General features: G+C 35.3%; 2 protein-coding genes and 1 long non-coding RNA gene across 3 annotated transcripts; 2 read left to right on the plus strand and 1 right to left on the minus strand.

The window, feature by feature from the left end:
- Positions 1-23,106: 23,106 nt before the first annotated feature.
- On the plus strand, positions 23,107-96,690 carry LOC100313667 (netrin receptor unc5-like protein; the record flags this gene model as incomplete). The annotated part of the gene is given in 16 exon segments (NM_001168126.1): positions 23,107-23,446; positions 76,481-76,702; positions 77,411-77,527; positions 77,810-78,094; positions 78,400-78,567; positions 86,503-86,664; positions 89,087-89,140; positions 89,917-90,063; positions 90,719-90,775; positions 91,347-92,003; positions 92,107-92,378; positions 92,990-93,226; positions 94,248-94,394; positions 94,539-94,709; positions 95,078-95,304; positions 95,436-96,690. Coding segments are annotated over 16 exon segments (3,219 nt in total). The 5' UTR covers positions 23,107-23,322.
- LOC146730901 (uncharacterized) lies at positions 83,783-85,211 on the plus strand. The gene is made up of 2 exons (XR_014927496.1): positions 83,783-84,549; positions 85,038-85,211. It is a non-coding gene; the product is annotated as an uncharacterized LOC146730901 (long non-coding RNA).
- An 11,283-nt stretch (positions 96,691-107,973) lies between the features above and the next one.
- On the minus strand, positions 107,974-121,049 carry LOC100372219 (annexin B9-like). Its single transcript, XM_002734652.4, has 15 exons — positions 121,010-121,049; positions 119,264-119,426; positions 117,730-117,847; positions 117,109-117,366; positions 115,907-115,939; positions 114,232-114,281; positions 112,677-112,833; positions 112,323-112,417; positions 112,115-112,228; positions 111,619-111,709; positions 111,401-111,480; positions 111,099-111,269; positions 110,677-110,752; positions 109,942-110,054; positions 107,974-108,628 (listed from the first exon to the last, which is right to left on the minus strand). The coding sequence occupies exons 2-15, from the start codon at positions 119,399-119,401 to the stop codon at positions 108,503-108,505; spliced, it is 1,620 nt and encodes a 539-aa protein (XP_002734698.1). The 5' UTR covers positions 119,402-119,426; positions 121,010-121,049; the 3' UTR covers positions 107,974-108,502.
- Positions 121,050-121,896: the final 847 nt, after the last annotated feature.

Consider the following 121,896-nt stretch of genomic DNA (forward strand, 5'->3'; position numbering starts at 1 on the left):
GTAATTGATTCACATACTGGAAGGCTATACGTGTAAGATGTTTTCTTGGCATTCTTTATACAGATTTTATCTGCGTATTAAAGCGCCTCAGTCACCCAAACGCGTCATGGGTCCCATGCGATATGTACAACGCGTGTAAAAATGCTTGTTGACACGAGATGTGGATGTACCCTCTTAAGGCGGAAAAAAAATTAACGTCGAGAGCTCAGTATTATATGATTACACAGTCATCGTATAATATTCTTACGTATAGGTACACTGGTAACCGCTGCAAAACACGTGCATAAAATAGTGGAGTTTATACTGGATATGCTCGACTAATGAACCACATTAAGAGCTGTGATAAATAAATTATAATAGAATAAGAGATCAGACGTAGTCTATTTTTTTGATAAATTAATTTAAGCTTTGAGTATGTTGACACATATTCCCATGGTTTCGAGTGAAGGTGGATTAAATAAAGCGCCACTGTCGCCGCGTACGTGCGTTTGTATCTCGCATAAATAACTAATGTTTTACGCGTGTTGTGTACATTTCATGGGACCCACACCCGGCGAATACGACGAGGATGACGTCAGTGACGCTGTAAGCACGTATTTTGATAAAGAATTAACAATTATTAGTAAATTGCGTTTAATAAAATACTGGGATTATAAATTTTAAAAGATTCTACAAAAACACTGATTACCGGTAGGCGGAAAATTCTACAATACACACAACATACAATGCGCAACTATACAACAATTGAAAATGTTTTCGTGCGGGAAACCAGTATTATAATACTAGTAGATGGTAGTATGCGCGAATGTTCAGAGGTTTGACCTTAAACTTATTAAGGGTTAAATATCAGTACGTATTAATCTGTTAGGACCTAATTGTTCGCGATTCTTACACTCGACAGGGTTTCCAAGAACAATTTGGCGTTTCGGAATTATTAGAAAAAACAGAAGTGAAAGGTCAAAGCAACTCCCATTTAGTCCAAAATTGTTTTAGGAAGACGGGACCAACTGCTGATGTGTTTTCTTCGTCAATTTAAAACAGCAGTCTGATGAAGTCATAAAGCAAGTCAGTCGTTGTCCAAAAAAAAAACATGGCTAACACGTGCCAGTGCGATAATTGTGACTTAGTTAATATTTTTATTTCTCGAAGAAGTCGTTTTAAAATGTCATGATAGTTTAGGATTTTGTGTTAAGTTTCAAACGACATAAATTAATCCTTTTTTTTTTTTTTTGACAAATCTGCATGTTGAGCAATATGACTAATTTTCGATCACATATGACTCATTTTGAATGAATATTTTAATAGAATATATAGGGATTAAAAAGAAGTGTAACGATGTTTGGGGGTAATTAATGAAATACGATCCAGAAACGATCGGTAATTTGTGACAGCGGGCCTCGATGTATGACAGCTCGGCATGGGAACGCTTCCGGCAGAGACGATGTACCTTGCCCGCAAAAGCCGTCTTCCATTCGTCCGTACAACAAAGGAAGCGGCATTGCCATTATTAGACAGTTTGCTTTAGACTACATATTATTTGCGACTCCTACGAAGTATTTTCAATAAAATGTTTGCTGACAAGTGGCAATCGCTTTTATGTCGCAACTGCGGACAGATTGAATATCGAAGTGAAAAGAGTTTCAATTGGGTCTAATCACCAAATAGCTCTTTCAAATTTCCGTTTATCTAATGACAATGGATTTTTTTGACGTTATGGTCCACATTCCCCTGTTTTATAAATTGTTATTGTTGTGTGTTCTCATTTGTCCACGTACGACACTTATTTGCACGCTAAATGAATGAACCTGGACTGTGCTGACAGACTAGACCTACTCCCGATATAAAATAGGCATGCATACGCAAGGATATTAAGACACGCTTTAAATTTCGGTTAAATTTCTGCAACGTAAACGACTTATATATTTGCTCTATGACTGGCTGACTGAGACCGTATTGCTTTAACTAAACCCTTTGAGCCTTTGGTCAGTTTCTTGTCACCTTTCGCAACAAATTACCTATTAATTTTAACAAATGTAAAAATATAGTATTTGAGTATTTCAAATTTTTACTTCAATATTACATGATCACAGATAAATCACAATCATTCTTATCACTGTACTGAACAACTGAATGAAAGTTTATCCCCTAATTGTGCCTCATTTCAAACAACGGGGTGCTCAAACTGGGTTATTGCTCATCGTAAACTATAAACGCTGTTTTCCGAGTACGAAAAATAGTGCTCGCTCGACGAATAAATGAATCATGCCTATGAGTGTGTGGAATAGTATTGCGCACCAACATGTCAAACGAATATATGTGCTATGAATACAGCCTTATCAGTGTATCACCATACGTTTTGAATTACAAGTACGTACCGAGAATTTAAACGAATCTGGTGCTACGAATACAGCCTTCTCAGTATACGAGCACTAAGTTCCAATTACTAATACGTACCGAGAATTAAGACGAATCTATTTGCTACGAATACAGCCTTCTCAGTATACTAGCACTAAGTTTCAATTACTAGTACGTACCGCGAATTCAGACGAATCTGCGTGCTACGAATACAGCCTTCTCAGTATACTAGCACTAAGTTTCAATTACTAGTACGTACCGAGAATTCAGACGAATCTGCGTGCTACGAATACAGCCTTCTCAAATACTAGCACTAAGTTTAAATTAGTAGTACGTACCGAGAATTAATACGAATCTATGTGCTACGAATACAGCCTTCTCAGTATACTAGCACTAAGTTTCAATTACTAGTACGTACCGAGAATTAAGACGAATCTATGTGCTACGAATACAGCATTCTCAGTATACTAGCACTAAGTTTCAATTACTAGTACGTACCGAGAATTAAGACGAATCTATGTGCTACGAATACAGCCTTCTCAGTATACTAGCACTAAGTTTCAATTACTAGTACGTACCGAGAATTAAGACGAATCTATGTGCTACGAATACAGCCTTCTCAGATACTAGCACTAAGTTTAAATTAGTAGTACGTACCGAGAATTAAGACGAATCTATGTGCTACGAATACAGCCTTCTCAGTATACTAGCACTAAGTTTCAATTACTAGTACGTACCGAGAATTAAGACGAATCTATGTGCTACGAATACAGCCTTCTCAGTATACTAGCACTAAGTTTCAATTACTAGTACGTACCGAGAATTAAGACGAATCTATGTGTTACGAATACAGCCTTCTCAGTATACTAGCACTAAGTTTCAATTACTAGTACGTACCGAGAATTCAGACGAATCTGCGTGCTACGAATACAGCCTTCTCAAATACTAGCACTAAGTTTCAATTAGTAGTACGTACCGAGAATTCAGACGAATCTGTGTGCTACGAATACAGCCTTCTCAATATACCAGCAATAAAATAAAATAAAATAAACTGTCAGACAACTCACCACCGTTTTGGTGTGTTTATGTCATTCGAAATGATATTTGCCCCGGTGCGTCATTAAAATCTTACATAATTAGATTGTAACTATATATTTAAAGGTTCGCCCGGATTCTGTGAATTTCCGAAGTAAAATCGATGTACGAAACACAAAAAGGATGTATTCTAATTCTCCCACCAATCATTACGGTTCCGTTGGTGTTACGTAAACCCTGGTGTGTGTGTGACGTACCCGATGCCAGACAGAATAACAATCACATGCCCCTACTAGATTCGTCTAATCCGTATGCAGTGGAGGTCCGGTCGTCGTGTGCAGAGATCAAAGCTCAATTCAAGCGAATACATTGAATCCAATGCAAGTTGAATATATATAATATATTTGCGTAAATCCAAACACCAATATATATATATATTAATTTAAAAATATTCCAATCAATAAATTAAATGGCCCCACCTGCCGTCGCCTTAGCACTAGTGTCATAGGACATGGACACGAAGTGACAGAGAGCGCCACCTAACGGCGATACTTATGTATTGTCGAGCGCCGACAATTCCATTCCGAATCGCCGGACGTGTGTTGTATCATGGAGCTAAAAAACACAACAACCTATCACAATCAAATATGAAATCAAATACGATTAAGAAAATCTATCGTGTTATATGTCAGATTGTTAAAACTACAGCGTTCTCAGTTTTCTTCCAAATAATATTTTGTGAAACTGGGAGCCCGAGGGTTCCGGTTCGTTGCAATACTGATGTGTTATGGGTAATTGAAAAACACTAAACTCATCTTTAGTCATCAAATAAGTCAAGGTCAATAACGTCATGACACACCATAATAGCGAACTTTGGGTCATGTTTCTTCTTGAATATCCTATACGTTTCCCCAGTTCACTACACTCACTAAATAAAAAATGACTCGATCCTTGAGTGTCTAAATCACGTTTAACGTGTGTGTGTGTGTGTAGTCGGCCTACAAGAGAGACACATATACATATAAAGGGACACTCCTCCCCCATTCCGAGCGCAAAATTAAATGAAAATACTAGTTACAAATTGGCCATGTGATGTACTAACGGTTCCTTGTGGAACATTGTTTTGAAGGATGTTTTTTACTCAGAAGTCCGAAGCCGGAAATGTAGTTTCTTGATAACAGGTCCGTTCTACTTACAAAATAATTATAAAATTGCTGATTTCGGCTTCGGCGCATGCGTCTTATGGAGGCTTAAAATAATCTCAGATCATCTCTCCGGCAGGGTATAAGAAACCCTTCCTGAGCAAATACGCAAGGTGACGACACGAATCAGTTGCCAGGGGAACCGGTTTCAGATTTTCATTTTGCGATTTTGTTGCGACACCTTCTTAAAAGCTTCTGTTGAAATTGTATATCGCTTTCCTGAAAATGAGGTGATAACACGGGCAAGAATATCTCATCCGTCGGGTGATTGGTATCTCCAAGTAGTCCGTTGCTCTCAAAGAACATCCCTTGAGTCCGGGTGGAGAGTTAATCAAATCTGCAAACAAAATCAAATCCACTGTGCGCTTTTTCAGTGAACTGAACGGTGAACAATCTGAGGTATGTGTTAGCGTCTGTTTTATTTTTCCCGCTCTCTAAACGCGACCAGACTTGCATAGTGATATATTGGGAAACACGCGTACGCGCATTTTTTTTTTTTTTTTTTACTAATCGCTCAAAATTGGTTTCGCGATGAATAACGTCGTTGATGTCAGAGGGGGCATCCTCGATGCGTAGCGCATGCCGGGAAACTTTGTACTATATTTCAAACGGAATAAATTTTTAAGTATATGTCATATTATCAGGAATAGAATACAGATAACGAGAGAACTATACAATGGATTGCAACTTTATGGCACCCTGGGGAAATCGGTACCTTGACAACGCTGAAAATATGTATACATAGTGTACACATAGATAGTGTTTTAACGACTCGTGTGTCTCCTCAGCAATTTGTTAATTGAAAAGTTAGATAAATAATGAAAAGTAGGATAATGTGAGAAGACACACACACACAAAAAAAGTTGTGTGTGGTTGATTGGAACAGGGTCCCATGTGGGTTGTCACTGTTCAGTACCCTATATGATACCAGATAACGAATGGGTCGGAATACACCCAGTAATACCGTCCGCTGATTTATTAAGGTGTCCAGTCAAACAATTGCATTGTCTCGGTTGGTAATTTGCGCGTTCCGTTTATAGTTCATATTTATAAATACAATTAAATATATATATATATATATATATATATATATATATATATATATATATATATATATATATATATATATATATATATATATATATATATATATATATATATATATATATATATATATATATATATATATATTGATTACAAGGACAGTAGTCGACGCATCTTCGATCCCACGCATACTTTCGTGATGCGTACGACGATCTAGTATCTTATTTAAGACAGCGACGAATATCCCCCTTCTATATGACGGGGTGAGGGCTTGGTAATAACATGATTTTTTAACTTCAATTACAACGATTTACAATATTCGTTGAAAGAATGTCTGAACGTATATATATATAAACAAGCATGTGTAAAACATGAACTAAACCGTAACAAAATGGAGGGTTATTTGAGGAAATGTTAAAAAATGTTGGATAATATTGATTCACAAAAAGGGATATTATGTTGCTGTGCAATGATGTACTTAAAGGGGTACTTCCAGTTAAGCCTAATCTCACAACAAATTTACTTTCTGGATTAAAATTTCAATGGATAACAAAAGATAGATTAACTTAAAAACAACATAAACAATAGTGTCCCATGATTCTTTGGTGCAATCCCTGGGCTTGGAAGATTGCCCTTTAATGTTGGTGGGAATAAAAAAAATGCAATTTAATAATTTCATCCAGACCCCCCGCCCAGCCACCCCGTAGTACGTATTGCAATTTCTATTCTAAATATCATTGCAACATGTTAAGTTATTCCCGAGTTCATGTTCGTTGTAATTGCGTCCCTTATAACAGTACCACGTGACATGTAGTAAACGCATTCATTTACTATATGTGTAAATTACTACACCTAATGCAAAGTAGATTCGTTTCACTTTCCTTGTTTTAATAAGTGTATTCAAACTGTATTTCAGAAATATTAAAGTATATTCAACAAGCATTCAACTCCCTAAAAATATTCTCATTTAAAAGTCTGTTCACCAAGTATATGTACACTATTGCCATGACAACAATGTGTATATGTCCCAATTACTGAAAGTAAATTATAAGTATTCGTACCATATGAGTGAAGTTAAAATTAAAAACTATATCATTATGCGACAGCGAGAGTAATATGATTAATAATTGCATTTAATGCATTTTAATTGCAGAAACATCCTAATTTTTAGTTCTCAGTCCATCGATTCGAACTGATGACTGTAAAGTGCATTTTGACTAGAACGCGAGTTGACGCGATTTTGCGTGTGACCCGTGGTGCTGCATGTACTTACCATAAAAGATGCTTCTTGAGGGGCAGTCAAAATAAATTGTGCATACGACTCTTAAAAAGCCATGGCATGCTACCTAGACACATTAAATCAATATCAATATCGATTAGTATATTGTTAAAATCAACACTGGTTTGTAAACAGTATCATTATTTCATGTTTTCCGTGGTCAATAAAAGTAAAAGTTATTATTATACATCTGTCACCACAACGCCATAAGTTACAGCGTGTCGTAATTTTGCGGTATTCTACGGAGTATTTTCATCTTACCATAATAGGAAATGCGAATTCCAAATATGGAATGATTACGCGCGGAAGCGTCCACTAATATTTGTTTTTAATATTGACTGATTTGCCTAAAAACTTGGTCGGTAATCGCGTCTCTCCGATGATCCTCAAATTCCATATTTTCTAAATCTCAAGATATGAGATGAGATATTCCAAGCAAATGACAAAGTGGTGTATTGATTGATTGATTGTTTGCAACTTGATCTGAAATCATGATATGAACCGAGCAATCGATCATGTTTGTAATATAATTGTATTGTTTGCGTTATCTGTGGTACTTCAAGTAAAACAACGACAAAACTGATTTTAATGCAATTCAGGGTCGCGTGTGAAGTCAAGTGGCGTATCACTTGCATTTATTAGTTGACGTATTGTTGCAGAAATTTCCCATTAGTAGCCCACAAAGGCTCACTTTTCCCATTGGAAATAATTTCCTTTTTTTAATTTGCTTATCTACGTTTTCCTATTGTGCGCCATTAATAATTGCTTTTGTTGCATTTCTCATTTTCTTTTCCAAACTGCGTGTCTAATTTTGAGAGAGCTAATGTATGTTCCCTCATTAATTTATTAGGATGGAGTGCATTTCTGAAAGGCTGTAAATAAAACACACGATATAGAAGTGTAAACTGGTTGTTTAATTTACAAAATTAATAAGATAAACAATGTCCAAATGTCCCCCTAACGCAGGCCCGTCGGGTTTGCCAGTGATTGTTATTCACCGCTTCTCATCTCCACTACTACCACTCTCTGCGGTCTATGTGCGCCCGAGTGTTTCTTCTTTTGTCAGTGGTATGACGGCGACGATGTGACGTTTACTATTTCGATTGGTGAGTGTACCATTACAACAGTAGCTTCATTTGCCTCCCGGGCCAAAGCTGCCCAGCTGTATACCAATGTCAGGTCATGTCGCATGTATTGATAATACTCCAATAATAACGATTATGGCCGTTAGCTGGGAACGTTGGCACTGCCCCCAAAGCAGCGTGACGAAATCTGAGAAAGAGATCGTGGTTTTGACAACTACTAGTATATTACTTCAGGTTATTTAAGAAAGCATTATTAAAATTTAATAATTATGTTCAGTGCTTTGAGGCTTTATACCAACTTTGTTTCTGTTTCATGTCTTGCGAGGTTATGGTTCAATGTCACTGCGATGTCCCATGGGGTGTTATGGGTAATATATTGCCGTGAATTGTATTTTTACGACTATTACTTTATTTTCGTGTGTCTCATGGTACCACACGAAAAACTTACCAGATGGCGAACTTGCTCGGCCGATGATGTGATATGTTTTTGCAATGAATTCGTTTTTTTCCAATGTATTTGTTATACTCGTTCCATGTCTGCTTGAGGGTTGTCCCAATTCTCTAATACGTTTGGCTCTAGAGACGATGTCGGTAGATTCAATTTCATTAATCGAGTGCGTTGGGTATTTGCAATTATTTAAGATGAGTTTACTGTAAAAATGCACATTACAAAAACGTTTGGAACCAAGTTTGAAGTCAGCGCTATGTTCGGCAACGTTGGGGTATAAAAAAAAACGTGGTGCTGTGGATATGCAGACCGTGACCGTCAATGGAAAACCCTGGAACAGCAACATTGAACTTGATAATTGAGAGTGCATTACACTAACTTCAAGTGGAAGCTTTTGTGATTAGCATATAATTGAATTTAAATTCGCGGTAACCCGTAGGGTAGTCTCAGCGCTAAAATGTAGCTCGGAAAATCACGTACACTGGTGTTACCAAACACGCTAATGGATTGACCATCAGAAAATCGGGGAAATGCTGGATTCTAAACAAAAAATAATGTATAGAGACAATTTTGAAGAGAAAAAACAGGGACAGTTACAAAGAACAAATCTTCGTAAAAAAAAACACATACTAGTACGTGAAAAAAAGCACAACAAATTACGGCAACAATACTGCGAATAAAGTTAAGGTTCAACTATTTGAAATTATGGGAGTTGTTGCTGGGAAAGTATGACCAATGCAATGTTTGTTCGTGGGGTACATTTACATTTTCCTTGAATGTACCTACATTTTCTCCGGTAACATCTTGCATACATTTTTCTCTCTCGCTGTATAGTTTGCAAATTTTCCAGCCATCCCCATAACTTCAAATTGTCTACCCCATAGCTCAAAACTAGGTGAAGGGAAAACAAATTAACAGTAGTTCCACCCGAGTTTCTAATGATTAACCTGCGTGCTTCTCCAAATAAGTTTAAAATCGATTTGAGCCATACATATGACGAGTGACTAATGTTTGTTTTAGTCGGTACCCTTCCAACAGAACCCCTCAGGGCGATGAATAATGCACCACATCGTTATTGTCCGCCCTTGGCATTATTTTGAGTGAAAATAAAAAAAAAATGAAATTATTAATATATTTAGAATTTATTAACATGAGGGTCTTATTGTCATGAAAACAGTAGACTTGATTAATGATTACTCCCTCGCAGATGGTGTGTAAGAAAAATTAGGTAATATTTGCAAACCGAATCCTAGTGTAGTGTTTTTATTTCTCAACAACGATGCAATATTGTTACTTCTTTGTTTGTATGATATGTTTGTAAATGTTGGACAAAATCGACGTCTCTCGGAAAATGATGAATTTACAGTTTTGTGATATGATATATTAAGAAAAGTTAAAGACTTATATTGTAATACCCTTCTCCGATCTCCTTCTGACCTATCTCCTCACCCCAACATCTCAGTCTTCTTGTGACCCCCCGTTCTCACAATCACTCAGCCGTCTCTTCACCCAGTCACCTTACCCCACAACCCCAATCTTCTTCTAACCCATAACACAGATCTAACATCTCATCAGTTTTTTTCTCTCCACACTCACAAGCATTCTGTTTTCGTTTGACCCATCTCCCCTCTTACAACCCCATCGTCGTTGTTTGTACCGTTCTCCTCACTCTCAATCCCCATCACTGCTATTATCATCAATCGTTTCTGCTAATGTGGAAACATGATTTGTTTTCTCGGCGTGGTGTTAAACTGTAGCTCCACATCTGTTATGGCGATGAGTAGGGGCTTGGTTATTATTATGACCAGCCAGCGGGCAGGCATCGGCACCGCAATAATTGATGGTGTACTGCTCTCATCATACCGTCACTGAACAAACACCCCCATGTAATTCATTAATACGTGTCTGTCTGGTTCTCTCCGAAGCCAATTACGCAAGTGTCTGCAAAATAGGCGTTTAACAATAACCACAGAGTTTTGCTATTTAGAAAGTTTTTAGTACAATATCTTGGTTTTGTGCCACTATTCATAAACGCTCAAACTCTCACAAATTGTTTGTCGACGGTCTGCGGTTTGACAGACGGCGCCAATATTCGGCAAATGTGACGTGTGCGTCACTCTATATACAGTAGTTCTGGTATTGGTCACGGTCACTGACCGAGCAGCTCCCTGACAATCATTCATAGAATGTAGAATTTGCGTGAATAAGTACAACTTCAAAAAGTCATTAACATGGAGTATGTTATGTTATAGAAAACACCAACCAGGCGGATTTAACGGATCGTAAATTAACACCAATCATTAAAGGGCGGCAGTCGTCGCGCCGCGTCCTGTTCGATATGGGACTCATAGCGACGTATACAACGCGTGTAAAATACATTGTTTATTTACATGAAATTCGAACACGCGCTGCGCGACGACCACCGCGCTTTAACCTTTAGCGAACAGTCACAGACACCGTTACTTCTCAGTTAGTGTCTTAGTAGCAACCGTCAAGGCGATAGCGCATTGTTATTTCAACAATTTTGCATTCTATTAGGCCTAAAATTAATTATTGAAACAGTTGCTGCATATATCGAATTACCATTTGCATAACACTTGCACGTTCCTGGCAAAAATTATTTCACGTGTTCCGTCTCTAAGTGTGTTCACAATCTCGAACCAATGCATAAAAGTACGTTAAATAAAATGTGTGTATAAGACTAGTATATCATATTCACATATCGTTATATAGATGACAAGACAATTTAAAAATAAAATAATCTAAAATAATTTGCATCGAAACTATTACTTGAATTGACCCGACCACCATCCGCAAGACGCCATTTTGAAAACAAAACGAGAACGATGAAGTGAAGCCTTTGATTTCAATTATTAATTTTGGTTGAGTTCATTTTTAATTCACGGATATTTCAAGAAGTATTTGTTTATAATGTTTGAACGGTTATACATTATCCTATTACTTATTAAGACAAGAATGCTATATAATCTCTCAACGATCCAATATCGCGAGTTTGTTTCACAATTCATCATATAATTTCAATTGCATGTACAATGCACGAAATCTTACTTGCCAGTCCTTACTAAGTTCCAGGCTATTCCATTGTATAAAAGGTATGCGCAGATCGAAGTTTAAATGCCAAAATTTGGGGGTGAGCATTAGAACACGTGCTGTCCACATACTATGAAGGGACTGTGATTAGAATCTCTTGGGTTAACGTTACAACGATTATGTAAAATGTTTGATCCTTTGATCAAGATTTTGGGCATTCTTGAGTCAAATGTGCGTATGTTTGTTTTTAACAAAAAAATGGTTGTGCAGATCACCACCACACACCCCTAAATTTAACATCACTCCCAGAGTTTAGTCTACCTAGATCAAGTCATCCCGGCGTTAGGACCTAAGTGTTCAATAAACCGGCACACAAATGATTCATGTCCATAAAGCCGCACCGATATGTCGGTTCTCATACAGTCCACACATGCGCAGAACACTGCGGCAATTATTGACATTATGTCTATTACCAGAAGACATTCTTATAAATCGCGCTTAAAAATCTCTTTTTTTTTATTTGTAGAAAAATACTGTGTTTAAAAAAATACCCGAATAAACTTGACATACGAGGGAATACATGATTAAGCTAAGATCGATAGATCACAAATATTATCACAACTTTTGAAATTCAAGAAAAAATGTCAATATTATGATAGCGTTAGTGTTTAAAAGCGATACTTGGAAACGCGATACCCAGGGCACACATAATGCGAAAATGTGCAAACAGATAGGTAAAATATTAGGCTTGATGAAGTGCAATAAATTCAGTTGTCATGCGATTTTAATCTTGCCTAGAGGAGTAATTATTGGAATGAATTACATAAACATATACCGGTTGAGAGAACAATGGCAGGGATACTTTTAATAAAACAAACAGAGACCATTTTATTAAAAAGGAACGCTCGTATTGTGAGATCTTAGCTTTAATTGGGAAGGGTTATGGTCAAAGTACCAGCTTAGGTTAGGTTAGACAAAAATGATTATTTTCTGAGATATGTAATATCTACTGTAACTACCGGCTACTGCCTGGAGATATTACCCGTCGTGTGTGCGGTAGTTTTAATTGCTACCAAGTACAATGTGAATATTTAAATACAAGACTCGGTTGTGTTTTCCTCATTGTCGAAGTTCGGCGTTTCTTGTCTATCCGCTTGGTACTTTTTTTAGGGTATTATCTAGGTTCATGGTCCAGACTAGTTTCGACAAGTTTGGCAATTTCGGTACGTAGTCTGGCACAGTCTGGACGATTTATTTCTTTTTAAAGTTTAAATTAAATAAAAAATCGCGAAATGGAGGTGTTAACGTGAAATCCCCTGTAACCGCGAAATCAAATATCGTGGTTTCGTGTTCATCCCAAATTTCGCAAAACTATTTTTTTTTTCCAAGTTTTCAGTTATTATAATTTATCTGAAAACAAATCACCACAGCTAGGACCAGTCTACAATTTCGGATAAATGGCAAGTATTACCCTTCAGACAATGCAATCAATTCACAACATTTTCGTCAGACTTCAGAGTATACGAATTCCCTTAATGACCCGTATACAGTCTCTCATTCGCCGTTCATCTCCTCGCCAATGCGATTTGATTTATTAAAGTAAACAAAGCAACTTATGTACATTCACCGTAATTTCACACGGCCTATTTTCCCGTGGGCCGTGTCATATTATTTGAACACGAATAATTATAGAAAGATTTGTAGAGCAGAATTGAAAGTTCCTTGGCGATCATACAATGAAAAAAAAACACGCTTGTACTGTCGAATTGTCATAGCAACATTCTAATATGGTTTAATATTGTACAGAACTTAAGGCAGGAGCACTGTATTCTACGGCTTATACACTGCTTACATCACCATGACCACAGATGTTTGTGGTTATGCACATACGACATATATCATTTTATAAGCTGACATTTTTATAAAGTATTCCGATTATGGAATATGACGTCATAACTTCTTATCATCTGCCCCGAAGTGAGGTGTATTTTATAATATGGGAAGCCGGGCCACAGTCATAATTTAGGTTCCATAGGAATCTTTTTTATGTCTGAAGATATCGTGAGGGATAACCGAGACAAGTCATATGCAAATTAATAAGTTGAAACATTTGACAATGAAGTAAAAACGAGTATTGAAAGGTTGTTTGTGGAAATGAACACAATGCGTGTGAGTTACAAACATGTTATACAATGCAGGTTACAATATGTTGTAACAAATGAATTACAACCCCTGGGTTACGATATGTTGTGCCAGGTATGTTACGTTATGTTGTACCACTAAGTTACAATATGTTGTTCCAGGTATGTTAGGTCATGTTGTACCACTAGTTACACTATGTTGTGCAAGGTATGTTGCGTTATGTTGTACCACGTAAGTTACAATATGTTGTGCCAGGTATGTTACGTTATGTTGTACCACGTAAGTTAAAATATGTTGTGCCAGGTATACTACGTTATGTTGTACCACCTAAGTTACAATATGTTGTGCCAGGTATGTTACGTTATGTTGTACCCCGTAAGTTGCAATATGCTGTCCAGGTATGTTAATATACGCTGTGTCACGTAAGTTACAATATGTTGTGCCAGGTATGTTACGTTATGTTGTACCATGTAAGTTACAATCTATTGTGCCAGGTATGTTACGATACGTTGTACCAAGAAAGTTTTGCGATAAGTTGTATCGTTTGTACATGTAACACTATGTTATTGTGCAAGTAATGATACATAAGTACGTGACGTATTGTATCATGTAATACCCCGTCTTCGTCAAATGATCCTCTGCTCAAACCGCCACATTCAAACGTCGAACTTAACTTAGAAGTTTACTCATAAATGAAAACATTTTGCAATAAATTGTACTTCCTGTTAATATATGGGTAATTACTTTTAAAAAGATTGGCGGTCACAATCCTAATTTATATAAAAATCTGGTTATATTTTAGGGATGACGGCCGATTTTGCCATCGGTTGCTAGAAATATGTTATGTCATATTTTAGCTGGCATAGGGGTGAACAAATTGTATATGAAAACTGATTGTGGTAGTCATATTCTCATTGTGTTGAACGGTTTAATATAAAAATAGCACATATGTGGCCAATTTTCGCAAACTACGACCCGTTACATACAAAACAATGTTTCTTCGTGTTACCATTATAGCTCAATCATTGTACATAATAAACCAATTTATGACAATTTGAAATTTTCTAAACATAAGTGGGCTTCTACTTTCATATTGACCGCTGTCTAAACGTGTTCTCCCCCATCTCATACAAGTCTATAGTCAATTCAACTGTACGTGAAATATTTCGTAAACATATACATAGTATTGTAATTCCTTATTTAACCAGGGGCAATAGAGTACATTAAGTTGAATATATGCAATTCTGACTTCGGGGACTCGGCTCCATGTGAAGGCATAAGCCATGCATGTACATGTATTCGGTTTACATGGACATAGTAATTAAACAAATGACCTGTACAACGTTGCGTTGCAAGGATGCTGTAACCATGGCCAACATGAAAGCAAAACAACACCCATACTGATTTGAAGGGCACACGGGATCCTCACTGTGCCGCCCTCTGGCATAACGCCTTGCTTGTCAAAAGAAGATTAATTCTTCGGGTCAATAGGTCACCGTTACATGACAGTCGCCTCTAGTAAAAAACCCATAGTTTTGTTTCAAAACGCTAAGCTCGGGAGTTCGTTAAAATTGAAGGAAAAATATACTGCTCCAGAATTCTATTAAGTATTCATAAGTCCTTGTTCGGGTGATGTTTAGTTTCATGCGCTATGGTTTTATCTGGTCGACTGATTGTGGAATCGGGATATTGATCTTTAACCTTATAGTGAGTCATTTTAATGTAAAAAAAGATCGTAAACTTAAAACTATACCAGTACGACCGTTATCGATTTATGTGCATTCCTTTCGTTTGGTTCTGAATTTGGACCGAATCCAGGCCTTCGATACTTCTAATATAATAGTTGGGTTTTTTACAAGTTACTCGTGACACTACATAAAACAAGTCAAAATACATTAGTCTCTTTTTAGTAATTAGCAATTTATAGTTTGTAAAGTCTTGTCAATATGAATTCCTGTATGGTTTATTTCTTAAGTTGGTTGCTTTCTCACAGTTGATTTTATGTTAGTAGTGCATATAAATTTCAAAAAAATGTCTACAATATGTTGTGTTATTCCAGTTTTGAAACAGCATTGTATATAGCAGCATACATTTAATATCCACGTGCGTTTCGCCCTCTGGCATGAAGGGCATATTAGCTACAGCGCCACCATTTGGACGCATAGGCTACGTTAGGCAAAATAGTCCCTCCCCTCTTTATACACAACCCTACCCGCAGAAATAATGGTCTTTCCAAAGTCGACTGTCGTGATTCATTTGCGCTGAGTCCCGTCACTTGGCACTTGGTATCACGAGTCAGGTAAGAACTACTCAGGTGGGAAAATTCATTCTTGACGTCTTTAACAAAGTATCCAGCATATCGTGGTTTTCATTGACGTGATACGGAGTCTAATAGGAGTATGCATTTAGTGAGGATTTTCATTCTAAAATCAAAAATACGGTGTCTTTTACAAAACAAAAAGGAAATATTTTAGAACTAAGTACTACGCCTATGTCTTATTATCTGGTGGTAGACAAACTTTAATGAAACAAAAATGTTCACGGCAGTTACAGTTGGCCAGATTCCCACCAACTTATGGCCCACAAAATATATTTTGTAGAAGACGTTTTCGCCAACATTTAAACATAAAATTGTTCATAGGGTCAAATACCTCCCGAAATGTAATTTACTTTGGAATTCGTTTAACCCAAATGCTTGCCCACTTACGGTGGCGTTGGAACTACATGTACAATTTTCGTGGTTTGTTCGCATGTAGTAAAATATTCACGTAAAGTATTCACAACGGATTGCAGTCGTTTTCCAGGGAATCTGTAGACAACGTGATATTGGAACACCCCTATGTGTCGATAAAGAGAACATTTGAATGGCGAGCGTTATTTCATCGACATTTTTATTTATTATTTTTCTCATTTGATTTTTTTTGTTTGAGAAACCAACATATTTATTAAAAGAGAAATAATCCGTATTGCATTGGAATAAAAACATCCACTACATGTGTTGGATTTCGTCAGCAAAAGGCAGCGATCATCCTATTAATGTGACCGACTATTTCATCATATTCGCACGCTATGGCGTTAACGGTGGCCAAGGAAAGCCACGTGCTCGCAAGGTCTAAGTTACGGTAATACTTTCGCATGAAACAAAGTTCTGTCGATTGAAACCGCCGGCATCACCAGCAACAGTGAACTTGTAAATGTGTGTTTATAATTTATTTCAAGTGCATGGATAAATCACATTGTTGTAGTTGTGTGTCCGTTTTATCGGGATTATGACCGGATTTCTCCAGAGTTAAAATGTAATCTCATTAACCATTGCCGGTGGTTGTACCGGCCGAGATTCATTAGCGAGATTTATTTGAAGGGGATTGGTTATATCGCATTTACCACACATACACGTAACAAGGACGAGACACAATAGTGACATTCAGTTTGTACGCGTACAAATAAAACAGTGTTTGTGGGGTCGAGGTGGAGGTTTGGTATAGAAGCGGCCTATGGGCATATTGCGCTGCGTAATTAAGCCTTGATTAATTGAACGAATTTAATCGCGGATTTTAATAGCAAGACCGAACGAGTTTCGTCTGACCCCAGCTTTCAGACTCATTTAGCAATACATTGTGTTCCACCTATTGTCTCTGGTTACATTAGATGTGAATGGCGCCATTTCTATAAAGCAGGACAACCTGGGGTCGATACACAATTGTAGGGTTGCGTAATACGTGTCGATATAATTAAATACTAGTAGTTGTCAATTTCATCCAAAAGTCACGTGAGAACAGTTTCCAATTAGCAGTGTGACAGTGAATGGCTGGTCGCAGTGTATTTTGCTTGTCTAGACGTTCACAATCACTCAGTCAACCATAGAGAAAAGCCAGCGATGCGTTGCTCGGTTACATCTGTCGACGGTACACACGGAGATTATACACTAATTCTGAACTTCGTCAATATGTTTATCCAGGCTTCCGCCGAAATTCGGTTACCGGTGTCTTATGGAAGGCGTCATGGGCAATTCGATAGCAATTAGCCCACTACAAGTGGCAAAAGGCGTCTCCAGTATACCGCCGACGAGCTCCTCTTGCAACGTGCCACGTGAGGATGACGGCACTCGACAATAAAACATATAGATAAATTACATCCTTCAAAATAACTGGTTTTATTGCAGCGACTTAAATGCTGATTTTGCTTTATGGTATGGCAATGTTTAAACGCCGGGTAGATATGAACATTATTTATTATGTTTCAAGTACCTGTACAACGTTTTATATTCGAGAATGGTGGACGTAGGGCTTTACCGGCATATTACCCATAATCCTTTACGGTAAAATGAAGATATGATATGACTAGACACATTGTTCTCTATCAACCGATTGTTTAAAGCCAGCTTTTGTGATCAAAACAAACGACGGAGACATCGAGTGATCACAGCACTGTATGTGCCGGGAAGTTACGGTTAAGCACATCCAAGCGTCATCCACATCATCGACAAAACGGATTTGGGAATGTTCATGTTTCCATTGCAAGGGATCTCAGTGTTTTTCGTCATTAAATCGCTACTTTAGGACATATGGAGATCCAACGTGAAATAGTATACACATGCCGATTATATTATTGCCAAGTTGGCCTACGCGCGCGATTCGTCGAACTAACCATATATTCGACCAATGTCGTTGTCAGTTACCTCGCCGTCAGGACAAAATATTCAACCAGTCTTAGCGCGAGACCAAAGGCCTTTCCCAGGCCAACTCCCATCGTGGTGAGGGGCGCCACCACAGTGTAGAATCAATAAACCCACGAAACGTAAACATACAGTGCTTCAGAACCTACAGCGGCTGATATGTCCAAGCTTACGCTCGTGTTCATACAATATGTATGAGATTTAATTCAATACATGACAATTTATATAAAAAGAACAGAGTCGATAGTACACAATATTACGTAGGTGCGCGGTGATTCAAGTCGTTTTGTGTTTGGCTAAACCTGAGGCTGAAAAATCCGACTTCACAACTACAGGTCTGAATATGCAAAGATACTTAGAAGATTGTGCCTTATTGGTTACTCAATCATAACCTCTAACAGTCAGACCAATCAGAGAACAGCTTGTGTGTTGGCAATTTGGTTTTCGACGTCATCATCAAATTATGCCTTGCATATATGCTGCGACTCAACTGTCAATATGACCTGGTTATACACAGTGTGTACAGCCATAGAACGTTTTTTTTTTTCACTTGGGTCTATGGTATAACCTTGTATTCATAAATCATTGATGTAATTAATAAACATATAATACATTTCTGACAGTTGAACTATCAACAACTTCGACAACTGCAACTATGCTAAAATCGTCCAGGAAAAGAACGTACAACTAAACTAGTACAATAAACGTGAATATAAAAACGTATATACAAGCAACCTAAACAATTTCTATGTACCGTAGTTAATATAAAAAAAACACTGTAACACAATCGTACTTGACGTTAAAGGTATGTATATAGTTAACATCACATACAAGGTATAATATATCACAGATACCAAACGTCAATTCCAATTAAACGATTCGGTCTCCAGCTAAACATGGAACTGTTGTTAATTGTTTAACAACTGTTTGATAGTGAACTCGCTTTCGTGAATTTAACATTTTGGTATTTTAAGTGGTCTTCGCATCTCTGGTTCCAATTCCCTACGAACCCCGCAGCGTACTTATGTCGAACCTCTCGTGGTATTAGAATATCTCTGTCCCCAGATTCCGTTACACGTGGACCCACAACTTGGTATCACTAATTTGTCGGTGGCGACATGTGTCGACGGCGATCCCACAAAGATCGCATACAAGTTCAGAAACTGTATCATGACGAATGTCTCAGCTGAGGTCCTTCGTGTGTTGCCAGTGGCAACTCACCTTTAATTTGCATATCTGGGAGAGCAGTATGCAGCGTTTTGATGTTCGTTTTTATCTGTCTTAACCTCGGTAAATGGTTGGTTTTTCTCCGCAAAGACAGATCTACAGGGGTTGTGTTGATTGTTATCTTCTTCCGCGCACTGTTCCCTTGAATATATGAATATAACTTTGAATTTACAAACAGCAGTACTTTCATTACAACCGGGCATTTTTTTCTTCAAAAATGTCTTTTTTTATGCGCAAAGAGCTTAAAAAATAGTCGTCGAGATGGCTATGATTTGCAAGTCACGTTGTGTCGAAGCGCCATAACTTAATAGAGGGACTGTGGTCGAAGTATAAACATTTATTCAGGGTAGGTCCATCGAGTGACAATTTAGCGACAACTTACAGATACACCCCGGGCAATAAACACGTCAGTGCTTATAAAACGCCCCATAAAGTCGGTCCGGTAAACTCCTAATAATATGGAGTGGTCGGCAGTACTTGGTGTCCAGACCGACGGTCACAGTCACTAGTTACCTTTGGTTGCTACATAACTAATGAAACAAACGACTGTTATAATCTATATTGTTATACTTCGCTTATTGTACGATTTTCAGGATTACATTGCTGTATGTTTTCAAAATCATAAATCGCGTTAGTTCTCATACTAGAACAGACATGGTCTATAACAAGGAGTGCTTTAATACACATATTAGGGAGATAGGAATTATTAAATACGTCGACATAAAAATATTTTATCGTTTTTGATTGTTTCGTTATCCTAACCCAGAATTAGTTCTTATATTTGGAAAAGGGGTCTCTAAAAAGTTTTAAAGCAGAGGGACACAACATTGTACTTTGAATCACGGATTTAAGTAACCGTGATTGACTGTGGAACTTTTTTATTATGTTTGAGGGACGCAAACTGTACGTTGATTGGGTACATTGTTAAACAATGACGTCATTTATATATTTCATAACAGGCGGCGATTGTGTGTGAGTTTTGACCAATAGTTGCTGAAAATGTTAAGATTCTCATTCCAGAGAATGGGTCGTCTATTTTGAGCGATATTTTTGCCGTGTTTGCTTGTTTGTTTTTTGACTGGACATCGCGGGATGGATATTTTACTAATATCCTTATACGCCGATATGTGATTAGACTTACGTGCGATCATTAAACGTGTGGTGGCGCTGTTCTTATCAGTCTCACTCAGTGAGCTAACTAAACGCATAACGAAACGATCAAGAATGTGGCCCCGAACAGCTCAGTTTACACAAGCCGGATAAAAGATACTCGATACACAAATGTTAGTTTTACACAGCATCGATGGAATGCAGGGCGATGAGAAACACAGAGTGGTAGATACAACCGGTATCCGTGCGTCTTCGCGAAAGAAATCAGACCCACTCAGGGCATATTGCACGGCGTTGACCTTTAAGGTCAATGGAAAACGGCTGCGACTACGAGTATAATTCTTAACGCGGAGAGCGGGCTCTTGGGATCCGTGTTCTACTGATTATATCACTCCACACACATGTAAACTGGTGCAGTCATTTATTCAGGCAGAGATGCGAGCAGCAAACTGAATATATGTATGATATTACAACGCCTATTAAAATTCATGTTGTGCCTGGGTGGTGCAACCAACACAAAAGTCACAACGACAAAAAAGTTTTAATGTTTGTTCAATGTTTTATTTTATAGCAAACACACCGGGCGGAAATCGTCGAAATGAAAAAAGGGGGATCAAGTTGGCGCGGAAACGGTGGATCGATCAAGACCGCACACCATTGTTGTGTACGCAACGTGGTTCTTTTAATAGTCCCACCTGTACCGATACCGTGCTCGCCTCGCCTAAATAACTGCAATTTGATTTGATGCCGTCTCATAACGCGTCGACTATAATTACATGTTCGGCGCCAGTATGGACAGGATGGCTAAACTCGGTGACTGGCCACTGTAACCGACACTGTTTAACATACCTTCGTTTCTCAGCTACAAGTAAATACCAACATACATGACGTGTGCAAACAAACTTGACCCATAATCGTTTGTTAATTTGTTGACTGGTTTCAGCGGCGATCGTTATGACAGACCCGTCCCGCCCTTTGACCAGCCTCTTTTGGATGTCTGTAACTCTACTAATTAAATATGTAAATTTCTTTTGCTCGGCCCCACTTCCTTCATCTGGTACCCTCGCCTGGTGTGTGACCCCTGGGTACTGCTGAGGATGGGATTGTTTATAGACGGGGCCCCCTGTCCCCCCTGCCGTCCTCGATTATATTTTCAAAGACTTCTGCTACGAAGTTAACTGTCACACGTATACAATTGTTAATAGTATTCGACGTCAACCTCCTGACTTTTGTCCATTAATAACCCACACCGCGTGAGTAAGTGAACTTTTAGCGGAGTGGCTATCCTGGTCGCTTTATCACTCGGCCAGGAAACAATTATAACCACTTAAAAACGGGGGTTGTAAATTTCGACCATTGCGTCTTAAAATGTTTCTAGCTTTCAGAACGCGTTTCAAATTCGCCGGATTTTTTGTCCATCTCGGATAAGTAAAAGGATAATGACGTTTTGTAGAAAGTCAGAGACAAAACTCATGCGTCCACGGTGTAATTACAGTATAAAAGACGCGACAGGATCCTGAGTAGTTCCATGTTTCAGCGATAATTAGAGCATTTTTCAGACACTAAAATCCTTTCATAAGCGCGTCCTGGCTTTTATCATCGCTTAACACGTAAGAGTCAAAACCGACGCTTCACTGTCGCCAGAAAAACTAGCCACACGAGTGCAATCATTGTTAATGTCTAGCGTTCCCTTTTTCCTCCAAAGAAATATTTGAGAAACTTAGATTCTAACACAATTTCGCAACTAAGAAACGCGTGGGTCTCTAAAAATTTAAAATGTAACTTTGAATGCGCGGAGAGACTGTTATCCCAACTGACGGGCCATTTCTCTAATATTTGTAATCTCGATTTATCTAGCTTTGAAATAATTGCAATTACGAATTGCACGTCAACATATCATTGTCTATCTTTCAACCAATTACAAAAAGGGTTTATATAGTTTAGTAAGCTGACCCGCCCCTGCCTGTTGGACTGCAGCCAATCGCAACTCTACTGACCATCGATTTACCAGACTAAACCCACGTGGATAAGGCATTCTGCAAACAATTGACAGTTTCGTTATCACTGTATTATTCGCACTGGCGCCAATGTTGTTAGTACGGAGTAAATTGTGGAGATCTTGAAACCGTCAGATCCATTTCCCGAAGGGTAGGTATATGCGAAAAACAAACAGAGCGTGCTTCGTTGAAAAAGGCACGAACAACTAAAGTCAATCCGGCTTTCGCGCACTGAAAAACATTCGTATTCATAGGTGTCGTCGATTGGATTTTACTAATCCATTGGGAAACGTCTCAGAAACCAATAATTGCCATCTATATCTGGCTAAACTGTTGACATTTCAGCGACAGTCAGTAAATGATCACCCCTGAGATATTAATGGTTTCGTCTCAGATTATGTCAGATTTGAAATCTTTTGCCCCATTTCAACATAAACACCCACACTCAGAAAGCGGTGTATATGAACACTACTGATAAAGATAGTCTGGTTTCCTTACAGAATGCTTGAAGTTTCGTGGTAAACGGCGGCCGATTTCGCCTCAAGCTTCTGTCGTCGATGTATTTGGAGTGAGTCGTGGCCCGAAGTTGCCGAACTTTGACCGTAATTTCTTGTACCGGAGTTGGACTTTGTTGTAGCTGAAACCAGCAACGTGTTGGACATTATACCAAACATGGGGGAACACATGTCAACATCGATGGCAAGACTCAATGTTTTGTCGTTGTATTTGCTGCTAATCGCGACGATATTTCTCGTGCTTGCTTCAAGAATCGCCAGGGCACAAGTTCCCGATCAAGGTAAGCTTGCCTGTTTTTCTCTTTGCACGTTTTTGCTGTTGAGTTGATGTATAATGTGTCAAGTTTTGCTGTATGTGTACATAGCTCTCATTCGACCACTCATCCACATAAAACCGGACTCTCAACTTGTCAGAGGAAGTTTAGTTTATCAGAACTAACCCCTAAGCATTTACCTTGAATTTGAAATGTGAAAGATAAATCACAGACTTTCCTGTTATTTTAAACCTGAAATCTGGACGTTTTCATCCACTGAACATCGACGTACGTATGCAATCGACGGCCTTGGAGTGGCCGAGAAAAATAAGACTGAACGGCAATTTGAATTTTTGCTGGAGCGTGTCGGGCTACGGCGAGTAAAATTTCAGCCTGGGTTTTGTGTTCATGTAACGCATACATGACATTTGGACAAGGGGGTTGGGTCGAATACGTATCAAGATGGCTCCCGTTGCATTTCAACACCGGGATTTCTAAAACCGACACTTCAACGAAGCATGCACAGTTGTTTTGATGCAGGTTATTGCGCCGACCAGAGCGAAATTACCCCCGGTGTTGCACCGGTGTATTATAGAGGGACCCACTCATCGCTGTGGGGTTTTATCCGTGGCATAGCTCGGTTGACGCGATCATCGTTCGTACCATGGCACTTTGAACGCATTTATAATCGAAGCTTGGCACAGTGTGTAAATTTACACACACAGAGCTCATGACATAAAAACAACTTAGTTGCGTGTATTTGATTAGGGATCAGTCGAAATACGATGATTTGAAAAAAAAATAGTCGATGGCTTTACGACTGTCAGCACACAGTCGCGGAGCCTGTTTGACTGGAAACGTTGTCGGGTATGTTTTAATTTTACCCAGTAAACTAATGTTTAGATTTAGGCCACTCAGAAACTGTAAAACAATTCTCGAACATGAGCATTTTTTTCCTACACTGCGCTAGTGTAAGCAGTTAATACAATTACCTAAGCTAACAGCGAAGTCCTTGTAGACTGCTTTCCCATTCAACTCATAGTTTCGGATTTCTTGTTCGGCTGTTCATTCTGAAGCACACTCGACTTGGAGATCTTTTTTGTTTGCTTGAAAGGCGATATTGTTCCAGCGAGTGTTCTCTTTTTCCTCCACGAGATTTCTTATTTGTGAGGCAGGTCAGGCACAAAAGCGTTGAGATAATAAAACATTGCAGTCGAGGGAACGCTGGAATCGAGCTTAAAAAGGGGGGATCATGGCGAGTACAATACGAGGTACCTACTTCACATGTAAACACAGTTAATTTGAAGTGGATGGCTATGAAGAAGCATTTGCCGTTGCCAAATAATCTACCATACTTCCAACCTTCAGTGGAAAAATCCAAAACTGTTCAGTTCAGAGATAACCCAAGGCAATTTTCTCCACCTTTTTTTCATTTAAGTTTAATTTAAAGGTCAAGATAAGATAGACAAATTATGATTTTCAGATTTTTATTTATTTATTATTTTTATTTTGTGCTCAAATTCAAGCAAATTTTTTCACTCTAAAAATTGTGTACAATGAACCAGCAAAAAAAACTCAATTCTGGGTGTGAACCTGTTTTGAAATCTAATTTGGGAATTTAATTTCAAGTTTATTCTTCTTTGTTTAGGTTTGAAATGTAATTAGAAATTGATAGTCTACAATTAAATAAATCCCTTTCTATTAATGATGTTTTGTATTTTATTTAGTTAGCTCATCTGAACTATGGTCGTACAGTGTGAAAAGGATCCATGTTTCACACGTTTCTCAATATTACTGTACATTATGGGTCTGCTGACCCTACATGGTTCTCATCGCTTTCAGTACTGCTACTGTTGCACTTTCATCCTTGTTTAATATTCAGCATACTCTTCATTACATTTTCAGAATGCCAAATGAACTTACAAGTGAATCTTGAGTTTTAGTATATATTAGCTTTTTGATATATTGTCACAACTAGCATATTTTTAACGTAGCAAAAAATGAGGCTGATTATAAACCAATATCTGATAATTTAGTATTTACTACAAATGGATTTTAAAATATTTAGTAAATTTCGATAACAATTCTCAATTTACAAAAGATTGCAGAGACATTTTTCCCAATGGTTGGCAGTGTTATATAAAACTAGTAAAGCACTCTCGATCTTGTAATCGGCAGGTCCATAGTTTTACTACATAGATTCACAGCTACTGTGATAGATTTAGCTGTGCCGTCCTATTCTTCGTGATCATTCTAAAAAACTAAATGGACCATTTGTCATTTAATTTAATTGTAGCTTACTTACGGAAACTTTGTTGTCATGTTTTACTACCATTTGTATGGGCTTAACAGTAGCTACAAAATTAACTTGTGTTCCATACAACAGTCATATTATATGTAAACCCGCCCTGACTGTCTGAATGTTTACTTTGTTTGTTTATTATTCTATGACTCTTGTTGGTTTTTGTTTTGTTTGACCTTTCAATGGAAAGACGTCCCAGTGGAGTATGTACGTGCTTTGCTAGACTTGCTGAAATTTGTGTCATTTTGGGGCAAAATCTTGACCAACTTCCACATACTGCAAAATTACTTTATATTTAATTTGTTGTCACTGCATCTGAAAGCTTTGGAGCGATGGTATGATAATCATCGTAGGAAGAGCAGTCATTCTGTGTATGTTGTCATTGTTATTTTAATGTGTGTGGGAGTCGGCCTTCTCAGGGGGTTAGTTTTGTGAGCATTAAAAGTATATGTTGGGCCTAGTAGATAGTCTTCTTGTTAATGGGCTAAAAGTCTGTCCCATAAAAGCTCTTAAAAAGGCAAATTAATGACCCATTGCTTATTCAGGCCCAGTGCCAAATGTTGTCGTAGAGGTTGTTCAGTGCATGACTGGTGATGTGTCGTTGGTACACACCAAATATTGGATCCAGTCTGCAGGTCTGTGTGTACCCGATTAGCCCAGGCTCTATTGTTCTATAACAAACGTTGGAGTAGTACCCAAGGGGCTATTGGCAGTGTCACCACTACTTCAGCTAATTCAGCCTTTTTCATTCTCAAAGACTCGCTCCTTGTACCCAGATCTGTGCAGACTAAACCCCCTTGACTCGTGGTTCTATTCATGCTATTTTGGCGATCTTTCATGAGATTGTCAAGTGGTTCCGTCTTTTGTCAGCGAGTACAAAGACAAAACAAGACTGGCACACAGTACACATTTTGCATGTAAATAGCCTTTTATTCAGCATTCAAAATTTGACCACTTATTTTATAAGTCAAAAATAAATAAAAAAAAAGATGTCTTTAAACTATATGTTATTTCACTTCTCTCAGAGGGAGCATGTAGATGTTTATTTAAAGCAGAAGTTTCTCTTACTGGCCCAATGTTTTCAATGTAAGGATATCTGCCTTGTAATAAATAGTGTTGTCTTTAGTCTGTTTTGCTACTCCAACTCCTGCGACCTTACACACAATGGGAAACCCCTTTTAATGGAAATGCCGTTTTGTGGCATACATTTCTGCGTGCACGTTTTGCTGGCCAGTGTGGAAGCATTCGGGTTTTATAGTTTGCTGCATCTTGCTGGAGACCAAAGGTTGCTCAGTTGTCACTGTGGTAGCATGTTGACGAGTTGCAGGCCATTTTGAGCTTTTAAAAGGTCGTGTAGTGTAACTTGATCTATGCCACCATTCCACTTGTCCACTGGAAGCATGTTGTATTTCATGTGGCTGCCTTTACCTCCCACAACCATGTCACTTAAGGCAATAGCCCCCCTCCCTCCCACAAATCCCTACTAATAATAAGGGATTGATCATTTAAAACACTGGGAGGGGAGATGGTATTAAATCTGCTAATCATATTGTTCTTTCACGAAGTTTTAAGATTTTGTCCAGATTGATGTTGCTGTAAAATTTATTTATGGAGCAGTATTTCATCACTGAGCATATTAATTAAATTTATGAAATCTTATTACTCTGGCATGTGCTACCAAAACTGACTGACGACAAGGCAATGGATTCTTAAGACATGGACAAGTAGTGTCAATTACACTTGCTGGCCATAAATTTTCTTTCTAAACAAATCTCTGCATGAACTTAGTTTAACCTAGTGGAGTGGCATGTGATTTCTTTATTTTATTGTTGACAAATGGATAGCATGTGAGAATTGAAATCGATAATTTTGTACCATAATTGCATTTATTTAATAATTTTTAGATTGGTTTATTGAACATGAAGATGGTTTGCTATGAAATATTTACGATTGTTACGCAAACTGTTTAATCATGGAATGTAGTTGCATATTACTACTGTTTAATTAAATATTATTAATATTATAATCTGTATTAGGTTTAGTTATTAATTTCTCATCCGTCTCTCAAATCATGTGCAGTCATAAAGAAATAATACTGTTTGCTGTAACCCTCAGTTATAATGATGAGAACTGGACATATTTATGCGCTCTGCTCACGACAGGTTGATGTTGAAATATTACAAGACTTGTGATATTGTTTCCCAACACCAATTAACAACGTAAACACAGCTTAAATATTAATTAGGGAGATTTGACCCCTAGGGGTTTTGAAGGTTTGTTATCTCAAATAACAGGCTTGTGATGAATCGTCATGGTGACACGTCCAGGAAATGTACATGCTTGTGACACTACAATTCTGAATGTAATCCCATCTGCATTCATTGCTATTAGCGATTGCATTCAGAGGATGGAAACTACGGCCATACTGCAATGTTGCCAAAGGATGTACGTGTATTTGAACGGCTGCTAAAGTAACGGTAATGTGTGTTACATGTGTAGCTGTAAATATTTTCTTTCCTAACTGCCAAGGAGGAGAACTTGATGCATGAATTATTTTTGTCTATACTTAAATCATTTAGTACTGGACTGGATGTTTAAAAGGTCAAAGGTCAATTGGGGTCATTTACTCAAAGATCGTAAAATAATAAATATTAGAATATATAGTAATCGCGTACATATTTTTGCTCAGTTATGAATGCCCCATGTCTTCATTTATATAAGGTAGTTTTCATTTCACTAAAAGTTTTCAGTTGAAGCCCAACACTGGTTGAATAACATTAGCTACATTTTATCAGATCCAAACACAGCAATAATTTTTTATTTTACATCCTGAATGACTTGGAAATTTAGTCTTTTAATAACCCCCTTCAACACACATTTTAATTTCCAAGGAAACCCCTTGTTAAGATTAAAGGTCAAGTTAAAGCATGGAGAGTAGTTAGATTACACTGAGCTCTAATTTTTTAGGCGCCAAAGTCAAAATTTTGTAACCATCACAAATTACATCTTTCTTCATATTGTTTTGCAAAATTTTGATTTAGGCATGTAGCCAGTAGGAAATTATGTCATTTTGGTCAAAATTTACTGAAAATATTACCAAAAAATACTTGAAAATAGGCCAAATGTTGCAGCACAATTTTAGTGGAAAAAAATATGGCAACAGAATGTGAAAATACAAACAAGCACGCTGGTAAGCACAAACTTCGTTTTATTGTTCCCGCTTTTTATCCCCTCCCGCTCCAAAAGAAGAAAGGCAAATTCTTTCACATGGATATTCATGCATAAATCATTGCTATTATTTCATTATAAATTCAATTGTTACAAATTTCACTGATTTAATAGCGATGTGGGAGGTGCTAGTGACCTCTTGAGTTAGGGACTTTCCCCGGGGATGTCGAAACTGTGCTCTCCATGTTTGACCGCTAATCAGGTTTGCATGCAAGATATTTTTTTTTTCACACCTGCATCCATGATACGCAACCTCTTTTCATCTATGAAATATTTTTTAATCACGCAGGTCGGCAATGTAATCGGTGTTGTATATTATTCCATTGCTTCAAACAGAAAGAGAATGTCTGGCAATTAAATATTGAATCACAGGGTGCGAAATATTGCAGGCTTCAGATCCTGTTTTTGACAGTCAATTGGTTTATTACCTTGTTTGACAAATTACTGGCATTCCTATGAATGGTATGATTCATAAAACCGTTACATTTTATTGCTCAATTTGGGGTAAATTTACATTTTTATTTTCTTGGCAACCCCAATGAAACACGCTGATATTAAATGATATCGGAGTGATTTTTTGTAATCAAGATAAAGACGCGCATTCCCCGGAATAAAGTGAGAAATAATTTTAAGGAAGGTTTGATCAAATTATTAGAACAAAATTGGATGTCATTTCCGCTGTTTTGCTGATAGTGGTTCAGTGTCTCAGATAAGGTCGATTTGCGGCAGAGTTCTGGCAAACAACATCATGAAGATAATGCAATTTACACCTTACTGGTAATGTAATTCCCACACACAAAATGAATCTAAACAGGCTGCCTAACTCCTGAGAATTGACTGCTTTCGGTGAAAATGCACAAAAGTTGCATCTGATACGTTTGAGTGCTTGTTCTCCAGACACAAGGTTCATGGAACCTGTAGGAAGTGAATCCGAGTGCTTTTAAATAACAGAGATCACATACTATTGTCATGTGATGATGAAAATGTTCTTAGAGTAGAGCGCTGAGAATGTAATACTCTGAATGGAATTCACAATCAAAATAGCCTTTATTTGGCAAAAAAAAGAAATCTATAAAAAGTGACTTAAAAACGTCAGGATTACAAACCGTGGACTAGATTCTATTACTTGCTGAAGTGGAAAATTGTTGGCAAAATGAAATAAAAAATAAATATGAATAACTGCTGTATAAAGCTGGCTGGAAAATTTCCCGCCTTAGATACAGACATATTTAAATCTGTTTTTTTTTTATTCTCCTCAAATCTAATGAATATTTAACAAGAAATAATTATTTTAGCTATTTTTATACGAGTCTTGACCAACATATTGTATTATTGATCACCAGGAAGTCATCTTCCTTGTATATGTACAAGGTCTATACTGTGTAATGTACTCGTTGGACGTGACTAAAAATAAGCTTTACATATTTAAATATTTCAGTATTATTGTTTATAAAGTGACCTTACGAATTGCGAGAATTCTAATAAAAAAAACGACACACTAAGAAAAAACATTTCCTGGAGATTTTGCATTTTGCCGTATTTTAATATATTTTGAAACGCAGCTTTTGTCCTTTTTTTAGGTCACTCAATTGTCCTCATAACCATATGGGAAGTCTGTCAATTAGAGTTGAACATTCTAAGGCTTTCTAAGGCAGCCATTTTCTGAGATTTGGTCAATTCGGGGGTCAGTTTAAACACTACAGAGAGAGAGGGCCATTTAATTACAAGGGTTGCCAGGTCATAATTGACGCAGCACTGTCTCTACCCTAGCTATAAGGCACTGATTGTTATGGCCATCGTATTTGGACTGTTTTCCATCCTTCTCTTTTTGATTTCAATAGATTCCATTGTCTGCCACCTAATCTCTTGTTAAACTAGTTACTATTGGGGTAAAGGAAGCCAGAATCGAGCCGCCTTGTTGCTGTACTTGCTTTGTGGAGTTGATGAGCCGCCATTGTGATTGGGCCAGCTCCTTACCTATATGAAATAATAGTAAAATCGAATTGGCTGGGCTGAATTGAAAAACTGTAATTACCAAGCCAGTTTGGCTTCTTCTTCTGAAATCACTGTAAATTAGCTGAGTATTGTTTGGCGGAGAGATTGGGCACTCGTTCTAATGTGGAAGTAGCCATACCTTGGGTATCTGTACAGTTCCCCGGCAAATGACAATAATTGGTCAGACCCTTAATGACTGAAGATACCAATTAGAACTCTCTAGGGGATTCTAAAGATGAGAAGAAAGAGAAAAATCTAGGAAGTAGTGATGGGTGGATGCTTGCAGTACTTTTAACGTCTTTCTGAAATTGTTCCGAGATAGTGGAATAATGAGGAATTTGCGCTGCATCATCACAACTCGGCCTCTTCAGAGCATTGATTATTTCTTCATCCTCTACCTTTATTGAAGTTTTTCAAAAGTGTTCTCGGATGAGAAAATATTTAAGTTTCCGCAAATTGCTAGATATCAGTCCAAAGTGGTTGTACACTCAGTACAGTCGATAATAGTCGTATAACAGTTTTAGACACCCATCTCCCATGGGTAACCATATTTAAACTAGAAGCTAGTCAAACAAATTGAATTACTCCAAACTTGTAGTAAGGCTGTGTACTGCACGTCTCTTCTCTATCGGTATGTTTTATTATTGCCTTACGGCATGTGGTCATGCCAATACATTTTTTAATGCGTCTCCTACTTGGAGTGCAGAGCGTTTGGGAGCTATAAACTCACACATGAATATTCATGGCGTTATTTTGCCATGCATCACTGCGTGCATGCTGACTCGATTTCATAATTCATTTTTATTTTCAATTTTCCTGACAACTTTGTAATGGGACATTAAGGTTTAATGTGGCTGATTCAGACATTCTTGTATCGAAGGATGTTGGTTCAAGATTTATTTCACGGAAAAAGGGCCGCTTCTAGTCTCTGCTTTCGGCTTTATACCTACAGGGTTCTAACAGGAAGATTGTTTAAGGTTTTCATTTACATTCTTTTAAGAGTTGTAGTGAATGCACTGAAAAATGCTAATTGATTAGTTAATTAATTAGAATTTTACATTGACCTTACATTGACCTTATCTCAATTTATAGCTCAATATCAGAATGATGAAAATTGTCGTAAACTTGGGTATTTTGTTTACTTCTAAAACAAGAAAGAAGACATGAACTACACCTAATTTCTTTGGGGGTTTATATTTCACATATCTACCTCACTCTCTAAAAATTCATCTAATATAGTGTTTATATTTCACATATCTACCTCACTCTCTAAAACTTTCATCTAATATAGTGTTTATATTTCACATATCTACCTCACTCTCTAAAAATTCATCTAATATAGGGTGTTTATATTTCACATATCTACCTCACTCTCTAAAAATTCATCTAATATAGGGTGTTTATATTTCACATATCTACCTCACTCTCTAAAAATTCATCTAACATAGGGTGTTTATATTTCACATATCTACCTCACTCTCTAAAAATTCATCTACCTCACTCTCTAAAACTTTCATCTAATATAGTGTTTATATTCTACATATCTATCCTGTTCATTCTCTACATTCATCTGATATTGGGTATTTATATTTTACTTATTCATCTAACATTTGGTGTTTATATTTTACATATCCACCTTGTTTCCTAAATTCATCTAACATTGGGTGTTTATATATTACATATCCACCTTGTTTCCTAAATTCATCTAACATTGGGTGTTTATATTTTACATATCCACCTTGTTTCCTAAATTCATCTAACATAGGGTGTATATTTTTTACATATCCACCTTGTTTCCTAAATTCATCTAACATTGGGTGTTTATATTTTACATATCCACCTTGTTTCCTAAATTCATCTAACATTGGGTGTATATATTTTACATATCCACCTTGTTTCCTAAATTCATCTAACATTGGGTGTTTATATATTTTACATATCCACCTTGTTTCCTAAATTCATCTAACATTGGGTGTTTATATATTACATATCCACCTTGTTTCCTAAATACATCTAACATTGGGTGTTTATATTTTACATATCCACCTTGTTTCCTAAATTCATCTAACATTGGGTGTTTATATTTTACATATCCACCTTGTCTCCTAAATTCATCTAACATTGGGTGTTTATATTTTACATATCCACCTTGTCTCCTTAACTTCATCTAACATTGGGTGTTTATATTTTACATATCCACCTTGTTTCCTAAATTCATCTAACATTGGGTGTTTATATTTTACATATCAACCTTGTTTTGTAAAGTATCCTAACAGTAATTGCAGAGTTGGAATTTCTCGTTAGTGAAACTCATCAGGAAAAAATAATCGTCTTCAACCTCATACAATCTAGATGTAATTTAAATTAAGACTGTGTTCTTTTGACATTCATATATTCAACCACAAATTGAAATTTCCTTTTGTGTTTCTGCGCTGCTTACCTTTAGTTTAATTAACTAAAACTGAAAGAGACCTATAAATCTTGCCAAACAGACGTCGCTGATATTTCTTGAAAGTATAATGTAATTTTCCTTCTCGTTTTACATCTGCTCGTTTTACATGGAGGCATTTTTGCATTAACTCAATGATGACTATGCTTTCTCATTAAAGTACCATTTTCTCTATGATGTCTATTTCTGGAGCCAGACTAATCAACGATACCTTAATAATGTCCGCTATGCCTGGGTAGGATACAGCATTTCAGCTAGTTGTGAAATAATGATGTGTGCTTCTGCCAGCGTTATCAATACCGATATGATAGTCGGCGTGCCATTACTAACTATTGGATACCTGGACTCGTTTATGAATGGCTCGCTGTATGCAAAAAAAAATAAATGAGAATGAAAAGATATGAAATTAAACCAAAATATATAAATGTAGTTTTTGAAAGCTCGTGTTCACTCAAAAAAAAAATCTTTTGCAAGCTTTTGTAATCAATTATTTGCTCTCAGAAGTGTAGCTTTTAATTAGTTTAATGTCAAGGTCAATTTTGCCACATTTCAAAATAAACTTGCATAATTTGTTATATTTTGATCAAAATTAAAAATTATGTCCAAAATTTTAAAATAAATTATAAAAAAACACGTAAAAAAGGTACAAAATGTTGTTCCAAAATTTTGGCGGGAAAATTTCTGCTGTTCAAAGGATTAATGTTCTGCACTGTAAATTTCCACAGGTGTGATGCATACTTCCCTGTTCTTGTATGGCCTCGGATTTTGTCCAGCTGGCTGTTAATAAAACTATAAAAACTCATAAAATATTCATAACTCCTCTGTTGGTCCCGGTCATTAGTAGCTACACTAAGACAATTACAATTCTTCATTGCTTTAAGGTCGTTCAGCAACGAATAGGTTAAAAAGGAAGCGATCTGTCTAATGAGATTGTTGCAGTCCATAGTAGCTACATTACCCCCTCCCTCCTTCCGTATATTTGCAATATGATGCTTCCTTAGACGGGGCATGAAATATCATCCCCTAGTGTCAGTTGTACAAGCAATTAACAGACATATTTGCTATGTGTCAAAACAGCTTAGATACACTGGGACCAGCCAAGAATCGGTGAACTGTAAAATGGTTCAATACACAAGTCTCTTGGTAACAATTCCCATCCACAACCTCGAGTTTTAATTGCATCTTTATGAGTTTGCTTTCGGTTGTCAAGTCTAGTACTGGTTTTCGTTGTAAAATTACTTTTTACCAAACTCAACTTTGCATCAGAACTTGTACTACAAGCCAGATTAAAGATAAAAGAATGAACCTCAAAAACAAACTTTTTTTTTTTCTGCACTCAACTGTGACAGACAGAATATATTCACTGTTATTCAGATGCGAGGTAAGGAAGTGAAGACTTTATCGCTCTCGTGCCTTCAATTTTTGTTTTAGATGAGAAATCAAAGCCATTTTTGCTGATTGCAGAATGGACAATAATTCATTCAAAATGGCCGCTGTCATGGTGAGGTCAACAATGTTTTTGCCAAGATGCAATTAAGCCTAAATGGACTGAATGATAAAAAATTAATTAGATATGTACCATTGCAATAGCTTAATAGAGCGTGTGCGATATCTGATATAGGCATGATGGCGAACATTTTGCTTAATGATTAGTATCAGCAGATAAATGCAAATAAATGAACGTATTCTTTCAGAATTTACGGCTTGTATTTTTAGATGATTTTTCAGTCAGGTGAAAATGTGAAAAGGTAAGCTTTGTTTTTTGCAGCATAGTAACCAAGACAAGGTTTGATATCTATAGATTGTGAAAACGGCCATGAATGTTTCTCTTTTGCTTACATTACAGAATGTTATGGTTTCAGAAATGATGCGGCATTAACCGCATATTTTGTAACAATTATTAATATTTAATAAACGTCTAATGTTCAATCATTGAAGATTGAACTTTTATAAATAAAGTTGTATCAAATCATTAATTTATTCCTTCGAACGTAACCCTTGACAGAAAATGAAAGTATTCTATATTACTTATAAAGGAGGTCTGTGCCATTGTTGCTATTGGGTCTACTGCACAATTTGACCTGAGGGTCACCCCTATGAATCACAAAACTAAGCATCAACAGATTTTCAAAACAATTGGACTAAAACTGAAACAGTTGCATATAATAGTATTTGGGGGAAAGAGTCGAATCTCGTACATGCCTATATCCCCTCGAGGCTTATTTTCAGAAGATAAGATACTGTAAACACATTAATTATTCACTGGGTTTTAATTTCGTTATTTTTGCCGATAATTGAAATCCTGTAAATTAGTTTCTTGTGGACATGTACAATAACAATAGAACTCATTGTTTCCCTGTCAAATGTGTGAAATTAAAACCCAGTATAGTGAAATTAAATGTCACTGAAAATAAATATGTAAATAGTTTAATCAGATACTTCCCTTCTAATTGTCGGTTTATTTAAAGGGACATGAACTTCGTTTTTGTATTAAAGCAAAAAAAGAAGTTTGTGGTACCAATTAATTACATAGTAGGATAAAATACCAAGTATATGTAAACAGCACTTAGACCACTGCAAAATTATATTTTGATTCATATTTGAAACAATTTAACAAATTATATTGTGTTCAACTAAGGGTATTGTAGAATACTTTATTTTCGCTTGGAATTTATTTTTGCTATTTTCGCTGAAGGAATGATTCCGTGATAATAAAATCCAGCGAATATTCTTTTTTTTCTATATTTCACATTAAACTCATCAAAAATCAGTGAAAATAAATTCCATACAAAACGTCCAAAAAGCCTTTTCAGCGAAAATTAATTCCAGCGAAAATAAAGTATTCCACAATATTAGAATGTGGAGATGTATCAGTTTTTCTATGCAATGTTGGAAAATCATATTTTGTGACAGTATGGTACAAATTAATTAATTCTTTGAAGATTTTTTAGGGTATTTACTATGCATTGTTGTTGCTATGGCAACATTCGTGAAAGTTGCAGTGACGATCAAATTGACTCGCTAACATACAATGAATGCAGTTATCTGGACTAGTGAATAAAATGCTTAGTGATAAAAAAACACCAGTATAAATGTTTTACCATTTTACCGATATTTACCATTTCTTACAAATAATAAATAAAATCGTCCAGTCCGTTGGGTAGGTGTTGATTCTGATTAAGATGTGGAGAGAGACTTTGTCTAACAGATCACAACAGCTCATTGCTAGTTGCATTATGGGTAAATTGGAATTGTACGCTTGTACAAGTACGAGAGCTTTTGACATTTTAGTGAAAACACAAGGATAAAATTGAAAGTCACTTGGTAGAGCTCTCAAGTTAATCAAAAAAACAGCACATTGCCATGGTTACTTTGATGTGAGTATCTTGTGATGCTATAAATGACTTAAAGTCACTCAACTCTTTCATTGATATCAATGTTTTCTTAAGGAGGAGCCATACACAGCAAAGGTCTTACAAATCCATGCTTTTATGTGTAATTTTTCACTGATTTCTCCTGTATCTTAAAATAAATTAGTTTATTTCCCCCATGACTTTGCACTTTGTCACGTCTCCTTTCTTCGAGGTTTCAAAATCTAGTCTCAGTGTCTGTTAAAAGCTTGCAAATTTCGATCTGTCCCTCGAGTCGCTTTCTATGTTTCTTCTTGTCTTTCTTGATAAGAATTGAGAAAACTGATGACTTGAAACCCTCAGGGTAACCTCACTGGGTGACCTGGGCAACAAAGCAGTTAAGTCGTGGTGTGTTTATTACTCCAAATCTAACGTGTTTCCATGAGTGATTAACCAACGTCATCAAACATTGACGAGATTGCAGCTTGGTTTGTTAAGTCCCGAGTTTCAACAGTTTTGTGTTTAACGGACACAAGTTTACAAATAATCACCAGCCATATTGTAAGCGATCGGTATCAGCGCTCACACCTAATGGCACGAATCCCCGTCAGTTACGGCCATTTGTAAATTCGCAATGAGATTTGGGTGTTAGGTTATTTTGAAGAGTGTCGCAGAGTCTGATGTTGCGGCCGTTTTTTGTCAGATCTCTCACCACAGTACAATAAAAAATTTATGACTCTGGGTCATTATCTTGTCGTTCTAGTTTTAGTGCTTACGTTGCAAGTTTTTTTTATTCGTACAGTAACTGAAGAAAATGAGAATATTTGTGAGATTCCATTAATTTGCATACATTTACATAAATTTACATAATGTATTATGTTCTTTTCAAACAAATGTAATATTGCTGATATATTTTCTAAAAAAAAAAAAATAAAATGCAACTAATGTTTAACTTTGGTATAAATCATTATTCCCAGAACAAGCTTAAAACATAAAATTGGTAAAAAAGGATAATTCCTTGAATTCATATTCTGTTAATTTCTCATTACTCGTCGACAATCTTTTGATGACAACAAAAAATCGACAACATTTTGATGGGTGTATAAATTGGTCAGGGGATTTGTAGCTTGCTGATTTACTGTGGGGAAAGACAACTTTATTTGCTTCAGCTACTATCCTATTGGTCAACTAAGGGGTATTTACTGCTTAACATATTAGAAAAAGGATAAACTAGGGGGTCCTACTATTGACATTAGAAAATAAATTAACTAGGGGGGGTTCCCTTAAATTTTTAACATAAGAAAATGCTGTAAACCAGTATAATTTCAGGAGTCCTGAAAATAGTGAAAATTTTCCTATGACATTAAGTTGATTAACTAAGGGTACTTGCAATTAACTGTATAAATTGGGTTAACTACTTACTATTAAAGGCATATTTATATATATGTATATTTATAAAGTTTAAATTCTATAGTCTAATTAATTACATTCCATTAATTGGGTTTACCCGTAGGCTAATATACGTAATATACGCAATAGGTAATATCAGTCATGTTTTTATTTTTTCTTGATTACTAATTTGTCTATTTCAACTCTAATATGTATTCTTGTATAGCTGTTTGGATTGTTATTTGAGCCTACAAAACAGATTTGTGATATTTAAATAATATATTAGAAATCAGTATATATTCATGTTTAATTTATTCTTTGACAGTTTTTTTTTTTTTTTTTTTTGATGCCTTCAGGCATGATTACAAGTACACATGGTAGTATCAATTCTTTGGAATCTAACTGAAACATAACGATATCTGATCAATTTTTAAAATGCCCCTCTCTCATAAGCACAGATTTGAGATAATCCACTGTCTTTTAGTCTGCAGTAAAACAAGCTTTCTCGTTCTTACAATTAGATTTTAAAAGCCGATCTGGCTGCGCTTTGACATTGGCTTGTGTCAGTGTACTTTACAATGAATAAAACATATAATTCAATCGTTTTCTCGTTGCTTCTTTTCGACTGCAGTCAAATAATGTCCTAAACTATTACGTTATTGGCTGAGCATGAAAAAATTACACGACTGCTCTGATTTTTCGGCATCAGTTGATTCATTACCATCAATAAACTTAATGGTACCTTCAGTTGATTACCGAGAAGATAGTGTGGTTTATGCTAAATACATTCACCTTTATTCCAGACTTAATCAACCATATATTTAGAGATTTACAACTCGTGATCTAAATATCTCATTAATTTATAAATAAGAATGTTTAAACAAATCTGGAATTTAATCCCTTGACTGCCATTTTAATTTTTCCACCAAAATTGTTTATAAGTTTTTTGTTAATTTTTGGCTGAATCGACATAATTTCTCATTGGTTCTTGATCCAAATGTTTGTCAAAATTAGAAAAAAATATTTATATTGTGAATGGAGACACAAATTAGAATTCAGTGTTTAATTGCTTCTTCATACTAGGTTGTGGATTCAGAGATTGTTAATCGTAAAATTCTGTTTCCCTTTCTTTAAATATTGTTCCTCAAAGTCGAGGGAATAAGTTGCATGTACGTAGAGCATGGCGGATGCTAGGAACAGCTAAACGATAAAACAACATTAATTCAATAATTCAACCATATTGAAAGATAGTAAAATTTGGTTATTATTGCCACATCCCATAATATGCGTTTTGTAATGTTAATTAAAATTAATCTATCGGTATTATGGTTTAAAATTCAATTTTACTGCCCAGTATCAAATTGAATTTGGAGGCTTTTATGTCACGTGTTGACGAAATTATCAGTGGTGGTGTGTCACGATGACTCTTCTTTGTTGGGTTCACGGGGAAATATAGCAAATGTGATCAGCGCAGGGTGAAAGGAACTCATTTCCAGTTTAGGCTCGAAGTGTGAATTAGATCGGTTATAGCATTGTAACCAATCTCTACCCTTTAGTCTGCTACAATTGCCGAAGAATTGCATCTGAAAATGAAATTAGCGTCCAGCACAAATTGAATTCGGAACGTTAAAATATTTATTTGCCTGGCTTTTCTATTCAGCTGTGTTACTGTAGTGGAGGAATGTTTTTTGTCTGCCCCAGAGGGACAATCTTTAGTGATTGCATGCAGATACAAACGTGTTTAAATAACGATTCTGCACTTCAGCACTGTCGGCTGCCAGATAACATTTTATTTTGACATGATAGCCTCATTGTACCACCGGATGCCATCAAAAGGAGAAAACCACAGCACAATGGATTTGATCTGATCAGCACTGGGGAAAAGTGTTGCATGCAATACTCTCCTTTCACTCTCTCATTCCATACATAGGAAAGCTTTAAGATAAGCGCAATGCTATCTGATCAGACTTCAATTTTCTATTTCCTTATCCTTCATTTCAAGGGTTTATGTACGTTATTAACGTTTTAATCGACGAATATTTTACCAATTTTAATGCATCTGTATTCCTTGCGTGTACACGCGATGGAACCTAAATTTAATAAACTACGCAAGAGTTTCCCTGCCGATGGGGAAAGAAAAAAGCTATCAAATTTGTATCACTCTATTTCGGTTTTCAATGCCGTACCGTGAACACAGGTGCGCATCTATGCCTTTCATGAATGCTTGCAACCACTTCAGAACCGGACCTGATTATATGCGTATTAATGTTTAATTTACAAATATTTTCCTCCATATCACTTTGAATCCCTCGGGAGCGCTAGCCCGATCATCTTGAAATGTCCTATCGTGGTATGATTGGCAGTATGTATTTGATTGATGTATAAATATCGCCAGTGTCCAAACTTGAAAATTTTTCCCACGTAAACCCAAAGCGATATCTTGGCTTCTTTAGTTTTCATTCTTAGTATAATTCATTGATGAAAATGTGTATCAGAGGGTTTAGATTACCTCATGTCTTATTAGTATAAGGTGTTTGGACAGATACTATGCAAACCTTAAGACGATTCCCTAAAGGGCTTGTCTTCTATGTTTATCTCTACCTGTACCGATGCCCAGCAGTGCTGATAACATTATTAGCACAGTGAAAATGTCAACCAAGGCTCGTTGTGCTTAAATAGTAGATCCTCAAGCGTTTCCGTTCATGGAGATCCTAACAAGTTTTTTGCGGTTTTTATTCATCAGCACCATTTTGCTTTTAAAATATTCCCATGCTGATTTGCTGTTCTTGTATGTTGAATAAAATAAAAAAAAAAGTGTCACTTCGTGTAAATTCATGATCGGTAAAACAAACTTTTGAATATTCATGAGGTATACAGGCGATAGTGACTGACAAGGAGTGAGATACAAACCTATAAATAAGAGATTAAAGAGGTTTTGTAAATTACCCAGGAGTCTTTGCAAGCAAGGTCATATATCTTTGGACTGCTACTGAGATTGTTTGCTTGTTTACATAGCCAGGATGTTCTTTACTCCCCTAATGGGTTTTTAATGTGGCCTAGATTTGTTTAGTCAAAAACAAGCCAACCTTGCCTTGCTGTTGTCACTGGTACTGTCTGTAAATGTGGAAATAACTCTGCAGTCATAGTTTTGTTTTTACTCCATATGCATTCATTATTGCCATATTGTAACCATGGCAACTTAAAAAAGTGAGTTTGTTGTTCTGACATGGTTATGTTAGGTGGCATATTTCAGATTTAGTAATTGTTTTTAGCTCCGCTGTCGACTTTGTCGAGCGGAGCTTATCATATGAGTGATTGTCCGTCGTCGTCGTCGTCCGTGTCAATGTTTTACTTTTTCGACTTCTTCTTGAAAACTACAAGCCTAAATGCTTTGATACTTGGTGTATATGTACCTTGGGTAGACCTCTCTTAGGTTTGTTCATTTCATGTTGATATCTTTAATTCTCTAATTTTGGTGAATATTTTTGTCATTTTTGGTAAAAACTATATTTTCGACTTCTTGTTAAAAACCGCAAGTGCAATTGCTTTGATATTACATCTATAGGTACTACATGTGGACCTCTCTCAGATTTGTTAATTTTGTAATGATATCTTTAATTCTTTAATTTTGGTGAATATTTTTGTCATTTTTGGTAAAAACTGATATTTTCGACTTCTTGTTAAAAACCGCAAGTCCAATTGCTTTGATACTACATATATAGGTACTACATGTGGACCTCTCTCAGATTTGTTCATTTCGTGATGATATCTTCAATTCTCTAATTTTGGTGAATATTTTTGTCATTTTTGGTAAAAAGTGATATTTTCGACTTCTTGTTAAAAACCGCAAGTGCAATTGCTCTGATATTACATATATAGGTACTACATGTGGACCTCTCTCAGATTTGTTCATTTTGTAATGATATCTTTAATTCTCTAATTTTGGTGAATATTTTTGTCATTTTTGGTAAAAACTGATTTTTTCGACTTCTTGTTAAAAACCGCAAGTGCAAATGCTTTGATATTACATATATAGGTACTACATGTGGACCTCTCTCAGATTTGTTCATTTTGTAATGATATCTTTAATTCTCTAATTTTGGTGAATATTTTTGTCATTTTTTGGTGAAAAGTGATATTTTCGACTTTTTCTTAAAAACCGCAAGTCCGATTGCTTTGATATTACATATATAGGTACTACATGTGGACCTCTCTCAGATTTGTTCATTTTGTGATGATAACTTCAATTCTCTAATTTTGGTGAATATTTTTGTCATTTTTGGTAAAAAGTGATATTTTCGACTTCTTGTTGAAAACTGTAAGTCCGATTGCTTTGATATTACATATATAGGTACTACATGTGGACCTCTCTCAGATTTGTTCGTTTTGTGATGATATCTTCAATTCTCTAATTAATTTATTTTGGTGAATATTTTTGTAATTTTTGGTAAAAAGTGATATTTTTAACTTCTTGTTAAAAACTGTAAGTCCGATTGCTTTGATACTATTCATATTGTTCATTTTCTAATGATGTCTTCAGTTCTTTAATTGAAATGTGCATTGCTAACAGCGGAGCTGTCCCAGCCGATAGGCTGCTTGTTTTGTTTTTGTGTAGAAGTCAGGATTTTTCTTAAATGATTTTGGATATTTCCCTAGTCAGATGCATTGCTAATCAAAAAAATATTCATTTTTATTTTTGTCAGAATTTTAGAAAAATAATAAAATTTAAAGCTCTATTGTAATGACAATTTTAAAATTAAACTCAAATTTAGAAAGCAAATTGAGCAAAAACTTTTTTTAGGCCTAAATATTGGCCTGTGATTAGAATGTCTTTTGAAGGTATTCTGCATCCCTGCCGATCAGTGTAATGAAAACTACATTAATTTCGCCTTGGTCCAATTTGAGCTTCTATGGGAAAATTTATTGCAGTGAAGATTTCCTTAAGTTCTTGTATCAGGAAGTCAGGGTGGCTTTCACAAAATTTAGTACTTACGAATGACGAATAATTCTAAAAGTGTTTTGCCGTAAATCACAATGTGTATCTGTAGGCATGCAGACCTTTGATTTTGTTGTTGCGACTTTTTGTAGCCAAAGCGGAGAGCCTGTTGGAATGTTTCGCAATTTGATTACATGCATTTTACCTGGAAGGAATGGCAATTCGAACAGACAGGAGTAATAGCTACGCCTATTTACTATTGACCTACCTTTTCTAGGGAGTATCGGTAGTTTGAATGATGCGAGTAGTAGATTTCCTGTCAAAGCTTTTAGTGAAAAGGTGTATTTTTTTGTCTTGTGGAGGGTTTACTATGGCTTCTCAATGGTTTGCGGAAAGTCCATGTACTACTGTAGAAGAGAAATGTTTGTTTAATTTTAGAGGGTTTGAAGTTGTAGTAATATTCACTTGGTTTAACCTTTTCACCACCAGTTCCCTCTTTTCATCACAAAATAGTTCCGTTTATAGTCTGCACTTTTCTTCAGACGATTTGGGCAAAAATAGCCAAAAGTTTCAAGTAAAAACTGAAAATTGACTCGAATTTTCTTTGGGCTCCAAAATTAGGGTTCATTAGGGTTCAACTATTGAAGAATATAACGAAAAAAATAAAGTGCAAAAAATTTTGGGCGAGAAACTCTGAAGAATATTCTATGCTAGGCTTTCCATAGTCACTGGCATTTACTTTAGTGCATTTAAAGCGAAAATAACCAGCTATTTGTTCTATATGCTATAATATTAGGTTCCCGTATGATACGATACGGTACGATACGATACGGTACGGTACGGTACGGTACGGTACGGTACGATACGGTACGATACAGTACGGTACGATACGGTACGATACGATACGATACGATACGGTACGATGCTCAGTAATTTAACAAATTTGTATTTTAAAGACTACAATCTACATATTGATATGATGAGAAACAATCAGAGAAATTACTCCACCCCTCTTGTGAAAAAAAAAACAAAAAAATAAAACAAAACAAACAATTATTGATAGCTTTACGTCTGCTGGGCTTATGAACACCTACAGTAGAACATCTATTTAGTTTCAGTTAATCTACAAAATATCAAGAAAATGAATAAACTAAGGAGTACAAACTACTTAAATGAAAAGTAGGTTAACTAGGGGTACCTACTATGACAGAAAACTGCTTACTATTTTAAAAAAAATGGGTTAACTAAGGAGTACAAACTACTTAAATGAAAAGTAGGTTAACTAGGGGTACCTACTATGACAGAAAACTGCTTACTATTTTAAAAAAAATGGGTTAACTAAGGAGTACAAACTACTTAAATGAAAAGTAGGTTAACTAGGGGTACCTACTATGACAGAAAACTGCTTACTATTTTTAAAAAAATGGGTTAACTAAGGGTACTTGCTATTTTATTTTGCTGAGGGAAAATGGTTAACTAGTAGGTACTTTAATATCTAGCTATGGCGAAACTAGGTGTACTCACTATTTAACTATGAGAAAATAGGTTAACTAGGGGTACTTATTTAAAATAGCTATGAGAATATGGGTTAACTAGGGATACTTACTTGGGAGTACATCTTATTAAAATCGGTTATCTAGGGGGTACATCGTATCATGAGAAAATGGGTTAACTATGGGGTACATATTATTGACATTGGAAAATTGGTTAACTAGGTTGACATACAACCACAATGTCAAGTCATGATGTGTTCGCTATGGGTCCCATGTGATACGTACATTGTTTACACCAAATTGGAACCAAAATGGTTTCTGTTTATGATAAAGATGTATGGAATAAATTTCGATACTTCTGAACAAATCGGGGCTCATGGCACGTAAATGCTAAAGGGCGATCACTGATCAACAATGATCTGTCACGCTTAAAATTAACGGGATTGGTAACAAATGAACTACGATTTGTAGAGAATCACAACAAAAGACGACGAAACGAGTTTCACAGCATGCAATCAGAAATAGGTTATCTACTGATATTTTCATGTTCAATAATTGTATGGTTTCCATATTTCGTGATTTTGCTTATTTTCTCCTCCCATACTCATCAAAAATGGCAATTTTCTAGCATTGTGAGAGAAAATTAAAGTAAGGACCCTTGAAGATGAACCCTGAAAAATGAATATCAAATTTCATTCTTCTTAGAGTACCCCAGTAGTCTTCGTACTTTGGAGTGCCTGTTCATATATGGTTCCTCGTTGTTGAAAGGTCGAGAGGTATTAATTAGTTAGGCTTGTCTGCTTTCATCAGAAATTTGATGTTTTATCAACCTTTATCAAAATCAAATGTCTTGATTTCCAGAGTGACCTTACTGATTTAGAAGTTTACTTATTTTGCGCCGAGAAGTCTTGGCAATTGGCTAAAAGATTAGCTTTGTATAGTGTGACTTCTTTTTTTTTCCCGAGTGGATGTAGTGTTGGAGAAGAAAAAAAAACTAAATTGCCGACTACTGTACTTGCAGCCATCTTTGGATTAAACCATTTTTCTGAGGGAGTGGGAAGTAGAATAGGGTGTGATTTGGAATAAACTATTTTCCAGAGGGGGTTTATGTGGATCAAGAAGTTTAGGGAGGTAGTGAATTAGGTTTTTTAAGATAAGAGGGGTATCAGGTTAAAACAGGTTTAATGGGGGGGGGGGGTGTACTGTTCAGCTTTGTTCAGTAAAGGCACAACTTTATCAGAATCCGTAATGTCTGCTCATAACGAGTAAGGTAAATGAAACAGATCGATTTTAAGTTAAAAAAAATGATGCTGTACTTTTAATAGGCTTGTCAAAAATGAAACAAAATTGAAGAAGTTGTCATGATAATGAAAACTGTAGACAGGCGCCAAGTCAGTGGCCATGTATTAATAAATATTTTATGAGGTATTAGTGTAAGCATGGTTTCACTGTCTTGAGCTGCCGGTGTAATGAGAAAATGTGTTCCATGATCACTAGACTTTAACCTAAGAAAAACGTTTGAACACATTGAGCGAATTGCTACCTGTGAATAGTGTCAACTGAAAATGAGTTTCCGTGGCAACTGAAGTGTGGTTTTATTTATAACCAGCTCAAGTGGGGATGGGTATCATCTTCTAAGACCTATGGGACCGGCCAAGACAGCCCCAGTGTACATTGAATTTCATGCTTCGAGAACATTGAATCAAGCGTTACTGAAAATTCCCCCTTGTGTTCTATCATTAGGAGCCTGTGGAATTACTTTTACAAGTCTAATTATTCGTATCTGAAGAAACATGGGTTAAATTTGCTGACATGTCTGAATTTGGGTCGTTGCAGTTCACATCCTTTGGATCATGGCTCTTTAGCTTCATGCTTCGATTGTAGAATTTCTGTGTCTTCTCTTTAGAAGTTTAAAGATGCAGAAATGACCACACTGTCTATTTGCTTAATCTATAACTGCTGTGTACAATGCATAAAATACGGGACAGTTTCTTCTTACAGGAGAAAAGAAATAACAACCATCATTTATGTAGAAATTAATTCCTTTTTTTAATACAACTTGGATGGATCTTTGGGTGTTTGCTTTTCTTATATATAGCATAAAAGACAATATAGCTTGGCTGAAGAAATAAAATAACTTGTGTCCTTGTACAAAACAATTACTTTAGGTTCTATACGTATGGCTATATTGAACAGGAATTGCTTTTGATTTGAAAGAGAGTGATTCTGCGTGGGGTCAGCGGAAATCATTTTAAATGTGATCACTGCCTAATTCAGGGTGTTTTTTTTTTTAATGTCTTAAAAAAGTAAAAGAAGTGAACTGTTCCGTAAAATGATGATAGACAAGTAATTAAAAAAAGAATAAGATTTGGTCAAATACTAAAAGAATGTAAGAAGATAACGGGCATCTAATCAATGTGTTTAAACAAGTGTTTCAGTTATTACTATTTGCGTGGACGTTGATCACACACGGTAATTGGCAAAATTATCAATTTTTAAATGAAGATAGCTGAGCGGACGCTGAAAAGCAATATCCTCAGCAAGTGCTCTGATGTGTTGCAAAAGATTAGTGTAGGCAGAGATGGGATGTGGTGATAATTTTTCCATTAACGGGGACAAATATTTGCTTTTGCATCACTGTCCTGAGTGAATGCATTTGGAAAAACATGACATTGTCGCATCATGGAAACGACTTTTTAGTCCCTGTTTCCTAAAACTTGGACCTGTTTTGGGTTTTCTGTGTGCTTTCTGTCCATCCATCCGTCCGTCGGTCTGTTAAATATCATTACTGGATATGCCAGGGCTGATTTTGAAGTTGCTGCAAAGATGAGTCATTAATTTGTTTTTCATTTAATTGTCATTTGACTGATTGGTGGCATTTTTTTTTTACTTCTCGTCAGTGGTTTCTCGGGTGTGTCGGGTTTCTTTTAAACTTGGTATGAACAACAAACATGACCTGTTTCATGATTATATTTTAAATGTCCAACTGGCAGCCATGTTTCTTTTCATTCTTGTGTCTTCTTAACCATTTTGTTCAAAGATATTACAAAAACAAGACAGAATGTTGTGTTCCCAAATGTAACTGTGTAGTATATTTATGTTATTCTTTGTTCAGAGACAGAGACTATGACATGTATGTCTTGTCTGTTTTGCATATGGCTTCCAAGAGATTTTCAAGCCATCAAAAATGGTAGCAACTTTCTCAATCACTTTATTGCCATAGCAACTAATGAGGATGATAAAGGAGTGAACCTGAACCAGAAGGCAAATATTATGTCATCAGTTTTCCATTGTTTGATACATCTGCATTTGGATACCATTAAGCAAACCTATTAAAGATTGTAGTTGTCATGGAAACTAAAAAAATGGGAAAAAAGATTGATTCTCGTTTTTTGCAGTGATTTCAGGATCCAATAAGGAATTCTCTGATCAACAAGAGAAACTTTGTTTTTGTGGACATATTGTTAGTACTCTGTTAAATAGGTCTCCATTGTTGAATAATTTTATTATAACCATCATCATCAATTCTTCAATTTACTGGATTTAAACAAATGTTATTTTGACTTCTTGTCAAGTTAAGAATACTACTGTTTCTACTCTGTTGGAAGCATAATTTAATAGAATTGTGTATAAACCAGTTTTCGCATATATTTCATGAGTCTTTAAAATTTAACTTATTTTTAACCGTAGACATCTTGCACTACTAATAGAGCAAATATGGTAATTATAATTGTTATCATTTATACTGTACAGGTTGTACACCAAATAATCTACAATAAAACTTCATCTTGTTGAATGCTGAAAATGTTGTAAAAATAACTATAAATACTAGCTTGCTCAGGTAATCTAACAAATGCTCATAAAATATTCATAAATATTTCTGGTTTCTTTGAACATCGTTGCCCAGCTGCTGTGATTTGTTGCACACTATCCTGTGTTCCATATTAGGACAGGAAATATTCATAGACACAGCCATTCACAAGCAGAAATTGGAATGGTGCCCAAGAGTACGAACATTTATAAAGTCATTTCCTCCGAAAACATCTGCCACGGTCTCTAAATATTGAATTCCTTTGTTTAAACATTTGATTTTCTTTCCTTCACTGAAAAATGGACATTGTCATTTTAAAATATTTATTGACATTCATTATTGCAACTTTGGCAGTTTTCTTCCCTTATACATTCTTGTTGTCATGGAAATGGAAAATTTGCTTGAAGGTGAAAAAATACACAAGTCACTTCTTTGTTAGATGTAGGGAAAAGAATAAATTGCTGGAAGCTTGTCAGGAGATGTCTCCGGAATATTGATGTTTTCTCCTAAATTATTTTATTTAATCTTAGTTATGTTTAGCCTGGAGACCACTTATGAAAAAGATGGCATGGAGCTAATAGAATTAAACCTCTTATACATCAACAGTAATTAAGACATCTGGTCTGTCTGAGGTCAGAGTAAATTTCATAAGAAAATCAGGAATTTGAATGTCTTTCATTGCTAGGAGTATGTACAGTGAGTATAATTTTAAACCTGCCAGCAAATAAGATATAAAGGAAAACGATTTTCTTTCTATTGTATCAATTAATATTGGTGAATGGCTTCATTAGAACTTGCACAAGTATATCCTCCCCGGGGAGTTAGAAAGAGAGTCCAATACCTTCTAAGTTTATGGGCTTTTATCAGTGTACTACTGCACCTGTTACTGGACAACATCAGGTCTCTCTTGTGTCAGAAATTCAGTGATTGGTTTCTATCCTTTGTAGCACAGTTGTGGACATGCCTAGCTCAGCATGTTAAAATACACAACTGCTTAGTGGCTTTATAACCCGTAGTGTTAAAGTTCAAAGGTGTCAGTGTAGCACTGTTGTTGTTTTTTTGTTTTTTTTAACCATCGATTTTTTTTTCAAAATGTTTGGGTTTCTCTGGACTATGTTTGAATGAAGAAAACCAGAAGCCTAAAGAATCTCCCGCAATGGTGATGGCTGTTGGTGGGATGATGGACATTACAAGTATCTCGTAAAACAGTAAAAATGTCAAGCACCGGTTTTAGTTCTCATCGTGTAGGGTTTCAATCTTAGCTGCCGTGGTTGGGGCATGCAGTGAGTACAGAGACCTAGAGTCTGCAGAGACGTATTTCCGTTCTCCCTCAAGCAATTGGGTGCAATGAATAAACATGTGTCTTCGATACTGGATTGAAATCCAACTTTGTAACTGTATTTTCTAAGGAATTTGGGGTGTGTTGTATCAAACATTATGACTTGGCTGTAGGAATGCAAGTCTGTAAATGCGGTAGTGGAATGAAAAGCGAAGGTTGTATTCCTGATTGTTCCTCTGGGATTCCTGTAAACTTACAAATGTAAAATTGTCCTGTACTTTCTGTACTCTGATTTCATACTTCTCCTTTCTTTTAAATAAGTTGTCACTGAATGATTGTAATGTTCAACTGAATTTTTGTTTACTCATTGAATGATGTATGTTTCCCACTAAATTTGGAGGCAACATTTTTCGCATTTTTGTGTCATTTTTTTATAAGTTTCTTGTTAATTTTGGATCAAATAGACAGAATTATTCACTTTGCCTATAGGGTTTGATCAAATTTTTTTTTTTTTTTAATTTTTTTTTTCACAATTTAAACAAAATTTATGCAGCTTTATTTTGTTAATTGCTGACAAAAGTTGACTTCAATTTTTAGAGATCATCTTGCAAATAGTGGACAAGTGTTTGTTATTAAATTTCTTTTTTACAAGATTTAAAATAAGGAAAAATAGTTAGATGAATAACCATGAGCCTGACCCACTCAGATTTGTTGTTTTGATCGAAGAACATATGTTGAAGAAAGTGATAGCCCTAGGCTCAACCTCTCCAAGAATGCCCTAAAATCAAATGTTTTTCAAGTGGTTCGCTTTCTAGTGCTTTGGTTTGTGGCCATATGCGGCATGTCTGGTGAGTAGATTCCTAATAGGTATGTAATGAATAGACTTGTAAGAATTTGCAAAACAAATATGTTTACTTTTTGAAAGGCTGAGGGCCTGGTGTGCTGCCCCATTCAGTCATTATACAGACAGGCCAACTGAAGAGGGATAAGTTTCCCTTAGGTTGAATAGATATACGCTGAGATGAAAAGTGGCCCTGTATATCAAAAGCCGTTTAAATGAAAGTGTACTTTGAAGGTTGAGTGTGTGCTGGTCACTAATCCTTGGCTGTAGTTGAATAAATATTTTGAGTGGGATCCCATCTTGGAACAAAAAGATAAAAACAAAACGGGGTGCTCGAGGTGGAGGAGGGTGGGATGTTTGTTTTGATCAATTTCTCTTCCTTGGTTCCAGACAAGTTTGTTTAGTTACTCTCAAGGAGGGAGACTCAGAATGACTTTAAACCCTCGACTAGCCCCTCATCTACTGCTCTCGTACGCGTGTGGTCTCCGCTTAGCTATTGTCACTTGCACAACAAATATGTGGGAGATTATCTACAATTGAGTTTTGGTCTGGCGTAGTCATGATTGCGAAATACTGAAAGTCCCTCCCACTTTCTCGGCGATGGCATTTCCATTTCTTCACCCTCGTTAAAAGAGCAGAAGACGTCCTGTCGTGAAAATAAAGCGACCATGCTTGAATGTGCGGCATAAAATGTGCAAGCTATATTATAAGTTGTTTGGCTATCTCAGAAAATACCAAAGAATCAAAAATGGTCTGTAATTTGAGTTAATTGTCACAAAATATTTATGCGTACATGCTGTGTTATTGCTTATAATTATTTATACCCTGCGGATATCTTATGATATCTTCAGAAATGTACTTTACGCTAACTATGATTTTCATCTTTTCTTCTTCTAATTTAAAGAACAATTTTACGACCACAAAATTGCAGCTGAAAAAGGGTTGAAATAATGAGCAAACGAAATTAGGAATTTTGAGAAATCAGGGGAAAATATAATTTCCTAAATTGTTGTGTGAGATTTGTAATGAATCCATAGAAATTTAAAGTAGGTTTGATGTCATTATCATTATAGAAAATAACTCATGACAGCAAAGTATGTTACTTTGAGGGAATGATAACTAAAGCATCTTCATTTCAAACAAATTTGCACCATTATTAGCTCTCGGAAATCAATTCGAAGTTTGTCATCTTCTCATTTAAATAATAAACAAATTTCAAAATAATTTTGTTACTCTGTGAACTGTTACAGAAATTGTGTGTGATCTTAAGGGTACGAGGATGACTTGAAATTCCGACTTTGTGAGATTAATGTTGTTTGCTGTACAACCAACTTTATTTCATTTCATTTATCAGTTTTCGTGGCTGAACTTGCATGGTAACAGTATGGTCTTTGTTATTTTAGGATTGATTGGTCTGATGTCGACCATTCATTTCTAAATAGTTACTCGTAATAGATTTGGCCATGAATGTCTGCATTTCTGAAAAGATGACCACAGCAAATGACAATGGAATTAACGGATAATGGAATTGTATTTGAAAGCCGCAGCCACTTGACTGTCAGACGCTTTTTTGCAGACTGTCTTGTTGCTTTCTTATCAAAACTAACTAAAGCTTTCACTTATTCTGCCCGGTGATGGGAATCGCACCTTCCAAACTTTCAGTAGAGTGCAAATTTTTTTTTCTGAATTTAATAGCAGAGTGGAGGACATTTACATAGCAATGGGTAGGCTTTGTTGTTTTTGAACAAATAAAAAAAATAGCATTGTAGAAGACCTATTAGTGAACGCAGACTGTTTGGTGCTTCATACATGTCCAGCTATTAAGGTGGTCCAGACCGAATTAAAGATTATATGGTCATGTTTGTCGTGCTTTATATGTTTGTGTTCATACCACCAGAACACTGAAAATGGGGGGGAAAAAAGTGGGCTCATTTTCATTTTTACGTTGGTTCCTATGGTCTGATTATTTTTTTTTGTATCTCACAAATCTGCCATGTAACTTGGGATTCAAAAGTCACATATTATTATTATTAAGAATCCTAAATTTATGTAAATATTAAAAAAAAAAATCAACATATAATTCAGTGAGTTTCCAGGGGTGTAATGATTTCTATTACATTTGTATATACAATGGAATGAAAAATCGAATTTGACTCAAACTGCTTTTAGAATACAAGTTGCCACGTCTGAAGTTTTTACCCATATTTGGCTCTAGTCTCTTATTCTCATGAACAGTTCTTGCAAAACAAAGGTGGCAAAATTTAGTTTATTAGCACTGTGAGAAAGCATGTTCATTATTCTGGAGGCTTGGAGACGTGAATGTGTGATGTCCTGTCTGCTTCGCTAATGGAACTGGCCGTCAGGACGTGCCGAAATGACAAGTTTTAACCCCACTGTGGTTAAAACGAGTAGAAAGTGAAGAATGATCAAAGCGAGTTGAGTAATGGTGTGTCAGCAAGCTGAAAATAGTTTTAACACCTTTATGTTTTACTTATGGATCTCAATGGACCCAGTGTAAATGGAATATGGCTCCATGCTAGAACCGTCTTGATGACGCCTTCCTGCTAAATTATTATTATAATGCATTTATTATTGAGATTTAATGCTTTTTTAAGATGAACAGGCTTTATTTTTATAATTCCACCAAATATTTCTTGACCTGATTGTAGATTGAACTATAATATCTAGTTCTAGTGTGGGAGTAAAAAAAAGGTAAAATTTCTACAAGTACTGTATACTGCTTTTATATTTGCAATTGCGTGAGTTAAGTGAAATTTTTTTTTTTCTACATAGCTTTTTCGAAAATCAAATAGCCAAAAAAAAAAAAAAATTACCTCACAAAGTGTAAAGTTATTTAAATAAGTAATTGATGATTGGAATAAATTTGTAGAAGTCTGTCTCTTCGTTTTTTTATTGTGCCTTCACAGAATTTACACACTTAGTAAGTTTCTTAAATAAAGGACTGTCTCCTCTGGCATTTTTTTTTTTTTGAAAAGCATAAAAGAAGGTTACACCATCGTTGTAATCAGTATATTGCCACAACTACTCCCTAATTGAGATCTGTTGTTTTTTTATCGGTAAAGCCTCGGATGTCGGATGTGAGGATCTTATCCAAGATTACGGATGGATGCCTTTGGAGATAGAGTAAGGAGCTGGAAAACAGCAGAGTATACTTAGTGAGAATGTCAAGATTTTATGACTCATTTGGTTATTAAATGTTGTACATTGATAGGTAAAAAAATGCCATTGGGATAATGGATGCCTGATTTGGATCAGGTCTCAGATACACAGCAGATTCATTTTTCTGAAAGCCTGTGGATCAATACTGGAGTGCCATTATCGCTAAGCTGGGGATAAGCATGTTATTTTTAAAGCATACTCTTTTTGCTATGAGTAGGATGAGGCTCCTGTCGTTTCCACCTTCAGATGCACTGTTTGTTTGTATGTCATCGGTGTTTGACATGCGTTTTTTTCTAAGGTTGGTGGTGAAGTGACGTCATTTCCCTGCCTGTGCGAAGATGAGAGGGGGCATTAGACATATGTAAACAGTAATGCTTTTATCTTTAGGAATTCTGTTCATTTCCTCAAAAGTGCTAAATTGTTCCTTATTCTGCTAATCAGCGGTTCTTCCCAGCACAGACATTTGAACTGAATTTATGGTGTGATACAAAATAAGAAGTTGAATTCTCAAGGACAAGTACAAAAAAAAAAAGACTGATAGACTGAATTAATAGATTTGATTGCCGTTGTGCGGTTACTTGAGACTGTGTGAAGATAGGTTTGTTGGTAAATGCCAGGGCAATTACAGACCTGGGCGGACTGATTAAATTCTACAATGACTGTTCTACACTAGGCTGGTAAATGCCAGCTTAATAGATCCCTCTTAAATGGTTGGAGTGGTCTGGTATACATCATTTATCATAGCAAACATAATATTGGTCATCCCTTGTACTGTGATCGAAATCTGATATAGACACTGATAGATGTAATGGTTACTTGTGTGCAAGATGTCCGTCACATATTTAACAAATCATTTTAGAAGTTGTTTTTGAGAATGAAGGTGAAAATTTACTTTACGCTTTGCAATTTGTTGAAGATGCACTTAAGGACCGAGCCCAAGACAAATTAGTCTAAACGCCACACTCTGGCCCATTTATCATACGGTAATGGTCATTCTTCTTGGCCGTGTAGGTACTTTCTACCTCACAGCGTGTGGTCTTTTTGCAGTTTGATAAATTTTCTTGGCCGATGTCTTGCAGTCCTGATTTGTGATTACAGAATGATGGATGGGATTTGATTGGCCAATAGGATAAGTGTATTTTATCTCCATCCGTTGTCAGTTTCTAGACACCTCGCTCGAATATATCAGGTGCGATTGTTTTAATGAATCTTGTGCGTTAAAGGTAATACTTTGTCAAATCGTGTAGCATTGAATATTTCGATGTTTGTCACCTTTCAAAAAATGAACCCACATAAGTGTTTCCCAAAACTTGTATTACTGTGAAAATTTATTTCTGAGTATTACAACAAATTACTGCAGTATTATAACAGATCACTGCTGTGAACCGGTTTAGTCTGAGAAAATCATGAAATATCTCTGGACACAGAATTAGCAACTTTTGCAAAATTTTGTCTCCTGAAAGTCGAAAATATATCAAATCGTGAAAATACCTACATGTAGCAGTATTTGGATAATGAATTAGAAATTTTTAAAATTCCTCAACTTATAAAATTATTATTTTTCAGTCAGTTGAGATAAATTAATTTTAGCGTGTCTCATTCATTACGGAACTAATTCCTAGCAAATAATTACTGATTGCTCGCTATTATGATTTGTAAAATAAAAATAACCACGCGATGCTGATTTCCTGTATATGAAATACTCCCATCAATTTTAAATTTGGCAGACAAAAGATACGTCGTCGCGTTGTTGGCATATTTTAGTGCAAGTATAATTATGATATTGGCTTGGTAGGCCATAAATTGAAAATAAAAAGCATTTTAATCTTGTTAATTACGGGACTTAAATGAATAATACGAGAATTTTATGATAAGTGTCAGTGTTGTTCATGATCAGAAATTATCTCCCCGTAGAGCGAACAAGAGAATTTGTATCGTTTTGTAAACTTCAAGGAATACTTAAGCTTTCGGAAGTTTTAGAAAATAATGTAAAAAAAAATGAAATTTGCCAATCTGCAGGAAATTCAGCAGGTTGTGCCCCCCCCCCCCCTTTTCTGAAAATAATCTGTGACCTCCATGTAAAGCTAAATATTTGCTGAGCCTGACTGGTTGTATGTTTGTTTGACATGTTTTGTGTGTTTTGTAGTGTCTGTATTATTCATACACATGTTTACTAATTCTTGATAATCCCATGGAAAACACTAGACTGATACCACTGGAGCCATTAATTGTTTGCCCAGCCTTCACGCAAGTTTACTTTTTGCTCTCAAAAACTCCCCTTGTCTTGATGCCACACATCAACCGCAGATAAAGAAGATTTTAATCATGTCACTTCAAAAAACTGTTTCCTCTTTTCATTGGCCATGAATAAAAGCATGCTTTCATAGCAAGTCACTCTTGGTTCATAAACATACTGCCTCTCACAGTTTTGTTGAGTTCAGTTTAGTGTGCCTGTATTATTAAATCTGTATTTCTGATTTAATACAGTTTGCACAAGGTTCTGTTTAGACAAGGTCTAGTTTAGACAGATTTCTAGTGAAACAGGCCCAGTTCAGTTAGATTTCTGATCTACACAGGTTTGGTTTAAACAGGTTTCTAGTTGAATATATTAAGTTTAGACGAGTTCAACACTGTTCATTTCTGACAGGATCTTGCTTGCAAATGGTCTGGTTGAATTTTTACTGTTGAAATGGTTTGATCATTTGTAGACTGTCTGCAGAGCCAATATCGTAAGTTACCATTACTCCCTTGTTTAATGAACTCTAGTTACCAAATTGTCCCCAAATTAAGCAAATTACTCCGTCAGAAAATGACAGCGATTGTACAGTACTGAAAATTTGAATCTGTCAGCATGGGAAAGATGGATGTCACTTTTTAGCTAACCCACAGTAAACTCAATATATTTCTAATAGACCCATCGGGGAACAGGAAAGCTTCCTAAGTATGATCCATCACTACACCACAAAAACACATACAATTTGACTTTCTTTGTCTAATTTTGCCTGTATATTATTTAATCGCAAAAGTAAATATGACTATTATTTGCTTCGTATAATAAATGAGAATTACAGGAGGGGGGAAATGAACATCATCTGGGAATATAACTACCATGGCAGCTGCTGGAAGTTTCCTATTTAAAGCCGAGGTTAGAAAGGGATTTTTAATGAAATTTAAATTCTTTGTTCGTTTGAACTTGCCCGTTGAAAGACAGGTAATTTCCAGAAATGTTGATTCTAGGCCAAGAAATATCAATAGCCTATTTTGCCTGTGTTGGTTAATTTATAAATTAGTTTGTTTGAATATATCATATATACTTAGTTTCATAACAATGTTTTTTGTATAAATTATTTCCAATTGTTTTATGAATTTCAAATGATGGTTGTTAAGTTAACCAAACACGACATTTTAGCAAATACAACATACCCACCTACGAATAATAACTGTTTTCGTACTTGACGCATGGGTAATGGGCGCTGCCAATTGGCTTCTATTGACATTGAAAGCAATGTCTTTGCAGAATGTAGCACGAGGGTCTTTGGGGAAAAATATTTCATAAATTTCTATAAAAAAATATTGATGTTTTCCTGAAACAGTGTGTATTATAAACATCCAAGCAGCATAATTGTTCTATTTTTTCTGAGATGGTAGCTCAAACCCCAAAACAAATTTCTCTTCAATATACAAAAATTGTCAATTGACTCTTAAGTATGGTTTTAAAGTGATTAGGTAAAGTTTCTGATCAAAAGCATACATGTTTGTTTTATTATATTATTAAGTAAATATTATTTTATTGAAACTGTTCTGTGTAATACAATCCAATTATTTTCCCATTAAAGACATATTTAGTTTATTAATTAAGTTTTCAATAGAAAGTCATGCTTTTAGTTCTCAGTAAAATAATGAAGTTGAAATTTTTCATATTTTATATTTTTTATTGTTTGCTAATTTTCCCATGATTGTGTTAGCTGACTTGTCATGGTCTTAGTCACTAAAATCACTGTCGCCAAAAGGATCTTGATTGTCTGGCTGCTTGTCTTAATCTCAGGGGATTCCAGATGACTGTCTAGCCGATGATGATAGTAATGGTGGTGGGAGTGTGCTTGATCCCTCCATGGTATCGAGATTGGGGACTGTTTCTTTTCCCCTGATATTGTTTTCCCCTATCTTTGGACTTTTAGTGATGCGTAACTCTGACATCAACCCCAGCAACATCTGTCGAGTGATTTGGTTTTGTTACCCCTGAATGGAACCTTAGAAAACCTGCCTTGTATCATTGCTTCGTTGACATCATTTATTGAAAGGCTACTAATTTAAATTAGTCTAATTAGCGGATTGTTTTCTGTTATTCTTGGGGAAAAAAGCTTGAAAACGCTGATGGGTTCGTTTCGACTTATAAATTTTGATTAAATAATTCATGAAAAATGGCATTTTTTTTAATAGCATTACCTTATTTGCTTAACCCTTTTTCTTATCTAACTTCTATTGAGTAAATTTGATGGTAATGTTAGTAATAGATAATTTCACCAATGCTTCCATCACCAGTCTCACTGGGAGAGCTTCCATCAACTTGTCTCACTGGGGGGCTTCAATTTACTTTTCTTTTGTTCTGTGTTTCTGCTGAACCTGTCGCCTTGGTGCCAGCCTCTCTTTGATTTGCCAAATTGGCATGGTGATGGGTTAGGTAGTCATAAAATGGTATAAATTTTTGATGTTGAAATTCGGGAGGGACAGCAGCAAAAATATGAAGTTACATCGTCTCTTGGGCAGAACAGTATCTCTTTTGTTTGCAATAGTCCTTCCACAAATTATCAAATTTCTTTGTTCTAGGAATGTTCATTTTAAGGGTATTTTCAATTAATTTATATTTAATAATAATTCAGTTTTTCGGTTTTGATCCTGATTTAAGCCGTCCAGTGTGTTATAACTAACACCTGTCTTACATTGTATCTAGCTCCTGATTGTTTGCTCGCCATGGCAACAAACAAATTCATCAGCACATGAGAAGACTTACCCTTTGACCTGTACTAAAGAGACAACAATGTTGAGTCTTTGGTAGAAAAGATACTGCATTCTGTCCATTCAAAGGAGTTTAAGCTTTTGTCTTTACGCTCAATCACCCGAGTTTAACGCAGAGATTTTTTTTTTTTTTGTGTATTGTCGGTTGCCCTTTCTGCAAGGCTTCCACATGAATGCTTTATTTTAGTACGCAGAATACTATTGACTGTTATCGAATCTAAGTAAAGCGTCCCCCTTGTGTTTAGATGGATGTAAGGCACGGGACCAGATGTCGTGAAAAAAACACTGTAGATCATAGGCTCTCCAATTAGCTGTTCACCATTGTAAGCACTCAGACATACAGAAATAATCGCAGGATTGTCCAAATGTACATAGAGGAGTCATGCACAGGAAATTGGTCCTTGTACGCGGCGAAAGATGGAGTTTACGGATGTTAGAAATGGCTAATTATTATTTTGTTTGATACCGTTCCCCAAGATAATATTGGTTTACATTTAACTGTCACATGTATTCAATCTGTATGCAGAATGCAATTTGGGAGGGAATTGCTCCATCATTGCGGCAACGCTCATTTCACCTAATAGTAATCAGAGATAATATCAACTATCCAAGCTCTATGTATCAAATCCCTCCTTTAGGATTTAAAGCAACATTTGGTGAGAACTTTATCTCTTGCCTGAATCTTTGCCCCCATTCTATCGTTTGTCTACGCAGATTCTTCCACGTAAGCTGCCTTTATTTTGCTGTACCAATAGTGACAAATGCAAAACTGATGGAGGCTGGGGTTTTTGTGTATTTAAAATAACACATTTTCCTCTTCTATATCACTGTAAATAACGTTGAAAAAAACAAAATCAACTACATTTTGGGCTTTTATACTTGTACTCCCTGAGTTGAATCGAATCTGAGTGGGACTAAATACGTAAAATAAAAAGATTGCTTTTAAACATGATGGATAAAGAAAAAACCCAAGATACAACATGGGTATGAAATCTGCACTGTTATGCTCAGGTCAAGCTATATATAGTTTATTACCCACAATGCAGTTTGCTTTTGTGGCCCCTTTGATTGTCATAGTCAACTTCGCCTGCATTCACTGTATAAACCCGCATATTTGTTTAATATACTTATAGAATTATTTTAATCAAGACATATTAAAGCCAACATAAAAACATGTTCTACATGTCATTAACATGGAAATTATTGAATATGCATTAAATTTAATGAAATGGATGTAATACTGAGCAAAATACAGAACACTGTGGGCAGGTTAAAACTTTTGTTAAAAAAAAAAAAAAATTTGCCCAGCCAAGTCGGTACTGCACAACAACCCTAAATGGCTTAGGTTAGAAACATTTTGCACCTCTACCATGCAATAAGTAGTTCATCTGTGTAGACTGCTGGTACAAACTAAATTTTAGTTGTGTGATGCAAGGTACTTATTAAATACGGCTTCCCTGCACTTTTTTTGGAGGTGCAATTCAAAGACACAAGAGCTGACATTTCATAACTGAATATCAGTTTGTTCATTTTGTGTTCAATTTCAGCCACAAAAATAAACATTGAATCAACTGAAGGTAGCCTATCTTGTTCTTTTTTCACAAACTCAAATTTTAGTCACGTTCTGTTTCGTTTAGAAACCATCTATTCCATAACCTTAAGTGAAGTCATTATTGGGAGGGGTATACCTTGAAGCAAAACCTCACAATCTTAACTTCTCTGTTAGTACTTCGATTTTAACCTAAGCTTTCTTTGCTCGCAGCCGGAAATTGTTACAGACACGAAAACAGATTTGTGATCAGTCTCCTCATCTCAATACTATCAGTATTCATTCCTCCAAGTGTGCCTTGAATGACTTTGTTTTTGCATAAATAAGGAAACGCATTAAAACCAGCTCTCTGATGTTCATAGATAAGAGCTCTGTGCTATGTAATTAAGATTTTGCATCCAAAACTTAATTACTCTCTAGTAGTATAATTTTATGGAGAGTCTTGTTCTGTATTCATACTGTTTCATGAAGTGGGTGTTTTATTGTTTCACGACGTGTGTTTAGTGGTTCCTAGTGTTCATTAATTGAATTTTAAACGTATCAGGTACAACCAGGACTGCCTTGGTGATGTGTAATGACATACTAGGACTGTGTAGCAGGTTATCTCAAGTAATTGAACATTGTGGACAGCACCTGTGCCTTGCAGTTGCAATTTTTTTTCCCAATCTGATCAGCATTTCAGATTATCGACTAATGTTTTTGATTTGAAAATTGACTCTTTGTTTATGTAGCGGTGGGTTAATTGATTCATTGCGATTGGGAAAATGCAATTAAAAAAAAAAAAAAGTAGAGAGTAAAGAAATTTCTCATCAATGAATTCATTTCCTTTAAACTTTATATTGAAAACATAACAAATTGAGAAAGCACACAACATAGGCAATGTGGATTATCCCATTTTGATTGGACGAGACCCTGTTTTAATTTATGCAAGCCATGGTTACTAGAGCATAATACAGTTAGTGTTTTCCAAAATATTGATACTAAAATAGTACTTTTCAAAAATTGGATTGAATTCTGTTTGGTGCTGGACAAAAAAGTTTAAATAGTGGTCAGTGTATTCCTTGTACAAAGAAAACGAAACAATCGACTGTCACCTACACTCAAAGAAGCATCACGATCGCCAATAATTTCATGTGCTATGTATGGTGTTGTTCAACACCTTAACTAATATCTTTCAAAGAAAGTTTAATGATGGCATCAATTCTGGAAAAATTTTTGCAAAAAAAAAAATGCATTTAAAATAATGACTGCAGTCACACAGTGTTTTTCAATGTTCACTCAGTTCCAGGGCTCATTTATGTATTTTGCTTTAGACGTATCAATTGTAGTTTGATTTTGTTTTCATGATTTAAGGCATTTTTGTGTTTTCATCACAAAAAAGTACAGTAAAATAATACCATATATTAGCAATAAAAAATACCACTCAGTGTTGCACAGTTCAAATGCATACAAGGTTCTATAAAATTTGAATCAAAATTTGACTCCAAATATGTTATTATTAAGAAAATTTATGTTTATGAAAATATGGAATTTATTTGATGCATTTGCGTCACTCTACTAATGCACGATTATATTAGGGTAGTGAAATTAGATATAATTTGGGCATTAGTATTTACTATTGCCAGCTTGGTTGTAATGTTACCATGGTAACAATACTGTATAAGAAAAAGGGTATTCATTCAGCTGTCAGTTCTCTGATGTAGTTTTGCTAATGCAGACTAAAGAAACAAAAAAAAAACTGATGTCACTGATGATAATGGTGTTTCTTAAGAGAGGGGGACTCCATTATGATGACACATTGAAGGAAACAACAGTGAAGTAAAAACAACCTTTAGGGTTTTTCAAAACCAGTTTTGAAGACATGTTCATCATTCCATTAAAGAGCCTTCCATTAGTGTCTCAATTGTCAAGTGTACATTTTTGGTGCCACCCTATTTCCCACTTCCCTCCCCTTGTCTGTCCTCTCCCAAAAACAACAATAGCAACAAATTAACGGGTTCCATATTGAAGATGACACGGTGCAAAGACTAGGCACTCTGAATTTGTTTACATCAACATTTAACCGTAAATCGATAGAAATGATTGCAAATTAAAGGCATTTGTGAAAGCGTGGTTAATACAAAATTTATCATACAACATTTATAAAAAGTTGTTTGATAAAAATTTAAGATAAAAAACATTAAAAAAGTACCTGCTTTGAAACTTGTATATAAGAACAATTCTCAACAGAAATCGTTTTACAGATCAAATTTATTCAAATTGTTAGTGAAGTGATAAAATACGTCCTGATTAAAACTAAAATAGGTGAGGTAATGAACTTATCGTATGATTCAAAAACTCAAAATCATACTTGTTTGTTTTTTAAGCAATATATTTTTCCACATATGGTGAAAGCCATCGCAAAATCACCATCCTGCGCAACTTTTGTATCTAAATTTATGCTAATTGTGGGGTATTTATGTATTTTGTGATTTTATGAAACATGAGAACAATTTACGCGTTCGGCAGCTGCAAATTTGAAGACTCTACAACATGTAGTATGTAACTGTGGAAGTAATTAGGACAGGGGAGGTTTTGTTTGTTTGACCTCTTACCTTGTCCAGTGCTCTGCGCTATGCTTGGTTGATTTGTATTTGTTCTTCCATTCTACCCGCATTCCCTGGGCACACCCATTCTTTAAAACCAAGTCAGGACTTGGCTGCTTTAACACTGAAAAAAGTTCCTTAAAAGACAGTAAGCCATTGATGGTTTTCAGTGCAAAGGGAGGGTGACAACACAAAGTTACACAAGGGCAAAGCAGGGGGTTTCTATATACTATTAATGAGTCCCAAATATGGAACAATGAATTCGCTGGAGTCAAGAGGGTCTCATGCAATCTCTACCACTCTAGTTTTTTGAAGGTAGATTATACGAAATCAAAAGGCATAAATGGACTCGAAGAAAGACTGCTTGCAAGCCATTAAGCCTGAAGCACCATGACTACTGCACAGAATATTTAATCTTATTATACATCCATTTTTGTTGATGATAGCAGCTTTCATTTTTTTTTTTGCACATGTCTGTTTTGAGTAAAGGTGTAGTGTCAGCTGGTTTCTATGTTTGTGTTACTTTTGTTTAGTGTTGGCTGGTAAACACAGTTAGTGGAGGACCACTTTTGGCTGGTTGTTGCATCTTTTACATCTCTCAATTAGTGATATCTAATACTGGCTGGTTTACATGTCTAAATTAGTGATATCTAGTACCGTACTTGCTGTTTTATCGCTCTAAATTAGTGATATCTAGTACTGGCTGGTAAACACATCTAGTGATATCTCGTACTGGCTGGTTTACATGTCTAAATTAGTGATATCTATTACTGGTTGGTTTACATGTCTAAATTAGTGATATCTAGTACTGGTTGGTTTACATGTCTAAATTAGTGATATCTAGTACTGGTTGGTTTACATGTCTATATTAGTGATATCTATTACTGGTTGGTTTACATGTCTAAATTAGTGATATCTAGTACTGGTTGGTTTACATGTCTAAATTAGTGATATCTAGTACTGGTTGGTTTATATGTCTAAATTAGTGATATCTAGTACTGGTTGGTTTACATGTCTAAATTAGTGATATCTAGTACTGGTTGGTTTACATGTCTAAATTAGTGATATCTAGTACTGGCTGGTTTACATGTCTAAATTAGTGATATCTAGTACTGGCTGGTTTACATGTCTAAATTAGTGATATCTAGTACTGGTTGGTTTACATGTCTAAATTAGTGATATCTAGTACTGGCTGGTTTACATGTCTAAATTAGTGATATCTAGTACTGGTTGGTTTACATGTCTAAATTAGTGATATCTAGTACTGGTTGGTTTACATGTCTAAATTAGTGATATCTAGTACTGGTTGGTTTATATGTCTAAATTAGTGATATCTAGTACTGGCTGGTTTACATGTCTAAATTAGTGATATCTAGTACTGGTTGGTTTACATGTCTAAATTAGTGATATCTAGTACTGGCTGGTTTACATGTCTAAATTAGTGATATCTAGTACTGGTTGGTTTACATGTCTAAATTAGTGATATCTATTACTGGCTGGTTTACATGTCTAAATTAGTGATATCTAGTACTGGCTGGTTTACATGTCTAAATTAGTGATATCTAGTACTGGCTGGTTTACATGTCTAAATTAGTGATATCTAGTACTGGTTGGTTTACATGTCTAAATTAGTGATATCTAGTACTGGTTGGTTTACATGTCTAAATTAGTGATATCTAGTACTGGTTGGTTTATATGTCTAAATTAGTGATATCTCGTACTGGCTGGTTTACATGTCTAAATTAGTGATATCTAGTACTGGTTGGTTTACATGTCTAAATTAGTGATATCTAGCTATTTTAATAATTCTTGCATTGAATACAGTCATCTATCAAATCTATCATACTCATAAATAAAAATTTTAAACTTTTAATTGTTTAAGTAAACATTGACTGAATAACTCGTTACTTGAGACAAGTCTTGTTTAATACAGTTTAATCTCGTTAATATTGCGGTTAGTTGGACAAAACCTAATTTTGCATGCATGTGACATTTTTCGTAAGTGACAATGCAATTAGTATGGAAAAGTTGTTTCTTTTTTGTCATTTTACTGTAATGGCTGTATCCGTGATGTTACTTCTTATTTTTTGTAATCACTCCTTATCTCGTTTTCCATTCTGCAAAGTTAATGTTAACAGAAGTTAGTGCAATGCGATAGTTCCCAGGAGTCCTGCACGATCTGTTTCGCAAATGTCGTCGTCATCAGAGGCAGATAATAAATAAGGGTTCCCAACCTCCAGAAGCATTCTTTGTGATGTGAAAATCATTCAAATGCAAGGGCATGGAATTCATATATCTGCGTGACTCGTACACCAAACCTACTTGTTTTAACCAATGGCGTCCTGTTAATAGCTGATGTGAGTTTTCTGTTTGAGAACCCACTTTTTGAATATCTAATGACAACCGTGGTAAAAATCCAAACCATTTCTTTCAGAAATTTGTTCAATTACATACTTTCTAATTTTTGCCATGTGAAAATCTGAGAACAAACGTCACTCACTGATCAGCACAATCTCGTGATCTGCTGTGACAACGTCACCTATAAGTTGTTTTATTAACTGAGACATGTACATGTATATCTAAATAACAACAGGAGTGAACAATGCCAATATTTTATCTTTTATAGGTGCAAACGCACACAAGCGAGAACTGTAAACATGTCTGACTGCCTGTAGAGAAGATGGTTTACATCTATTGACGATTTCTGTTTGAAGTCTTGTAAATAAATCAACTGACAAACGAAGGATGAATATAAAATTACACTATACCAATTTTGGGAAACTAAAAGTAAAATATGCAAATGTACTCGCTACAAATGTCTAATGTGTATATAATAAGTTTCATCCTTTCTTTCCGCAAATGAAAAATTACGCTGCAATATAATAATACCTTGTGGGTTATAAAAGACCCTGCCTCATTTACTTCGAAAAACGATCAACTTTTCCAATATGAAAAATAAATCCCTATTCAAAAGACAAGAATGAAAATTTCCTTTGTGAAAGAATAACTGGAGACAGTAAGTCTAGCCAGTTTGGGTACTTGGTATTCGGGGAGTGGCTGTAGTATTTATTGACGTGAGAAATGGTATAGTTAAACCGTTGGAAATTTTTGTTGTGGGAAAATGATAAAATGATTTCCGAGCATCCCAGGATAAGCCGCAGTCCATAGCAGCTGTATTGTGCATAGTGGCAAGTAATTTCATGCGCACCATATTTGACTGATTTGTGGCGAATAAAGACAGAGTAATTGAATAAAACTGAAATGTAATGAAATCTCCTTGGCAACCCTGCCCATGTAGACCACGGTATATACCTAAACGTCTTCACCATCATTTAAAACCGTATTCATGTTTTCAAGGAAGAATCCTTTTAAATGGGTAATTGGAATTTTGGAATTTTGATCTTTTTGAGTTCTTTTGATGGGTTGTCTCTCCGAGATCATCGCATCGTTTGATTCAAGATGGCCACTCTGTTTTAGGGCTTCCCACCATTGTTTTTGCCTTTATCATCGAAAATTATCATGGCAGTAATTGTTGAGACTTGATTTGGAATGAAATGTGTTCCAGGAATTTAGATGCTTGCAGAGAAAAAGAGCCTTGTCGACTAGACAGTGAAATTCTACAAAATTTTTCACCATTTCTTGAAGAGCAGATTTTCACATCAAACCATAATAGTGTGTAGAAGACAGAAAATTAATGAAATTTTCTCTTTGCTGAAGAAAATGTTTCTGACAGTATCTCATTCTGGGGGAAAAGTTAGAAATTTTCTTTCATGTTTTTTTCCCCCATCACCTATTTGTCTTTCATTGTAGACAAAGGACTCTTCCATTTTGATTGTAAAATGGGGAGAAGGAGCGCTTTCATCAATCGTGTGTAAAATAGCAGATTCTGGTAGTTTTCAGATTCCTTTAAATCTTACAATATAAAAAAAAAATTTTTTTTATTTTAATGGATTTGTGAAAATGTAGTTAAATAGAAAGACTGTTACACAGGGTAAATTGACGATCCTATGTCAGCAGTTGAGGTCACTAAAGGCTATGACTTGCCCCGCTCACTGTTATATTTCATGCCTACAGCGATTTCTACATGATTTGAACACACAAGAGTGAATGCTTATTCATTGTTTTAGCATTCGGATAGTCATGAATATAACTTGTCGTTTATTTCTTGATTATACAAAATACAAGTTGAACCAGCGACTTTTACGCCTCTTCTTCCTCAACGCCTGATTTTTAAAATTGGGGGATACATGCAGAAAGTAAAATAATGCAGGTCATTGTGCGAGCTGAGAAGCCAACTAGCGAGAGATACTCGTAGTTTAATAACCAAGATAGGGGAAGGAATTCTAAAATGTTGTACTCCTCGATCGATCGTCAACATTAGAACTACTGTTGATATTCAAGTGCTAAGAATTTGTTATACTTAGACACAGAATAATTCTTGGTACATGTTACTGTTTTTGGGACATTGCTTTTGGTCTGTTTCCTATTAACATATTTTAGTCTGCTGTTGAGTACTGCTCAGGGTATGGGATAGCAAATTGTACAGTAAGACGGGAGTGTGCCACCTTATCCCAAGAAGTTACTGGACTATGAGCTACGTCATGATACAAATTGTTCTCTATCGTTTGCACCGTTTATTTCCTTTGTGCTGGAAATCAAACATTGGTTTTGGGGACTCGCAAAGCGTGAAGCGCTCATTGAATCTTCAAGAAGGGGGGACGCTAGTATATGAAGAAATCTGTCACAAAATGACTAGGCATTGATTGATTATTATTACTCATAGTTTTTTGGGGTCTGCAATTTTTCAGCTGTTTACCGAGCATTCCAAGTCATATTGGGTTTTTTCTTCACCGACTCTTGAAAAGTCACTCTTGACTTGACTGAAATTTATTTTCTCTATTTGGGGGAGGGGGTCTACTTACAGAATGAAAGGTCAAGTTTATAGAGTTTGATTTAAGAGTAACGTGACTGGCAGTATAATTTATGTATTCAAATAAAATTAAGACACGATTACTGGGTTTAATTAATTAAAATAGACTGGTAGATGGTAATGTTATTTTAATATTGAATAAAAAGGTTTTTAATTTATTTAATTTGTTTTATAAGGTGTACATTTTTTACGATAAATGACATTGTAAAACAATTCTGAAGACAAGGTCAGAAAAAAACAAATAAAAATTTATATTTTTTGCCCCAGTTTTAAATCAATATTTTGTTCTAGTTGCATTTTGACTTAAGGCTTTTGCAAACAATTTATAATGCTAATTTTTGTGACAATAGCGTTCTCTTTGTGTTCCGTCTCATTCTAACGAAGCCCAGGGCATAGTAGATCATCTTCCCTCATATCAACTCTGTCTCTTCAAATCTCGTTGGGACCATATAAACTGTGCCACCACATTTATATAAAAAATAAAATCAATCACCTGGAACTGAAATTTGGAACCACTCCCAAAATTCACTAGTATAATTGTAACTGGTGTGCAGAAAAAAAAGTTGTCTGGTAACAAAGCGTCTTTGTTTGGTAATGGCACTGAAATTGCTACGAAGACAAACAACAAAGGTAAGAGGGTACAGACTTTGTGATAAATTGGCCGAATTGGACGGAAGGAATAGTGACTGATCGCTTTCTTTTTTCAACAAAACCAAACTGTTGTCTTCTATAATCAAGTTTAGTCACGCAAGCCAAAGCTAGGGATTAAAAGCAGCCTGATTATTTTGCAGTGCAATTACTGAGCCGATGTGTAGACCACAGAACATCTAAGAGGATGAAACTTCCTTTTCCCTGTCAATCACCAAATCTTGAAAAACCATTTGCAGTAGAAAGTTGTTTACGAAATTAGAGAATCCAAAAAAAAAAAAAGGAGGAAAAAACTGTGGATAAAACAATTTGAATTTGATGGTGTTTTCATTTACAATGGGTATCTTTTTCATGGTGGTCTTCTTGAGTATTTTGTTCCTTATCATATGCTTTAAAAAAATCAGTCCACTTCACTTTTAAGGGAGAGAGGCTTTAAGTAATCTGGCTGAAAAAACCAAGATGAGTTATTTTATCACTTTGTTTCAGTCGTTTGATAGTGTGCTTGTACCGGTATACTACTGCCGGGTGCATGTATACATACACTTACGCACCACTGGCAATGTTGCCATCGATTTCTTTCCTTACTTCTCATTTTAACAACGATATGTAGATAAAAGTCGGAATGTTTAGAGACATGCAATATTGTGAAACCTGCAAGAAAAAAAAAATCTTAACTGGGAGGCAAGAGAAGATAAGTAGCCATCTGGGCAATGCAACTTAGTCGCTGATAAGACTTTCACTCGTACATCTCTATAGTTTTGTTAAGAGATATGTTCATAAAAGCTCACTCGTTCATGCATACCACAGTGCTATTCTACGTGCTAACAGATTGCCAGCACTGGGTATGTGTCTTAACTGACCCATGGCCTGTACAGGGTTAGTTTGCATGATAACTCTATGTACTTGAACACAGCCACAGGGCTTTTTCTTTTTCCTCTGATTAGAAAAGAACTCTGTATATATCGTTTTAATGAAACCTTGATATAGAAACGATAAGCTTGAAAACAGACCATAGCAGGACCTTCTCCCCAACTAATGAGATACTTAAGTAATCCATTTCATTTGTGACAATTTTTGTTAATCATTATTTTTTGTTCCGACCATCCTTGACAACATTAGTTTGCACAAGTATACTGAGATCAATATGAACCTCTGTTTTAAATTATACATTTAAATTTTATAGATAATATCCGCTGATGCTTGCTTTCAAGGATTGTGATTGGTTGTTCATATACAGGTATCTGATTAAAAGCAGTGATTGATTGCTTTGGTAATGTGCAGTCTGTCGTACAATAAGTTGGAGTCGCTCTTAAAATGTTTTTTTTTTTTAATTTTGACTATTTGAAAAAAATAAATTGAGATACTGCTTGCTTGTTCCTTGTGCGAAAGTTGGCCATGAAAAATAATAATACCTACTTTACTTTTGGTGACATAGTGGATTTGACGAAGTTTTCACTTTCGTGTCGTAATAGATTCTGGCCAAGGCCAGCTGCTCCGTACAAAAAGCGTATTGTCACTAGATGAATTGTTATTAGTTTTTTTCCCCATTATAGGTAATAATGATGATGTCACTAGCATTTAATAAGCAGAATACAAGGGGTTAAGACTGTGAAAATTACAATCTTGCTGCAGGCTGTCCTATCTATCATGTTCATGGTCGTGCATTTGTAGACATAATTCTTTATTCGCCCTAACCGCTAAGTCTGTTGTCTGTCTAGATAACGGTGAGCCAGAATGGATGATAGTCCAATAAAAGGAAGCAACTGTTTGGATTGTTGTTTGGTTGATTTCGTTTCAAGCGAGGAGAGATGTTTGCTTAGATATACCCAGAAAATGAATGTTTCATGACTCGTCTTATTTGTTACATTGTGTGATACTGGTGAAACCCCACCATTCATGATTGAAGCACTTCTCGCACCAAATTGTTTGTGTGCACTTTATCTGAGCCAGCATTGTAGCTCTTTCATTTATTGTATTTGAAATTACGCTTGTGTGTTTTCCAGTACACTGGTTTTATTTTTTATCAATTATTCTTTAGTTCGGTTACAAAGGACTTTTAGAACTCATTTCAACTCCTGCTTTAAGCAAAAACCAACTCATCAGTAGAGTGTCATTGTTCTCTAGTAAACTTGACCTGAAGGAAATGGACGTTGCATAGATTAGGTCCTTGTGTTTGTTCAATTACTCCGACGACGCTGTCATATCTAAACCAGTCAGCTTGAAAATGACTTTTGACTGGCTTTGTTTCAAGGCCCGACGACATCTTTTGGCATTTCCCAAATTGAAGTTAAAAACTGTAAAAACTAGTTACATGTATAGTTAATGTGTTAATTTGGGAAAATGTTCTGTTAACTAATGAAGTTTAGAAGTTATTTTTTTTTTGAAGGTTTTCAAAATGTCTTCATGTCCTGTGATACTCTGTCCTGTTTTTCTCCCTATCTGACAGCATGTCATCACCTCAGCCACATTGCAATGACAAGTACATTGTCATAATTCTAAAAAAGAAATCCATTTAGATATTGAAGAAAATTTCTAATTCGTTTTCTGTAAATGTGTATTCAGTTTTATTTTTGGGCCCACATTTTACTTATTAGAATTGACTGGAAACAAAATGGCAAACCCGGCGAAATAATCAGTGGTCCAACATTCTTCCGAATTCACCTTTTCCAGTCTTAAAAATCTAAGCCATAGTGGTGATTAATTGACTTCATTGTGTCCCCTTAAGTGAAATGCATTTTGTACTAGTGTTTGGTTTTATGAAAAATACATAATTCTAAGATTTAGATTAAATTTTGCATATAGAAATTGATTTTTAAGTTTTTTAAACTATTTTGGTATTTGTCCTTGTTTAACTTAATCCCTGTAAGATCTCAACCAAGGCTGTTTTGTTCTTTTAATTAGATTTCTCTTTCATCATGGATTCTTCAGTTTTTCCCTTGAAGACTTAGTAGTTTGTTAAAATTGAACTGCAGTCTATTTGGCTGAACAACAAGATGAAATAAAAATGGTATTGTTTCACTAGGTTTTTGATCTCATTACAACTAGCATGTGGGTTTTTTCAATCTTATCTTAGTGAAGCAGACAGGAACCCTTTTAATTCTTATCTTTAATGGGCTCCAACCCACTTGTCTGCGAGCAGGCCTCTTGCCACTTCCTAACTAACTAATCTGTCTGTCTGTCTGGTTGCTAATTTCCCATGGGAAACTCTCCACTGGTCACATGACCATAAAAAAACTGTCCAGTGGCCGTTTTGAAAACCAAAAATAGAAAAAGGTAGATTCTCAATTAGACTGAAACATTAAAAGTGAAAATTTAAATTGAATTTAAATCTTTGAACTCCAAAGTCACTTTTTCTGTCACTTTTCGCAATATCTAAACTTTTTCATACTTTTTTAAACATTTTGATAGAAATCTGATGGACAATTATGTCCATTTTGTGCAAAATTAACAGAAACTATAGAAAAAAAAAATGTGAAAAAACTGGAAAATGTTGCACCAAAATACTGGCGGGTTGAATCCATTTCTTCTCAGAAGATGTCACTTTAATGAAGCAGCATGAGAAATGTCTTTTCTTTGTTCATTTTACAAACGTTGATTGCCTAACCTTTGCTCTTATGTGACATCTGACGTTTATGACCGCGTGACAGCGGTTTTATTGCGTACCTTCCTTCCAAAACAGATGAAAAAAACTTTGAATTTAATATTCTTTCCAAAAAATACGGTTTTAATAATAGTTAGAATTTAAAGGGTTGTGTCTGGTTAAACAGACTGTTGCTGGTCTTGCAGACATTTTGTAGGTGGTCTAAAAAACTGTTGAACTGTTAAAAATGAAACCATGCGGAACCAGAGTGTGTGAATTATGGACTGGCATTTCATGTCAACATCTTGTCAACAGTTAACAAGAGAGAAATTCAGCACCCAAACTTACCCATTCTTGTGATTTATTTATTCTGTGGAGTCAGTGTGTTCAATAAAATGTTATGCTTTTTAAATCTACAAAACAAATAAAAAAGATACCATATGTTGTGAAATTCACTGCCCCCCCCCCCCTCTTCCTCCTGAAAATTCTCTCAATGATGAATTTGATAACAATAGTTTGGGTTAATTGGATAAAAAAAAAGAGTTTATTTATATGAACGAGATAATGAGCAAACAATACCTAGTTTATAATTGATATCAGTTGCAGACAAATTGAATATATCAATAGTATTAGGTATTATTGATTTGTTAAAGAAAATTGAAAAAAAAACTTGTTTATTTGGCAGGGACAGCTGTCGAGGTAATTGGATATAGTTGATACTCTGGTTAGAATGTATGTAATATGGCCAAAATAACTTAAGTTCTAAAAATAGAACTCTTTTGCATTTAAAATGTTAATAGATCTACTACTATTTGTCTTTGTTTCTACTTGATGTTGTACTACATAAATTAGCACACTAGTCAACATTGCCACACTACTCAACATTGCCACACTAGTCAACATTGCCACACTACTCAACATTGCCACACTACTCAACATTGCCACACTACTCGATATTGCCACACTACTCGATATTGCCACACTACTCGATATTGCCACACTACTCGATATTGCCACACTACTCGATATTGCCACACTACTCAACATTGCCACACTACTCAACATTGCCACACTACTCAACATTGCCAAACTACTCAACATAGCCACACTACTCAACATAGCCACACTACTCAACATAGCCACACTACTCAACATTGCCAAACTATTCAACATTGCCACACAGAGCTACTCTTGTCATTTTATTAACTGCATTTGGTGGTGTCCACCAAACCCAAATTTCATTCTTCCATTCTCTTCGCTAATTGTGAACATTTTCTATTATTGCACTAGTATAGCCCAACAACACATCGTTTTTTTTCAAATTCAAATATTTCTAAATAAAAATTTGACTTTTAAAAAGAGAAGCAAAAACAAATTAGTTACTGCATCATCGTTTCATGATGCTTTCAACATAGCACACTACATCTTTCAAAACATGTTGAAATGTGGAATTCAAGCGGATGAGAAAAAACCTATTTGCCTGAAAAAACAAAAGAGCTTTTTGTTAAGTTCATACAAGCATGTCATTAGGCTGGGGTTTCAAGACAGATAATTTTACATTTGTTCATCCATGCATGCTCTCATGGGTGAAAATACACATGGACAGAGTACCAGTTATTTCTGTCATTTTATCGTAGAACTTCACTCTATATCTTATTTTCTTTTGTGTTTATATAATAGATTATTTTGTTGCACATTTTTTACATTTTATGCAATTTTAGTTGTGTTGTAAAATTTGACATTCTCTCAAAATAAAACATTTTTCATATTTTTATCAACATTTTTCATATTTTGAACAATGTTTTTCCGGTTTTGGTCAATATTTTTCATGTTTTGATGACATTTTGGATAATCTTCTGGTTATTCAAAGTGGTTAATCACAATTGGCATTTGACAAAACATTCTCAGATTTTGGGCTAATTTTAGTAATTGTTTTCACTATTTAAACCTTCATTACGGTTTGCCCAAGTTTTGCTACTTTCACAAAAATGCCAATAGTCGTAACCAGCAATCAGTATATATCATTAAAAACTGCTGAAGTATTATTGGAAGAATTCAAATAACTGTCATTATTTTGCTGTATGCAATTTTTGGCAGCGGCCGTACCCCCAGCTACAGAGGTGACTATTCACTGCTAGCGACAGTACCCCTAGATTACATAGACGACTAATCTCTGCTTGCGACAGTACCCCTAGATTACATAGACGACTAATCTCTGCTTGCGACAGTACCCCTAGATACGAATGCAATGCCAAAAGAACTAGGTTTTTGAGGGTCAGTTAGCAAAGCTTTTTGTTTAGTTGTAGGGTCATTGAAATGTTGTTACAAAGTTTGATCTGCACTGTGATAAGAACACATTAAACGGATGAAGGGAGACACAATGAAAATTACATTCACCAAAAAAAAGACACATTATAGAAATGTTGACCATGTGTTTGGCACAAATAGGTTAGATGTCTGAAATGTTGATGAAAGAAACACCAATGAGGATGCAGTTTATTGTATGGAAGCCATTTTGTTAAAAAAAAAACTTCAGGTTAACTGTCGACCATCTTGTTGATTGACAGGCAGAATTATGGGCTGCCATCAGTCAATCATTATGCAATGCAATGACCCTGATGTTTTGGTCTTAAAACTCTTCACTTTTCTATAAAATAGCTTAATTTTCTCTCTGCACGATGTGGATGATGAAAGAATGAAAATCTGTGCAAATTACTTGGCAAACTCATTGGCTAAATTTGAGCAATCTATGTTTGGATTGAGAGCTAACTGGGTCTGTGAGCAAGCATAACGCTGCCTGTGAAGTATAAACAGTCTAACAGAAAGGCGAACTCCAGAAACCAGTCCAGCGTAAAGGGAATTCCATTGTTTGCTCCAATTCTATGCGACTGGCTGAAACCAAACACGGGACTTAACATTCTCCGGAGGAATGTCACAGCAAATCCAAAACCATTAAATTGGACTGTACCCCCCTCTCTGGTTGGAGTGCCTCCTTCAAAATGGTTGAACATGGCTGCTTTACAAGTCAAAAGCTGTTGCAGACGTCTTTGTTAACTATATGTGAAGAATGACAGCTGTTGGAAAGGGACAAAAGTGACAATCTTGTGGTGCTACATAGCACAGACAGTTCACAGTCACAAGGTTCCTTTTTTTAAATTTAAAAAATAAAGAATATTGAGGACATTTCTAGCGAGTGAAGCCGATCTGAATGTCTAATACTGGACGCTAATACTTGTCTGCTTCCAGGTGCATTTACTCCTTAGAAGTTAAACAGTATGTTAGTTAGCATCAATTTTTTGCAGTGATTTAAACTCAACTGTTCTAATTCTGTACTTTTTAGCAAGATAGACGTTTTCTTGGAGAATAGTACAAATATATGACCTTGATGATAGAGATAATCTCTCGGGTGGCTTTAGTACGTCCGGCAAGTAATTTGGTTATCAGCGAAAAACTACAAAAAAGAAGAAAAAAATGTGTTTCTTATCATTGCCTGTGGGAGGGGATGTTGAAGGTTCTTATGTAGGTTTTCACATTAAAATGGAATAGAAGAAACAATTGCTATGTCGTGATTGATAAGCTCTGCCTTCAAGATGTAAGATTCCATTATCTTCTACATTATGCGCTATTAGCAGAGAGCAGCTTCCTTCCCGCTCATTACACGCCATTAGTTTGCCAATCCACAATAACGCCACGAACAGCACTACTCTGTTTTGTCCAATCCATCTTGACATCAACTTCCTTTTCTCTTCATCGAGAAAATCTCAGTAATCTCACAAGGATGCGTGTACATGCCCCCCATTCCTGGGCTAACCCGAGAAGGAACATTTAAGATTTTTTCACTCAGTACTGTTCAAGTGTATATACAATCACATTCTTCAGAATCATGAAAACCTAAAACAATTATCTTTTTTCTTCTTCTTTTTTTTTTTTTGAAAGCAAACTGATTAAATGATTATCGCTAATGCAGTTAAAAATAATTCTTTTCCTTACAGTATCTCGTATATCACCTCAGTCGGGGGTCACTGATGTGAATTGCCTTAGGAACAGTGACAGTGCCCTTTCTTGCATTGCCAACCATAAAAGTGTCAAGAATTTTGTCTTGTTTTTTTTAACACTTGAACATTTGTATATGTGAGGTATCCAGCTGACATCCATCCATCTATTATCCCAACTAATGGCTTTTATTGCTTGGCTACAAATTACCAAATGACAAGTGAGGGTGATTTGGACAGCGCCCTCTATGACGTGTTTCGCAATTTACTTTGTTTTTGAATAAAAAAAATCCAAAAAAAAAAAAAAGCACTTTGCATTAAAATCATACCAAGTGGAATTTCTAGCTTTTAATGAGTAAAGCAACTGAAATACAGTGTTTCAGTATTAGAAGAATGCTGGCCAAATCTGGTGGAAAATCTGGCCAATCATGTTTTCAGAATGTATTTATTTTGTTATTTTTGAAATGTATACAATTTTAACACTTTTTTTTTTTTTTTGGTAATTCAGATTATGGTGCAATGGGAAATCCAGATGAACCTATACCAGAGTTTATCGTTGAACCAGAAGATGGTTATATAGTTAAAAATGCTGACATCACGTTGACGTGTGTGGCGGCACCAGCAATGCATATTTATTTCAAATGTAATGGGGATTGGGTGAGAGGGAAACATTTAGTACAGCAAGAAACATTGGATGAGGCAGGCAACGCACAAAAAGAGGCTAGCATAGGTAAGAGTCTGCCATTATTCACCACCACCAACTTATTGAACTGGCATTCAATAATTTGAGACCAACATCAAATTCTGTCCTGTCCCCTTCTCTAAAATAAACTCACAATTTATATCTTTTTTAAAAATGTTTAACAAGTGGATTATGTCAGTTTTGTTCAAAATTAAGAAAAAATGATACAAATATTCATTGAAATTTTGTTAAATATTGCAGCAAAGTTTTTTGTTGGAAAAAATTAAAGCATTCCAAGACTCGGAATTTTTTATTACTTTTTGTAAATATTCTGAACCATGCAATAGTTTCGAACAACATTATTTATGCTTTGATTGTTTGTGACATTCCTAGTGAAAACACAGAAATTTGTGTTGTCCTGGATGAGAAAAACTTTTGCGAATTTCACAAGTTTGTTTGCAGGAACATTTCTCTTGGGTCCTATTGCATGGAGTGTCGTTGATTCTCACAAAATGTTGTCTTCACAAAGAAATGCACAGTATGCTAGTCATTCTATTAGTAAATAAACTGTTTTTATCACATTTTTTTATGCAAATTATTCTTTCATGGCACTAATAAGAAATCAGAAAATATTCTGTCGTAGAATTTAAAGTTTTCTGATATGAATTTTTTTTCTATGCATACTCGTCCTATAAACATTAATGTGAACATGTCAGTTGTAGGTTAATTGAATCTTCACCTTTCTTTACGATTTAGTTTTAACACGCAATGAAATAGAATCTTTTTTTGGGGATGAAGATTACTGGTGTCAGTGCGTTGCCTGGGGAGAAGGAGGTTCAGTTAAAAGCAGAAAAGCAACGATAGTTATTTCATGTAAGTAATTTTGGTCTTCATTGATCCCATATTGACTTCGCTGTTTGTTTTATTTCTATTACTAATTGTTATCGATGTAAAATACTGAACAAAAAAAACTCAAAGATTTTGTGAGTCATGGTACAATAACCAATGATAGTCTTTCTTTAGGTAATTATTGTAGTCATGTGATGACCAATGAAAGTCTTCTTTTTTGCGTACCGGTAATCATTGTAGTTTTATGGGTAAGTAATTATGGTATTTGTGTTTACGAGAAAGTTTGCAATTTTCTTTTATTTTCAGTTCTTAAAAAAGCATTCGAAAGAGAACCGCTTGGGGCCAATATTGAGATAGAAAGTGCTTTTCAGATGATGTGTCGGCCACCGGAGGGAAATCCACTGCCAGATATTTATTGGGAGAAAGATGGAAGGCAGATTGATGTTCAAGAGGATCGGAATTACATCATTACAACTGATGCGAGCCTAATTATAAACCAAGCGAGATTGGCAGATACTGGAAATTACACATGTGTAGCACAAAACATGGCCAGTAAAAGAAAAAGTGATGTTGCGAAAGTAAATGTATACGGTAAGTTGCGATTTAATATTGATTTGTGTTCATTGAAATTGAGATACATTATAAAAATTTACAAAAAATTTCAGAATGAAAATAAAAATTATATTTATTTTCTGTTATCGATTCTCTCATTTACTAAAAATCCAGAGAACAGCACTCCTGTCAATCGAATGGCACCGACAAGTCTAGCAAAGCAAACGCCAAAGTGTTTACAAAGTTGCAATCTATCTGATTGTCTGATTTATTCTCATAACTGCCATAAATACGGTATACCCGGGAGTTGAAATGCTAATCCATATTTTTGTTTTCTCACACAGTTAATGGTGCGTGGTCTACGTGGAGTGCTTGGACCGGTTGTGACAGTAGATGCGGGAAAGGAATCCAGAGAAGAACCAGGACCTGTACAAACCCGGCGCCTCTGAATGGCGGAGCACCGTGCCCCGGAAGTTCTAGCCAGACATCACCATGTACAACACTTTGTCCTGGTAAGTCTTGTATTCTGAGATGGTCGCTGCTTCCAGACTTTAATTTTATGGGAATGATGATTTTTGGAAAATATCTTTTTTCACCTCAGTCAGGAAATGCAGATAAGAGAAGCCATGTTTGTGGAATTTGTGTGTAGATAGTTTGAAACACCAGGTATCTACATCCTACCATTCCCACCCACTACAACCAACCAACCCAACCAACCTGTACGTAGAAATCTACACCATAATGCTGGTTTCTATAGACAACTGGGTTGTTTTAGGAAAGAAATCTTACTGCCAAAATTCTTTGTTAAATGAGATCATAGGTAATTTGTGTGCTGATGTTATTAAAGAGATCAATCCCCACTAAACATAGACAAGGTGTATACACATTGTAACTGCCCTTGGTTGTCATGACAACATATCATACCTCTTAAAATTGATACAAAACAGTAATCTTTGATGGGCAGTCATTAATCCCCATGATTAGATTATAAATAATTCATATTCACAACCCAAGGTCTGTAGTGTTTACTTGTCGAGAATCGGTAATCTAAGAACTTTCCCCAAATGGCGAAGAAAGATCCTAAGGAATCACGTTCATACCTTCTTACAAAGTGTAACAATGAATAGACTAAGCCTTACATCTGTCGTAAGGTTTCAAAATTATATCCTGCATTTGCTGTATCTGATTCACACTCTGTTGTGTTCTAAAAATAGCAGACTTCATGTTGTTAGTGTCTGGATTTCTTTTTCAAGTTTGCATTCTAAATCGTTTGGGCGTTGCATGGTATATGCTTTCATTCTACCCAACATCATTATTGGTAACTTGCGATATCATTTTCTAAGTTCAAAATGTTCTGTTCTAAAATTAAAAAAATTATTTCATTTGGTGTCAAATACTATAGCTTGGGCCAAAACAACTTCTTTCACGGCCATGCTAAACTGCGTTGACACACTTGGTTAACACTTGTATTATAACAAAAATGACTCTGTGTCGACCCTGAGTTTTGGTACAGGTGTAAACAACAAAACCATAGAATGTCTGTTGTCTTGACAACGTTTATTGTTGTAATGACTTTTCTAATCTTTATAAAACTTTAATTTGCCTTGTCTTAGTCAAGTTTGATAAGTGCATAAACGAGTGACTATCTTGGGATTACTAGTATTGATCAATGTCACATGTTTTTATTATTTTTTTCTGTCAGCAATGACAGGGCGGTTTTACCATCTTATCAAACTTACATAACAGCAATTTTATGAGATATCAAGCACCTGCAGACAAACGAATGTTTTCCCAAAGTTGCATCCATTAAGTGGTTGTCATATTGACGTTAAATTAAAATTACCCAGAATGCATGCTGATATCCATCTTCCAGGTTTTGTAAAGCTTACTGCTTTGGGGAGGTTAATCATTGTTACCTTATATGAAAGTTGACCTGAATTGAAAGTGTTAATCATTTTACTTAAATGATAATTCGTATTTTATATGTAAACAAATTTTTTCTTAAATACATAGATATTGTAAACCATTAAATTTTTGAGCTATGACAATTTGACGCCAGTCATGGAGATGAACAGTTGCTGTATATATAACAAATATTCACTGCAACGTTATTTCCTGATTTTTGCCTGAAATTCTGCCAACATTTGTCTCTCACGAAGAATAGTGGTTTAAGAAAATAGCAATTTCAAAATTAGTTGAAACATTGTCGTGTGCAGACGATATTTTTTACATGGATCCATATTGAACATGAAGTAGTGCAACAACTGGCCCTTTTAACTCAGTGATGCATAATAGATTACGGCTGATGCGTAGACTCCCTAAGTGTTTGCAAAAAGGAGGGTGGAAAAAAATTAAAATTAATTCTTTTTTTCCATTAGATTTGTGGGATTCTCAAAGAATTGTAAGTGAGGTCATTGATCGGAGAGAAGAAATAAAATAAAATGTTATTCCATGTATAACCTTGTTTCTCATCTGCGCGAGACTTTGGTACTTTGATCATGATACTCCCATGAAAATGCAACTTGGGTTTGTTATGCGGTGGGCGGAAAAAAAATGAAGATAAAAATAAGTTTTTTTTTTGCAATTTGTTGCACTTACAAGTCAGCGGACACGAGAAATTACGCTGAAATAAAATTTTCATTTTCGACTCCTGTTGATTTGGCGGGTTTGCAAAACAAGGGATAATAAAAGTCTGGCCTAAGTGTAAATAGACACATCTGGCAACTTTTGGAGATGTGAAAACTGTTAACATGTTTAGCTCCACTGTTGACTTTGTCGAGCGAAGCTTATCATATGAGTGATTGTCTGTCACCGTCCATTGTCGTCCGTGTCAACTTTTTACTTTTTCGGCTTCTTCTTGAAAATTACAATTCTTATTTCTTCAATACTTGGTCTATATGTACCTTGGGCAGACCTCTCCTAGATTTGTTCATCTTCAATTCTCTAATTTTGGTGAATATTTTTGTCATTTTTGGTAAAAAGTGAGATTTTCGACTTGTTAAAATCCACAAATCTGATTGCTTTGATACTATACATATAGGTACCTCAGTTAGACCTCTCAGATTTGTTCATTTTCTAATGATATCTTCAGTTCTTTATTTGAAGCGTGCATCGCCAACAGTGGAGCTATCTCAGCCGAGAGGCTGCTTGTTTAGACATATCATATATGGAGTGATTGCAGGACATATCTTACTGATCCAGATTTGTTTGACCCAATGGTATTACTCACAATGCATCAAAATAATGACATACTTTTTTTTTGGAAGCTCCGCATATCAATTAGCCCCCCCCCCCCTCCCCCACCCCAATAATCACAATTTGAAATTCACTGAAAAATCTTTGACCCAACCATTAATCACATCACCACAAATTGTGTGTAAACATGTAATATACGTTGTATACATTTCATACGTCACATGGGACTCGTTTCGACCATAATGCTGTGAGAAGACTTGCACTTTACCGTGTTCTCATACCTGTGGAATTCTGCGTACCTGCGCAAGTTTTGATTATGAAAAAATACCCGCTGGCGTATCAGATGAGCTGTATCTGAAATGCCCTATTACTGCTGCGGAGATAAACACTCATGAATTGTGGCCCTCTGGGTAATCTTGAAGAAATTATGCCTTCATAGAAGGAAATCAGGGTGTTTTTGGCCTTAATGATTCCCCAATGCTTTGCACCGATATCGGAAATGAGTTTTTCAGTTGAAATGTGTGAAATGTTAAGTGGCTTCCCCTGGGTTTGTTTTTTTTCTTGGTCAAACATAAAAGGGTATCGGTGTCAGTTGCAATCCTATTTCAGTGCCATGATTACTTACTTTTACACGTTTACAGAACCGATGAAAATAAGTGGTTGTCATAGAAACAATTAGTCATGCTTGTGGTGATCATAACAGCATGCATGTTGCCGTTAATTGTTTTCACTTTTGCGTATTTTCACCCTCTCTCTCTCTCTCGGTATAAGTCTGAAACAAGTATTCGCTGACGTTCATAAAATGATTGAATTCCAATAACCGCTGCTGAAATTTATTGCAGGGAGAAAATAGGCGGTTTCTAATATTGCACTCGTTGCAGGTGTCAAAACCACAGTCATGACTATGTCTAAAAAGAAAATTGACGCTTTTCTTAAATGACTAAATGTCTGTTCAGCTACTGTTGTGTAGAGGATAAAGGGGAAAAATCTATAAATAGATCAAGTTGTTAACAAGTAGCTGGATATTCGATTCATTGTATCAATTTTCTTCTCTCATATTCCTATACATAATGTATGAAGAAGGTAGTTTCTAACTCCGAGGAGAGAAGCATCTTCTATCTCTGATGAGAGCCCCATGATAAATTAGGGTAGAGCTATAAAACAATGAAATGTAATTAGATTTGGGTAATAACCATTTATTTCCTGTCAATGTCTTTAAATTACTTTAATGTCGTTAGGGAATTAAGAGCCCTAATTAATGTATTTCATATACCTTTCTCGTGTACAATGTTGAATTATATGGAATATAATTTCATATGTCATACAGCCAATGTATTTGTTTAATAAATTGTAATAAATAAAATCATCTGAAAAATTGTTAATTTTACTTTTCTTATCAACATTTTTTGCATTTGAATAAATTTTGGGTCCAGCATTTTTTTTTGTGTTTTAGTATATTTCTATATAATTTCTTCATATGGTTTAGCCCAAAAGGAGAAAATATTAAAAATTGCGTGGAAATTTGGGGGAAGAAGTCTGACGATGATCAGGAGTTTATTGAATTTTGAATTTTGCTATTTTAATACAAAAAAACGTGCATTGTGTAAGCCGAAGAATAGCAATTTGCGATGCTTTTAATATATTCAATATTCTGTCTTTGTCAGTTTGATCGATGAGCATTACATGCAGCCTGAAACTGAAATTGAAATCTAAATGAGAAGTCTGGGTTATTATTCTGAAGTTATTCTTGGCATTAGTATGGAAAAATGAAATTAAATTGAATTAGCTGACAGATAACATGTTTATATGTGAGCCGTTCAATGAATACCAACGTAATAATAAATCGTCAAATTGGGTTGAAAGACAAATGAGTGTTGAGCTAGATTTGTTTTAATTTTTTTTTTTTTGAGTTTGTCTATATTCCTTAAAAAAAATGTCAGACACATATGGATAATTTAACCCTTGTGTTAATGCACAGTTTAAAATATAAAAGGGAGGGGTAATGATCCAGTTAGCCCAAGGCCATGAGACAGCCATTATTTGTTGGTGAAATGAGTACTGAAAACATCTGCTTAGTCTTCTAATCATGGCTATTAAGGCCAAATTGTATTTTTTAAGTGAGATCTTTTTACGACGGTAGTTGAAATTAATATCCACTGTTTTGTTCTTTCATGACTTTCCGGCAACCAACTTTAAAACGGATCATCATAGTTCACTTCACCTACATAAATGTCGCTATAAAGGTGTGCCGATAAAACAGCTGTTATTTCCCTTCCTGGTATATTAACGTTTTCGTTTCCTTGAAATTTGAAAACCCATTGTGTGAAATTGATGAAAGTTGCACATAGTGTAAGTAACATGAAAATATTATAACTGTGAACTTGGATGCCCAATAGACGATATTCTGTTCAATTCTATATCCCACATGTAGAAACAGGACAAACAAAACATCGTTTTGTTTTTTTTTGTATTTTTATGTTTAATAATGTGCTATACACATTTGATAGATCGGCAGTTCGATATTGAGCTATAAAAAATGAAGTTCAAACTCAAATCATTGATTTTTGTGACTGACGTTCGGTGGACACTTTTACGCAATACACAAGATCTGCAGTGAACAGAAAATAAATCAATTCACAAAGGGTAACAGTGGTGGAATATTTCTGTTAATGGTACTTCACCATGTGCAGGCTTCACTATAACAGACTGAGCCCCCTTGCTATTGGAATAGTTTGTGCCATATCTAAATTAGATGCTGCCCAAAGCGTTCAAGCTTTTTCATACCATTTTCTCCCTTCCAAATAAATGAGCAAATAATCTGTTTTATGCTGTCAGTTTTACACAGACAATAACTGAATGTTATAACCCAAATTCATGTAATTTCACATTGATAACGCTCTATTATTTCATTAAATTGCCCAGGATAATTTGCCAGTTTTTCTTCCCGGATATCATAAAACGCAATCTGATTAAAATCTGATGTAGTGTACGGGCTTTAATTATTTTGGCTATAAACTTATTTTAATTTTATTTTTTATTACTTTTGTTATTAATGCCCTTTTATTTTATTATTTTACTTTGATTTTGATTTTGTGATTTTTTTTAATTCCGCCCTACCTACATCTGAACCGATGCCTATGTAACGAGATTTCAACGAGACCCACTATCGACGATTTTAGTCAACGAATCACAGACCTCCTTCTATAGCGCACATGATGGCGTCACCGGGCAGAGTCTGATGGCAAACACACTCAAATAAAATGGCGGATTATACCGACCGAGAAAAACACGGCTTTTCGGTAAGTTTATCATTGTCAAATGCAACGAAAGTCATTTTTATGTTAATATTGTGGCTCGAATGGTTCGATTTTAGATCGTTATTTTGCATAGTTATTCTGGGAGTGACGATTTTGTTTCCACCGGTTCGACCGAACACCAGTGTCTTTTTCCAGTCGCCTGCCCTGGAGACGGGTGATGTTTTGTTGACGATCGGGCCAAAATCGTCTACGATATTGAAGCCGTAAATATTCATCAAATTGTATCAACATTTTGTACATTATACAATAACACTTTATTAAAGTAAATGAGCTGATTTGGACTGGAATAATATATTTTTTATTTGGAACACATCGCAATTGATCAGGAAATATTGTTTTGCTCCAATTTTCTGCGTCGATGCCGTGGGCCGGTGACCGCTATACAATTTAAAATCAGTTTGCATTGTTTACTATAGCTGTTTACAGTGTTCTAATCATTACGATTTACTTTTTTTTTGCTTCCATTCTAGATAATTATGCTCAGTGATGTAAAATTGAAGCGATGACTGAATGAACGAACCTTGGCTGGCGAAGATGTATCTGGAAGTGTACACATTTGTTGGAAGTGAAAAAAATATTCAATGAAATGACAAAAATTGTAAAATGCTGTGGAATTTCTTTTGCAAATAAAAATATACTAGCAATTTTCTATTAATGGTTTATTCAAGTGGGCAAAATATAAATGTACAGAAGAATTGCCCGTATACACTGAAAAGTAAGCAACCGACAGCCTGTATAAAAGGGGGACTGTGATTGGCTGTTACTTACGCGAGATTTGAACGGGACTTACATAGGCGTCGGATCAGATGTAGGTAGGGCGGAATTAAAAAAATCAAAATCAAAGTAAAATAATAAAATAAAAGGGCATTAATAACAAAAGTAAAAAAAATAAAATTAAAACAAGTTTATAGCCAAAATAATTAAAGCCCGTACACTACATCAGATTTTAATCAGATTGCATAAAACGGTGAAATTGCAGTCCTGAATCCAGAAAAAAAAAGCAATAAAACAGTTGTCAGTTTAAAGATGGACATTATTTGTGATCGTCTCGATGTGTGAATCCTACTGTGTTAACAGTCGGTGACAAATCGTGACTCGTAATTATCGCAATTTAATGTCGCCAGAAGTCCTACATTCTGACACAAAGTTGCGAGTCGTACTCAAAAGAAATTGGTTTTCTCAGCATCCCATCATCTACACTTATATGTACGTAGCTTGAAGTTGCTCGCTTGTCAGAGAAAGCAATCATTTTTTACGCTCGTGGGAGACATATTTGCCTACAGCATGATCGGTTCTATCTTCTTCCAAGCAAAAGTCGTTACTTGCAGGCTATTTGACGTTATTGTGATCTTGTCATATTTACGACACACTTCGGTACTTGATGAAATATGCGATGGAGTGATTAAAGATGTTGTTTTCAGCACAATGTTATTCGAATACAAGAACATAATACAAGTAAATTTGTATAAACACATTTTAAAAGTAAATATGGTTAGTCGGTTATAGTATTCTAATCGAAACTTGAATACTGTATTTATTCAAATTAAATGCACATAAAAACCTGAAACCATTTGGCAATGTCGACAATACTGTGTGTAAAAACCAATAACAAGAAAGATTGCACAATGAAAATCTTTGCGGTGTTTTAGCGGCACTGAGTACGTGATCTTCCCATCTTCATTGTTAAAAAACAACTTGGTAGTGTGAACTGATACAGACGTTTGATTTACACGATAATGGGAAATTATTGATGTTTTGCCGTGATATTAATTACCTCCAAAACAGATAACAGTGTTGCCAGACACATCGCTAAAGTGGGGTTACTTGAACTGAGGCAGATGTGTGCATAGTTGATCGTGCTATTTTCTACTGCCCTCTATCATTTTTTTTTTTTTTTTTTTTTAAATAAATACATAAAATCTGTTTTATTTACAGTTGATGGAAGCTGGACATCTTGGAATGAGTGGTCAAATTGTAGTCCGGAGTGCAACCATATACGTAGTCGTACATGCAGTAATCCACGGCCGCAAAACAGTGGCAAATTGTGCAAAGGATTAGACATGGAATCGCGAAATTGTACTGATGGTTTGTGCAAATGTACGTATTTAATACCATTTTCATTCGTCACATTTAAAGCAGAGCTTTAACGCATGCGCTTACATGAATAGACAGAAGCATGTCTATGGTCAGAATATTTAAACAATTCAGTGTATAGTAAAATAAAATTTGGTTTATATTTATATGACAGATGATCTTCTAATAGAACATTTCAACAAGCATTTAAGTTTAATATAATTTTTTTTTTATAAATATATATATATATATTTATAAAAAAAATTCTTTTATTAGTTGAGTAACTAGCTTGAATAATAATGCCACCTTGGGAGGATGAGGGGGTAAAGGAGGGTAAAAGCTATGATCAGTTTTGGAAAAAAACATCAGATTTTGACAGTTCCTACTGTAGTGCAAATTGCATCAAATTATCGAACACAATTGAGCTAACTTCTATTGTAAACAAAATATAAAAAATTATTGTCACCAGGAAGTACATGCGCTGCTTAAAGTGAAAAAGTATGTTCAAATTATTTTTAAGCCCAAATTCATTGTCCTTGAGAATGTTCAAAAAAAAAAAATTATTTACAGGGAACTTTTTTTTTTCTGTTATGTTTGACAGAATGTGGCCACTATGAAAGAAAATCTTTTTTTTACTAATTTAACATACGAATATCTGAATGCACTGCTTTCAATTGGAACACTATGACATCTCAAATAATTTCTCGTGTACAAGTTAATCGATAATTGTCAAAAATGAATGCAATGTTTCCTCAGCTCAAGTATGCCATGTTGTTCTTCTCTCTGGTTGAAAATAGATGCCTCAGATTTTATTAAGAATAAATAAAGTCTCATTATTATTGTTCTTTAAGTATTAAATCTATCTTAGATTGTGACATTATTTCTGATATTTATGATAAGTGAGTTTTTACATGTAGATATAAAACAACCTTTTTAAACATATCTTGTGGTTTCGGTTAGAATTTGATGTGAGTTTTTGTATTATTGAAAAAGATTCCTTAAAATGACATAGTAATTCTGTACCACTGGGTTAAATTTGTAGTTGACCAAACAATGTATGAAATCCGCTACGCTACACAACGCTGGAACACCAAAAACATCTCTTAACAATATTGATCCACATAGAATGGGAAATCATGTCAGTTAGTTCCAAAATTAAAGAAGAAATTATTGCAAAATTTATTAAAATTCAGAAAATGTTGCATGGAAATTTGGCTGGAAAACAATTCTGCTAATTAGACTAATCTGAATTTTAGTTGAATGGTACTCATTTGCATATCCATCATGGCCGCCGAAAGTCCTTTCAGATATCGTATCAGTGAAAAGAATTAGAATCTTGAGAAACTTTTCAATCATACTGTTCCTTCCCACGTCACAATTAGACTTCCTTTTTTACCATGATTATTCGTGACAACTTGGATTGTTTGTGGGAGTGACGCAATTTACGGTAATTACCCTTGAATAGTTTCAGTAATCTCATGCGTCAGCTACGTCCTTATGCCTCGTTTCAGAATATATGATTGAATTTTTTTCTTCTTCTACATTGTAATAACGCTCATCTCGAGGTGCTTTAGTGGATTCCTCCTGATAGCTACGTCTTGAGGTCAACTTCCTTCTTGACCCTATCAAAGATGTTCTCAAGTCGTTTTGATGATGAAGATAATGATAATAATTTTTTTGCATTTTTCTCCAGACTTGTTTACAATGTTTTTAAGGAGAATTTTTTCGAACAATTAATGAGAGGTTGTTTTTGTAGTTATATTTTTCAAAAAATGTAATTTAAAATTTATCTGACCAAGTAATGGATCACAAGTTCAAATTGTCAAATGCATCCTTGATCAACTCGGCATAATTTCAGTATTTATTTTTGAAATCCCAAAATTACCAGAGATTGTTATCAGTTTGAACTATGATTATAATCTGTTTTTGTACATGATTTGAACCAAAATGTCAATTGCAGATGACACCATTAATGATCATTTTGATTGCATTGTATTGGCTTACTGCATATTTAGTAAAAGAAATGTTATCATAATTTTATCGATTCATAGATTCATGGGTTTTTTTTTGAAATTAAAAAAAAAATTCTGAACAAGATTATCTTTTTTATTATCCATAAATCCAGTTTTTTTGAAGAAAAAAAAACATGTGAATGAACCTTGTGAGTCCCATAATTTTTCCCTCAAAAATTATTTTATGTTCCTAAAATTTTTGATTTTTCTATAGTCTACAGGTGTTGATTAAAATTTTTGAGGAAAAATGATATTATTTTGTGAAAGGTAAAAAATGACATGGACACTCAAAAATTAGAACGTAAATTGGGATCAAACATCCCCAGATACATTTGTAAAAACGACAGCTGTACTATCACTTTTGACTGAATATGAACAATATTACATCATAAAATGGTTTTTAAAAGTAATTTTGTATTCAATTTCATTCACAGTAGTTGGAATTGAAGGAGCTGAACATCAAGAAAGCGATCTGACGGAGCCCAAAGGTAGGTCATGTGACTTTTCATTTCCTATCATTTCCTACAAACTGATCTATTCTGACAGGCACAATGGAGCTTGAAATGTCTCCCTGTTATCGACGAGCTTTGGCTTTTAACTACTGATATTCGCGTCATGTCAATATTTTCACCGTTGAATAGTTTGCAACAGTTCGTTATTGCGTTAAGTTTTATAAATGAAGTATAAACGACAGTTTGTCATCGAAAGCGGTAATTAGGAAAAGGGGAAACGTTCCCTGAGTAGGCAGCGAATATTGTCCTTGGAACTGTATTTGTAATTTTGTACGAGAACCAGATACTAGGGCGACAGACAATAATTGTTGAATTTCACAGACATGAGCTGAATTGATAAAAATTAGTGGTTACATTTATTTTGGTTACTTAGAAGTTGTTAAGATTTCATTCAATTGTCCAACCTTTTATTTCATCAATGCAAACAATACAAAGTATTTTATCCTGTCACCCCTTTATTGATTAATGGTATAGTCCATCCTGTCACCCCTTTATTGATTAATGGTATAGTCCATCCTGTCACCCCTTTATTGATTAATGGTATAGTCCATCCTGTCACCCCTTTATTGATTAATGGTATAGTCCATCCTGTCACCCCTTTATTGGTATAGTCCATCCTGTCACCCCTTAATTCATTAATGGTCTAGTCCATCTGTTGAATATTGGTGCACCTGCATGTATGTCAACTTTATTTGAATCTATTTGTCGTCAATTAAGAGTAAAATTTATCTATTTTTCTCTTTCTATAATAGTCAAAAAGGGGTCAGGTGATGGTATAGCCTTATACGTTGGACTCATAGTGGCATGTGTGGTGTTTATGCTGGTGTGCGTCTTCATCGTCTACCTGATTCATCGCAAAGTTCGTCAAGCTGGTGTGTATATAGACATCAATGCTTCAGGTACAATGAGGGTGAAAGTTGACAAATAAAATGGCAGCCATTTTGAAATGTCTTCATCACCATTGACCTTTGCTTTTTGACCTTTCACTTTGAATAATTACTCAGATTAAGAAACATGTTTTGTGGCAAGAACTGTTCATATTCAGAAATTAGTTTATGCTCAAATTTTACATTATTTTTAATTTTGACGTATTTTTCACTGTTTAATAGATCTTTAGCAGGGTGATCAATTCTATTATATCATTAATTAATTAGCTTATTATTAAAAAAAAATTAATTTCACCATACAGTCAGCTATTTTGAGCCAAAGTTGTCGTGGGTCCCATGTGACTGTATGTGTAGTATACATGGTTTGTTTACATGATATTGGAATGTGCATTCCACCACAACCATCCAATTACTGTAAAATGCTTTATTTCAGTTAGAATTAATTTTTGTGGAAAAACAAAACATATTTGCTGTTTTTCACGAAGTTTATTTTCATTGATTTTTGATGAGTCAAATGTAAAATATAGGAAAAACGGGTATTACCAGTGGATTTTGTATTCACTGATTTATTCCTCGAGTGAAAATACCGAAAAATAAATATCAAGTGAAATTAAATTACTTCACAGTAAATTAAACCAATACTTATTTATTCATGTTTTCTTTGTAGATATGACACTTCCTGGAGCTTGTCCAAACCAGATAAAAGGGCACAAAATTGGGCAGGGTGAGTATTTAACCTGAAATTATATTTCTATTTAAAAAAAAAAAACCCACACAGGTGATTATGTTTTAGTTCTCTGTTTAAACTTTTTAATCAGACTGAGATCAAATAGAGATCAAAATGTTTGTCCCGTACCTCAAGTATATAGTCACATACAATTACATTTTTTTCCCTTGAAGACCGACCGTCTTAGCGGTAAACAAACTAACTCAATTTGATTTTGAGGAATTTGATTTTTACTTAGGATCTTTACAAAATCAAGTCAAGATGATGTTAGCTTTGTTCATAGTGTAGTGTTTATGTGTTATATTACCAGAGGATTTGATTTGCTTAAAGCGGGGGAGTCGTCACTTTCGCATGCGTCAGATGGCCATAGCGTGTCATTGTTTACAAACAAGCGTCTACCAATGAACCTTTGCATTTTTAGCGTGTGTTGTTATCGTCGCTTGGGACTCAATTCCAGCACATGCACAGGTGACGACCCTCCCGCTTTAATGATTATCTTCAACTGGCACAGTTCATTTCAACTGTGGCTTTGAATTTCATTATTTGTACTATATTTACTTCTTATTAGACAACGCTCACATGGCGATGTTATCTATTCAGCCTGATGTCACACAGTCGACATGTCAATTACGCAATCAGAATCTGATGATGCGAAATGGCGATATGGACACAACGAAGTTGGTGATGATTTCACCGCCTGTGCCTCCAATCTACAACATACCTAATAACAAATCCAAAATGTCCGATTCAATGACGCTGAGTGCTACAACGCCGAGTGAAAATAAGTACGAAACCATTCAGCCTTTATCTTGCCCGGAATGTTCTGTCACGCCATCGCAAATTTCACCCCGATCGTCATTTGTGTCTTCGTGCTACTCTCCTGTTCATTCGCCGGATAAAGAACTAAATGTGCTTCCATTGGATGATGAGGCCTTGAAAGAAAAACTTGATATTATCCGGGAGACAGACTTGATTGGCTCCTCAACGGACCAATCAATAAAAATGGCTGTGGAAACAGATGATTGCAACTCAGAAAAGAGCTTTGGGACTCTTAAAAGTTTATCTGATAGCAGTTCGCGGCCAATGTCAATGTATGACTCAGACAATCTTGGCAATTCTATGTGTTCAATTGCGAGTACCACATTACCTACACATATTGACCCACGATGCATTGCCTGGGGCATGATGGGACACCGAGGAGGCAGACTTACAGTCCCTGATACAGGTAAGAATGTGGGAGAAACAACATTTCTGATTGGCCAATATGCTACTAGGTTTTTAAACCAATCAATATTATTGTTACAAACACATTCTTATTTTCTCACCAGGCGTTAGTGTACTTATTGCGGAAGGTGCTTTGGCCAAAGGTCAGACTGAAGAAATTTACATTGCTGTGTGCAGAGAGGAAAAAGACAGGCCGAAGGTCAAAGCAGGCAAAGAGACAATTTTAAGCCCTGTTATAATGTGTGGTCCAACACATCTGAATTTTAAGAAACCTGTGGTGGTTCAGTTTCCACACTGTGCACACGTAGAGGGTTGTAACTGGGTGTCTTCAATATACACATGTGACTCTCATCCAGATGAACCCCCTAACTGGGAGGTATGTGACATTTTCTCGTCTTTAGACATTGTCAGAAAATGGCAATTTATAATTTTAATCAGTCATTCAGTAATTTTTTAACCTTTACCGGTTTCCAAATGCTGTTCATATGCACAGTATGGGTTATTTATTCATGAGTAAAATTTATCATTAAATATAAACATTATTGTGGCAGCAAATATAGCAAGTTTTCTTTGATACAGGGATGTGAAAAGGAAATGTGCTTCAGATTTACCGATACATATTATTTTGCATTGAAATAAATGAAAAAAATGTTTTTTTATTTTATAATAAATCACATCGTATTGTTTTAGTCAAAATGTACCAAATATAATCTTTTTTAAATTGTCACTAAATACAAAATGAAGATTATTTCCTTGACAATTCTATTTTTGTCAATCAAGCTATCATATTTGATTTACCACATTTCTTCTATTAGAAGCGCATGCACTTAAATTGAAGATGTGCTTCTAATAGAACAAATATGGTATGTGCGATTCTATTGGAAATGCGCTTCTGATAGATCAAGTATCATAAAAACTTACAATAATGAATCTAGATCCTGAATGGAATGAAACTAAAATGAATTTTTTTTTTTTTTTACTTTTTAGAAGGTCGTCACAATAGGGGAGGAAACAATTAACACACCATTATACTGCCAGTTGGACGAATCAGAGTGCTTCTTGATGGTGGATCGACTGTCAAGGTTTGCGTTAGTTGGTGAATCAAGACCAGGTCATGAAGCGTGTAAAATATTGAAATTAGCTGCATTTGCTCAACCGCTGAGATCGTTAGCAGACTATAATATTAGAGTCTATGTTGTTGATGACACGCTGGAAGCCTTGGAGGTAAGTAATCCCCAATATTTTGCAAACAATTTTTGTATTACCGATTGTCGACATCCACTTTGAATTCTTCTTAAAAATTGTCGGCTGTATGGGATTCATACAAATATAACAGATTTTTCTAATTTTAGTAAATATAGGTGTAATTTTTGGTAAAAAAAATTTTATTTGAAAACAACAAATATTTTAATATCTTATATGTCACTACCTTGGTTGGACCTCTATCAAATTTGTTGCTTTTGTGATGACAGCTCTCATTCTCAAATTTTTGTCATTTTTAGAATTAAATAGAAATAATTTTGTTATCTTTACATTCGTTAGTGACTATTTTTATGTAATTACCACCAGTCTATAGTCACCACTTAGACAGTCCCAGGGCATAATGTATGAGCAACCCTTTCATCAATATTTTTGTAATTAACCATAATAATTACTGGTAGTAGCATTCTGTTTATAAAATTTATAATTTCCTAAATTCCAACTTTTTTGATTTTGAACAAAGCAAATAAATGTATTTTTGTTGCAATTGTACCATTTCAATATTACAAATATTGTGTCTCAAATGTATGAGTTGTCGATCCATAAACAAATAATCCAACCTGTCTATAAAGACCATTGTAATGAAGTCCATGTGTGGTCACTGTATTCTGAATCATTAAAATATTATTTTGTTTTAAAAAAAAAAAAATTAGCACTTGCACTACTAAATATGGTGCTATACAAACCCAAGATGGAATATGAATATGGTATGGCTTCTTCGGAGAATATGTACAGAGAAGGAAACCTTACTAGTACAAACTCAAACAGAAACCTACTTGAAACAAAGTTTAGTTTGTAATCTGCCGTCTATGCTATGTACATCATTCATCAACAAATTGTCTAGTTTAAAAACTTACAATAAAACAAATTAATTTTCGTTTCAGAAAAATTGATTCTCACATTGATAATGGACGCATAGCAGTTTTTCAAAAAACTGAAAAATTGTCTTATTTTCAACAATATTGAATTTTAAACTTTTTTTTAGGGTGTGGTACAAGTTGAACAAAGGCTCGGAGGGCATTTATTGGACAAACCCAAACAATTGGAATTTGTCGATAGTGGTGCTAGCCTCTGTCTGACCATTGACAATATTATGACTGGATGGAGAAGCAAACTCTCGGCCAACTATCAGGTGAGACTGCCCTCAGTGCCAGCTTCATCAAATTGTTTTGTTTTAAACTGCCCTCAGTGGTATTATTATTAAATCTTTTGTTTTTTTATTCATTCTCCAATATGAAAGTGGCTTTACATAACTAATGGTGATTATTGCTTGTAGGAGATTCCGTACTACCATATATGGAGTGGCAACATGAACGCCTTGCACTGTGCCTTCACTCTGGAGCGGTTGGATCGACAAATACAGAAGATCCACTGTCGGATAACAGTCTATCAGGTGTCAGGCGGAAAAGAAAAACAATGTCTGCAAATTTTAACGAATGTTAATGAGGTATGCAGATATGTCCGATAAATTAATATAAAATACTGAATACTGATTGGTTAGTTTGAAGCTATAAATTATATGGTTATATCATTATCCATCTAGTTAGATGAGGTATTTAATTTCTTGCTTAATTTTTTCTGCATTTTTTCTTATATTCTTCAATATTTCTAAAAATAAACCCTAATTTTGGAGCCAATTAACAAAATTTGGGTCAATTTTCAGTTTTACTCGAAAAATTTGGCTTTTTTTTTGTCTCAATCTTCTGAAAGAAAATGCAGACTATTGAAGCAACTATTTTGTGAATTTGTGAGAAAAAGCGGGAACTGGTGGTGAAAAAGTTAATATTTTATATGATTTGTTTTATTTTATTGCAGACTAAAGCACAGTTTCCACCAGAAATGTTGTATGGACTTGGTCGCAGCCGATCCTCTACTGTCACAACAAATTCCACTTCAGGTTGCAGTTCTATGACTGTTGATCCACCTAGCACAGTTTTTAGGATTCCACGGCCAACGCGGAATAAATTATGCATCTGTCTGGATCGACCAATGAAGAAAGGCAATGACTGGAGGTTGTTGGCGAGAAAGTTAAAAGTTGATCGGTAGGCATATTTGATGTCAAAAAATGTCTTTTAAAATAAATTCATTAAAGATTACTTTACGAGAAGCATAAGAGTAACAAGTAACCTAATTTTTTGTAAATTAAGTGCAATTCTTTATTATTAATTTACAGGTATATTAACTTTTTTGCAACAAAACCAAGTCCAACGGAACACATTCTTGACTTGTGGGAGGCACGATGTCGAGGCGAGAGAGCGCTGTCGGATCTTTTAAGAATATTCAAGGAAATGGGTCGAAATGATGTGGTTGACCTTATTGAAAAAGACGTAGGGTCCTGGATTTAATGAATCGAACACAAGCAGCTTATTGGGTAGATCGCCGATTGTGTTTGAAAACACACAAAATGTATAATGAGGCAACGGAAAAGGAACAGCCCACCAGATATTTTTTATTGTACCATTTCATGTACAGAAATACTACTAGTTAATGCATTCTACTAGTAAACCTGACTGGATATTAACTTCTGATCTCATTTGATAAGTTTAACTTGAAAACTGCCAATGCTTTTTCTTTCCTTTTTTTCACTATTTTAAAAGAAAAAAATAGTGTATAGTTCGAAAGAATGTTTACAAATGTTATTGTTTCAAGTTTTGTGAAATAGATTTCATAACATAACCTTTATATCAAGGTTTTTCCATACAAGAAGGTATGATGCGATACAATCAAAATTTGTATTAGTGGCCTGGTAACCTGTATTATTATCAGGGCTATTCAAATCAAAATTTTGTACTTTTTAAAAAGGCCCGGGGGCCTGAATTCTTTATATTTTGCAATTCAAGTGTGTCACCTATACAACTCTTGTGCATTCTAATCAAAACATTTTTGAATTTGAAGTGGCCTGATAACTTGAATTCTTTTATAAATGGTAATTCAAAGTTGCCTGGTACCCTGAATACTATGTGTATGGCCAGAAAGTCGTACTATTCAAATCAAAACTGTGTTCGTGAAATTGCCCAATTTTTGTAATTGAGTAGACATGTTAATTTATGTTGGGAATCAGTTCACCTGCATATTTAGGTTGACACGATTTACATAAAGTGGTCGAAGTTGACGTATATTGCATGATTATTTATTGGACCAATCATGTTTAAAAATCTAATTTTTTTGGGGATATTATGAACATTTTACTTCAGTCTCATTGAGGAGTAGACACCCCCTGTAGGTTTATACCATTTACAGAATAAAGGAAGAGGGGGGTGTTCACTGATAATATATTATTTTGAATACATTTCCTGATGTTTATACAATTTTGATGTGATTCTTCAATTTTGTATTATTCTTGTTTTTGTTACACAAAATGTTATATAGTGCATCAGATTATTTGAGTTCCCTTTGAAATAAACTCTCAATGCCTTTTTTTTTAATAAGAACTAAATCAAAAGCTAATGTATTTTGAAACTGAACAGCCATATTGGTTACCCTAGCAACCATGAGCAGCCATATTGGTTACTCTAGCAACCACAATTTTTTATTTTGCTTCAGGTATGCCAGGTAAAAGGTTAGGGGTCAGTTGCCAACAAAAATCAGTTTTCCCTTTTTTTTGTTAAAATTGTACTTTATAGGGAAAAAATGTCTTTGTAGTGATGCAGAAAACAAGAGCAATATCAAATATCATTGACAATTTGTTTGTTTATTTCACTGTCAAAGCTTTTTCCTTTTATTTAAATATACAGAACAGTTTTAGCTGTTACTATGGTAATCTAAATAGTAACACATAGCAATATGCTATTGAGCAACTTTGTTTGGATGTAGGAGGGTCTTTTCTCGTAGAGAAGGGAGAAATCAAAACCTAATATTACTGAATGATTTTTGTGATACGCTTTGTATGTTTTTGCTACAAAAAAAAAGACATTCAATCACAAAATGCTGTATTTATAGCTTATTCTATCTTTATTCACACCTTTGTATTCCTGACGTCATTGTTTAATATATTCTTAGTAACCATTGTAGAATAAATAGCGCCCTCTACCAGTCATTGATAGATACAAGTACATGTAGAACAAAATTTCTTAGTAACCATTGTAGAACAAATAGCGCCCTCTATCAGTCATTAATCACAAAGGTGTGAGCACACTTGTAAATAGTAATAATATTACATGTTAAAATGTTCTATCTTTGAAAAAATAAAAACTAGCAATTCTAATTTTTAATCGCTTCATCATACTTCCCAACTCCAGTGGTGAACAGAAACATTTTCCTGTAATGGAATAAACTATTATTTATTAAAGGAGTGCGGCTTGATTTAGGAGGGACATTATTATTGAATTAAAATGCTTAAGTTGGAGTGGTCATCTAATGCAACTCTTCAAAACAGTATTATATTTTGTAACTTGATGATGATGAAAGTGTACCTTGTTTATATGTAACTGTTACATTATGCTAAACATTAAAATGTTTTTTTTTCTATCCTCTTTTTCTTTCTGCTCAATTTGGGTAGCCTAAGGGGCCCTTATTGAAAATGTTAGCTGTTTCTGTCAGCGTTATGTAAAAAAAAGTATTTCATCTATCTTGTAAAAATAATAACTATTTTTAGCTGTCCTTTTTTTTTATCATTTCTTGGATCATTTTATTTACCCCTATTTGATGTGATTATTAGAACTGTATAGCTCTTATCCACCCAGACCAAATTGTAACGGAATATTGCTATCATTACTGACTTGAGCCAATGGGCATTTTATTTCATTTAACAATATCTGTTTTAGTTTCAATTTTCTATTAAATGTTTCTGTTCACTATCTAGAGAAACCATTCACACTATATGACAAATTGGATTTCCAGTTTATACTTAATCACAATTACTTGCAATTGGTTGATTTATTTAAAAAAAAAAACAAGTTAGCAGTTCAGTCAGATAAGAATACAATTACTAATTCAATCACTTTGGTTGGTAACTTCAATAAATCATGCCAAATGAAAAACCCCATTCTCGAGTCAGAATGCGTAAATGCTTTTAACCCAAATTTTCCCCCGCTCAAAATAGTGGGGGGGGGGAGGCAGACTTTAAAGGGAACTATTTTGTGGATGGTGCCCGCAGTTGACTTGGACACTCAGAGGGTTAAACAAAATGAATTATACACATCTTTCTCCAGCCATTGTTATAAAACAGACTGATAAACAATAATTAACCATTTGCAAGTAACAGTTAACCATTAGTAACCGATGTTAACTACCATATGGAGCTGGTGTTATTAATCATAAGTAACTAATGTTAACTACCATTAATAACTACTGTTAACTACTATTAGTAAATGATTTGTAATTGGTGTTAACCGCCAACTGATGTTAACAACCAACATAACTGACCTCCAAGTTTTAGTTATTATTGGTGACATTCAATACTTAGTCACTTTTAGTGACTACCCACCATGAATTACCATTGGTAACTACTAATAATCGATTACACTTGGCAAATATCAAAACTCATCAGTAATAAAACATCAACCAGTTATCCATTGAAAACTATTACCAATTATTAACCATATAGTGACAAACGGCAGTCGGTTAATATTGCATACTGTCAACATTTTTTGGTAACTTTTTTCAATTGTATTAATTGCAGTGATTATATTTTCTTTCCACAGTTTTCATTGTATGATTGCCAGATGTTTTTTTTTTTAATTTGGTACCTATATATGTTGTTGACATTTTGGTACTTATATCTATTGTACTGAAAATGTCACTTTTTCCTGTGTATATATTCTAATAAAGAGGCTTTATTATTGTCCATATATTAAATGTCTTTATTGGGAATCTAGGTGTAGTGGGTTTTCTTGCCAAAGATAATGGAGAGTACTGGTGTAGTGGGTTTCCTTTCCAAAGATAATGGAGAGTACTGGTGTAGTGGGTTTCCTTTACAAAGATAATGGAGAATCTAGGTGTCGTGGGTTTCCTTGCAAAAGATAATGGAGAGTACTGGTGTAGTGGATTTCCTTGCCAAATATAATGGATAGTCCTGTTGTAGTGGGTTTTCTTGCCAAAGATAATGGAGAGTCCTTGTGTAGTGGGTTTCCTTGCCAAAGATAATGGAGAGTCCTTTAGTAGTGGGTTTCCTTTCCAAAGATAATAGAGAGTACTGGTGTAGTGGGTTTTCTTTCCAACGATAATGGAGAGTACTGGTGTCGTGGATCTCCTTGTCAAAGATAATGGAGAGTACTGGTGTAGTGGGTTTCCTTTCCAAAGATAATGGAGAGTACTGGTGTAGTGGGTTTCCTTTACAAAGATAATGGAGAATCTAGGTGTCGTGGGTTTCCTTGCAAAAGATAATGGAGAGTACTGGTGTAGTGGATTTCCTTGCCAAATATAATGGATAGTCCTGTTGTAGTGGGTTTTCTTGCCAAAGATAATGGAGAGTCCTTGTGTAGTGGGTTTCCTTGCCAAAGATAATGGAGAGTCCTTTAGTAGTGGGTTTCCTTTCCAAAGATAATAGAGAGTACTGGTGTAGTGGGTTTTCTTTCCAACGATAATGGAGAGTACTGGTGTCGTGGATCTCCTTGTCAAAGATATTGGAGAGTACTGGTGTAGTGGGTTTCCTTGCCAAAGATAATGGAGAATCTAGGTGCAGTGGGTTTCCTTGTCAAAGATAATGGAGAATCCCAGTGTAGTGGGTTTCCTTGCCAAAGATAACGGAGAGTCCTGGTGTAGTGGGTATCCTTGCCAAGGATAATGGAGAGTCCGTGTGTAGTGGGTTTCCTTGCCAAAGGTAATGGAGAGTCCTGGTGTAGTGAGTTCCCTTGCCTAGGATAATGGAGAGTTCTTGTGTAGTGGGTCTCCTTGCCAAAGATAATGGAGAGTACTGGTGTAGTGGGTTTCCTTGCTAAATATAATGGATAGTCCTGGTGCAGTGGGTTTCCTTGCCAAAGGTAATGAAGAGTCCTTTAGTAGTGGGTTTCCTTTCCAAAGATAATAGAGAGTACTGGTGTAGTGGGTTTTCTTTCCAACGATAATGGAGAGTACTGGTGTCTTGGATCTCCTTGTCAAAGATAATGGTGAGTCCTTGTGTAGTGGGTTTCCTTGCTAAATATAATGGAGAGTCCTTGTGTAGTGGGTTTTCTTTCCAACGATAATGAAGAGTACTGGTGTCATGGATCTCCTTGTCAATGATAATGGATAGTCCTGGTGTATTGGGTTTCCTTGCAAAAGATAATGGAGAGTCCTGGTGTAGTGAGTTTCCTTGCCAAAGATAATGGAGAGTCCTTGTGTAGTGGGTTTTCTTGTGAAAGATAATGGAGAGTCCTGGTGTAGTGAGTTCCCTTGCCAAAGATAATGGAGAGTCCTTGTGTAGTGGGTCTCCTTGCCAAAGATAATGGAGAGTCCTTGTGTAGTGGGTTTCCTTGCCAAAGATAATGGAGAGTCCTGGTGTAGTGGGTTTCCTTGCCAAAGATAATGGAGAGTCCTTGTGTAGTGGGTCTCCTTGCCAAAGATAATGGAGAGTCCTTGTGTAGTGGGTTTCCTTGCCAAAGATAATGGAGAGTCCTGGTGTAGTGAGTTTCCTTGCCAAAGATAATGGAGAGTCCTTGTGTAGTGGGTTTTCTTGTGAAAGATAATGGAGTCCCCTGGTGTAGTGAGTTCCCTTGCCAAAGATAATGGAGAGTCCTTGTGTAGTGGGTCTCCTTGCCAAAGATAATGGAGAGTCCTTGTGTAGTGGGTTTCCTTGCCAAAGATAATGGAGAGTCCTGGTGTAGTGAGTTTCCTTGCCAAAGATAATGGAGAGTCCTTGTGTAGTGGGTTTTCTTGTGAAAGATAATGGAGAGTCCTGGTGTAGTGAGTTCCCTTGCCAAAGATAATGGAGAGTCCTGGTGTAGTGGGTTTCCTTGCCAAAGATAATGGAGAGTCCTTGTGTAGTGGGTTTCCTTGCCAAAGATAATGGAGAGTCCTTGTGTGGTGGGTTTTCTTGTGAAAGATAATGGAGAGTCCTTGTGTAGTGAGTTTCCTTGCCAAAGATAATGTAGTGTAATCTTTCTTGACTATTATTAGTATTTTAGTTACTTTATTTTCTTTGTGTTATATTTGCTAACCAGGGCATATTTGTTAGTTCCTTGGAAGATTTTGTTTATTGTTTTTTTCCCTACCAATTCATTATTTATATTTTTTATTTTTGTTTGATTAGCAGTTTGATTCATTTTAATAATTGTTTCACAACAGCTTAATTAATATTATATCAACTGGTTGCTTGGTTATTTATTAATTTTTTTTTTGACAAATAGTTATTGATGAATTGTATTTTTCATATATTTTGTTTCCTAATATAGATTTAAAATTATTAATAATTTCTGTCTGTCAATGACCTATGCACATAAGTTTACTAGCATGGCAGGGCTGTGGACTAGACTAGTTCAGTAGAACTATTTTCACAGTCCTCATCAGATTTTTTTTATTTTATCTATTTAATTACTTTAAGTATTTTCATTTTTTTTATTCTGATGAAATAAACAACAAGTGGGTTTATTTGTCAAAGATAATGGAGAGTCCTTGTGTAGTGGGTTTCCTTGCCAAAAAAATGGAAAGTCCTTGTGTAGTGTGTTTCCTTGCCAAAGATAATGGAGAGTCCTTGCGTAGTGGGTTTCCTTGCCAAAGATAATGTCGTGGGTTCATTTGTCAAAGATAATGGAGAGCCCCAGTGTAGTGGGGTTCTTTGCCAAAGATAAAGGAGAGTCCTTGTGTAGTGGGTTTCCTTGCCAAAGATAATGGAGAGTCCTGGTGCAGTGGGTTTCCTTTACAAAGATAATGGAGAGTCCTTGTGTAGTGGGTTTCCTTGCCAAAGATAATGGAGAGTCCTTTAGTAGTGGGTTTCCTTTACAAAGATAATGGAGAATCTTTGTGTAGTGGGTTTCCTTGCCAAAGATAATGGAGAGTCCTTGTGTAGTAGGTTTCCTTGCCAAAGATAATGGAGAGTCCTTTAGTAGTGGGTTTCCTTTACAAAGATAATGGAGAGTCCTTGTGTAGTGGGTTTCCTTGTCAAAGATAATGGAGAGTCCCAGTGTAGTGGGTTTTCTTGCCAAAGATAATGGAGAGTCCTGCTGTAGTGGGTTTCCTTGCCAAAAAGAATGGAGAGTCTCAGTGTAGTGGGTTTCCTTGCCAAAGATAATGGAGAGTCCTTGTGTAGTGGGTTTCTTTTACAAAGATAATGGAGAGTACTGGTGTAGTGGGTTTCCTTTCCAAAGATAATGGAGAGTACTGGTGTAGTGGGTTTCCTTTCCAAAGATAATGGAGAGTACTGGTGTAGTGGGTTTCCTTTACAAAGATAATGGAGAATCTAGGTGTTGTGGGTTTCCTTGCAAAAGATAATGGAGAGTACTGGTGTCGTGGGTCTCCTTGCCAAAGATAATGGAGAGTCCCAGTGTAGTGGGTTTTCTTGCCAAAGATAATGGAGAGTCCTGCTGTAGTGGGTTTCCTTGTCAAAAAGAATGGAGAGTCTCAGTGTAGTGGGTTTCCTTGCCAAAGATAATGGAGAGTCTTTGTGTAGTGGGTTTCCTTGCAAAAGATAATGGAGAGTCCCAGTGTAGTGGGTTTTCTTGCCAAAGATAATGGAGAGTCCTGGTGTAGTGGGTTTCCTTGCCAAAAATAATGGAGAGTCTCAGTGTAGTGGGTTTTCTTGCCAAAGATAATGGAGAGTCTTTGTGTAGTGGGTTTCCTTGCAAAAGATAATGGAGAGTCCCAGTGTAGTGGGTTTTCTTGCCAAAGATAATGGAGAGTCCTGGTGTAGTGGGTTTCCTTGCCAAAGATAATGGAGAGTCCTTGTGTCTGGGTATATCGGGGTTCCTTGCCAAAGATAATGGAATGTTTAGGTATTGGCGACATTCCTTGCCAAAGAGCTCCTTTGTAGATCTTCCAACAAACCAGCTAATGTAATAACTGATGGAGTTTCAGAGGAAAAAACAGGTACAGAAGGTTCATTTCAATGTCAACTGGTATGTATAAAATTATTCATGATTTTTTTTTAGACTTGCATACAGACTTTTGTTTATTCTTTGGTGTTTTTTTTCAATATAATAACAATATGTACCAAGGTATCACGCAAAAATAAATTCTCATCGAAGGCAGTGTGTGATGAATTGATTTTTCTGTGCAATGTAGAGATCGGAGAGCCCAGTTTTCGTGATAAACATTATTTACATGGGTCGTGTTGACTGAGTATCAAGTTGACACATATTTAAAGTACATAACGATATGTAATTAAGGACATAGCCCAGGATCCGACGACAATCTTAAAATCCCCCAGAATATACATATCTTTGTTAAATAGTTAATGTGTCTTCTAAGTTTTTCTCTAAAAGTGTCGGCATTTAGGTGAACCTTTAATTCGTCGATTTTGTTTTTATATACTAGTATGATAAATATCCCATTAGCGACAAACTATACCATTGTGATCCCGTGAGTCCGATATGTGACACTGGTCCGAGAACGGCTTGGTCGTCATCGGCTGTCTACTTTATACTGTAAACTGTCACAAGACCAACAGTGAACCGGAGATAGATGTTTACAGACTCCATTTGCAGTCCCGCCACAAATAAAACAGTGTATATAATAGGGAGTATGAAAACGACGGCATGACGATGAGTTACCATAACAACGTGAACCAGTGGAACGTTGGATTACGTCTTTCAAACAATAGTGATTTCCATTTTTTACATGGAATATAGAGGGTCTATGGGCAAACACTGAAAACAATGACCTCACTACAGAAAATGTTGATCGCATCATCAATGAGCAATTCATTTGCGCCGCGGACTCGGATGTCATCTTCTGATTCGCACGGTTTCACTGAAGCCAGCTATCCATAGCTGTTCCCAGATGAGACAATGGCCTAATAAATGAAGCTTGGTTGGGAAGATGCACGGACCCCATCACAATCATTTCCACCAACTTCAATGACAACTCTTTGTAAGCGTTTATCAGTTGAGGAAATGACATTACGAATGCGATTTATCATGGTCTCATCAAAGGCAGCGGCACAAAATGTTGCATGGGGCAAGATCTGCTCACCAATGTCGCGCGACCTTACTAGGGGGTCTGGGCCCGGGGGGGTTACTCACATTGAAGTGTTACATGTATATGTGCCGCCGAAATGGGTCCCAACACCACTTCTGTCTGAAAGGGGGTATGTTATTTTACCCTGTAGGTCTGAAAAGGGGTATCCATTTTTCATTATTTCTCTCTAAAAAGGGGTCCATATTTTCCAAAGACTGTCTCTAGAGCTTGGGTGATCCAACAATCAGGAGAATGAAGCGGATTTTGTCTTTTTGTAACCTTATTTCGGTCGTCAAAGTCCATCTCCGGGAGTTGAACTGCTTTCCCCTTGGTACCATTTATGCTTACTGTCTGGAAAGGGGTGTCAAATATTCAGTTTGTCTGAAAAGGGGGTAGGCAATTTGAGTTTATTTCTGTCTGATAAGAGGTAGGGGTTTCAAACAACCAGCTACACACCCCTGTCGGTATTTTTTGCAAGCCCCCCCCCCACACACACACACACGGGGGGTGGGGGGGGGGGGTCTGGGGCATTATCCTTCTTAAAAAATTGAAATATAGACCCTCTGAAACGCTATTTCCTGTATTACAAACATGATAACTGCACAGTCAGGTGAATAAAAAAAAAACATCGCGTAACAACACATATGTGATCAATAGTTATTTAATATTGTTACATCAGCTGAATTATTAGATAAAAGCTATCACGAGAATGTGGTCTTCTCGTAATATTGTCGTTGCAGCTGCAGAATAAGCGGAATAAGTAATAGATCCATTTAAATCCATTACGTAATAAGAAATTCCGTATACAAGTCTTTAAAATTTATTTATATTTCAATATAGCGCCCTCTATAAAGTGTGTTTAGAAATTTCTGTGTGACTAGCACAGAAAGTAAGTTTGTCACGATCACTTTTCGGCTTTTATGCCATATAAAATGTACATTAGAAGAATATTGCGAAACATCCCACAGAGGGCGCTATACACATATGACCAAACAAGCATCACCACTAAAAAGATTCCAATTGATGACCATATTCATGTTTGAATAATAAAGCCAATTATGTAAGCATTTTTGTTTCTTTATTGTTTATGTGATAATAGTACAAAATAAACAAAATACTCCAAATCATTTAATTTTTGCTGCTAGGAAATTTGATGAACCGATCGTGTTTGTAAGTAAAAATAAAATCCACTACTAACAAATAATTGTATTACTCACCGACTCATTAAAGGGCGGCAGTCGTCGCATCAAGTCTTGTACGATATGGGACTCATATCGACGTATACAACGCATGTAAATACATTGTTTATTTACATGAAATCCGAACACGCGCTGCGTGACGATCACCACGCTTTAATCTTTTCATCACCAGACTGTCTCGCCAACATTTTTCTTAAAATTAATACTAATTTGGGTTAAAAATAACTAAAATGTGAGTTAATATTAAGTTTTTATTCAAAAAATTGGCTATTTTTGTCCCAAGCTACTGAAGAAAACTGCAGACTGTCAACAGCGCTATTTTGTGATGAAAAGAAGGAACTGATGGTGAACAGGTTCAATTTTAATTTAGTGGTTGCCCATCCGAAACTTGGAAGGCTGTGGCACAATTGGGGGGGGAATGCACAGGAAAAAAGGATGAAAATAAATCCTACAGACATCAATAGCCGGGAAAAAATTCTGCACACCGAAGTTTGAAAAAAGTAATCATACAGTGGAAACAAATTACAGCAAATTCATCATGGACAAAACAATATCACAAAACTAAGTTGAAGAATAAAATGTTTGTCACAGTTTTTCTATCCATTAGGGTTTGTAAGGTTAAAGGTCAGCAGTCATTGTGCCGCGTCCTGTTCGATATGGAACTCATAGCGACGTATACAACGCGTGTAAAATACATTGTTTATTTACATGAAATTCAAACACGCGACGACCACCGCGCTTTAAATTGCACTTGATTTAAAGTCTTGATCTTACATAGCATTAGAAAAAAAATAAGAGACTGTTTAAATGGTGAAAGATACAATTTCCCTTTATTGATACACCATTTGACAGCTATCTTGTAGAAATGTACAAAGCACAGAGCTCAATTTTATTCAAATTTATAACGTTGGCCAATTAACACTAGTTTCCATATGTACAAGGAAATAAGTAAAAAACTTTGATGAAAATTATAATTCCTAATTTTTACATAATTGACATCAGTAAATAAACACACTACAAGATGAAATTGCTTTATTATCATACTCTCTAATCAGTTTAAATGCTCATTCCAAGAAAAAGCACAAAATCTGGCAAAACCGTGAGAAAAAGATCCAATTGATTGTATTTCGCTAATGAGGTTTTCTGTTAGGCTGCTGTTCTCAAAATCCAGACATATACAACAAATTATTTTCATGCAACAAATTAAAAAAAAAGAATATTGGAATATATTATTGAAAGTTTTAGGAGGGTCGGCAAGGGGTATTTTCGTAAGCTGTAATCAATTGTTTTTATTTTCGTAAGCTGTAATCGATTGTTTTTATTTTCATAATAAATGTAATCAGCTCTATTATTCGTTCGTAATTTGCACAGAGATCTTTTTTTTTTGTAAGTGTATAAAGCATTTTCCACATAAAACGTTGTAATTCTAATGCAATTTCCAATTTTGATTCTTAAACACAAATTATCAAATATAAAAATTGAATTTGCTTTATCTGTAAAGTGTAAAAACCTATTTTTATTGTAAATAGAACTTTAATTTTATTTTCTGTAAAAACGTAAAATGCCGGTTTTATTTCCTGTAACCTGTACCAGCTATCCCCCCTTGCCCTCCTTCTTTTAGGAGCATAAATAAATAACATATTTTGTACATATAGTAGTTAATCAAAGGCAGATGACAACAAGGGTCCTAAAGAGACAATCAACCACGAGCCACGACAATACACGAGTATTAAACCCATCTTTTCCTGGTAGAACTATTAAATAGATAAAGTTGTTATGTCTGATAAACAAGATAAATAATAGGTAATATTTGGTAATTGGTCTCATTAAATATTATATTAATTATGGGTATGTGACAGTTACGGTGTATAAAACAGTAATGGTGTATGTGTCGTAAAGTTATTGCAATCTATCATATTTGTAACATTATTTGTTGCGAATTTGAGAGGTGTTAATAAACAATTACGCTTTGAATATATTCAATTGATTGGATCTTTTGTACTTCACTCCTATATGCTATACAACCCCACAAAAAAATCAAGATTCAATAGTTGATTCAAGACCTCTGTGGTACAATTGTAACATTTTACACTTTTTTGTATTTGTTTTAATAATTATATAATTGAATTATATATCTGAGTTCACATGCATATTTATGTGTGTTTGTGTCGAAAAACAATACAATTCTAGATATACAATAAACATAATAATTATGAAGCTAATCTGATCTACAGACAAATCTTTGATATAATATATTCTATATCTATTTATCTATCATAGATGTATTAAGAATATATACACAGATATACATAACAAATATAAACATCCAATTACTTTGACATCTTCCTCTACTCTGGAGATGAATATTACCATATATGGTATTATTCTGAAAAAAACATCATTGCATTTCTAGAGCAAACAGTGAGGGCGCACTTTATCAACTAATGAAAAATATGTTCAGCACCAGAAAAGTTGCGATCAACATTTTTCATAATCTCCTTTTATTTAGTTAAATAGTTTATTTAGAACAAAACAGACGGAATTATAATGTTCACAGGTTTTAAAAAGAAGTAACAGTGTGATCTCTAAGCTGATATGACACTGACATGAACACACAAAGATTTGCTGTGATGCATGGAGTTGTGTTAATTCTCTGGCGTGTTATTGATAAACAATGATATAGTGATCCTGAAAAATCATCTGATTTTTGTACAATTTGTACATTTTTAAACAAAATATTGTGAAAACTAAGGAAATCAGGAGCCACAACATTTTTGTTTGTGCTTGAGTCACCTATAGTCACATAAAATATTTGTCTAAAACTTGATTTTAGAGGATTCCATTTTGACTCAGAATGTCTACAAAATAAGTCCTCTTCAGAGGTCACACTGTTTGGTAAATAATTTTAGGAGTATAGTTATTAGATAGGCATAATTAAAACAAAGCGACATGATGTCAGTGATGCTTTAAGTAGGTTCCGGTTTTCACAGTCAAATTCAGAGTTTGAGTATTTTTAGTTTTTGCCGACAATTGAGAGAAGTAGTTTTCTGTAGTCACCGCTGGTGTCTTGCTCTATATACAAATAAAGTGTCTTTAAATATCTCTCCAAAAATGCTTCTTTAATTTCCACCAGATCAATCTTGAAAAAAAAAGAAAAATTGTCATATTGTTATTGAATAATTAGGACATAAAGTATGCCCATATCTATGAAATTACTGTAGAATCTGTATTAGTAGCCACACCCATTTATTTTGGACAATTAAGAACCAAATAGTCACCATTTCTCATATGTGTACATGCTCTAATAGAAGCTGCATCCCCTCTGTTGGATTGTTCCATTTTAATAGAATCCGTGGTTACTAATACAGATTTTACATTGTACTAGTACTGTATTGCATGGTGAAACATCACTATCAGCACAAGGTCATTTACATGTTGTTAACGTTGTAGTTCATGTTGTTGAAAGCCCTTAAATAAATCTAGCCATGTACCAAGTTCAGTGATTATGAGATGCACAATTAAGTTATACATTTTGAACACTGAATGATTTTTCCGCTCAACGACTATGCAATTTTTTATCTGGGCAAACTAAAATCTCATAATGTATTGAATTCTGCTTTGGGTCTGTGCTAAAAACAATCAACTTGTTAAATTCAATGAGTAAATCAGAGAGACATTCTAAGGTTTCTGAAAAGGAGGAGAAGCAATATTCTGACATGAATATTACTGAACAAACTATACTGTAAAGTGTCTTACAACTCTTTGGATAGATAATAGAGTCAAAAGACAGATGGTAGAGTCAAAAGATGAAGGGTAGAGTCAAAAGATGGATCATTGGATGGAAGAGTAAAAAATTGGATGGAAGAGTAAAATGATAGATGGGAGAGTAAAATAATGAATGGTGTAGTCAAAGGATGGATGGAAGAGTCAAATGATGGTTGGGAGAGTCAAATGATGGATGGTAGAGTTAAAATATGGATGGAAGAGTCAAAAGATGGATTGGAGAGTCAAATGATGGAGTTTGAGTCAAAAGATGGATGGTAGAGTCAAAAAATGGTAGAGTCAGAAAATGAATGGCAGAGTCAAAAGATGGATGGTAGAGTCAAAAGATGGAGGTAGAGTAAAAAGATGAATGGTAGAGTCAGAAAATGAATGGCAGAGTCAAAAGATGGATGGTAGAGTCAAAAGATGGAGGTAGAGTCAAAAGACGGATGGTAGAGTACAAAAATGAATGGTAGAGTCAAAAGATGGATGATAGAGTCAAAAAATGGATGGTAGAGTTAAAAGATGCATATATAAACAGTAGATTTGAAAGACAAACTGTAGATTCAAAAGACAAATAGTGAGTCAAAAGATGAGTCAAAAGACCAATGATAGAATCAAAAGATGAAAGATAGAGCCAAAAGATGGTTGGGTTGAAAAATAGATGGTAGAGTAAAAAAATGGCCTCACCTCAGATCTTGAGACGACTACTCGTATTAACGTGTGGTCATCTGTACCAAGACCATGCATTGAACGATGCAATCTTTCAGCAAAATACACAGGACGACTCTTTACACACATGGCTACAATAAATTGAAAGTACAATGGGTTTAAAGTCAATCTTTTGTGTAAAAATAGACTATCCTATTGTTTAAGTGAAATCAAAATTTTATATTTGAGAATACGAAGTTATTACGAGGATACGTCAAAGTATGCATGAAGACAATACAGCGGAAGTATCAAAGCACAGCGAAGGTCAACGGCGTACTGTCTGAGTGCATACTTTGAGGTATCTTCACAATTATACATCTTTTCCTACAAAGGATACATCATGGGAATGCAGAAATCCAAAAAGTTTAGAACAGAATCAGCGAACTTCTTTGTGTGGAGTCTGGTCAAGCCCTGGTGGCAGCCATGTTTGTTTTTATTATTAGAGGACGCTTACGCGCATAATCATTCCATATTTGAAATTTGCATTTTCTAATATGGTAGGATGAAAATACCACAAAATTATGGCACGCTGTAACTTATGGCGTTATGGTGACAGATGTATAATAATATCAGATATTGATATAAGGTTGAACTGCCCCTGGGGGCCCACTGTATTATACACTGGCTAAATAGAATCTCCGGAGGTACATGTGATGAGGCAATGGCTGAATAAACCTTAGTTGGTGAACTAAGATGATTACCAATACAACTTACCAATAGCCCGCATGCCACTCCGGACATCACCTGAGAATTCACGGTCGATAGAATTTATAATATCACGCTGACAAATCTGAAAAAATCAATCCAGAGATTTACTCAACATGGAAGCTGATGTGTACAGTGTATACAGAATTCAGTATGAAGAAAAGTGTATTGACAAACACCCATGACATTTTGTGTGGTCTATTTAAAAAATAATCACCATTATTGCACGATTGGCAGACTCAATTTCAAATCATACTCAGGTTGAACATCAAAAACAGGGGTTGATTTAGTGCACCAAAGGGGAGGTCAAAACATGAACTCTTTTGTGCTGGGATGTTACTGATACTCAGTGGATAGAAAACCCATTACATGTATGTTATGCTTTGATTGTAATGATAGTTGTATTCATCTCTAATCTTAGTCAAACTCACCTTCACATATTCCTTAAATGTGGCTCTTAATTGAGCAAAATTCCTTACTGCTAGAATCTTGTTGAAAGTTGATTCGTCGGTTCCCCATTTACCCTCCCCAGCTTGATAAAGATCATTTGCATCCTTTCTCGCTTTCTCATCATCTACTGAATTGCCTTCATCACGGTTGCCCTGGAAACAAAAAATGATTTGTAAATATGCAAATATCACAAGATATGTTTGAAATCAATACTTGAAACTACAAAACCTGAACATTCACTACAATGTACTTGTGAAATTCGTCTTTGCCAAAGAAATCCTACCTGACACATTGATACAAGTAACCTTTTGAAATGACCACTAGTATCTCCAATGCAGTCTTGTTCAAGTGATTTACCAAATTCTGAAAAATTAAATATAAGATTCAATTAATAAAACACAAAATTTAAGAAAATATAATTGCCGGCCATAGACCATAAAGATGCTAATTTGTGTTAACAAATAAAATAGAAATAATTAAACTCCAGATGGCAGTGTTCACCTTGTTGGTACGTCTTAACAATCTCCTTGATTTCATCGTTTGTTCTGGTACACAATATTTCTATTAGGATTTCTTCATTTGTACCCAGACCCTTAAAAAATAAAATATAGTGTGTAAAGATGTGAATGTGAGAAATATATCAACAAAGACATCAGCTTATCTAATGTTTTTTGATCATAGTATTGTAGAACTTGTGAAAAGTTTTGGGAGGGTGCAACCTCACTCACCCAAATAAATATTTGTGCCACCTGCAGAGAATATTGATCATCACTTTTTTGTGGAAAGATGCTTGGTCAGCTCGAACAACATTTTGTAACACAAGCCTAGAATTTAATAAAAAATTGCTTTTTTCCAAAACAGATTTACAATTTTTATTTAAGGGCAAGGGCAGCAGTCATGTTGACCATGTGAAATGAATGTGGGTCCCATACTATGCATAGCAACGTATATGTATATGGGTCAAATGAAGTTTACTGTCCTTGCAAAATGCATTTACCTTGATAGCGTTATGGATTGACCAGGCATCATAGTACGTAGTCGGCATGAACAGCGCCATCACAGTTTCTTTCAGGTCACCACTCAACTCACTATTCAAATCCTTAATCAAATCCTGAGACATAGAAGAAATTTTGTTGAATAATCAGGTTAAGATAAGAACAGATTAGCGAGCCATATCTATCAGAAAGAACAAAATATGAACTTACCTTGCCGTACATTGTCTTGAACTGCAATTTGATTTTCTGTCTCTGTTCATTGGACCGTGATGTGATCAACTGAATAATGGCAGCTTCATCAGTACCTGTTACCATGGCAACCAAACACATTTAGTGATTTAGTGCTTTTAAATACTACAATCAACAACACTAACTAGGTGGTAGTTTAACTGTCCTGTTAACTGGTAACCGTATTATTTTGTAGGTGAGTATTTCAAGCCTTTTTAGAGCTCCCATCAAGTTTGGTTACCTTGAAAGGTAACCATACAAATGCCATATGAAATAAAAAAATGAGTATTGTACCATACTATTGATGGGATTAAACAAGATATGATTATAATTCACCTAATCCCTTCATGGCTTTTCTTATTATCTCAGCGTCTTGTTCGGCATCAAATGGTGTAACTGGTTTGACAGTGCCGTGGCATTCAAACGGTTGATCTAAAATCTTGTACATCTGCTCTTCTTTCAGAGCTTCGGGTTTCTCCATTGGTGGTGGAACCTAAAGACAAAAAAAAACAAGTCATTGTTAATGACACAGTCCCCGTCCAAAATTTTGTGATCTGACATATCAATTTGATGCTGATGAAGTCATTGAGATTAGATTGAAACCATTAATAGGAGATGGATTTGTAAAAAGTTATGATTTAGTGCTTTTACATGAGAATTGGACATTGGGCAGTCATATTGAATCAAATTACAAAAATAATGTTCATGTTGATGTATCTATTGGTATACTGTCTTTGTACAAAATTTAAACAGAAATGTTCATTGCATTCATGGGAAAGTAGGCATGGGTATCATGAAAAACAAAATGGCCACCAGTCAGCCATATTAGTTTGAATCACAGAAAAAGTATGACATGCAACTATAACCCAATATGTATGATCATCATACCAACTTTGATCCAAATCAGTCATCTCTGAGAAACAGCTCTGAACATGTAAAAATGACGATTTAGCACTTTTACATGGAAAATGGGTGTCGGCCAGCCATATTGAATTGAATCACAAAAATCATGTTGGTGCAGATGTATCTCTTGGTATACTATCTTTGTACAAAATTTAAACAGAAAGTTCATTGCATTCAAGATAAAGTAGCATGGGTACCATGAAAAACAAGATGGCCGCCAGTCAGCCATATTTGTTCGAATCATGAAAAAAAATGATGTGCACCTACAACCCAATATGTATGATCATCATACCAACTTTGATCCAAATCGACCCAGTCATCTCCGAGCAACAGCTGCGGACACGTTTAGATATCAGAAATAGCAAATTTTACATCAAAAATGGCCATCAGTCGACCATTTTTGCTGCGATCATGAAGTAACTTGACGCGCATATGTAAGACATTATGTATTGTCTTCATGTAAAGTTTGAATGAAATCCGTCAATGGGTGAGATATAGCTCCGGACGTACGTACTGACGGAACGAACCCAAATTAATAGTTCACGTTTTCAGACTTCGTCCGAACAGAGACTAGGAACAATCAGTCTCATAAATACAAATTGTTAGATTCTGTGGTGAAAACATGACTTTCAAGGTTGAAAGATTTTGTGTCTATGATGCTTTTTGTTGGAATAGACTATAAACAGGACTATTTTTGATGAAAAGAGAGAACAGATGGTGAAAAGGTTAAAACCTGTAAATGAAAAATGTGAATTGACATTGCACAATAATAGCTATCATGATATCAGCCATATTGGCTGAAAACAAACTAATGTGTGCTCAATTTGAAGAAAAATAAGAACAAACTTGGTGAATGTGTGTTTTAGATTTTGGTGACAGATATTCTTACTTCAGGACATGAATCTTGAATTGGGTCATGACACAAATCCACAATTATCTATATACTACCACAGTTGAACAAATAGTCTAAGAACTGTATTAAACTCACCTTTGGCTTAGGTTTTGTGACTTTCTGAGGTGGTCTTGGTGCTGGAGGTGCTGAAATATTAGTTATAATAATATTACAAGCAGCCTGTCAGCTGAGATAGCTCCGCTGTTAGCAAGGCACATTTCAATTAAAGAACTGAAGATATCATTAGAAAATGAACAATATGTATAGTATCAAAGCAATCAGACTTGAAGTCGAAAATATCACTTTTTACCAAAAAAACAAACAAAACAATTGTTAAAATTAGAGAATTAAAGATATCATCATCAAATGAACAAATCTGAGAGAGGTCCACATGTAGTACCTATATATGTAATATCAAAACAATTGGACTTGTGGTTTTTAACAAGAAGTCGAAAATATCACTTTTTACCAAAAATGACAAAAATATTCACCAAAAATAGAGAATTTAAGATTTTGACATGAAATGAACAAATCTGAGAAAGAACCATCCAAGGTACTTGCATATCAAATTTAAACTTGCGATTTTGAAGTAGAAGTTAAAATGGTAAAGTTGACGACGACAGACGACGGATAATCAGTAATATGAACAGCTCCGCTGTGTCGACCAGCGTATATCTATCATGGTTTGTGAGAAGTCAAAAAATTAGGGTTGTCAAACAAGAGTTCTGTTTCTGGAATAACTTCGGCTAGTCTAAGGAGCCCAGCGTCAAAGAATCATTTCAGTTAGTCTAGGGGAGCCCAGTGTCAATAAAACCATGTCAGACAGTCTTAAAAGGCCAAGTATTAAAGAAATCATTTTAGCAGGCCTAGGGAGAGAAGTGCCACTAGGATTATTTCAACAAGCCTAGGCAGTCAAGTAACAGTGAGTTCACTTTAACCAGTCTAGGAATGTTACGTGGATCATTTCAACAAGTCTAGGAAGTCAAGTGTTAATGGAATAATTTTAACCAGTCCACATTGACTGTAATTACCCACAATCCCATGTGGTATGTACAAACATATATTGGTTGGAGAAAATTTGGTGAATGTCACAGTACACAGGCGTCTCGTGTGGATCTGTGGATATGCTTCAAGTATTCTGAAAATGAACATCTTTTTTCAAAATTTCTTCTTCTCCAAATTGATGAATATTTTTTTAGAGCAGTACTGAAAATTTTTTGTCAACTATAAACCAAACTCAGTTTATAATAACCAAAGTATATAATTCTAAGATAACTAAGGAAATCCCCAACACCTAATTAAGTCTTTGAATAGATGGAACAAAGAAATATGCATATTAGTTGCCAGGTGATGAGGGTGAGTACTTATGCTAGTGATTACATGTATATTTCCAAAGATTAACAGCATTTTTAATACCTCTTTGTTTTAAGGTAAATTTGACATTCTGATCATACATTACAAAACATACTTTTGAAAAACAGCATACAGCAGAATCCTTAGGAGTTTAATAGAGTACAAGATGGTAAGCCAGTAAAATGTTTTAAAGATGACAATGTCTAGTGTTACAAATCATAGAGAATCCTGGGTAATTTGTAGTGCTGTGTATCAGAGGAAGTATTCATTTCAACCAGAAAGAGAGCCAAGCATCACACATTTTCTTGGAATGCAACCAGCATTAATGTCAATTTCATATGCCAAAAAATTGCTGATATTTATGGCAGAACAATACACATTGTTTTTGTACTGAATTAATCCACAACTCAATACTTACTTTGCTCGTACATATTTTCTGGAGGTGGTGCAGCTGAAAATACAAATATTTAGATTAAATATGTTTTACAAGGTACAATGACAGAAAATATAGTAGGAAATTCTATTGCTAAGAATTTCTGTTATTTGGTAATTTAATGGAGTTCATACAATGTCAGTTGATTGGCTGATACATGCTGCTAATCTGATTATGTTAATTTTTCAAATAATGGATGACAGTGGACAGTATATGATGTGATCAAAATGTGGACCCCAATTTTTAATGAAGTTCGAATAGATTTACTTGCTTAAGGTTGTTTCAACCTATTAAATATAGTGAAAATTTTATCACAATATTTTGAGTTGAATGTGCTACTTAATTATAGATTTTAATAAATGGCATCATGGTTTTAGGGAAAATTGTGTGACAATAATGATCTTTTTTGGAACAATTTTCAGAGGAATTCATGTAAAAGCATTATTTTAAGGAAAATAAATAGTATTTCCCAAAATTTCCTAACTATTCGTGCCAATCAGAATTACCCATCTTATAATAACATACTATTTTCGGCTTAGTCTTTTCCACGAAACGAAACCCTAACCTTAAATTTTGAATGACTTCAAACATTGCCACGTCACAGAAATAAATTTGTCGAGATTATTTAGTTCCCCCCTTTTTTTCCACCTACTTTGCAGCTTGATTCATTTGTGCTGACATGACGTGACAGCCATTTTGGAATTGTTGAACACTGATGGCGCTATTCATTTCGTGTTTCACAGTGTAAAATTTTCTCAGATATTATTAGGCCAATGAAAAAAAATGCGAGTTAGGGTTAGGGTTTGGTTTTATTTCATTTCGTTTTGTGGAAAAGACTAAGCCACTATTTTCTCAATAAGTATATGTCACCACACAATATTTCCAGATATGATGAGATCTTTCCCCGATTGGAACCGATGGCTCAAACATCCTTGTTTTCATGTTTTCAGAAATTTTCGGTGAAAAATAGTTCCATAACCATTTGTTTTTATTTATTGTATTGTATTGTGAACAACAATATAAAATAACGCCATAGTGTCAAAATCATGGGAATCTGAATATCCGTATTAATACCCACAAATGACCTTAATGAGTGGAATTAAGCAGCAAGTCCAGAGTATTCTGGAGGTGGGGGGGGTGTAACCTGCAGAATAATAGTGTGGTTACCAGACAATGATCACACTTACTTGCCACAGGATGTACTTGCTGTGATTGTACTCTTTGTGGTACTGGTGCCGCTTGCTGATGTGCATGTTGCTGATACTGCGGTTGTTGATACTGTGGCTGCCGATACTGCGGTTGTTGTTGTTGTTGATAGTACTGAGGCTGTTGTTGTTGTTGTTGATGATGACGTTGTTGTGCATATGGATCAATGTTAGCGGGTACTGGTGCATATCCTGGCGTGGTGAACCCTGCGGCTGCTTGTGGAGCCGGGTATCCACCAACTAAATAATTTAAATATACAACACAGGCCATAATGAAAAAAGATTTAATTTCTCATACTATGACAGAACTCCACACCCTCCCTGTGGTTTTCGTAGCGATGGAAGTTATTTTCACAAGTGATGCGGTGTATCCTGCGGCCGTACTTTCACAAGTGAAGCGAGCAGAATAAACCGCATAATGAGGGTTTCCATTTGTTCATGTTTTACCCGCTACCATAAATGAAAAATATGAAATGACATTGTGTTGTCCATTATTATAAATAATGTATGACGCTAAAGAGATACAGACCATGTGTCTTATTATAAATAACCACCACTGGCACTCCTAGATGGTGTGCCCTCTGAATCAGTTTATATCTTTACCTTGTGGTTGTGGCATGGGTGCAGGCTGTGCCCACTGCTGTCCGGGTGGGGGAGGAGGCCCACTTGAAGGTGGTGGACCTGCCTCGGGTGGATATCCTGGCATCACTCCTGGTTGTGCCTGTATGAAAACATCATTTGAATGCGACAAATTTAAATTCAAATCTACTCGGTTCCAACTGCATACAATGAAACAATATTTTGTGGAAATTCACAAAATTAAATCGTTAGATTTAAGTATCAAGAAAACTCACTGCAGGGATTTAAAGTTAATTTTGTATTATTTCAACTATTGCCACATAACTTTCACGATTAAATAATTAAAATAAAATATATGAAAAATAAAATACATATTTAAAAAAAAAATAACTGGGATCTTAATTAGATTGTTTGCTATCTCAAGTTGAAAGTACTGAAATCAAATTTGAAAAATATATAAACTTTTTATGGTGGAATGTTTGCGGGTGTTGATAAATACTGTAGAATTTAGTTTCACTACATTTGCTGAAATTAATCAGTAAAAATAAAATTTGAATTGTGAAATGGTTTCCATGGTAACTATGAAAAGAATGGGGAATTGAATGACATGTCTATTTAAAGTATAAAAGCGATTTGAATAATCATAAATCCTTTTGACTGATTACAAAGCATAATGATCAGTATTATGGTTTGAAGAATACACATTTAGGCAGATGCTGGGTTAACTACTAAGGTCAAGTTTAACCCCATGGAACCCCAAAGTCATATTTTGTTCACAAAATACAATCTTCATAAATTTTGTTCAGTATTTTACCAAAACAATTTGATCAAGATGCAATAATGTCTATTTGATCTAAACTTATCCAAATTAATATCTTTATTTGGTTCAAACATATTCAAAATATTATAAAAAAAATACACAAAAAAGATGTTGCACTTAACTCAAAGAGTGAGCAATGTTATTTACTGGATGCTTGTGTTAGAGTCATAGCACCAAAAAATAAGTTTAAAACATTTTTTGTAATGTGAAAAATCCCTGACAGCCATTCAAAACAACCACCTACCGGTATGTTGAATTCAATACTGTCTAGTTATTTTGTTTGCTTTTTAGTAGCGAAAAACAAAAAAATATGTAAATGTGAACAAAAAGTGGTTTTTGGGTGGGGTCACTAGACACCTTCTATGATTGTGAGACTTTGACAAATCTACAAATAATATACTAGTGAATCGATCTTCTGCAGTGTTGTGGGCAGGCCTTACCTAGGGGTCAAACAGTGTATGCATGTTTCTATGGTAATACACTGAGGTCATGGAGACAGCCAATCAGTGATGACACACATATCTGTGCTAACTATGTATTTACGTAAAAGATTCACTCAATAATTATTGAGTGTATACTTAGAATAACTGGATTCTAGGCTAGGAGATCACATTTTTTCCTCTTACTGTACTTGAAAACAAAAATACATCACTGATTTTAGCACTTATTATATCCTAAATTATTCACAAGACTGACATTAAATGAAAATCAGTGGAAAGTGAAGATAACGTAACTTACGAAGCCCACGGTGATACTCATTTGTTGCCCCGGTACTGCAGGAGGGTAACCGCCACCCTGCGGAGGAGGGTATCCACCACCACCCTGCGGAGGGGGGTATCCACCACTAGGAGGAGGGTAGCCACCTCCATAACTCATGATTTTATTTCAAGTAATGTATAGCCTGAAACAAATGAAAACAACATGTATTATTAATTTAATAATAATAATTTCTTTCAGCAAAGAAATTGGGAAAGAGTTTCTTAAAAGCCCCTCACTTCTAAACTGAACCCTGACCCTAACACTTCAGCTCTCAATGTAATTCAATATGCCCCTCCAAATAATTACAAGTGACACAAAGAGGGATATATACATTTGAAATTGAGGAGGGGTACTGGAGGGGCAGAGTTAGGATTAGAGTTATGGGTGAGGGGCCCAAAGAAACTTGTATCTAAAATTGTAGCAAAACAACATTCAACAATAGGTGATTTTCCATACAATTGCGAGATCTCGCGAGATGCATGAAAGACGCGCGTCGAACGTCTGCCGCAAAAATCAAACGATTTGATTTTGAACTAGAATTTCTTTATTTCGTAGCTTACATTGACCGGCCGATCTTCGACAGAGGAATATTGCTTCCGAATACCCTTACTTAATCGAAATTGCCTGTCATCAAATGTGGACAGCACATTATTGAGTATGGAAATGTCCCCGAAATACTTTCGCGTTTGTCGAATCCCACGCGATGTTTGACGCGACTACGACGCTATGACCTTTGTTTGTCCTGTTTTTACGTTCGATTTCACGCATAACGCGTGATTCTCGCAGTGAACGGAAAATGGTCCATTGAAATACAAAAATATGAATTAAACCATAGTTTGAAATATCTAATTTTGGTTTTTAATTTCAAACAAATTATGAACAAATATCTTAACTTGTTTAATAATATGGTCTTCGCTGTTAATAAACAAGTACTCAAACATCTGAAAAAATTATTTGTTATGCCAGTTGAAAATTTCATATTTAATAAAAAAATGTTTATTTGGTAGACAGGGCAATGCATGAGAAAATGCAACTTAATTATTTTCAATTTCATTTTGTGTGAAATTCATTTTTATCATTGAATTATTCAAAGTGAAATATTATATTCCAATTTTATTCTATTCTATTCTATTCTATTCTATTCTATTCTATTCTATTCTATTCTATTCTATAAATTGCTGCCTACTATATTTTCAATAAAAAGTCAAGTATTTGAAACAAAACTTAAATTATATTTGTAGTACCAATCTCACATCGTAACCACATCACCTTTTTATTCAAAATAATGGCGGGTTAATCTGTTTGTTGTTTGTTTACTTTAATCGAAGTGTTTGTCCGTTGCTTAGACGATACAACCCATATTGACAGCGTTATATTTATTGACAAAATCGAACACAGAAATAATCGGAAACACTGCATTTCAAGGCAAATAATGGTCAAATTTCGTCTACAAAATGACATGGTCGTTGAGTCTTGTTTCGCTGTTGCTACGGTGAGCGACAGATCGGGCGTCAGGTCTAACAATAACATTGTACTGTTGTCATTGACAAGTCCTAATAACTCACGGTAAAATGACGTTCGCGAACCCCTTTTGTCATCAAAAATCATAGTAAACCCCCTACTATCTTGCGAGACAGATTCTGGGGGGTACTTAGCTGTCAACGAAAAAAAATGCCCAAAATAATGTCAATTGTGTATTGATTTAAGCAGCAATAGTATACTAACCTTTACGAATAGAGGATATACCGTCATCCGGGAACTTTAAATAAAACTAGGTCATGACCTTTCGTTTTCAAGTGATGGATCTGAACACTGAGTGGCTAGTCGACTCAGAACAAATATAATTGTTAGAGAAAAAAATATAGGAAACAAAAAATAATCATAAATGGTCTATACATGAGAATTTCTGGGAAACATATACCTCATAAAAATACAACATTATGTGTTTGTACGCAATTATCATCAGAAATAATGGCCCGCCCTCCTAGACAGTCTCATAGTTAGCTTTCGTTTATGGATGGAAACACACAATTAAACGGGGGATTTTAATAGCGTACCTGTGCGTGAACACCTTTTAGTTAAAGTTTCTAACTATGAACGTGCGGGAAATAAATGAGTTTTGTGTATAAACGAGAAGAATGGAGCTTACACTGCAGTTTTGAGGCGTTACAAAACTGTATTTGTGTACGCTCGAAGGTATTTTAGCGCAATGCATATAAGATAAATTTATTGACATTATTCTTTCTATAGAAGATGAACATAGTCAAGTGAAATAAAAAAAAGTAAAAAGGATAATCAAAAAATTAAAATAACAGATTAATTAAAAGGCAATTAAAAGGTAGTGTAGAATCAGGTGTTTTATTAATACACACCTGTTTGCATTATAAACACACCAAGCTCAGGCTTAATGTGGCAGTTTATCATAATGTAAATAAATTTATCGGGATGATCCATTGAAGTAAAATTAGGATTATCCTTATGTAAGTCTGTAAAAAGTATCTGCCTCATTTTATTGTACTGTGGGTAGTCCATAATGTAATGGTACTCATCCTCAACTGAGTCATTGTCACATCTTGTGCAGATTCCGTGTTCCAGTTTTGTTTTTGGTCTAG

The sequence above is a fragment of the Saccoglossus kowalevskii genome, chromosome 19 (genome assembly GCF_978046115.1).
Source record: "Saccoglossus kowalevskii chromosome 19, keSacKowa6.1, whole genome shotgun sequence".
In the NCBI taxonomy this organism is placed as follows: Eukaryota; Metazoa; Hemichordata; class Enteropneusta; family Harrimaniidae; genus Saccoglossus; species Saccoglossus kowalevskii.

What these genes read in the sequence shown, in the direction of transcription:
- LOC100372219 (XM_002734652.4), bottom strand. Translation starts at nt 119,401, where the DNA reads ATGAGTTATGGAGGTGGCTACCCTCCTCCTAGTGGTGGATACCCCCCT. An exon ending in GCAAGTACATCCTGTGGCAA is followed by an intron (nt 115,940 to 117,108) that starts GTAAGTGTGATC and finishes TTGTATTTTCAG; the next exon opens with CTGCACCACCTCCAGAAAAT. An exon ending in TCACAAAACCTAAGCCAAAG is followed by an intron (nt 112,834 to 114,231) that starts GTGAGTTTAATA and finishes TTTTGTCTTTAG; the next exon opens with GTTCCACCACCAATGGAGAA.